The 121,896-nt window shown below is 41.9% G+C and overlaps 1 protein-coding gene and 1 pseudogene across 1 annotated transcript; one reads left to right on the top strand and one right to left on the bottom strand.

The window, feature by feature from the left end:
• Positions 1–1,701: 1,701 nt before the first annotated feature.
• VSNL1 (visinin like 1) lies at positions 1,702–110,425 on the bottom strand. Its single transcript, XM_012438855.3, has 4 exons — positions 110,116–110,425; positions 64,586–64,752; positions 8,804–9,019; positions 1,702–2,949 (listed from the first exon to the last, which is right to left on the bottom strand). Exons 2-4 carry the CDS (start codon positions 64,745–64,747, stop codon positions 2,752–2,754), a joined length of 576 nt encoding a protein of 191 aa, XP_012294278.1. The 5' UTR covers positions 64,748–64,752; positions 110,116–110,425; the 3' UTR covers positions 1,702–2,751.
• On the top strand, positions 94,227–94,315 carry LOC135269862 (U2 spliceosomal RNA; annotated as a pseudogene).
• Positions 110,426–121,896: the final 11,471 nt, after the last annotated feature.

The following is a 121,896-nucleotide window of genomic DNA, read 5'->3' as shown; positions in this document are numbered from 1 at the left end:
TTCTCATTTTAAGGCTCTAGGTTTGGGGGTCAAGCTGTTATGGAGCAATAGTAACTGAACCCACTCCCAACACCACCCAAACCCATAGAAACCATTATAATGTGGTATTTCCTTTAATTTTATGTGAGTTATTTTGTGAAGATGTGTCTTTCATTTATATATGAATATAATACTAGGCAATATATTTTGATCTTTTCCTTCCACTCAGCATTTTTTAAATGTCCATGTCGCTGTGTCCATCACTCTGTTGTTTCCAGCTGCTGTGTAGCGTGCCATAGGGTGCATCACCGTATTTTCCTCACCTGTTTCTCTAGTGACGAACCACTACATTGCCTCCAATACCCACCCCACAACCATCCTGGGACATGTCCCCTTATAGCCCTCAGTGGGAGTTTCTTGGGACAATACACCTGGAGTGGGAATGCTGGGACAGAGGGAATGGTATACTTCTAGGTACACGCTGCTGGACATTCTCTCCAGGATCACTGCACCACTCCACACTCTCACAGCAGCAGAGACTTAAGTAACAAGATGCTTGCTTGCTGGCCCAGCTTCTACATTTTATTTATAAAAAGAACTAGTGAGTCTGCTGGAGGGTTTGTTTTTCCTAAGTGCCCCAGATACAGTTCACTTCCTTTCATGAAGGTCTTACTTCAGATGTCACCTCACCACCTTATTGCAAAAGGCCACCAAAGTATCCCATCACTCCCCTTCCTGTTTCCTTGCCCTGCTCTTCTTCATTGGTATTATATTTGGCATTTGTGTGTGTATGTATTTAGTGTGTCTCCCTCACCACACAAGAATGATGTTAGGTGCACAGTAGGTGATCAACGAAGATTTGTTATGAATGAATTGCTCAGAGCCTGGCTTAACAGGTGCCATTCTGAAGAACTCCCCAACTCCTCAACTACCTACCCGTCCTCACTTAGTTGGGAAGGGGTCTTGAGACGTACTGAGCCTCCCTGATCTCTCCCTGCCTACACTTTGGGCTCACCATGAGCAAGGGTGAAGGGTATTAGGACATTCCATTCACATATAGTACTGTCTTCTCAGGGCAGAATATTGGTTCTATCAGTGTTTCAGGTACCGCTGGTGTCCTAAGTGTTTGTAATGGGGTCACCACTTCTTGTTAAATGGATGAATAAAATCATTAGGCCCTGGTTTAGTGTCACTTAATGATCCTAAGACAAATAAAGAATGGTTAAAAAAAAAAGGAATTAAATAAAAAATACTTGAATAAATAATATAGCACTACACTGTCTGTTACTAAAGCCACTAGCTATATGTGGCAAATCACGTTTAATTACAGAAGAAGATTCAGTTCCTCAGTCACGCTAGCCAGACTTGAAGTGCTCAATTGTCATGTGGGCAGTTATAGCTAGTGTGCAGTGCAGACCTTCCAATCATCTGAGAAAGTACTACTGGGCAGTGCTGTGTAAAAAACTCAACTCCTTAGCAGGGCATGTTCTGAAAACGCAAACCTGCTTTTAGAGGTTTTGATGGAATCTCTTCTGCCTTCTTCAAGACCAAAAAAGTCAGAGTTCTGTTCTATTGTTAAAAGTATTGTTATTTTTTGTATACTTTAGATTTGGGAAGACAGACGTCTTCTTTCCTACTGGCTTACGCTGGAGGACACCCGCAGCCTACTGTGTGTGCACAGCTCTACGTAGTTGCACTGAACATACATTGTTAGCACCAAAGTCACACTGAGATAAAATTTATTGTCACAGATGAACATCTTTTTTCGAAATGAACAAATCTGTTTTACTCTTCACACGCCATGTTCACTGTCCTTCTTTTGGGAGCCTGGATGAAAAGTTGGAAAGTTGCTTTTTTTCCTTTTGTTGTCATTCATTCTTCAGATTCCAAAGTTGTATATTTAACAGTAGATTTAGTACATTGTTGCTAGCTGACCATGCTTATTATAAGCATCTGCTGCAATTTTAAAATTATAAAATAAGAATTAGGGGGAAAATCAATTGTTATAAATTTATTTGGGATATTTATTGCCACCACATTGGAAGCCTTTGAAAATTCAAACAGAAACCAATACACTTCCATCTTTTTTTTACTTTCGATAAATAATATCTTTGTGTATATGTATATATAGATAGATATACTTAATCAATAAATCATTTAGCAGGGTTTTTACATTTTATACTGCATTCATCCAAAACAGCTCTTTCCAGATTGGTAGGATGCAAATGAGGTAAGAATTAAGGCAAACCCAAAAGGCATGCAAATGTAGTACATTTATATTCACTGATAATACAAGCTCTTGTGGTGTGTGGACAAGACACAGGAGCCAAGGGTCCCTCCGTGTCTGTCCAATACTATTTTACAGGAGGGTGGTGACATAGCTTATAATTAAGTTACATTACCGTGGGGGTCTCAGTGCTACTAACGTTATGTAATCAAGGAGATACGAGCATTAGCAAAACATGAACAAGAAATCATATAACTCTTTGCAGCACATTTCTGCCCAGGCTTTGGAGGAAGAGGGTTTTTATGAAATGATATTACACATATCGCACTGTGGCAGGTTTTGTTTTATATATGCTTTTAAAATTCATTAGCAAATGACATTCTCATGCACACAAGTGTTTCAAACACAAGAAGCAAGTCCATTTATAGGTAGTCCAAGCAATATTTGTGTGTGTGTGTGTGTGTGTATGTGTGTGTGTATGTGTGAATAGCTGCAGACTGAATGGAACATTGAGACTTTGTGCAGTCCATAGCAGTGACATCAGCTCATTTCTGGATGTCGCACTGCAGAAGTAATACAATGGAAGGGTCGCTCTTTGCAGCTTCTTTGAATTCATCCAGTGTAATCTGGTCGTCTTTGTTCTTATCCATCTTGCTGAAAATCTTGTCTACTCGCTGCTCAGGCGTCAGGCCATCTTCATTCATTTTCATCATGATCACAGTGCCCACCATTTTGTAGATAGCCTTGGGGAAAAGAGCATTGTAGGTGGTATTACCAGAAACCCAGGAGGACAGAGAGCTCTTCTTGCCTCCCCTTCACCTGACTGGATCCCACCCATCCTCCAAGCCTCAGCAGCCCTTTTCCCATAGGAGTTTCACTTCTTGTGCTGCAAGTTTCTGTGACAACCCATACCATCACCCCCATCGGAATACATCTCATCTTTATTAAAATAACTGCTTTGTCTTCACCACCAAAGAGTACGTTCTGTGGAGCTAGGGATCATCGCTTTGCTTACTCCTGTAAGTCCAGGGCTTGGTACAATGCCTAGCACATCGTAGGTCTTCAATAAATACTGATCAAATGAAAAAGCTTTAGCTTGCTGGAGCATGGGCTGTGGGGCAAGCGACAGTAGGAGGGAGGGCCAGGTGAAGTGTTGAAAGATGAAGCTGAAGAGAGAGAAATGAGAAGCAGATCACAGTTTTCCTAGGCTAGGATAAAGAATTTAACTTTACTTCAAGTAACTCCTTAAATGCTATTGAATAAGAGAGTGACATAATCAAATATGGGTGAGTCTGGTGACCAGTTGGATATAGAAGAATTTGGGGTGGCTCCCAGGTTTCCGGCTAGAGGAAGTGGTTAGAAATGGTGGCTCAATGGTGAGATTAGAAATAATGGTTTAGGACTAGGTTCCTGGGTTCCACTTTAAACGTTCTGCATTTAGATGCAGAAAACAGTCAAAACGCACTAGCCTTGGAGATTTAGGAAAAGATGAAATGTGGGGCCAAGTGATAAGAAACTTACAATATAATAAGACAACCAAGCCAGGTGTACCATTAAAATTAAACTCTGCAAGAATTTGATTCAGAGAGAGTTGTGGAGAAGGGACTCTGTGTATAAGTTAAAGAATAGAGTGAGAAGATTCCAATTATCTAGGCCAACTAATTGTATACAATTAATTCTTGATATGGATTTTCCAAAGTATAAAAAATTTTCTTTCTTAGAAAATTCCCTTAAAAAATAAATGCCCATCTATACAAAGTCTTGCATGAGAACATTCATAGCAGTATCATTAATAGCCAAAATGTGGAAATGAAACAACTGCTCATCAATTGTAAACAAATAGGATAAAGATATACAGTTAAAAAAATACTATTTTAGCAACAAAAGAGAGTGGATATGCTACAACATGGATAAATCTCAAAAATATAAAGAAGCCAGACACAGATGTAATTCCATTTGTGTGAAATGGCCAGAAAGGCAGCCAAATCCACGGAGACACAGTGGTATGCTGGTTGCCTGAGCCTGGGGTGGGAGTGGGCCTTTGGGCATGATGGTTCTAATTGGGGGAATAAAAATGTTTTAAATTTAGATTATGGTGATGGTTGCATATCTCTGTACATTTACTAAAAATCTAAGTTGTACACTTGACATGGGTGAATTTATGTTCTGTAAATTATAACTCATAAAGTTGGGTTTAGAAATGCCAATCAGAGCAAACCACTAACTAGAAAGTGCTTTATTTAACAAGCTATAATGTCCACTGAGATGAAATATTTTGTGTGTATTCACTTTTATAGCTAGATTGTACTGATGTATCATGGAACACTTTAAGAAATTTGTCCTTAAAAGAGGCAGACCTTCTGAAATTTCAATTTGTGGATAATTGGTAGACACGGTTCTGATTAGTCTAATGGCCAGAGTGGTGCGCAAGGAAAAAGCAGAGAATGTGTACTGTCTCTGGAATTTAAAAAGAGAGAAATGGCCTGTCCATATGTAAGCTGCCACTCTCACCCTGACCTTTAAAAGGTGAAAGCAAAAGCCCTTACATGAGGCAATGGATATGAATGAAGACAGCAAGACAAGTGCACTATTAATAAAGTCACGGTATGAAGAAATGTAAACACAAGAGGTCCACCTGGACCTCAGATGGCAACTCTGAAAATGGCAGGGTCTCATTAATCACAGCCATGATGCAGCCCTGCAATTGGGACTGTGCAAACAACACCAAGAAGGGCCGTTTCCGATGCAGACTCTTACAGGTAATAATATCTCAAAGGCCGAGGGCACGCCAGACCCAGAGCTCAGTGTGAACATGCCCCGGTGGTCCCCAGCCATCATGGGCCTGTACTGACTTGCCTTTCTGTATAAACTAGAAAACTGGACAAAAATCAAAGAAATGGCTCTTTTCAGACTTTACAAATGACAGTGCGAGACTGCAATTGCTAAGAGGTGAGAAGCAAAGTAGACGAACCATACGATCAGGCCGGAGGCCTTCCGGAACCACGGCACAGCGGGGAGGGTCCCAAGCGGGGCTGTCTCACGAACTGGAAGAGACAACAGTTGGAGGGGGAAGGTGAAGATAGCCAGAAATTTCGGGGCAGAGGACCAGAGAGGGAGCTAGGAGAGAGAAAGCCTCAGAAATCTGCCTAGGAGGTCTCCTCAGTGTTCGTCTGGAAACTAGGCTGCACACAGAGGATAAAAGTCCACAAGGAAGTTTCTGAACAATAAGCTGAACCACGCTTGGTGCTCACACAGGCTTGCAGAGCATTCTAGTTCTTAATGCAAAGAGCTTGCTAAACACCTGGTCATTCTGGAGGGCCACTGTCCATTCTTCTTTTTAAAGCAAGGCTTCTGGCAGACTTTTCTATGCTCACTGTCTGCTTCTGCCACTCTCATTCTCTTGGGCTGCTCCAATTGGGATGTGGCCCCGACTCCTCTGAAACTATTCTCAGCTAGTTCACCTGTGGTCTCCAAGTTTCCAAATCCAATTGTCAAGTTTTACTTTTCTCCTTTTACTTGTCCTATCCATAGCATTTGACAGGACTGCCCGTTCCATTCCTTCCCTGTGAAACGGTCTGTTTCCCTTCTCCGACTTCTCACTCTTCCTTTTTGACTTTGACCTTGTTGACTATTCTTTCTCCTTCTCCTTTACTGATAGCGCCTCATGTTCCTCACCTCTAAACATCAGGTTGCCCCAGGGCCTCAGGCCTTTGGAAACCTCTTTTCTATTTATATTCTCTGTCTAGTTATACTCTGATATGTCTTCTTTCACTTAAATACCTGAATAAGTATCACCACACATGGGGCTGGTTCCTACCAGTCAGAATAGAGAAACCTCACTAAATATATGAGAAAATCATTAAGAACCCCGGAATGGGCCGGGCGCGGTGGTTCATGCTTGTTATCCCAGCACTTTGGGAGGCCAAGGTGGGTGGATCACAAGGTCAGGAGTTTGAGAACAGCTTGGCCAACACAGTGAAACCTCATCTCTACTAAAAATACAAAAAGTAGCTGGGCATGGTGGCAGGTGCCTGTAATCCCAGCTACTTGGGAGGCTGAGGCAGGAGAATCGCTTGAACCTAGAGGCACAGGTTACGGTGAGCCGAGATCGTGTCACTGCACTGCAGTCTGGGCAACAGAGCGAGACACTGTCTCAAAAAAAAAAAAAAAGAACCCCAAAATGGTCACAAGTTGGTCACTGGGCTAACTCACTACAGAAGAGCTACTCTCCATCTGCTCTAAAAGCTTAAAATTATAAAACTGCCTCGGAAAGATCACACTAATTTACATATCACTTACCTGCCTGTCAAAACTAATCTCAGCACTCTTCAAATGAAGACAACAAAATACAGACACTATAATGTAACATTCTTAATGACCAGGAACCAATAAAAATTATTACACATGTCATGATGCAGTAAAATGTGACCCATGACCAGGTGAGAAATCAATCCACAGAAGCTCCGCATGAGAACGCTACGCTGGATAGAAGAAAGGAAGAGCTAGCAGTGATGGGGCGAAACGCGGAAGAACGAAGAGAAAGAAAAGCAGCCGCCAACAGCCAGGAGCTGGCCTGGCCTGTCTGCCGGCCTTGGTGCGGCCGGGAGCTGGCCCAGCCCTCACAGTCAGGTCTCACACCAAATACAGTCAATGTCACAAAATGCCTGTGACCATGATGGAACAAGACAAAAACAAAACCACTCTGTCATGAAGTCTGAACAGACACAAAACACCACACATCCCTACTCCTGGCTGTGATGCGTGAGCATCACCCGTTAGAGCATTGCGTCCGTCTGTGTCCCCTCCTCCTAGGTGAGACTATTGAGATACCCAATCATAGAAGTGTCCCCACTCCCTGACAGTAGCCAATCCACGGTGAACCCCTGCTTCCCCGAACCCTCCCCAAATCACCCTCCCAAAGCCCAGATCCTGTAAGTCCTTTCTAATACCCTTCTGCTGAATTGCCCCAAGATTCCCTCACTGCAAGCAGTAATAAACTCAACTGTGTAAGTGTGGATGTGTCCTTGGGGGCTCTGGCTGAAGGGCACTGACAAGGATTAGAGAGAAAAATTTTGGAGAGAAAGGGATTTGGTGACCAATGGGGGAAATGACAAGAAGTCAAAGAGAGAATAAACTTGGAAAAATCTACTCTGTATAGAGAGACCTTGGAGAGAGCCAAGTTAAGTGTGGAAGATGAACAAAAGATTAAAGAGAGAAAGTTGAGAAAATCAAGCCACATGTTTAGAATTATTGTGCCGTATCTTTTCTGATGACCTGTTTGAAAAAATATTTACATTTAATTGAATGAAGGGAATACACCTAAAGAAATAAGATGTGAGTTTGCTGGGTATGATTGAAAGGGAGTGGGTATTGAGGGGGAGAAGCCAAGAGAGAAGAGACTGGAGATGTGGAAAGAGAGGGTGTGCCAGTGAACGAGGCCAGCTCCCAGGCAGCGGGTCGACGGGTGACTTCTCCCTGCGGCTGGGAGGAGAGTGAGAGTCCTGTGGGGTCCTTGGGGCTTTGGCTTCCATTTCTTGCAATCATCCCATTTTCTTCTGGGGACCCACCCCTGCCTGATCTCAGCCCTTGGTGTCTGGATGAGGCATCCCCCAGCTTCAGGATGGAGCACCCGGCTCTACCTTCGGCAAGTGGTACTTTTCTCTCCTTGGTCAGAGTGGCTGGTGCAGGGGTGGGCACCCATGCTAAGACAGGCAGTTAAAGGAAAGCTACTGAACCATGCACCCGCTCTTGCATGCCTGCCAGGCTCCAGGCTGGGTCTGGGTTCTGGGCGTGCCACCGTGAGGGGAGAGCCTCCTCACAGAGCTTGTATTCTGTCACATATTCTACTCAACAAGGCAATCTGGGGCAGGTACAGATGTTGGGACAAAACCCCTCTTGGTAAGGGTTAGATTGCTTTGGTGTGGGGGTGGGGTGGGCATATTTGGGAAAGGATGCGGGAAGGAAGGCCTCTCTGGGAGGTGGGATAGGATCAGAGATGGGAGTAAGGGAGGAGCCCCAGGAGGCCAGGGGAGGGCATGCTGGGCAGAGAGTGAGGAAGTGGAAGACCCCGAAGTGGGACCGGGCATTAGAGGAAAACCAAGAAGAGCTTCACATTGGGAGCACAGAATACAGGGGGTGGTGTGGCAGAGGAATCTTGGGATACTCGCAAACACACGGGCAAAGCCTGCTTGCTGTGGAATGATCAGAAGTGGGAGGGATACCAGCAGGAGCTCCTGGCAGCCTCGGATGCCCGGTAGACACAGCGGGAGTGAGGCAGAGCAGAGATAAACTAAGTGCCAGAGAAACTGAGCCCATGACATTCTTTGTGCCCAGTAAGGCAAGTTCATGGGAGATCCAGTGATGAGTGAATGGCTGACGACGATGCCACTGTAATGACAGTACTGGCCCCTGGGCTTGGTTCCAGGATGTCTCCCACACTGTGCTGCAGCGGGGACAGAAGCAGGAGAAGTCCAGGTATGCTGTACAGCCAGCAGGGCTGGAGCAGGGAGAGAAGGAGCCAGCAAGGCCTGCACCCAGGAGGCTGCCATGGGGTCTCCTTCTGTGCCCACCCCCCGCCAACCACGCCCCGGGCCTCACCTCGATGATCTCCAGCATCTCCACTCGGGTGATCTTGCCATCACCATCCAGGTCATACATATTGAAGGCCCAGTTCAGCTTCTGCTCAAAGCTGCCCCTGGAGGTGATGGACAGGGCGCAGATGAACTCTCGGAAGTCGATGGTGCCGTCCCCATTCTTGTCGAAGGTTCGGAAGGCATGCTGGGCAAACTTGGAGGCGTCTCCATAGGGGAAGAACTGCAAAGGAGAACACACGCAGTCAGGTGTCAGGAGGGGACGGAACTGCGGTGATGAGGTAGGTTCCTAATGACAGCACCACAGGAACTCCTGGACGCTGCTGGGGCCTCACCCTTTGGAGAGAGGTTTGGCCTGACTACAGGGGCAAGGGCAGGCCTCAGGGGAGGCTTTCCCACGGCATGTGCTCACGTACAGGCATCTCATTGTTTCCTGGGGGTGAGGCTGGTGACATGTGGCTTTTGGTTGATGGGGCTTGGAGTCAGTCAACAAACACCAACGGATGCTAGTGTGGCAGCATCTCTGCTCACTCCCCCAAGGACCAGGACCGAGGCAGGTGGCAGCTTCTCTCCCCACACAGGGCTACTACACGAACATCCACGTTCCTCTAGATATGAGAATCTGGTTTCATCGCTGCTCAACAGGGCCAGAGGGAGGGTGCCCAGACCTGATTTCTCCTGCCACCAGCCCTCGTCCTGGGCCCACACTTATCCTCTCCCTGGGTGAGTTTCCAGTTTCCAACTTCTTTTTGCAGGGACTTTTCTTTTGCAGAACAGACATTTAAAACCCATTAAAAATAGAACATGACTGGGCTTATTTTTGAGAGACATAAAGAGGTTTCTCCACAGAGCCAACTGTCACCAGGGTTGTGTGGGAGGCAGAGAATGGACACAAGGAGGAAAAGGAAGCAGAGACCACAAGGAGGGAAGACCAAGGGGAATCGGTAGGCGGTGGCCTCAGTCCCCTTGGACACAGGCCTAGGCCAGTCACAAACAGCAGGTAGTTCTGATAATTAACGGGGAAGAACTGCAAAGCCCCAAATAAAACCAGAAACAAACCGTGTGCTATTTTAGAGCAGAGAAGTTATGTCTGTGTTTCTGGATGAATAAATCTGGGTTCTGGGTTCTACAGACAAGCACTACAAGGTCTGCAGAAGGTTACTGAGGATGCTCATTGAGATTCCTATTCTTTCGTAAGTTTTGCCTTGCTACGTGGACCCGGCGAGCAGCCTTCACACAGGTGGCCTCTATGCCCACTCTGGGCTATCTGCCTCGAGGCCCTCGGTCCATCTTTCTCACTGTGCATCCTGCCCTGGGTCCTGCAGAGCCCTGCTTCCCACTCCTCCTGCACCTAGAAGTACATTGGAAGGTAGAAAATTTCTCTCCAGACATAAGAGATGCTTTAACACAGAAGGATTTGATACATGGGGCCCAGGGAACAGCCAAGTATTCCAGGAGGAGGAAAGTTCCCGTTACTTATATTTCACTAGAACCCGTTACTAGACACAACGGTCTGTTCAAAAGACTATTACTATATAACTAATCACCCCAAAAGTTAGTGACCTAAAATGACACAATCATTTTATTATCTCACAAAATAAACATTTGAGACCCATTTCTGTTTTCATCAAACATATCTTTCCCTGGCTACAAAGGACAATGTTCTCTTATGTTCCCTCATTCCCTAAACACATCTTTCATTTCTGCTATCCTTCATTTTTCATTATTCATCAAAATTCACTGAGTTCTTTTTCAGGTCAGGCATCGTCTTGGGTGCTGTGGATTCAGAGGGTAATACCTCCAGGTCTCTGTGTTCTGAGTCTGCACAGCTAACGGGAGGACTTTACTCAAAATGGACATTGGTCATGTTCCTTGATAAGAACTAGAATAGAAGGCAAAGTATTCCTAAAGATCAGAAAATGAGCCGCTGGTTTCAATGAGGGAAGCTGTGGAGGGAAGAGGTTTCCTTCTCCTCTGACCAACTCAGCATGATCCCGGCTCCTCACCCGCAATGCTACTTAGGTGCTTGGTACCCGAGGACAGGGTGCCAGGTACTGAATTTTGGACTAAGCAATGTTGAACCTGAAAACTTCTACATAGGCAAGTTTACAACTCCTGTGCCTTATGCATGAGTGGTCCTGGTCCCTTTCTAGGGGGTGCTGTTTGCTGATGTGCTCATCTGCTTCATGATTAGGGGCCTGGGTGCAGCTGGCACCTGTGAACCTGACTCGGAGTGGAGCAGGGCAAGCCCCTGGGCAGGTGCCCAAGTCCCCAGAGTGCTGTTGACCAGCCGGCGTTTCCGTATGCAGTTGGCGTGAGACCAGTGGCCACAAAACCTTCATTCATGTAGGTTTCTGGGAGTGTAATGCTTTAACTGTCTTAATTCTCACAGCCTACTTTTAGGTTAAGGGATATTTCACAGTTTTATCTAAAAATAGCTGGGCACCTTAGGTCAGTATATTAAAAATTAACTTAGGTCTAAAAAACTTTGGGAGAAAAATCAACTGTAAATTTTGAGCTATAAAAATTACATGTGCCTTGCAGAAGGTCTATATACTGACTTTTATCGCCAACATATTTACTTTAGAACTGAGTGTGTGCTCACGTGCTCTGAAATGTCTGGAGGGATTGTTTCCTTTAGAAAATGTATCCTATCATGTTCTGAGTGCTTCGAGTTTTTCTAATTAGGGAAATGCTCCTTATTTTGACAAAATAATTCAACTCTAGATGGATCGTCACAGAAAAATGAAGCCACATTTCCTTCAGTCTCTAGGAAGAAGTCAGGGTCTGGAACACGGCTTTATTTCTCTCGGAGGACAATAGGGCCTGAAACGCACAGTGATTGATTTTTTTGTTTTTTGTTTTTGCATACTCTTTCTCAATTTTTTAACTCAGTGTATTTTGCTTCAACTCTTGTGTTAAATTTTGACATGGAAGTAATTTTTGATGGCAGTAATAACCTATAAATATTCTAATATAAAGAACTTTGAGGTTGAAAAATTATAAACATATATACACACACACTCATATGTATATGTATATATATGTGTGTGTGTGTATTAGTGTTCTCTCACTTAATTTTCATAATAAAATCTGACATTGTACGTTCCATTTTGTAGATGAGGAAGTAGAAGGCTTGAAAGTTCAATGGCATTTGCCTAAGATTCCTGGCTGTCTGCAGCAGAGGCTGGATTTGAATGCAAATCTGTCTGACCATTTCTGCCACACCTTGATATTTGTGTTAATCGAGGGTTAGCCGAAGAAATAAACTTAATTCTACATTTGATGAAGCAACCAAATTTGTTGCATTATGTAATTTTTAGCATCCATTGCCTCTGAAGCTCGAAATTCTCGACTCTGAGTATTATTGCCACCTTCTGGCCAAACATATGTACTGTATGAAAATTACTAAGATGCTACTGAGTTATTTTCTCATTCTTTAACTCAACATTTATTGAGCAGCTGTTATGTGTCAAGGACAGTGTTAGGTGCTGGCAATAAAAGAAAGACGTAGAGCACTAAGGACAGTGGGGGAAAGTAGGCATTAACAAACCCACCATATAAAGAAGTATACAATTATACTGTGATAAATTACAAGTGTATGGAGCTGCGAACAACAGTAATGAAGATGATATTGTCAGTTTGAAACTTTAAAATATTAGTGTGCAGTCCTTTCCCCCCACCCTAATATGCAGGCTGCTGACAATTCATTGTTCTTCATCATAGCCTAGAGTTTCAGAGTCTGAGACTTCCTGGGATTACACAGACCTTGACTGCTCCCGGGTGTACTCTACACCCTGGCCCTGACCAGACCAACCTGCAGAAGAAAACCCCAGGAAACACCTGAGGTCTTTTCTCTCCCCAGGCAGACAGCAGGAGTCTTTGCATGGGTCAACCAGCTTCCTACTGGCCAGGGCAGGAGCTTTTCCTACAGATAATGGGCCCGAGTCTGCATTTCTTTCTTTTCAGTAATCTATCTAGTTGTGAATATCAAAAGGTTTGTTTCCTCTAAGAGGTGGTGCATGAGAACCAGACAACATTGTCTCTGTGCCTCCAGGGCCCTACCCAGCGTGGGCACAGAAAGGCTTGGGGTGATCTACAAACACTGTGCCTCTGTCCCATGACACAACGTTTCCTCTGCAACCCCATCCCAGCCCTCCCCAGCACCATTGCTGCCTGGATAGCTCATCCTTCCAGAGAATATATTGCAACATTTGCCACGAGTCTCTCCCCTCCAAAGATCCCTGGTGCACTGCCTCAATGCGATGGAGGCGGCAGCTCCCCAAGAAGTCCTCAGCCCAACCCTTGGGTGAGGGTCGGGTGGGCACAAGCAAGGCCTTAGCCAGGACTCGCCTCCCCTCCCCCACTCAATAGCTGATGTGCTGTGTCAGGAGGGGTGGCAGCAATGCCACTTCGGAGGATGCCTCTCTCCAGGGCTCTGCCCAAGGCCCAGCTCCTGGCTAACGCTGGGCAGCCCTCAGACCTCAGAATAGATTTCTGCTCATTAGTTTGCTGGAACTAGAGCTCATGATAGGAATTAGGCCTTCAGAAAACCAGAAGAGTATTCTTGGACTGCTCGCTGCTCTTGGAGGGGTCTGCCATCCAATCCCTCCTAAGACATAGTTGCTTTTAAAACACCCTCACTTGGGTCAATTGTGTTCCTTTCGTTCTCAAATTTCAAAGGCCTATTTTGCCTGGCCTATGAACACACAAATACCATCACCCTGAAATACAGTTGCTCCACCTCCAAGGTCATCTCCCCTGACCCTGCCGGAATGAACCAGTAGCTTCTAGCCTGTTCTGGATGACCTGGTCTTGTACCCACCTCTTCAGGCCCTGCTACTGAGACAGTGGTTATTGTTTCATGAGTGTCTCACGTGGAACAAGGCCCTAAGCAGGTCCTTGTCACAGGCCACCCTAGCTGATTCTTTCAGTAAGTGTAGGACTTGGAGGAGGGTCATTATTCTGGGGTAAGTAACTGGTGTTACTTACTGAGGTCACACCGCTAAAGGGTGCCAGGGGATCAAACTCAGTGCCATCTGAGTCAAAGTCCTGGCTCTTCCCGGCACCAACTGCGGTCTCCTTTTCCTCCCACACCCACCCTGCAGACAGACCCTCGGCCTCTCTGTTCTGGGGTCCTGACCTCCCTTGGCTATGCTGCACCTCAGAGGCTAAGGGGCCCCTCATGGACTGTCAGGCTTCTCTTTGCTTTAGGTCTGTTTACCTCCCGTGGGAGCCACCAAAGGCAGGAGCTGTTCAGATGACCTCACCCTGGCTCCTTGCACTGGGTGCTCAGGCTCTCACGTGGGATGGTCAGGCCTCTCCAGCAGACTTCCTGCCGATGGGGTCTCAGTGCATGTGTCCTGAGATGCTGGCCATATGCCTTTGAGAGGTCACTTGATACTCGGTTTTGGCTTTCAGCTCTTCACATCTGTGAGGCCTCTCCCAGGAATAGGACCCCATTGTCATGGAACATTCATTGCTTCCTAACTTCCCCTACATTCCCTCAGGCCCGTCCATCGTCACCGCAGCTCCAGGGGAAACCTCGCACACCCGTGTTTGGTCAAGTCGCCTTTCCACACCCACCAATAGCATCTAATTGTTCTCAGAAGAAGGAAGGACAGTTTCCAAGCCTCAGACACCTTTCTGGGTCAGGTGCCTGCCTCTGTGTCCAGCCTCTGGTTCCCCGGCTCCCTTGTCTGGGCGTTTTTCACTCCCTGGGGCCCCGCTGGACCTCGCTCTCCTGCCACAGTCATGGACCTTTGCTGTGCTGCTGCCGTCTGAACGTTTTTCTGCCCTTGGCCCAGGGAACCCCTGTTCATTCTTTAGACCTTGATTTGGTCTTAGTCAGACCCCTATTACACACATGCGTGTCACTGCGTCCGCTCCTAGGGAACATTTGTTACAATCGTGAAGAAATGTTCACAGGATTGCAGATTTGTGCCCTTTTTCCCTAGTAGACTGTAAGTTAAATGGAGGCCAGAAATGACCTGGTTTTGCCATCACTGTAATCTCCGCTGCATGGTATACAGGGCCAGGCACACAGTAGGGGCTCAGTAAGCGTCTAGCAAATGAACAAATGACTCAGCAAGCAGATCGTTCTGAGACCTTGAGAGACAGCGGCAAATCTACCCACTGGCCAGTAGAAAGGTTGAAATGTGCTCTGACAGCTGCCTGAAGTCGGCTGCGCTGCAGAAGGCTCACCACGTGGCCTGCAAACCTGTTCGCATTACTACTTAAGCAGATGACTCATGAGGGATGAATCAGCCCAGAGCAGCACTTGTACTCGATCACGTGGATGGGAAGAGGAGAGACATTTTCCCTTAATTAGAAATGGTGAGTCCAAAAACTGTTTCCTGCCAAAGCGTTCATTCAACAGATACTCACAGAAGCCCAATTGGTGCTGGGCTCCATGCTGAGCTCTGTGCCGGCAGGAAGGACAACGAGGAGAGGCAACCACGAAGAAGTAGAAGGCCTGGTCCCTGCCCTCAAGCGGATGTGACAAGCCACATGTAGACGCAGCCCGACACATGAGCTACCAACACATGCAGGCTCCCCAGAAGGAGGTTGAGGACACCCTCACCCTCCCCCACCCCCACCCCAAAGGGGTCACACAGATCCTAAGGTTGCTTCTCAGAGCTGCCCCATCCCTTGCCCTCTGGGTAACAACTTCCATTTTCAATCGTCACTGCCTCTTCAACGTTACAGTCTTTATTACAAGGCAGCCATTATTAGTTTGTGATTCTTGCACAATTACATTGATTTGAGAATAAAATTAGTCTTGAACTAAATTTCTAGAGACAGGGCTTTTGCCTCCTGGGGCTAGATAGGCAATTTTCACTTATGTCCTAGACTGCTTCTCTCTGTTTGCACAGACTGCCCCAGAAAGGTCATGAACTCCCAGAGAAGTCCTTTTGCTTTTTTATAAAAAATAAGAATCAGGCAATAGAAATCCAAGCTCCTTACCTTCTAGATCTCCTTCACTTTAGAATGCTCACCGTGGGAAGAGCCAGAATCATCTCTGTGTTAAGGATGGGGTTATATTTTGTTCTTCATTGTATCTTTACTGTTCTCAGATTAGATTCTGGTATACTGTAGGTGCTTTGTAAATGCTATTGCATTGGGATGGGTAAAGGAAGCAATTTATTACAGAGGAAAATATGCTGGTTGAGTGACAGAGTGTCCGGGTGTGACTAAGGTCAATTCATCTTGTGTCTTGGGACTTTCATTTCCCTGGATATAAAATGAGGGATAAATCAGATAAGCTTCAACATTTCATTTAACTATAATGTTTCATGTAGTTTTTCTGATTCTGGAAGTAAAATTTTTTAAAAAGAAGGGATGTTACTTTCATGATTTTGGATTTGTCATTGATCAAAGCGCCTACCACTCCCTTTGTCACTAATGCCGTCATTATAGGATCAAACTTTGAAGGGTGAATCTCTCTCTTCTCTCTCTTTCTCATATTTCTGTCTCTATCCCTATGTGTACGTCTATATAACTACGTCTATATCATATCTCTTTCTCTATTTCCATCTCTATGTTTATAAGTAAGTCTAAGTCTCTCTCTCTCTCTCTCTCTCTCTCTCTCTCTCTCTATCCCTATTTCTCTCTTTATCTTCATTGGAAATGTCACAGACCCTGAGGGGTATTTACTGATCACTCAGATTTTAAAATCAAATGAACTGTCTTTTTATTTCTGTCCAATACGCCATTTGCACTACAAATCGGGTCAATGTCCTTTTGATTTTGGTCAGGGGGCTATTCTAGTACTTCTCTTCCTGATCAGTATGGAGCCACCAACCTGTTACTCTTTGTCATCAAACTGGGAGGTCATTAACAAATTACACCTTGGAAGTTGTGGTGAGTTTCCACTCAAAGCCAGTCTGCTAGATTAGAAAGATTGTTTTTACTAATTTTAAAAGGCAGTGATTTTTGAAACTAGGCAAGTGGTGAGGATCTCTGAAGGTGCTTGGTGGCAGCTTGGTTGCTGTGGGGAAAGCTAGAATGACACCACTCACCTCGTATGGTCTTCACTTGCTTCACTGAAGTGGGCAGAACAGCAGATTTCACAACTGGTTCTAACACTTGTTTTATCTCCCTGCCTCCTCCAGAATAAAGTGGTCTATCCAAGATGGATTATCATTTCACCCTGCACCTAATTCATTTCACAGTGTCATGGTGACAATGGTGGGAACACCGAGCCTGGCTGCATCTCAGTTAGAACCCTACTGGAATGCCATCGGCCACCAGGTCTGGAATCGCGGGGAGAGAAGTATTATAGCACAGCTGGTAACAGCAACGGCAGCCAGAGCCAGGCCTGCTCTATCTGCAGAAGTTGAACACATTTGACACAAAATTACATCTAGGTAGGAGGAAAAAGTTCTAGTGTTCTATAGCACTGGAGGGTGACTATGGTTAACAAGAATTTATTGTATATTTCAAATAGCTAAAAGAGAGGATTTTGAATGTTCCCAACACAAGGATAAATGTTTGAGGTAGTGAATATGCTAATTACCTGATTTGATCATTACACATTATTTACAGGTATCAAAATATCCATATCCCACAAATACGTACAATTATTATGTATCAATAAAAAAATAAAAACAAAGAAACAGAACACATTCGTCAGAAATGAACATGTTCGGGGCATTCCTAGAAGGTGTGGCTTCTGTTTTCTGGAGGAGAGGACGCTTCCCACCAACTCTGACGTGTTCTCCCAAATGTATTCCTGTCCTGCATTACTGCAATATCCTTAACTTCTCCCCAATTATATAAGCCCCACATGGTCCCATCTCTGCCACCAGAGGAATAGGATAAGATCTGGTTGCAGACGGAAATACACACGTAGAGAAGTAAGGGTGCTATGCTGTGGTGGAGAGTGTAAGCTTTGGGGTTGGATGGGTCTGAGATTGAATATCAGTTTTGCGGTTCACTACCATGTGGGACCTGGTCTTGGGCAAAGGGTTTTCAATCTTTTCAAAGCCTTAGTTTCTTTTTTTTTCTTTTCTTCTTTTGAGACAGAGTCTCACTCTGTTGCCCAGGCTGGAGTGCAAGGACATGATCTTGGCTCACTGCAACCTGTTCCACCTCCCAGGTTCAAGTGGTTTTCCTGCCTCCGCTTCCCAAGTAGCTGGCATTACAGGTGTGAGCCACCACGCTCAACTAATTTTTGTATTTTTAGTAGAGACAGAGTTTCACCATGTTGGCCAGGCTGGTATCGAACTCCTGACCTCAAGTGATCCTCCTGCCTTGGCCTCCCAAAGTGCTGGGATTACAGGTGTGAGTCACCACACCCAGCCTTAGTTTCTTCACATAAAAAAATGGGATGTGGTAGAGGAGAACTGGCTGTTGGGTTGAGCCCTTTGGGATTTAATGGGGAGGACACTGGAATAGAGTTACAATGCCTAGGGTTGGGTTCCAGTTCTTCCACTATTGAAGACTAGGGTACCTAGAGGCACTGGGCTTTCCTTCTGTGGATGGCCCTGGTAGTGATGCTGTGAGGATTAGGAGGATGTGTGCAAGGACTCCCAAACAGTGCTGGGCTCATAATAGGTACTAAGCCAATGAAAGATGCTATTATTATTGTTATTATTATTTTAGTTTCGGCAAGGCTGTGTTCCGTGTATGTGCCAATAATACGAAAACTAGCAAACATTTAAAGAGTACATAGAGTCTTCAGAAGAGGAAATGATCTTCTTTCATCATTTTATAGAAAACAGTCTATCGAGTGATCAGTCAATCATCATCCACTATATGCACCGTATGTTGCAGATACTGGGCAGGGTTCTCAGAGAGATGCAGAAAGGCAGAAACTGAGGCCAAGATCTGCATGTGGTTAGGGAGGCAGACAGAGGCACACCCCAAGTTAATGAGCAGCGCAAGCCCAGCCAAGGCTGCAACCAGTGAGAGGAAGGTGGGTTTCACCTTGCAGGATGTGTGGGATATATCCAGGTATACCTGTATCTTCCTTTTATTACCTTCAAGCCCAAACAGAACCTTGGTCATCCGGAGTCCAAATTTGCTCAAAACCAGTGTTTCCATCGAGGCAACGCATTTTGCAACATGAGACATAAATTAGGAGGAGTTAAAGGCCTCCCTCTCCCCTGCAGGGCAGCTGGGGCAATAGATCCCTTCACCCCTACCAGCCCCTTAGCAAAACAATAGAAAGACCAGATCACTGCGGGAAACCCCCAGCTCTCTATTTCAAATCTTTCAAGGATCCAGAGGCCTGATTCCAGGAGGAAGTCTTGTTCATCGCAACTTAGAATCTAGGGCCTGCCAAGGAAAGATGAGGACTTATTTGGGAGTTGCCACAAGATGCAACAAGAGTCAGAACTCATGGGCACAAAGAGCAGGAACACAAAACCCACACAAAAGGGCGGCCGTGCCAGGGCATCCGAGACCTCACACTTCCACATCCTCACTGCAGAGCATTCAAGGGAGAGCTGAGGGAGTCGGCAAAATACTTCCCTGGGAAGGGGCCCTCATAGGCTGCTCTCTCCTCCTAAACCCCAGATCCTTGATTCTTCCTTTCCCTAAGGAGTAACTGCAGCAAATGTGATCTGATTCTTGCCTCAGTGGTCAAGAAGGACCGACTTAGAGACTAGATCTCAGGGCAGAGGGGCAATCTCTGGAGAGTTTGCCAGTAGGGCCCATAGCTAGGTTCCTCGCATCCTACTGAGGATAAAGGGCAGGCACTCACACCTGGGTGGGCAGCTTGGACTCCAGTGCCAGGTCTGCAGCTCGCTCTACTTTCTAATCGTGTACTGTAGGGCGTGGGAAGAAGGAGGAGGCTGAGTGTGCGTGAGTCCAGGTTCCGACCGTACCACTTACTGGCTGTGAGATTCTGAGAGAGGGATTCAACCATCTGGGCTTGTTTCTTCTTGTGTGCAATGAGGGAGTTGGCTCCCTCTGAGCCTAGGAGTTCTACCAGCTCCTGTGGTTCTAAGTCTGCAAAGTCTTCAACATTACACTTGAAAAAAGACACTGGTTTAATTAAACTTTGTAACACTTACTATGTGTCAGGCACTATGTAAGCACATTACCCATATTGAATCGTGAAATTCACCAACAATCTTATGAGGCAGGTCCCACTGATGTCCCTATTATGTGGATAAGTACACAGAGGCATAGGGATGTTATGTAACCTGCCCAAGGTCACATACCTAGTTAGTGGCAGAATTTGAACTCAGGCCTTTTTGACTTGGGGCTATATAGATTCTACATACTTCTCATCTACCTAATATAGGAACACAGACCCCCAATAGGGCAACATCTCAATTCTACTGCTCGTGCCACATCTGCATGCATTCTAGTGACAGAGGCAGCAAAGAAACTGAGCACGTGGTGTCAGCAGCTTTTCCAAAACTCCCAGAGGCCAAGTCGCTTAGAGTCTTGACTTAACCACTCAGCCTTATCCAGGACAGTGGGGGAGTTACGTGAGACCACGTCTGGGAAAGCACTGCTGTGTCAACCTCAAGGACTCAACAAAGGTCGTTCTGTCTATGGTTGGAGTATTTACCGGGAGCCCAGTGCTGTGCAAGGCACTGCAGAGGGCACAGTATAAACCAGACACCGTGCCCTGCTCTCACTGGTGTGGGCCGGAGCAGATCTCCTCGGGATCTCATGAAAATGCAAATTCTACTTCTCCAGGTTTGGGATGAGTCTGGGGTCTGCATATCTCACAGAAGCTGCTGATGGGTCCTCAGAAAGCAAGAGTGTAGCCTCCAGGCACTTGGGATTTGGAGGAGGAAGCCCAGGCAGGTTGGAGAAGTCAGGGGAGGCATCCTGGGGTGGGGTCGGGGGCTGGATGGTAGCTGGAGATGAGCCAGCACCTGTGTAGTTTTGGGGTGTCAGGGGGCAGCATACAGGAGGTGCTGTGGGAAACAGAAATAAATCCCAGCCTGGGCAGATACCCAGGGGTCCGCCGAGCCTGCCTAAAGGGGAGCAAGGGCCTGGCTGGTGCTGAGAAGACTCAGCAGGCGGCAGCCCTGGAGCTCCTCCTCACCCCCCCTGGTTTATGCATTCAATGTTGCGGCAGCCCTGACTCCGCTGAGGAAGCTCTTCTCGCACATTTCCATATTTATCTCTCTGATTCTGCAGGGAAAGCAGAGAGCGGTCTTCACACAGGCTCCCTGGGCTCCCCTGGGCCAGGTTCATGAATAAAGATGCCTCCCCCAGGAAAGTTCTCCCAGCCTTCCCTGAGGGAAGGGGAGGGGAAGGGGAAGAGCTGGACAAGAGAGACTGAGAGGAACAGACCAGGCAGCTCTAGGGTGTGGAGGCAGCAAGGACCAGATCGTGATGGGGGCGGCCTACGGATGGCACCTGGAGTACTGGAATCATTTCTCCTCTCAATGCCTCAGTTTCTCTGCCTGTAAATCAGGAGATTGAACAAAACAGCTTAAACGTACTCATTCCAGGTCTGGCTTTCTGTGATTCTGCCATCAAGAGAGGCCAGTGTTTTATGACCGCAAAAGCACTCTCTAAACACAAATCCTACTGTGAATTTACAGTAGGCTTACCTTTGAGAGCAGCCCTGTCCAATAAAAAGATATTGTGAGCCACAAATGCTAGCCACATAAGGAATCTGAAATTTTCTAATAGCCATATTACAAAGGTAAAACAATAAATTTTAATAATAGATTCTGTTCGACCCATTATATTCAAAACACATCAAATTTACATCATTTCAACATGTAATCACTAGCTGTCAGTGAGATATTTGACTTTTTGGACTAAGTCTTTGAAGCAGGTGCATGTGTCATTACTCACAGCACATCTCAATTCCTTCTAGCCACATTCTAAGTGCTCAAAAGCCACATCCAGCCCGCGGCTACCACACCGAACCCTGCAGCTCTCAGCAGTGCAGACAGTGCAAAAGGGTCTGCACCGGCTGTTACCTAAAAGATCTTCGGGAATACGTGCACGTCATAGAGTGAGCATCCACTGGTCAGAGAAGCAGGGGCTTGTGTGTTAACCTGGGAAACCGTGAGCCTCTGAGCACAGGCTGCAGTCCCTTCCTGCCCTTGGACTCCCCAGTCTTCTAGGCCAGTGAATGTGGCCAGACAGGTGGGGCCTTCTGCTTGCACGGCGCTTGGTGGAATCCATGTTTTCACTCCAAATCTAGCTATCTATTGCCTTTGTACCTTGATGGCATCTTTCATTTTCCCAAGACCCTGGCTTACTATTTCCCCATCTCAGGTACCATATGCCAGGGAGTGCTATGGTAACTACACTGGCTTCATATCATAATTCTAAAATGTTTACTCTGGGGAGGAGCTCTTCCATCAAATCCTGACACCTGTCCCCAACCCCATGCCAGAGAAATTAGTATTTTTCTCCCTTTCAAAGGCAATAGGGGAGGCAGTTTCGCTTGAGGAATGAGTGAGGGCTATAAGCCACAGTGACCAAATCAAACTCTGGCCCCATTTCTGAAGCCTGGCCTTGAGAAGGGCACCTTGTTTCTAAGCCTCAGTTTCTATGGGTGGGAAAAGATCAATCTCATGGGTAGCTGGCACTTTGTACAGTGCCCGGCACACAGAAGACACTTTTAAAAAGTAGCTTACTTTGCTTCCTTCTGTCCTCAGCATTGTGGATGTCTGTTTTGGAGTTGACATTACAAAAAGTCCTTTTAGTTGTTTAACCTAATTCTCACAACATTTCTATGAGGTGGGGCTCACAGATGAGAAAACTGTGGCACAGAATGGTGAAGTAACTTGTTCAGGGTCACAAAGTAAACGGCAGAGCTAAAGTGTGAACCTAGAAAATCCAACTGCAGAATCCTGGTGCTAACGTTTTCTGCCTCGATGCTACACGAGAGGCAGAACTCCTAAGACAGGGGGCTCTGAGTTTAAACTCCAAAAGCAAGAACCAAAAGCCAGGGTGGAAGATTTTAGGGTGGCCACGATGACGACCTGAACCCAGATCTTGCTGAGGCAAATCCCATCAGCAGAGATTTAGTAATTCTTACATTTTGCCTTCCACCCATCATCAGCTATCCCTGCAGCTTCCCCACTGCCCACGGCTTGCTGTCAGGATTCTATTTTCTGGAGCACCGTTCCCAGCAGGCCTCTGAGATTCCTGGCACAGGACCAGAGCCCTGACTGCTCCATCTCTGAGTGTTCTTCTAGGAGCCACACCCCAAGCCCTCTGGTGGACCCTTCCCCTCCTGTGGCATCTGAGGTGCAGCAGCCAGGGAGCTATTTAATTCCCAGTTCGGCCCAACAGCTTGTTGCTAAGCAGCTGGTGCACGCTGAGATGTGTGGAAGGAAAACCTCATGGCGACAAAAACAAACCCTGATGTGCCCTGAGCCAAGTGTGTATGGATGCATGTGTACATGTACGTGTGTGTACATGTGTGTATGTGTGTTCAAAGGAGCTGGGGGTCAAGATGCCAGTCAGAGCCTGACCATGAGTCAGAACCAAGCAGGAGAAGTGACTCCCTGCAGCGGGACCCGTGGAGTGGGGAGGCTCCGCTGAGGTTTGAGGGGTTCCAGGAGGATGTGGAAGCAGCACCGAGCACGAAGCGGGTGGGATGGAGCTAGCTGTGTGACTGTGGAAATGAGCTAACCATTTTCTCTTCTTTGGCAGTTGTGGTCTCAGCAAAACAAAAACAAATACACAGAAACACCTGTTTTCCTCCTCACCCTACTACTACCTGAGAGGCTCATTCTGACTCTGCTGATCTCGGAGGAGAGATGAGGGTGTCAGGGGAGGGGAAGGGCCAGAGCTAAGCTTTGCCTCAGCCTCATTTGTACAATTAACACATCACAGGGCATCGCCTGCACCTTGGGAAATGTCACACATTGCCTTTTTATTTATTGCTTCTTCCCTGGACACATGTTGAGAAGACCCCTAAGTACAAAGGCTGCGGTGGGGAGAAACAGAAGTTCCTACTGACTTCTTTCCTGGTCAACTGCAAAACAAACTTTGCCTCAAGTCTTGCCAGGACCTCTTACCTAATTTACAGGGCTCAGTGCAAAAGGAAAATGTGAGGCCTCCTGTTCAAAATTTATTAAGAATCAAGATGACAGCAGGAGAGCAGTAAGCAAAGTGTGGGGTCCTTCTGAGCACAGGGCCCTGGGCACCTGCCAGCCCCGAGTCTCGCCGGCACACATGCTATTAGAACAAGCGAGCACGTCTGCCAACCTCTCTACTCCTTAACCTCTCTACTGTACCTTCTTTGATGCCCTCCCATGCCTTCTCCCCAACACACTAGGATGAAAGCTACTCTGCTTAGTCCAGTCCCACAAGGCCCTTCTGGACTACGGTCCTGCAAACCTTTCCAGCTTTGTATCTCCACCACTCTCCCCTCCTCAGACACTCCAAGCTGGTGCTGATCCAAAGGAAATCATTCCAGAGTGCTGATCCATGCTTTGCCCACACTTTTCTCTTGTCCCCTCACTCCTTGCTAGTTCCTATTAGTCCTTTATCACTCAGCTCAAGGGGCACTTCCCTGAGCTGTCTTCTCAGCCTGCTCTTTCCTTTCCACCCCATACTCCATCTCTCTCCTGCCTAAGCTGAGTTAAGAGCTTCCCCTCTGAGCAATGACAACACTCTGTATTGATGCACAGGGTCACTTGCTTCACGTCTTGTCAAGAGCTGTTTTATGCCTGCTCCCAACTCTGCTCTGACGTCCTCCAGGGAAGGGTCACGCCTGACTCATGTCTGTATTCTTAGTGCCTGGAACGCAGCGGATATTCAATAAGTGTTTCCTGACTAATGCAATAGGTGAAGGTGGCCTCAGCTAGATCCATCACATTCAGTTCTTACTTTTTAATTTTTTTCTCTTTTGGAGACAGAGTCTTGCTCTGTCACCCAGACTGGAGTCCAGTGGTGCAATCTTGGCTTGCTACAACCTCTGCCTTCCAGGTTCAAGCAATCCTTGTGCCTCAGCCCCCAGAGTAGCTGGGATTACAGCTGCACACCACCACACCTGGCTAATTTTTTGTATTTTTAGTAGAGATGGGGTGATATGGTTTCTCTGTGTCTCCACTCAGATCTCATCTTGAATTGCAGCTCCCATAATTCTCACATGTCATAGGAGGGACCTAGTGGGAGGATATTTCCCATGCTGTTCTCGTGATAGTGAATAAGTCTCATGAGATCTGATGGTTTTATAAAGGGGAGTTCCCCTGCACGAGCTCTCTTGCCTGCTGCCATGTAAGACGTGACTTGACTCCTCATTTGCCTTTAGCCACGATTGTGAGACCTCCTTAGCCATGTGGAACTGTGAGTCAATTAAACCTCTTTCCTTTACAAACTGCCCAGCATCAGGTATGTCTTTATTAGCAGCATGAGAACAGACAAAGAAACAGGGTTTCACCATGTTGGTCAGACTGGTCTCAAACTCCTGGCCTCAAGTGATCTGCTTGCCTTGGCTTCCCCTAGTGTTGGAATTATATGCATGAGTCACTGCACCCAACACTTTTTTTACTTTTAATACCAAATCATCCAAGAAATATTTTTAAAGCTGATTTTTGCATTTCATAATTCTTCTCCAAAGGGTGATTTATTAAGTGTATAACTGAAGGAGATTTGCTGTGTCTATTTTTTAAGCCACTTTAATGAAAATAGCAATTCTTTTTTCTTACTCTTGAGATAATACACATTTCCGAAGAAAAATTTAAAACATAAATTAGGGAATAATTAGCCAAAAACCTACCACTTAGAATTATTACTAAGAGTGGCCATTGTTCTAGGAGTTCATTCATTGATTCAATGTGTATTTCTTGAACACTGACAAGTTTCCTGCATTGGGGATACAGCAGTGAATCATACAAAAAAAACCTTACCTGGCCAGGCGTGGTGGCTCATGCCTGTAATCCCGGCACTTTGGAAGGCTGAGGCAGCAGATCAGTTGAGGTCAGGAGTTCGAGACCAGCCTGGCCAACATGGTGAAAACCTGTCTCTACTAAAAATATAAAAATTAGCCAGGGTTGGTGTTATGTGCCTGTAGTCTCAGCTACTCAGGAGGCTGAGGAAGGAGAATCACTTGGACCCAGGAGGCGGAGGCTGTAGTAAGCTGAGATCATGCCACTGCACTCCAGCCTGGTATCATTTTGAAATTCCATCCCCACACTGAGATTCAGAATATTTCCCTATGTTTTCTTATAAAATTTTTCTCTCTCTCTCTCTCATTTACCTTTGAATATTCACATTTAATTTGTAAATATAATGGCAAGACAACTGTTATAAAATTTAATGAAAAGTGTATTTTTTGCTTTCTGATTTAAAATGCCATTTAGCCTCATATATGCATATGTTTTATATGTTTGAACTAGTTATTCTCTTTCTTTGGTTGTCAATTTGTTCCTCTATTAATGGCATAGTCTCTTAATTATTGCAAGCTTATAAAATATTTTAATATGTGGAAGTTATCATTTTTTCTCTTCTTTTGATTATTATTGAAAATATATTCTTCCAGAGGAAGTTTAAAATAATTAGATCAAGTGGCAAAGCAATGAAACAAAGCAAACTGCAATGAGATTGTGATTGAGATGGCTTTGAGCTGCAACATTCATTAGGGAGAGCTGGCATCTTTGCAGCACTGAGTCTTCCTATCCAAAAACAAGGAACATCTATTTGCTTTTTTATATCTCCCAACTGATGGGGCTTCTGCAGTATGAACTACCACCTCCCTTTCTCATAGAGCTGCAAGCCCTGCAGCTTCGGAGTAAGGGCATTGAGACTGAGGAAATGAAACGAGGGCACTCTCGGCTAAAATCTCAGTGATAGTGGCAGGAGGCAGCCAAATGCCTAGGCAGATGGGGCGGGCCCCTGGTGAAACCTCACCTCCAAGCCAAAGACAGTTGAAAGCCTGAAAGCCAAGCTGCAAGTCAAAAACACAGACCAGATTGAGAAGCTGTTTTCTCTGTTTGGCTTGCTTTCCTCAGATTGAGCCCCACCCTTCAGCTATTTTATGTTTGCCTATCCTTTCCTAATTGGTTTTCTACACTACCGTGCCCACCTTTGAGTGCTGTCTTCACTTTAACCTTTTTTGCATACTCACAAACCAATCAGCACACACTCCCCATTCTGAGTTCATAAATAGCCCTGGAACTGGTCACCGAGAGAGAAACCACCTGACTGTGGGGGCGCCCCACAGTGCCTTCTCTTGGCTGAGCGCTGTTTCATTGCTCAATAAAATTCTTCTCTGCCTATCCTTACCCTTCTGATTGTTAATGTAACCTTATTCTTCTTGGATAGGGACAAGCGCTCAGGATTGCCAAACACAGGTACAATCTATAACACATGCAGGCTGAGTGGATGGGGCACCTCAGCAGGCCTGGGGCCAAGCGAGGCCAGGGCATGGCAGGGGGTGTCACTGGCCATGGAGGTCCCTGGTTGACAAAGTGGCTGAGAAAAATCATGCATCACCAGTGGCAGTTGGAAACCATTGCCAAGTAAGTCAAGTCCACTGGACTCAGAAAGGGCTTACACAGAGAGGGGATTTAGAACAATCCTGCCCCAGGAACAAATCTATCTTTCTCTGGAGAAATTGCTATAGCTTAGATATCAATAGGGGTGGCAGGAAAGACCTTTCAATTAGTAAAATGAAGGACTGCTGATATGGGGGTACCTCTGAGGGTAGTTGCTTTATAGAAGCTTCTCATTGCATTTTCTTACCAACCTGCAAGGTGACTACTGTTGTCCTACGGAACACAGAAGGGGCATATGGTTTGGTGACCTGCTCAAGGTCTTGGAGCTAATGCTCTGGGATTGGATCTTAGATGTGTCTGCCTTTGAGCCCTTCAACTACACAACCCTGAGCATTAAAGGACCTCATAAAAGCCCTGAAAACTCTGTCTGGGCATGGAAGGAGACAGCTCCAGAGCTCCAGACTGTGTGCCCAGAAGGACAGACACCCAAGGAAGATGCAGAGACAGGTGATTTAGCTGTCACTGTGCTTCTGAAGCTTTGCCTGGCTCTGAGCCTTGTGTGGAAGGCAGGCATTCTCTTTGTCCCACTAGAGTGAAGAATTTTGAAGCACAGAGAGACCTAAGGCTCCGTAACTATGTGGGAGGAAGGAATCAAAGCAGGTGGGGCAGAGGAGAGGATGAGATCACCCAGAGAAAAGCTGTGCTCTTACAGCACCTGAATGCAGAGAACAGAGCTTCTTTGGAGCCCTGGCTCCCTAAAGATCCCAGCAGGGGCTGCAGACCAGGCAGGTGGCAGAGCTCAAGCCAGGACCCAGCCTCCCAGTGTCTTCTGGGCTGACCCTTTTAAACTCAAAGACTTAGATGTACAGAGTAAGACCTCCCTTATACCTCAGATGTGGGCAGCCTGCCTAAAGTGCTGTGGGACTTTGAATTTCTCTAGCACCATTTAGAGGAAGGTATTCTAACAACTTGGAAACCACATCTGAACGCTTGGATTATGGCAGTCCTCACAAATCTTTCTTCCTGGATCAAAATAACTCACCCACAACTCTGGACCTAAACCACAATCCAGTGCCCTAACAAGGCTTTAAAAAAAAAATCACAGTGTCACTCTTCTCTGTTTCCTGCCCCTCTGTACCTAATGGAAACAGTGTAGACTGTTTTGCTGGGCGTTCAAGGACCTTCAAAATGAGGTCTTAAGCTTTTATCATGCACTCCTTCCTCCCTACACTATATATCAGACAGACAAAATTATTTGTTTTCATTCAGATTCTTCACACTCCCATGCCTCCAATGCTAGGTCAATTTAACAACTGTTAGATATCCAATATGTGCCAGACCCAGGTGAATCCAGAAAGAGCCAAGATGGACTGCTGTCCTCAATAACTCACACTCTATTATGCCTTTGCTCCTTTGGGCTACAATCTCCAGCCTGGATTTGAGCTTCTTAACCTTTTATTTATACTTCTGTTAAGAGACTTACACTACTGTGTCATTTTTTCTGGCCATGTGTCTGTGTCTACCTTGCTAGATTTGAAACGGCCTTTGCAAAAATCATAACTGAGAAAATTATAGCAGCGAAAGATATGAGACCTAACCGACCCCATCTTGCTTCTAACCTCTAAACTGTCCTTGTTCATTTCTAGGCATAGGCCGAACTAATTTTGGGAAGGAATTTAGTGAATAGTTTATATAATAGCCCCTCCCAAAAGGCTAAACTATTCTTGTAAAATAAATGACAGGCCACCGGCCACCAAGTCAAGATGAGAGGGGCTGGAATTCGAAATATTACCAGCCGTTATTTTGGAGGTTATAAATTTGCAACTTCCTCAATCACTCTTGAAGGTAACATCACTATTGTGAACCTAAGCTTGACCTTCTGAGATGTCTTTACAGGTTTTTGCATTTCTAACAACTGGATGGCCCCACCTGGACCTGCCAACCAGTTCTGTGGCTCCCAATCCAGGAACAGACTCAGCAGAAGAAAACTGCTTCAAATCCCTACGAATTCATCCCTGAGCTAATCAATCAGCACTCCCAATTCACCAGCCCCCTACCCACCAAACTATCCTTAAACACTCTGATGCCTGAGTTTTCAGGGAGACTAATTTGAGTAATAATAAAACTCCAGTCTCCTGAACAGCTGCCTCTGTGTGTATTACTCTTTCACTATTGCAATTCCCCTGTCTTGATAAATTGGCTCTGTCTAGGCAGTGGGCAAGGTGAACTCCTTGGGCAGTTACAGATTGGGCAAACTACCAAGGGGAAAAAGATCTCTTTTATCTATCTTTGTGTCCCTGAAACACAGGGAGGGCACGAGATAGGTGCTTCACTGAAAGAATGAATAAATGAATACGTCCTAGAAGCAATGACAGATTGTTACGCATGGAAATGGGCTAGGAGTGTTTGAGGCGTGCTTGTTTTATCTCCTCCAGGGCCCTGAAGCAGCCATGTGCTGTAATGTGGTGGGAAGCGGGTATGTGTTCTCTCCTGGACCTGGATTTACATTTAGGCCCTAAAACTGTTTGGATGTGGTGTTGAAATGAGGGTGAAGCTGCTGGTATAGTCCAGGAACAGTAGATTTTAGACAAAGTAGTCATTCCTTGCTTTGATTACTGCCAAAAACCCTTCTTGGGCCAACCCCACCCAGAGTCTATGCATCAGACACTGCACCCAGCAGGCCATGGCCATGGTCAGGCCAAGCTGGAGTGAGGCTGGCATCTGAGAGCCACAGTTCATCACTGAATACTCCCAGTGCCTCTTCTGAGTATCCTAGTGAGGTTTCTGCCCAGTGACAGATTTTTCCTTTGTCCTACAATTGTGGACAATGCTCCAAACTGAAAATAAAAGGCAGTGAGCGCTTCATTCTAACTTCAGAGAACTGCTGGCAGTTGGGGTCAGCCATATGCTGATAGGGTCTATTGAAGGTGTGCATTTAAGAATCAATCCTGCATCCAACCACCGTCTCCAAGGCCAGCTTAGAGACAATGTTCTCTTTGCTCCTCTGCAGACACAGGGGCAGGGTGGGTTGGAAGGGTTGGGGAGTTCTTCCCCCGGTGGTTCCAAACGAGTTAATCTATGAGAATGGCAGGAAATGGGCATTTTGCGCCCTGATTGGCTGTTGTTTAGGACTTCGCTCAGTGCCCCTGGGCACCGAGGCCAGATGCTCTCTATTCCTGTCACCCTTCCCCACATGTGCTCAGTGGCCTGTGAGTTGGCTCAGACCCCACAGGGGAGAGTACATGAGTCCTCACGGGAATGTGGCCTGTGATGCACTAGCTAAGGCCAGAATTCCCAAGTCTGCCGACGCTTAGGGGCGCTGCAGAGACATAGAAGCACGGCAAGGGCACACACTCTTGCAGGTGGAGCATATTGGAGTCACGGCCAGCCTCAAAGAGCCCAGAGATAGTGAGGAGATTAGAAGATCATCCAAGGGGCTGGGCACGGTGGTTTATGCCTGTAATCCCAGCACTTCGTGAAGCTGAGGCGGGCGGATCACTTGAGATCAGGAGTTTGAGACCAGCCTGGCCAACATGGCAAAACCCCATTTCTACTAAAAATACAAAAAAATTAGCCAGGCATGGTGGTACATGCCTGTAATCTCAGCTATTGCTCAGGAGGCTGAGGCAGGAGAATCACTTGAACCTGGGAGGCAGAGGTTGCAGTGAACTGAAATCGCTCACTGCAACCTTCACCTTTGACCTGAGCAACAGAGACTCCATCTCAAAAAACAAAACAAAAAAAATCAGCCAAGGAGATACCGTAACCTGAACTAGTTCCGTAAGGAACTTGCTGAAATTCTGTTTTCTCTATTTCTTCCCTGATCCAATATATGAAGGAATTGGAGAGCAGGTTAGTAGTAGAGGAAGGGGTGGGTGCCAAGAGCTGATCCTTGACACATCGTCCCGCCCCCAGCCCTGCCTCCTAACTGCAGCCACAGACAAGGCAGCCTATGCCGGGGAGAGAAGGAGAGCACTGAACTCAGCTGGAGGTGGAATTTTTTTAAATGAGTAAGACTGTCTTAAATACCTGAAATGAGTCTGTTCTGATAACCAATAACAGAGTGACGCTAGTTTAGGGAATCTTGCCAAGATGCTGTCAAAGCAACTATTACAAAGGAGATAATAGTTCATCACAGCACACTTGCTATACAGAATTATGAGGAAAAAATAATTTTACATTTATATGTTGAGGAGTACAGACTTCAGGAAACCTGGTTTCCAATATCAAGCCCACTCCAGCTGCTACTGGCATGGTAACCAGGGTACTTTTAATTGAGCCCTGTATTAGTCTGTTTTCACTCTGCTGATAAAGACATACCCAAGACTGGGCAATTTCCAAAGAAAGAGGTTTAACTGGAGTTCCACGTGGCTGGGGAAGCCTCAGTCATGACAGAAGGCGAGGAGGAGAGAGTCCGTTTTCTGTGGATGGCAGCCGGCAAAGAGAGAATGAGGAAGACGGAAAAGTGGAAACCCCTGATAAAACCATCAGATCTCGTGAGACTTACTTACTACCACGAGAACAGTATGGGGGAGACTGCTCCCATGATTCAATTATCTCCCACCGGGTTCCCCACAACACGTGGGAATTGTGGGTGTACGATTCAAGATGATATTTGGTTGGGGACACAGAGCTGAACCGTATCGAGCCCCTAGTAGACATTTCACACAGGTGTTCTCATTTAATTAGCTTAATTATACGTTTGAGTATTACCTGTTGCTGCTGTAACACATTATCTTAACCATTTTGGTTTAAAGCAATACATTTATTATCTTCTAGTTCTGGGAGGTGGAAGTCTGATGTGGGCCTCTCCCGGTTACCATCAAGGTGGTGGCAGAGCTACGTTCCCTCTGGCGGCTCTAGGGGAGTGGATTCCACTCCCTGTCCTTCTCTAGCTCCCAGAGGCTGCCTGCATTCCTTCACTTGTGGCCCCTTCCTCCTTCTTCAAAGGCAGTGGTGGCAGATGGAATCCTCACATGGAGTCACTCCAATCTTCTCTTCTGCCGCCCTCTTCCTCTTTAAGAACCCTTGTGATTACACTGAGCCCATCTGGATAATACAGAATGCTCTCCCTATATTCAGGTCAGCTGATTAGTAACCTTAGTTCTATCTACTTCTGTAAATGACCTTTGCCATGTAATGTAACATATTCACAAATTCTAGGGGCTAGGACATGTATACCTTGGGGTGAAGGGGGACACGTTATTCTGCCTATCACATTTGTTACTTTTCACATTTTATGCATGAGATAAAAGGCGCAGAGAGATGAGGTGATGAATCTACAGTTACCCAGCGAGTGAGCTGCAGACCTGGAGATAATCACACACTGGCCCCAGCTGTCCACACAGGCATTGTTCCCTAGAAGCACTGGGTCTGACATTGATCAGCCAAAATCAACCCTGGTTTTTAACACAGAAACAAGTGTAGGAGACTGTGCTCTGTGCCTTCCTTGAAGTTTTCTCGCAGAAACTAGTGTCCTTGATCTGCTCCTTTAGTCCTTGTGATAATTCACCACAATGTGTTTCTTTCTTTCTTTTTTTTTTTTTTTTTTTGAGACAGAGTCTTGCTCTGTTGCCCAGGCTGGAGTGCAGTGGCATGATCTCAGCTCACTGCAACCTCCACCTCCCGGGTTCAAGCAATTCTCCTGCCTCAGCCTCCCAAGTAGCTGGGACTACAGGTGCATGCCACCGTGACCGGCTATTTTTTTGTGTGTTTTTAGTAGAGATGGGGTTTCACCGTGTTAGCCAGGATGGCCTTGATCTCCTGACCTTGTGATTCACCCGCCTCAGCCTCCCAGAGTGTTGGGATTACAGGCATGAGTCACCATACTCAGCCACCACAACATGTTTCTATCACAGAATTCCAGTAGGTCCTTGGTCTTGAATTTGGTCTGTGGCACGTTTGGACCTACGCTACCTTAGGTTGTAGCTAGTTACACTATGGATCTAACAGATATTTCCCATCTTGATTACTCATGGAAGCCATCTGCACTAGGGAATCAATTACAGTCACTTCTGTTTCCTTATTATTTAATTTAAGCTGTCAATTCTTAAATTTATCTGGAATTTATTTATTTGGTGTCTGGTGGAAGAAGAGGATCTGAGGATCTGAATTTATTTTCCACTCTCTCTTCCCAAAAATTTCAACCAGATATCCCAGCAGTCTTTAGTCTATGATAGCATTTGACCATATCTTCCTTTTTTCAGACAGAGTCTCGCCCTGTCACCCAGGCTGGAGTGCAGTGGCATGATCTCGGCTCACTGCAACCTCCACCTCCCGGATTCAAGTGATTGTCCTGCCTCAGCCACCGATTAGCTGCGACTACAGGCGCATGCCACCACATCCGGCTAATTTTTTGTATTTTTAGTAGAGATGGGGTTTCACCGTGTTAGCCAGCATGGTTTCGATCTCCTGACCTCGTGATTCGCTGCCTTGGCCTCCCAAAGTGCTGGGATTACAGGTGTGAGTCACCGCACTCAGCCATATCTTCCATTTTTATATATGCTAGGTGTTGCTCTAATCTAACACTTCTTGCCATGTTTCTATTGTGGCATCCATATCGTACTGTTTTAATCACAAATTGTAAAGCATGTTTTCATTTATGACAGAACAAGTATCCCACCTAGTTACAAGTCAGCTGGTCTCTCTCAGGTATTTATTCTTCCAAGTGGACTTAAGAATAATTTTAAATTCATATTTAATTACATCTAAAATCTATTTAGTTACATCTATTCAAATGGGTTTTTTTAAATAAATTGATATAATTATGAAGTATTTATAGCATTTCTAATGTTAAACTATCCCTAAGCTCCTGGCCAAAACACAAGCTTACCTGATCGTGGTGGATGACTGCTTTAATATGCACCAGATATGCACTAGGATTACTGAGACAGCCAAATGACTAGGCAGATAAAAAAGATCCCCGGAGAATCTCTAACCCGCCCACAAGTGTTTATACCAGATGCTTTTGTGTGAGGGAACCTGCCCAGGGCTGGTCTGGACACGCCCACAGCGGATTGGAGCCCACCTGTGCACTGGGAGGACCGGCTGGAAGTTCGTGCCGTTTGCGGCAAGGAGGAGCCTGGCCTCTCCTGTTCCTGTGTGGGGACCTGAGATTCAATCTGTGAGGCAGGAAGTTGTTGGCAAGGCCCCCTCTCACTTTGCTGAGAGTTTTTGTTTTTCTTTTTCGCCCAGTGAATTTCGTTTTCCACATACTTCTATGTGTCCACTAGCCTAATCTTTCCTGGTCATATGACAAGAGCCTGGTTTTAGCTGAACTAAGGAGAATGTTCTGCAACATTACTAGGATTCATTAAAGACTTTTTCTTTCTTTCTTTCTTTTTTTGAGATGGAGTCTCACTCTGTTGTCAGGCTGGAGTGCAATGGCGCAATCTCCGCTCACTGCAACCTCTACCTCCCGGGTTCAAGTGATTCTCCTGATTCAGCCTCCCAAGTAGTTGGGATTACAGGTGCCTGCCACGATGTCCGGCTAATCTTTGTACTTTTAGTAGAGATGGAGTTTCACCATGTTGGCCAGGCTGGTCCCAAGCTCCTGACCTCAAGTGATCTGCCCGCCTTGGCCTCCCAAAGTGCTGAGATTACAGGCCTGAGCCACCATGTCCGGCCTGATTTTTTTTTTTTTTTCTGAGATGGAGTCTGAAGATTTTTGTTCATGTTCAGAGGTAAAATTGGTAGCATGAGCTGGTAGAAGCCTGCCTGTTTTGGAATACCTCTGGATTTGGTGTCTGTGACAGATGGGGGGAAAAGGAAGGCAAGGAGAGGGGCCCAGAAAAATTGAGGAGAGTGAGGACATGAGGCAAACTTCACTATTACCCCAGCCTCTCTCCTTATGACTCACAGGACCTTCCCAGCAGCCCAGAAGAATCCATTTTAAAAATCAGTAGCCTCCCCTGGAACTGTTAGTTTTGACTGGGTGTGGTGGCTCATTCCTATAATCTCAGTGCTTTGGGAGGCTGAGGCTGGAGGATCGGAGTTCCATACCAGCTTGGTCAACATAGCAAGACTCTGTCTCTACAAATATTTAAAACAACAACAAAAAATTAGCCAGGTGTGGGGGCATGTGCCTATAATCCCAACTACCTGGAAGGCAGAGGTGAGAGGGTTGCTTGAGCCTGGGAGTTCGAGGCTGTAATGATTGTGCCATTGCATTCCAGCCTTGATGACAGAATGACATCTCATCTCTATTAAAACATAAAATAAAAACCAGCTGTGGTTGCTCACGCCTGTAATCCCAGCACTTTAGGAGAGTGAGGCGGGTAGATAACTTGAGGTCAGGAGTTCGAGACCAGCCTGGCCAACATGGTGAAACCCTGTTTCTACCAAAAAATACAAAAATTATCTGGGTGTGGTGTTGTGCACCCGTAGACCCAGCTACCTGGGAAGCTGAGGTGGGAGAATTGCTTGAACCCCGGAAGTGTAGGTTGCAATGAGCTGAGATTGTGTCATTGCACTCCAGCCTAGGTGACAGAGTGAGATCCTGTCTCAAAAATAAATAAATAATGAAAGAAAGAAGCTGCTGATTTTTATAGGGCTGCCTGGCAACTGAGATTCCCTGTTAAGTGATATGCTAGATATTGTTTTTAAGGTAGCTTTCCTTCATCAAGTTCATTCTTGTATATAAAAACGACAATACTGCTCATGATTCATCGTTATGTAACCTTAAGTCTATTATAGTTTTCCCATTAATGCTTTATTCTACTCATCAGCCTTTGATTACACACATATTCTTAAAATTTTATTATGCTTGAATGTGAGAGGACTAAGTTGCGTTCCTCAGAAATAATGTAAAATTCAAATTAGCCTTCCCCAGTGAGTTTAAATGGAGAGGTTTCATTCTACTTTATTTCTGAATTTATCAGGGGTTACTCTCTGTACTTTTTTACACTAGCAAATGAAGGTTGTATGATCTTTGCAATTTTTTTTTTTACTATATACCCTCTGATTTCTGAGGCTTAGAATCAAGTTGTAGTGTCACTTGATAAAACACAATAGTGGGTGTGGAATTCTTTTTCTCAAAAGATGATATCATGAATAGCATATTGCTCACCTACCCACCCACTTTCTCAGGGGAAGAGAGATGACTGCATTCTTCTGTGGCCCCTTGGTTTTAATTAGAGGCTTCATCTGTGGGTGAGGAATCCTAGGCTGGAGGCAGCCTGAGTCTCCCATCCAGAAGCCTTCCACGTGGGAGGTGTGCTGAAAGCACAGCAGATCTTCCCTGAGGATGAGAAGGCGGGGCCCCTCCACCTCCCATCTGGATCCCCCCGCAAGGTTCATGCTGGTGGTTCTGCCTCTAGCCTGCCCCTCTCACTTTGCTAATCCCTTGTCCAGACTGCTTCCAGAATGAACCACTTAGAAAATTCTGTGAAGCCATCCTAGCCATGCTAATGAAAACCTTTCACTGTTTTTTGTTTTTGTTTTTGTTTTTTTAATCGCTTTCTGGAGTCAGATCACCAGGAGAGGGGTCTGGCTCATGTCTCTGGGATTTTGCCTGTTCATATAGCGGTACCCTCACTGCCTGATGGACACGTTAGGCATGAGCAGAAAGAACGTCTGTGTTTCCCAATATGCCTTCCAGTATACGACCTGTAATTCCTTACCTCCATGCTTTCCCCATTGCATGGAAGGCCTCCTTCTCAAACGCTTCTATCCCCTGGTATTTTCTTACAGATGATGTAGCACTCAGCTCATATAGAAAGCTTGGGCTCCAAGCTAGGGCAAGTGCCCTTCCCCTATGCCTTCTCAAGACCCTGAGTGTGACCCCCACCACACACCATTGTAATCACTTAGAATGGCCCTGTAACATCCCTGGGGGCCTTTAGAGTGGGGATTGCATCTATCTTTTTTTTTTTTAAAGACTGAAACAAACAAATTCTTTGAATCCCTGGTGTCTAGTACCTGATGATAGTACATGCCCAGTAAATCTTTATTCAATGAATGAATGTGTTTCCCTCGTTCCTCAGGTGAGGAAATGCATGAGGGAGGCAATTTATGGGGCATAAGGAAGGAGCCCTGGATGGGGAATTAGGACCGTGAGTTCTAATATTGTTTGAGACCTGGGTTCTCTGCTTTCTGTCCTAGAAGCTGCCTTTTCTAAAAAGGCAAATATGGGAAAATTGAACAAGTTGAGGTCCAGTGCCCAAACTTTCCCACCAAAGTACCCTTAAGAGTAGAAAATACCTGGCGCCTCAGCAGGCTCAGGGGCTGCCGAGTCTGGAACTTCACATTTGAGTTAACAGTTATGTGAAATTTGTGTTACATACCCTAAAATGTCTCCTTTAAAAAATTGAAATGTGTTTGCAAAACCCATCAGTTACTTAACTTAAAAAACCACCCCTCAATCTCCAAGAAAAATTAGCATGCTGAGAAGATGGACCAAGATTGCCCGCTCCTTACCTATGCCCGGGCCTCTAACATGTGCGTAACTTACTTAGAGACAGATAAAAGAAGGATTCACAGAAGACTAGATCCAATTCCAGTTGTGTTACTTACTAGCTGTATGACTTCAAGCAAGTTGCATAACCTCTTCGGTCACTGATGGTATCCTCTGTAAAACTGGGGAGATGGCAGCCCCTTGGGCCTTGTCAGGAGCCTATGACGCATCCTGGGAGAGCCCCTGCCATGAGGCACACAGTGGTTATTCAATATTGGTTCTTTTCCTTCACCCCTGACTGTGAGATTCTCTTTGCAAGCTTCTCTTCCCACCCCTCACCCCACCAGCAATTCACTAGATCATGAGAGAATGATTAAAGTGCTGGGAGAATTTTCCAGTGACATATGGAAAAAACATATGCCTGGAGCCATTCCCTCCTCTGACTTCCTTACCTAAGCCCACTGGCCCAATTAACTTAACTCCTCATGTCTAATTTCTTCATGTGTAAATGTGGATAATTAAGGCATCCTTGTAGAGCTTTAGTGAGGATTAGATCAGCTAATATGTGTAAAAATCTAGCGGAGTGCTTGTCACATATTACGTGCTTGGTCTGTGGGAAATATTATTACTCTTACAATAATGGTTATCGAGGACCTGCATTCACAGAACCTGGGCAGAGGTGGCAGAATGGTGCTTTCCCCTCAAAGATGTCTACATTTGAATCCCTGAAGTCTGTGAATATGTTACTTTACATGGCAAAAGGGACTTTGTAGATGTGATTAAGCTAATGACCTGCAAATGTGGAAATTATTTCTGGATTATCCAGTTGAACCCAATGTAATCACAGGGTCCTTAAAAGAGTCAGAGAAGGGGACGTGACAGTGTAAGCAAAGTAGGCAGCGATTTGAAGATGCTACGCAGTGGGATTTGAAGATGGAGGAGAGGCCTCCAGCCTTGGAATGAGAACAGCCTCTAGGAGGTGAAAAAGGTCAGGGAATGGATTCTCTCCTAGAACCCCCAAAAGGAACCCAATCCTGCTTTTAGCCTAATGAAATCCATTTCAGACTTCTGGCCTCCAAAACTGTAAGAGGATATGTTTGCATGGTTTTAAGCCATCAGTTTGTAGTAAGTTGTTACAGCAGCAGTAGGAAACTGATACACCAGGTGACTACATCCTTGAGCACAGACAGCAACAGTGACCATCAGAGTCCTCTTCTGCTTACCAGGTATCAGGACAAGAGCTGGTCCTCTCACACTTCCCTTATCCCCCTCCCCATATTCTTTCCCCAGGTACTGCTGCTTTCTGGGGCAGGGAAGGTGCTGCCACACTTGAAATGTGCCACTGGGAACCACACCTATTCTTCCCTGGAGAAAGACAGAGGAAAAGGTGTGAGATGGGGGTTGTGTGTGTGTGTGTGTGTGTGTGTGCAGGTGAAGGCATCTCAAAATTGCAAAAGTACCACATGATGGGGGCAACAATTCAGCCCTGTTTAACTCCAGCATGCCCAGCCTGGCAAACTGAGGATGAACAGCAGTTGCCATGGAGACAGAATCCTTTGGTTCCACTTCTGCCTCCTTAGTGTTGCTCTTCACTGTGTGATGTGGTCACCACTCAGCCCTCAGCAGCATCACACCCTGACAGGGCCCCACATACCATGAGGCTGGGGCCCTTCTGCTGTTTCACTTCTTTCTAATTTAACTGCATGAACTCTAGAAGCCAGGAAATAGGTTTGGGAACAAGGATGAGAGGCCTCAAGGTACAATGGACAGAGTACTGGTCTGAAGACCTCTTTTTTTTATTTTTGAGACAGAGTCTTGCTCTGTGGCCCAGGCTGGAATGCAGAGGCATGATCTTGGCTCACTGCAACCTCTGCTTTCTAGGTTCAAGGGATTCACCTGCCTCGACCTCCCAAGTAGCTGGGACTATAGGCACATGCCACCACACCTGGCTAATTTTTGTATTTTTTAGTAGAAACAGAAAATTTAGAAAAGTTTTCCAAGTTGACCAGGCTGGTCTCGAACTCCTGACCTCAGATGATCTGCCTACTTGGCCTCCCAAAGTGCTGGGATTACAGGTGTGAGCCAGCTCGTCCAGGACCTCTCAAGACCTCCTGTTGAAGGTCTTTCCCTCCCCTGAGCCCCAGGTTCCCTTTCTGTCTGACAGATAGAAAGCTGGCCGGAATGACGCCTGAGAGCCCCTCCCACAGCTGTGAGATTAAGTTCATGAGGAGATCATAAACTTAGACTAAGGAACAGGTGACAGCTCAAAAATGGTCAGGTTTATGGCCGTTTCTCAGTGACAACCAGCTTTCTGACTGTTGGGTCAACCCCCACCAAGGGACAACTGGGTGTCAAAGTAGGCCATTCTCTGTGTTACAGTCCCCATTTTTCTCAGAAAAGTGTACGTTCTTAAATGAGAAAAGGGAGAATGGACGACCAGCTCACCCTCTGAGGCCTGTCCATCAGGACTCACTGCTGTTGAGCTGTGAGGGCCCCTCTTCCTTAACCGTTCCTTGGGGGCTGTATAGCTCTGAAGCTTTGCCACTGGGCAGGATGGACTCCGGGGTCCAGATGGCATAAAGCTGAAGGAAATCCTCAAACCAACCTTACTCACCAGTTAACTTTTCAAGAATACTCAGCTAGCCCCCGACCTCCAGGAAGTTGAGACATACACACAAGTAACTGCAATCCAGGGTGACACTGAGCTCACCGTGGCCAAGCTTGGCTGTTTAGGAAGCAGATTTATTTCCCTCCATCATCTCACATTGCCTACCGCTGTGCCGCCCATCAGTGTTTGGAGAAGTACACTCTATTCTTTCCCTTCTTTGTAAGACTCGGCACAGTGCTGCAGAGAAGTGTCGCTGGATCAAGGCTACACTATGCCATTTGATAACACTTCATGTTAAAGAAAGTCACCGATTGGAGCTCATCAATTAGACATGAGAGCCCAACAGGGGCCACAGAGCTGGCTGTGGGGCCACCCAGAGTCAAGAAGCCACAGGGAGCCTGCTGGGCTTCACTCTTGTGATGATGTTCACAGTAAGTGAGTGCCTTGTTCCTGCCACCACAGCCTCCCAAGGGAGAATGTCACAGGCCCAGGGAACAGCTTGAGTACAGGGCTGGAGGTGCAATGTTGCAGAATGTGTGGGGACCGTGAGCCACCCATGTGAGCTAGTGCACAGACTACAGCAGTGAGGAAGGGAAGTTACTGGGCCCTTTGGCAGACAGTCCAAGTTACCTTTCTACTCCACCTTCCCAGTTTATACTTTGTATAATAACTGTGCTTTTGTTCAAGTCTCAAGCCCTGCAGGGGAGAATCCATTCCCTGGCCTTTTCCAGGAAAGAGATGATAATCGGACTAAAATGAATCATCATGATCTTGTTCCTTGCTTTTCATTATTATTTCTTGTCCAAATGGTATAGTTTAGGCCAAAGAGACAGATGAGTCAGTCTTCTGCAGGTGGGTGGGTAGAAGGCACTTTTTGGAAATCTTTTGATTTCCTTATTAAAAAGGACTGTTGCAGCTGGAACCTTTTCCCTATCTCTGGCAGACTTGAATGGTAATGTGATGCCTGGAACTGCAGCAATCATCTTGTATTCATGAGGGAGAGACCAAGAGAATCGCAGAGATGTTCAGAAGTCATGATCCAATGTTAAACAAATGTCCAACTTCAAACTTCTTCGTATGTGACAAAAATAAACTCCTGTCTGTTTAAACTGCTGTTTGTTGGATTCAGTTAATCGTAGGCAAGTATCTGAGACAGGCCCAGTGCAAGAAAATGGAATTTTTACCTTTCCAGAGGCAAAGGGAGTCAAAGGAGTGTTTTTTTGTTATTGTTTAGAATTAGTTTTACATGAACAGTGCTGGGAGTTGCCCTGATTTGATCACTCTACAACATACACATATATAGCTCAAAACATCAAACTATACCTCATGCATACAATTACCATGTGTCAGCAAAAAAACTTTCATAAAGAAAAGTGATACTCCATGCATTGTTGTGAAAACTTCAAGTGATAAAAAAGTAAATAAAATAAGACAAAAGGGGCCCCCTCACTCTCGCCAATCCCACTTCCTGAAAGTAAATTCTATGAAGAGAGAGGGGGCAGGGAACCACGTATGTATATTTTACAACAATCAGATTAGTCTGTACATCTTTCTATTAATATATAGTGCTTTACAACTGGCTTTTCTTGTTTAAGGACATGTCATGGATACAGGAGGTTTTTGAGGAAATGCAGGATATCATGGGAGCTGTAGTTAAGGAAGATGAAGACATTTATTTAGTAGTCTAGAAACTGGCCCAAAACTACATTAGATAAAACTTCCACTCTCTCTGGAAAAAAAAATGGCGGGGGAAACAGAAGCATTGGTAACTTCCTAAGTGCAGGCACTAGGCTAGGCATTTTCATTTAATTCCAACTCCTCTGTGAGATTATTCTCATCTTACAAATGAGGAAACAGAGGCTCTCTGAAAACTGGAACCCAGCTCTCTCTGACCCAAAGCTTCTGGTCTCTCTAATTCACCAACGAGTGGCTTTGCATTTTTCCACTGTGTGGCCATTGTAACTGCCCACATTTTCCTACTGCTAAATGCAAATATTTGAATTCCCTTAGGAAAGGCATAATGCAAAGTGATTGCTCAGAGAGTCTCTTCCTGGTGGGCCCTACTAAGAAGAGTAGATGCCCTGGATCTGACCCTGAGGGGATAAATGCCCTCCTTGAGGCTGGCCAAAGCACAGTGAGTGAGGCAGGGACAAACTGGCACGGGTTTGGAGGAAAAGGGGGACAGGACAAGATAGCCAACAGAAGTGCCATGTGGAGCCCAACGGGCTGGCTTCCCTGTGACTGCTGAGCAAAGGCAGAGGCGGCTCCAAAGTGCTTGGGAAAATGACAACTGGCAAACCTCATACTGAGGGGTAATGACGCTGTCAGAGGCACTCCCTGGTGCTAAGGGCTTGGAAGTTCTGCCAACAGGATTCATTGTGAATGTGTAATTTGCTGAACACTGTTAAGCCACTGTTTCCCCCAACTGGGGACAATGGCAGGCAAGTGCCTTCAGTGCCCCCTCCTAAGAGCTGCCAGGTCTACGTTGCCACACAAGCAACAGTGGTGAGAGAGGCCCCCAAGTCTTATGGCGCCCTCAGCTATGCCTCAGAGGGCCTTGCCCACACACTGAACGACCTCCTGGTGTAATGCCCTCCCAACCAGGGCCCTCCTCCTGGAATTTTATCCTAGTTCAGAGCCCAGTTCAAATCCAACCTTGTCCAGGAAGCCTTTTCTGACTGGCCACTTCCCCATGCGTGTTTCCAGTCCTCAGCTCACTTCCCCAACCTTCCTGGACTTCCCTTTCAAAGGGAGCTGAGCACGATTTGCCTAAGACAGTGAACTGTCTATCTCTCTTCCCTTGATTTGGGGGCTCTTTTGGAGCAAGATCTGTCTGATTGCTTTCTAATTCTTGACCTCCCTACACATAGCCATTTAAATGACAGAAGCTATTTATGTTTCTATTGGATGAATAAATGAACAACTGTGTCATTGCTTATGGACAACAGGATGAAAAGGGAAAAGATGGGTGAATGAGGTCTGGACCAGTGGGTCTGTGCAGCTCAGGGAACAGCTGGGCACTCCCCTGCATCTGGCCCCACCTCTTGCTCCAGGAAGAAATCCGGCATAACGATGAGTGAAGAGTGCTCAGCACAAAGAAAACATTGAACTGACTGTCCCAAAAAGAGTTCTTAGAGATTATTTAGCTCTGACATCTTTTGTGATGAGTAAACAGGCCCAGAGAAGAGAAATATCTGTTATGAGGATGCATTGCAGGGCCAGTGGTGGGGCTGGAACTGAGGTCCAGCCCAGAGCTCACTTCTGTTTGCTGTCCTGTGGCCATAATTTGAATTTGGCCACAATGGTCTCAGGGCTGTAGATACATGTATAATTCATCAGATGTTTTCCAGGAATTTCACTGTACTTTTTCCAAGTAACTTAAAACATTGTTTTCTACAATTCCTGTTTCCTACCTCAATTAGTATTTTCCATGCACTTGCTGACTAATTCCCTGTTGAAGATTTGAAAAAATCACTCCTGCTGCTGATAGCTTCACACAGTCATATCCTCTCTTGTTCCGTGAAATTGGCCTTCCTGACTATTGGTGGATAGTGATGAATTGTGGGGGAAGATGCCGCAGTATGAAGTCTGAGCTCCAAAAAGAGAGAGAGGAGCGGGAGGATGGGAACAGTGAGGGGCTGGGTTTGGGAGTGATGGCAAAGAAGGATGGGGATGGCCTAGGGAGTTAAAGGGATGAAGAGATGAGGTGAGGAGGAGCTGAGGAGAAGAAAGTTGCCTCACTGCACTGGAAGTGCCTTGACCCAAGGTTGGGTATCTTATTCATCTCTGTGTCCCTAGAACTGGGGGCTGAGCTCTGGGGCTGACTTAGAGAAGGGCTTAGGGAACTGTTCCGTGAGTGAATGAATGCACTGTAGAATGGGCACAACCACTCTCTGGGAAATGAAGGAACTGCTGTCACCCAGAGCTGCTTGTCTCCTTCTAACAGCATATTAAAGCCCACTGGCAACTTGGGATGCATTTCAGAGTCACCTTGGAGCTTTTTCAAAGTATAGATGTTTGTCTCACCTCCTTTATACTGAATCAGAAGAGGGAGGGATGGGCCCCATCAGGTGAATCAAAAATGCATACTCCTGTGGTTAGGGACTACTCTTTCATATTCTTCGTCCTTCCCTGGCCTCTTCTGGAGATGACCTTGCATTGACTGCAGGTTCATCTCTTTGTCATACCTGGGTTCATCCATTTAGTAAGGATTGATAGGACCGAATGTCTACCTGGATTTCCCCAACCATAAGAACCATTACGCAGCATCCCGCAATCAGCCCCAACCTCAGCGTCTGATGGAGAACTGATGGATGTGCATGGAGGCAGAAGGGGCCTTTACACTGTGGAGCACTTTGGGAGGGGGACTCCCTGCTCAGCAGCTTTGCTGGTCAATTCCCGGGACAAGCCACAGAAGTCACATGGCTGTCAGGCAGCCTCTGGGGTCACCTCTGCTTCCCTTCTCAGGGTTGAGAGGCTTCAGCCTCCAAAAAGGACCACGTTGCAAAGCATCTTTTCCTGAAGGGGGTCAAAATCAAGGAAAGCCAGAATTTTAAAACACACCTGTCCCTCTCCTCATTCCCACAGTATGCACAGGCACATGCGTGTGCACGCATACACACACCACACACGAGTGCATGAAGAACATGGTTTGTCACAGTCCTATCCCTGATGAATGACAAAGTCTTGCCTTGCATTGCCAACCTGTGTGTGTATCATATATTCTGATATGAATTTGAGAATATAAAGAAAGTCCCCCCAACAGCCCCTAAAACCTCACCACTATTACTTTGGTTTTCCTGATAAATGATAAATCCCTTAGCAGGATGTACACATTAAATAGAATGAGTCACTGATATGTTCATATGAATAAATTGATGAGAGACATTTGTGGGGGCAGATGTGGGTGAAGGCAGGAGAAGAGTATGGCTGTGGTCCATGGGGTGGGGATTGCAGAGCAGACAGCAAGGCACGGAGCAGTGGAAGCTGGGGTGCTGGAGACTCAGCTGGCTCCTGTTGTACCTTGAGCCACCATGGTTCTCTTCACAGAGTTCTGGATTTGCCCCAGTCCAGGCGGGTTTGGGGAGATCCTCCAAACCTCCTCTTAGTCTGGAAGAAGTCTACCAAGTTCAAGGCCCCCTTCCTGGACGGAGCCTATCCCCACAGTAGTCATACGTGAGTGCACTACCCCACATGTAGTGATGTGGCATGAATGTCCTTCTGACCTCTATCCAAGCTTTGTCTTTCAGCATAGTCGTTGAAATCCTCACCACAGAGCTGGGTATAAGGCATTGCTATCTCCATCATTCAGATGAAGTAACTGAGGCTCAAAGAGTTTATGTCATTTGTCTAAGGTCACACAGTAAGAATCAGAGCTGGGAAATCTGAAGTTAGAATCTAGGCACAGCTTAGCCATTCACCAGTTGTGTGACTTTAGGCATGTTACTTTCTCTCCTTGTGCCTCAACCGCCTCATTTGTAAAATGGGGATAATAATGGCATCTAGTGCAGAAGGCTGTTGTATGAATTAAATAGTTAACATAGAGAACATGCATAGCCTAGTGCCCAGGTCTGCAGTGAATGCTACATAAGCATTTGCTGTAATTACTGTTCTTGTTCAATACTGTTTCCAAGGGATCCCATCTCCTTCTCTGTTTCTCTCATAGCACCTATTTGACACATAGTAGGGTCTCAATAAATATTAGCTCTCTTCTTTCCCTTTCCTTTATTTCTCAGAGAACTACAACTGGGATCAGAAAAATATCACAACTGCTTGGTCTATCAAGCAAAGATTTTTGTCTTCCTTGGGAAAAAGGAGCCAACCCTGGCACTACTGGATCAAAGCAAGCAGAGTTCAGGGCCTTGAACTGTGGCCCTTGCCTGGCTAGAGTTCAGAGGAAGGTTCCTTGGAGATGGATAGCCAAGCGCCTGTCATCTGGATGCTTCCAGTCCCATGTCACTGACACATTGCAATGCGCATCATGTTCTCTGTCCTCAACAGGGCCGTTCTGATAAAAGGCTGACTAATGGGCAGGAAGGGGAATGTCTTGCCAATGTGCTTGTTTCCATTAGATTATGGATGTATTTTTAGAGTGGCTGGGAAATATCTAGGATCTTGCTTTGCAAGATGATTTTGCGGACTAAGAGTGGGAAGAAATAAATCTTAGCAAGAAAAAAAAAGATTGCGAATGCTTCCTGCTGCTGGGAGTTCCTTCTTTTCATCACCACCTGGTTCACTATGTTCAGATATAGCTTGAGTGTTATTTCTTCCGAGAGGCCTTCCTGGAGTCTCTTCCAGCACCACCCATTTTTCACAGCCTCTTGGGCCACATTTGTCTCACTGTATTATTATTGCCGGTCCACTTGACGGACTGACTCCCTCACTGACTGATCTCTTTGAGAGCAGAAGCCATGACTGTCGGTTCATTCCAGAATCTTCATCTGAGGCTCTTGTAGAGTAGATGCTCAATAATGTTCAACAAATACATGGATAGATGAAGTATAAAGACCAAACAGTCATTCTGTATCAGTAAATCAGACTATGAGTGTGATTGCTGGCCCAAGCCCATGTCTCAGTATCTCTCACACCAGGTGTTTGTCCCTTACTCCATATGGCACTGCCTGATGCCACTGCTGCCCTGCTCATTACCCGATACTCAAGTCATGCAATTAAATAAAGACCTCTGTTGCCAGACTGACACACAGAGAGAAACAAAAGCACTAGTTACTAGTTCCGGTCAACGAGTCAAGTGGCACAGCCTGTGGGGCTCCACGTGGGGATAAAGGCTGGGGAGTGGGTGCAGAAAAAGGATAGAGATGATAGCAGTGGGGTTGGATAAGCGATCAAGTTATGAATAATAGTTTCTCTTGCTTTTAAAATGAATCCCCTCAGCTATAGCATATGAAGTGATCAATTGGTGGGACCTTTATGGTCACAGTATAATTCTCTCTATTTGGACTGAGTTCTCTCAGTCCTCAGTGCCTCAGACAGAGCAAGCAGAGCAAAACCCTGGGGAGGCTATCAGGTACAGTCCAGGCAGCAGAACGGGGTATTTTAGCACCAACCACTCTTGATAAAGCAGAAGCATACGGAGTGAGTCTGTTTCTGCTTGTCAGGGCCTCAAATCCCAGCTGCAGGGAAGGAAGCTCACACAGCTGCACATTTTGCACTTGACCTTCAGAAGAGAGGCTGACAAGAAGAAGCCCTCCAAACATGTACCCACTGGGCAGACACTGCTGGCTATCCCCATTATCCAGTCTTCTGCTCTTCCATAGTAGCTGACTTTTAACTGAACATGTGGCCACCCAAAATGAAAGCTACTTTCCAGTGTCCTCTGCAGCTAGCTGTTGCCATGAGATCAAGTCTTGGATATAGGCTGAAATGATGTACGTTATTTCTGGGTTTCGACCATAAAGGGAAGGGCATTCCCCGCTACTCCTCTGTCTTCCCCTTCCCACCAGATTATGTGATACTGTGGTGAGCCAGGTGGGGTCATGAATCAGCAACATCCTAGGAAGGGGCATGAAAAGAGAAAGAGACTGAGGCCTCGAGGACTCACAGAGCACAGCTACCAAACCGGCTTGGACTTTCCCCATGAGAAAAATAATCTTCAGTTGTATTGACACCTTGTGTGTCTCTGTCACACTCAGTTGAACTTTGATCCTAACTAAGGCACTCACATAAATGAACTGAATATACAAATATATATGCATGTGTGTATGTATGTATAAAATCACACACACATGCACACACACAGTCAGCTGGTTCTTCATATCTCCTCCATTGGAAGTTATGAATTCAATAGAATTTAGTCCTTCAAGGGAGTCATTCATTCCTTTGAATGATAAACACATATTAACATACATCCCTAACACAAAATAATGGGAAATCTATGACATCTTTGACATTGCAAAACTAAATGGTGAGATTGATTATTGGGAAAATGGTCATTCTTGCCTGATAAGTATTATTATAATTTTCTATCAGCCAGAATCTTCATTTGCCCAGAGCTTATGTCATCATTCTGGCCACTAAGATTTTGTATCGACATAGGTGCTCCAGGTGTCTAATGCTACCTACTTCCAAATGTCACCACCATTCCCTTATCCTGAAAGCCAAAGAGACAACAGCCACAACTCTGATCACCCCCAGGATATACCTTGACTCTCCCCAGTTGGTCTGGTCTTATGTAATCTTTCCCAAAGCCAGCTAGAGCCGCATCCAGCAGGTTACCCTGGCAACCCAGCTGTGTCATCTTGAAAGATGTCTCCGGGCACCAGCTTTGGAGCCTGCAAGAGATTTGACTGGGGCTGAGCCGTGAAGCCATGACATATTAGCTTTAACACGATGTCATCATTTATCGTGCTCCTGGTAGATATGTCATATTTTTTAAAAGAACATGGATAAAAATAAGTACTACCTTGACTATGCAGTGAGATTTACTTAGAAAGCAGACACAGCTATCTATTTTCAGAGACCAGCTTTGTCTTTTATGGTCTCCCTTGCATTTCTTCTAAAAGAAAATCTTCAGTGTTCACATTTTTCTCTGAATATCTCGTTACAAACTCGAACATAAGCAGCCTAATCTCAAGTCATCAGATAGCCTTTTCACACTGGGCATATCAGGTTTTACGGTTTATCTTTTCATTTCCTCTTTGGGAAAATGGTATTTAAGGAAGCTCATTGACGACCCTCTTTTGCTGGTAAGTACCTCCCGCATTCATAAGAAAATTAGCTAGCTACTTGACTCTGAGAATGGGGGATGTTATGTTATTTGGTTATGTGATGTTGCATATTACTTATTTAAACATTCTGTATTGAAAAGGTTCACTGAGAATCTCTGTAGCTCATTATTCTTGATAACACACTTTAAATGTTTAATTTCTTTCACTCATTCTTTCAATTGAGTTTCAGTTACGCTTTGAAACAGTCCTTTACTCATTTGTTAATTTAGAATATCGTCCAACTAATTTTTGTTATTGAGTGCTGGGGACACAGAGATAACTAAGACACAGTCCCTGACCTTATGGGTAGCTGGACAAAAGGCCACAATGTCAAGGGACTTGTGCTATAGGGACAGGCATGTCTAGCAGAGATTGAGTGACAGCTGCATGTGATTTCTAGAATCTTGCTGTTGGAAGGGAACTTAAGAGGTCACATGGTTCAACTCCCTCTCTTTACAAAGGAAGACGTTGAGGTCATGCCTGCCTCTCCTACTCACCGACCACTCTTCTCAGTCATATTGAACTTCATTCTGTTCCTTGAACAGGGTGTTCACTCCCATCTCTGCCTTGGTACCACATTTTATTCATTTTTGTATCTCCAGATCAAAGTAGGAGGTAGAGACAAAAAAATGTTTCATGTCGTCTCACAAATGCTCTTTGAAGGTGGTAGAGCAGGGATTACTAACTCTCTTTAATAAACTGAGACTTTATAACCCAGACAGATTTGGAACTGGCCCACATCAACTTGCTAGCAGCAGTCCAGGATACTCAGGGTATCCTGGCTCAGCCCCATTCTCCTTGGTCTTAAATGGGATGCTTTCTCTTGCAAGGAACACAAGACCCCAAGAAGAGGGGCCGCAACACAAAGGTTTATTATTCCACACAGCATGTGGCCCAGGTCCTGTTTCAGGACTAATTCTGCAGCTCAGGAATGTTTTCAGTCCCTTTCTACTCTGCCACATTCAGCTTGGAAGCCGAATCTCCCCTGACTATCGAAAGTTAGCTGTGGCAGCTCCAGGCATTACACAGACACCACAAAATCCAGCATGCTTGTCTGGATGAAAGAAAAACATTTTCCAGAATCCTTCCCACCCCCAGCAGACCTTTTCTCAGATCCCTCTTGGCCATGATTGGGTAACTTACACCTGTCTTTCATGCAAGGTAGACCAGGAAAGCATGTAACTGGATTTTTAGCCTCTATTTTGAGAGGTTGGCCACTGCTAGAAGGGAAGGGATAGTAGCCATCTGGTAGGTAACCAGCAGTGTCTGGTGTCTCATTTCATCAAGTCCTCTCTCTTTGGCTCCTCAGTGTCAGGCATGAGGACGTAGGATCCCATAGTTTGTGGTCATGAAGTCTGCTTGAGAGGGAAGCTGTAATTCCTCATGGTGGGCTTCTCCAACCTCACAGACATAGCCCACCCTGGCTTGCTTCTGACCCAACTTCAGCGCTGTCAACAAGGAGCCTAAGCTAGAAGTAAAGGCACTGACAGACCCTCAGCCTCACTGGCCCTCACCAATGCTCTGGGAAGCAGGTGAAATAGGTCATCCCATTTGTCTGATGAGAAAACTCTGACTTGAAGAGTGAAGGACTCACCTACAGCCAAACAGCTGGACAGTGCAGAGCCAGGACTTGGACTCAGTTCTGACTCTAGCCCCCAACTCTTCACTTCTCTGCACTTCATCCTAGAAGCCACTTTGAACCACATCAGATGTTTATGTATTGACATTTTAAATCTGAAGACTATGGGAAAGGAAAGCACACAAACCACTCTTATTAGTGAGGATGAGGATCACCTGAGATTCCCATCAAGGCTCTCTCTACCAGGTAAAGAGCATTGGCCATGAAGTCCAAGTGCTGGGTTTGAATGCTGTGTGACCGGGAGAGAGTTACTTAACTACTTTGTGCCTTAGTTTCCTCATTTGTAAAATGGGGCAAATAATAAATAGCATCAACCTCAAATACCCTTATGAGGATGAAATTAGTTAATATATGCAGAGTGCTTGGAGCGATGCCTGACGCACACTAAGCATTCAATGAATGTTGGCTAGTATGGTCTATCCATTATTCATCTACGCATCTAGTCATCCTTTGATTTATTTTAGAAAGGACCTAAAGTATCTGCTTTTCTTTTCTTCCTTTTTTTCTTCTTTTTAGGAAAATTGGTATTATTTTAATTATTTTTATGGACAGAAAACTCAACATTTAACCCAGTTTAGTGGCAAGTTCTTAAGCCTTTGCCTTTTCGAGCTTGGCCACAGACTTGGGACCCAGAACATTGCCTCCCCAGTGACAGTGGATCTCATCATATCTGTCATTGTAATTGGTCCTGTTAGCTTCCACCAGCTTAGCCAAAGTGCCTTTGTCTTCCGAATTAACCTGTAGGAAGGCGACAGTGGTGCAGGTCTTCCTGTCCCAGTCCTGCCTTCCCCTTGATAATGCAGTAAGGGACTCCCATTTTATGACAAAAGACAACCAGCTCGATGGGATCCACATCGTGTGCAGTCACCACCAGCTGAGCTTTCTTGTTCTCCACCAAGGTGGTGATGGTGTTAACTCCTGCTCGAAGGACAGGTAGTCTCTTAGTGGGGACGTCCCCTTTGCCAGCAGCTTTCTTTTCAGCCCGGGCCAACAGCCTCTGCTTCTTCTCTTGCTTTGTCTCTGGTCTGTACTTGTGAGCCAGCTTAAGCAGTTGAGTAGCTGTTTGGCAGTCCAGGGCCTGGGTGAACTGGTTAATTGCAGGAGGCACTTAGAGCCGCTTATAGAGGATTGCTCTATGCCGCTGCAACCTGATAGAGCGGGGCCATTTCACAAAGCAGGCGAGGTCTCTTTTGAGCTGGATGTCCCATCCAATGCCAAAATTCTTAGGCCTTTTCTCAAACAGGGGATTCATCAGTTTCTTGGCCTCCTGCTTCTTCACGACAGCAGGGGCCGGAGCCACCTTCTTCCCCTCGGCCTTCTTTCCTTTCCACATCTTGGGCGGTGGGAGGAGAGCGGTATCTGGTTTTCTATGGTGTTTTATGTGGTAAAGCCAACCAGCCTCTCCCCCTTCATTCCCAGGGAGTGATAGCCTGCCTGGAGCCAACAGGAATTTGATGGCTGCGAAGGGATAACAGGCATCTTTCCTGCCACCTCCACTCCAATATCTCCAAGTGTCAGGATGCCTGGCGTCAAATGTGGTCCTGTCCCTCTGGGTCAGCCCTCAGAGGGGGCTCTGCACATGCCCCCAACACTCCGCATGCATGTTTTGTTGAGGGAAAATTGTATTCTCCCAGAGCCTTTCTCTTGCATCAGTGTAACACCTTCAAGGCTGTTACCAGCTGCTGTGGAGGGGCTCAAGGAGCAGGAGCTTTCCTTCTCTGCTGGCTTACCCCTGCCCCCAGTCGCTGGGAAGATTTCCTGGCGCCTGCACTAGGGGCAGACTTTTCTCTTCCTCCTTAACCTCTTTTCACACAGAAGCAGTGGTGACTGGGTCAGCCTGGTAGGGGTTCTGGGGAAGGCTGGGAAGGCTGATTCACATGGATTGGAAGCCAAGACAGTTTCCCTACCACCAAGGGGGGTAGTCCCCTGCAGCAGATTCTACCTTGAGGTTGTGCACAGAAGGATCTTTGCTGCACAATCAGACAGCAGTGCCAGCTTCCTCATCCCCATGCTCTGTCCCCAGTCTCTGTGGCCCCAGTTATAGTGAGAGAGACCTTTACCATGTATTGAGCAGTTGAATGGCAGACACTCGTAAGGTAGATATGAAGAGCCATTGGGCAGCTGCAGAATCGAAAATGAGGGAAGTTAGGGCCACTGCTCTAAAACTCACAGCTCCCAAGGGGCAGGACCTGGATTCAAACTCACTCCTGTGTATCTCACTCCAGGGCTGCTCTCTCCACAGAGCAGCTGCATTTTCAGCTATTACTTAACATGCATTCTAAGCTGCTGTCTGTGCCTCAGATAGAAAGAACCAAGCCCTAAACAATAATGTATCACCACACACTTTGGTGCCACTTAGTAATAAAAAATATACACAGGAAAAAAACCCACCCAAATGAACAAAACGTAGGACAACATCCATCTCGCACTGGTCCCTAAAATCACCGTGAGCCATGCTGATGATACAACCCATTTGTCTTTGCTTTCAGACCGAAATGTTTTGAGTATGCTTCTTTATTTCAGATTGAAGGTACTCCACCTACAATACTGGGGATCTGACCATGAGGAGCATCTATAGCAGCCAGGCCCAGCTGGTCTTCACGGGAACACCGTGTTGCTGTTTTTACCTGGAAAGTTGGTCAATCACATCTTTCTCAGAAAGTCATCACCAGCTTCTCTCTGCGGAAAGTGGCAGAAACAAAGGCCCAGGAGGGGCCTGCTCCCTAAGCAAGTGGAGGGTTCAGGGCAGGCAGTTCTGGCTGGGAACTGTAACAGGATGACACCACAAGACTAGGCTTGTGGGCTGGGGTTAGCCTCTGCCCATAGGGGCTGGCTAAGCAGACTGACCACATGAGGGGAGATTCCAACATGCGCCTGAGCAGGGAGGGGCCTGGCATTCCAAGATCAAGGCCCTGACCACCGCCTGCTCCCCAGCTCATCACCTGCTCTGTGCAAGGAGTGTTTTTACCCTCCCTGTCCGTCTAAGTCCTTTCTGGACATCAGTCTCAGCCTCTGCACCACACCCTCTGCCTTGCTGAACCCCTGCCCCGCTGACCAACCTGCTCTCTCCCTCCCTGTTCTTTCAGTTCCCAAGGCCCCAGCTCACCTACACCCACCCACACTTAGCTCTTGGGCTGTTGCTGCACTTGTCAGTTCTGAAGGCTTTATCTTCCCAGATGGCCTGGAACGTCCATGGATGTCCTACCTGCTGACCCCCCGGTGTTGAGGCTAGTGCTGTACACACAAGGTACCGACAATAAATTCTTCATGAGTAACGTGAGTCATCTTGAGCTCTAAGTCATTCTCCGGAAGGCACAAGGCAAGCTCCTGCATCTTCATCCCTTGAGTCACTGGGACATTTATGAGGAAAAATGAAAATTCACTTTTCCTTCTTGGTACTGTCCATCATGTTGTTTAAGAATACAGCCTCAGGCCACCAGAGTTTCTATGGTCCTCTAACACATTTGGCAAGGTTTGTGCATTAGCTAACTAAGCAGAAAACCATCTGATCACCTTGTATACCTCATTCAGGACTTTAGGACTTCTCTGGCATTCGATGCCCTCTGGCATGGGCTCTACCCATATCTTCATCTCACTTTACCCCGACACTTCTTTGGTTACCTGACATTTCAGTCAACAGAACTCCTTGCTATTCCTCACATCATCCCCCATCTTCCTGCCTGCTATAGTCTGAAGGTTTGCGTCCCCTGCAACATTCAGATGTTGAAAACCTAATCACCTAAGTGATGTTCTTAGGGTGTAGGGTCTTGGGAGGGGATTAGGTGCAACCCTCATTAATGGGATTAGTGCCCTTATAAAAGAGGCCTCGGGCAGCTCACTGCCCTCTTCCACCACGTGAGGACACAGCAAGAGTCATTTGTGAACTAGAGAGGGGGCCCTAAGCAGACACAGAATCTGCCCTGGTCTTGGACTTGCCAGCATCAAGAACTGTGAGAAGTATATTTCTGTTGTTTATCACTACCTGGTTTGTGGTGTTTTGTTATAGCGGCTCAAATGAACTGAGACACTGCCCTTGTGCCCTGTCTTAGGTTGTCTCTCCTGTTAGGAATGTCATACTTACAGCTACAAATCTACCTAAATTTCAGGATGTCTTAAAATCTTCAGTGAAGTGATTTATACAGAAATTTCTTAGGCTAGAAAATCTGCACCTATGTTGGGGAAAACGTTACTTTGTATCTCTTCCAGCTATTTACACAGATTGCTACAGTTTCTCCTAGGCTGTGAGGTCCTTAGAGGCCTGTAAGAGTCTGACTCAAATTCCTCACACTCCATGGCTCTTGGCTACAGACTTGTTTTAGACACCATTCTATAGTTGTTTGTTGAAGGGGGACAACTGATAGCTTCTCTGTATTACTACAAAGGGATTCCTCCCTTTGACATTTTATTTTATTTATTTATTTATTTGAGACTGAGTCTCACATTTATTTATTTTTATCTGATACAGAGTCTCGCTCTGTTGTCCAGGCTGGAGTACAATGGCGTGATCTTGGCTCACTGCAATAGCGGCCTCCCAGGTTCAAGCAATTCTCGTGTCTCAGCCTCCCCAGTAGCTGGGATTACAGGCATGCGCTACCATACCTAGCTAACTTTTGTATTTTTAGTAGAGACAGTTTCATCATGCTGGCCAGGCTGGTCTCAAACTCCTGTGATCCACCTGCCTTGGCCTCCCAAAGTGCTGGGATTACAGATGTGAGCCACCACACCTGGCTGCTTTGACCTTTTAGACAAGGAAGTTGGTTGTAAAGTAGGCCTAAATCTGTCTATCACTCCCCCAGTTATAATAGGACTGAATTTCACCTGTGAGGGGAGAAGCTGACCTGGAGTTCAGGGCAGGGTTAATGTCTCAGCAATATCAGACCAGTCATGAGGATGGAGGCACAAGCTTCATAACAACCCTCAGAGAGAAACAGTCAATGGCCCAGGAATCCTTCCAAGTGGACACAAAAGAAGGAAGTATCAGTAAGACAGAGCTTTCTTCCAGCAGTTGCTCTGTGGGCCACTGGAGGTCAGGGCTAATGGATTCCAACCTAGGTGAGCTGGTCATTCACACACCCCAGGTGGGTCAGTGATAGCCAGATCCAAATCCAGATCACCATTTCAAAAGGTAAGAAAAGTCCAGTAATGTAAAACAGCTTTTCACTGAGAAATACAGACATGATTTTGCATGTTCAAGTCTAATTCTATAATATAAATAGGCTATTTCTTCCTCTTTGCTTCTATTTGCAATTTGAATCGGGTGTCCTTGAACAATCTGCTGCAGAGAATAACTAATGGGACAGCAGGTCCTTCTAGCTTTAAACCCCCATTCAAGGGCTTCAGTGTCCTTATTTGTAAAATGGGGGAGGGAGTGTACTGAGAGACTTCTAAAGGGCTCTTTCCAACCTTATCCTGAGGGCAGAGAGGTTGAGGTATCATCTAAGAGCATTCCTTCAGGATGCCATAGTCACAATAACCACTGGTATCTCTCTAAATGACACCTGCCATGCCATGGGAAAGCAAAATCCCAAGGTGTGGAAGCCATCCAAAATAATTTCACACCCTTGGGGACAGGGGAAGGTTATCATTTCAACCCCTGTGGGGTAACTGCTGTCTCTAATGCTGGTAGCTAGCTATGACTGAGACAGTATCACCATAATAAAATGCCATTGGAGCCTCACATGGGACCTTGTTTTCCCAGAACTCTAGATGACTATTGTCTTTTTCTTGAGATTTCAGACCCCAGCTCTTGTTTTCCACATTAATTCAAGTCGAATGCAGCCTTAATCATATTGACAAACATTCCAAGTGGAAATAAATGCCTAGGTGCTCACTAAAAAGCGCAACATCCTCACCAGCCCAGCCTGGATGACATGATGTATTTCATGTAATGTCTATTCCTTAAGGAATTAAAGCCCTTCTATATATAGCTCTGCCCAACAAATTTTTAATAAAGTCTTCTCCTGACTACATCTTAGTAACAAACAGAATTAGAATCCCTAAAAACTGGTCATCCCCAGATCTTTTTTGAAATGTTTCATTGTCAAAGTTATTTGAATCAGATGTTGAGAAGAGACAATATCCATCTCTGTCACATTTTCTTTTGATAAAATAACTGATGAGAGAGAAAATTCTTGATGCCACAGCCCAATAAACTGGTCTATTTGGCATCTGGAGGTCCTCCCATGCCCAGGTACCTAACACCAAGTCGCTGATAAGCCTCACCTGTGCAAGATGATTGATTCACTGCTTACGAAGAACTTTTGTTCTCACCACCCTCCTATCTCAACAAGAGCCCATGAAATAAGCAAAGCCCAGAGTGTTCTTCTCATTTGACAGGTGAGAAAACTGAGGGGCAGAGTAGTCTGTGGATTTATTTAACAAACCTTAAGCATAAAGGACTTGCTCAAATTCACACGGCTAGTGTACGGCAGAACCAGGGGCACACTGAGCCTTCTAATTAAAATCATACTGCATTTACCTGTATTCGGGTTGCAAAACAGAATATCCTTGCTAAAAGTTGGGACACATGCAGACCAAAGTCTTAGGAACACAGGGCCAGAAGATACTTTTCTGGCTTTGGGAATCGGGGAGATCAAGAAATAATTTCCCAGGGAGAAGCTTTTAAACTGGTCCTGGAAAGGCAGCTAGAATGGAGCAACACGATGTGCATTCTGCTCCACAACAAGGTAAACTGGAGCACCTCCCAGATGCCTGCTCTTGAATGAAAACCAGAGTACACAGGAAGCATGAAAAGGTGGTGAGAAGGCTGGGCTGAGTGGTCCAGGTGTTTGTCGCCACTCACCACTCTGTGACCTCAGCCAAGTCTCCTGACCTCCCAACCTCTATGGGTTAAAGTGAGGGAAATGCTATCTCTAAGGTCGATTTCATAGACCACGGTGAAATCAAGTGAGCCACTGGTCAGATGGAGAGGGGTTAGAATTATCAGAAAGGAAGGGAATAAAGAAGACAAGGGAGAGAGAAGAAGAGAGGAAAGGAGGGAGTGAGAAACAAGGGAGAGGTCTATGGCAGAAGCCCCAGAATGTGCAAGCGTTTTCTTCCACAGATTGTTTTCAGGTTGTTGATCTCAGCAAGGCTACCGAGAGTGTTTAGGTTCTTTGTTTTGACTTTTGTATTTTTGTTTCAACCGAACATACTCGATTCAGTGGGCCTCCTGCCAACACAATGGGCCCGGGGGCTCTAAAACACAATAGTCATTTTTAAATTCAAACTTAGTTCCGGACAGACTGAGGGGTCCTCATGGCCAAATTTATCGTCTTTTGTGGATCAGCTTGAATGCCACCTTCCTAACCAGCCCTCTCTGACCCTCCAGGCCCTTCCTTGTTTTTCCTGGTCCTGATCACAATGAACCCAGCATAGTAGCTATTCGTATGGGTATTTTTTACCCCATGTTGACTATAGGTTTCTGGATGGCACCAGACTGTCCCCTAGGCAGGGATTTGTGGTGTTTACCACTGCAGACCCAGAGCCTACACATCCCCTGGCACATAGGAGTGCTCAGGAAGAGTGGAAAGCAGGGGCTTCATTTTATCCCAAAGGAGACTCCCTCTTTGCATTAGCATGGAGCTCTGGACAAAATAAAGCTTGATTGGTAGGCCCTAAATGAATCAGACAAACACCATCTACATACTAAAAACCAGTTTAACAAAACATAGCCTGGAAGCTATTATTTGTATTCTTATGCCAGTGAAGTTTGTTTGAAAGAATAACTTAGAAGGGGATTTTTCTCCGTTTGTCTTCGTGCCAATTAAGACTCAATAACTGCTATTATGGAACCTAGAATGTTAGGTCTGCCAATGGTTAGAAACACTTTCAGTGACTCTTATCTATTTTTGGGACTACAGAACCTTCAATGAATCTGACTAAAGCTACCCCAAGAGAGTTTATATATAAAACTTTACATGCAGCTTCAGTGTGGGTGGAACTCCTGAAGCCTATTCAAACATACTTTCAGGTTAAGACCTAGATTAGTGTTTTTCAAAATGTCACTCATAGATTTTGTCCTTTAGAACCATTTGGAAGGTCTTACTAAGAATCCAGATATTGGGTGTCTAGGGTCAGTGAACTAGCAACCCTGAGGAGTCAGCCTAGCAATCTGCCTATTCAGCAGTCAACCCAAGTGATTCTGAGATGCATTAAAGTTTGAAAGCCACCTACATAGACCAATGTTTTCATTTGCACAGATGTTGAACTTAGAATCAGAAAAACAAAGGCACTTATTCAAATCCTGCAGCAAACAGTGCAGACCTTGATTACATACTTTATTTCATACTCTGTGAGACAGAAGTTATGTACCTAAAATCCTATGTTTAGTTATTATATGTTTGTGTACAACTTTCAGGAATAATGCCTTTTATTCCATATAGTAGGTTTTAAAGCATAAGGACACAATTTAAAAGAATTCTAAGACTATACAGAGAATTACAGAATATTTTTATAATATCTTATTAACTAGAAAAATATTTCTTATTCTATTAAAAGATTTTTACCATCAAATATTTAGGTGCTGATCCCGTAACAGCATTTATTCTTATTTTGTTTTAAGACATGCTCCTGGGTAGTTGTGTCAACAGAATTTTGGTGAGTAAACTTGTATTTTCAATGCCTTAGGCCTAGAAAATTTCTCATTGAAGGGAATTCCACCAGTATATTTTGTTGTAAAAACAAAGGTGGCTTTGTGAAGTGAAAAGTGTTACTCAAAAATAAGATGATACACCAATTCCTCTAGGCTCTGAGCTTGCTCAGAGTAATCGAGGGCAATGCCCAATGAAGTGTCTGTCCCACAGAAAGCACAGAGAAAATTGGTCTCCAGTGAATGAACGAATAGATGGATGAGATTGCTCTTAGCTAGAAGAGCTAGAAATGTGTTTTCTAACCACCAAATTACAGAAGCTCCCCAGGAAATGACCACCTGGAGGGACAGGGAATAACTTGGTAGGAACTCTTTTGTTATATGCAAATATATTTTATTAAAATTCAAACTGTTAAATCAATTATGATCAAATTGGACTCTAGGACTCTCTCACCCGTCTCAGGTGCACCTGTCAGTGGCCTAAGGCTTTTTGAAGAAGAAAACTTGGAGCAATGACACAAGCTGGTCCTCAGGAGAGTTGGGCCAGAGCTCGGTAGAACAACCCTTGGCTACTCAGTGGCCTCTGAGGACCAGATGAAGGGAGGCCCTTCATCTGCAAAATAATAAGCAGTAGAACTGAGGAAGGAAGTCTCCTTTTGGGAGAAGGGGCATGAGGGTCAGGACACCAAGAGACTGGTAGGGAATAGATAAAAGCCTTAAGTGCTGTCTTCATCCTATCTGGCAGCAGGGAGCTGGGGAAGGGTTTGTGCTTAGGGGTCAGAGTTCAGTGCCTAAGAATCCATGATGGAAATGGGGATGGCACTGCCTCATGGTGTGTCCTGCCATGACCACTGCCCTCAAACCCACCAGAATACATGGTAGGCATCACTATTTGACTAGGGCACACTTTCCTATTGAAATTTCATAGAGCCTCTCACCCTCCTCTGTGCACCATTTGGTGCTGCCATCAGACGTGGCCTGTGAACTGAAACCTATTTTCATCCTGGCTCTCTAAGTGTAAATGAGTGGATTGTCAATCAGGATAGCAAACACAACTTTTGATAGGTTGTAAATTGTTTTCATTTCCCTCTTTCCTTTGGGACTCTGCTGTGCGAGGTGATAAAACAGGCCTTATTGTTTCCACCTGATAGACAAAGAAACAAATTCAGACCAGCAGAAATTTGGTAAATGGAACACAGCTTGGAATAACTCACATCTGTCAGATTCCAAATCTCATGTTTTTTTTTTAAATAACTCTGTGACTGCCTTTTCAACTGAACCTAAACAACCCAAATGTTTCCTGATGAAAATAATCTTGAAAATCAAACTCCAAACATAAATTAAAATCCACTTAGGGCTCTTTGCAGGATTCCTCTAGGTTTGTTTCTTGATTTCTTTGGCTTTGATGTCATGGTGGCTATGCAAAATAGCAATGGCACCAGCTCTCCAAGGAAGAGGACCCTGGGATGGACACTTCTTCCCTACACACTTACTTGCTCTTTCCCTGGGTTGATTTTCTCAAAAAACGGTGGCCAATTCTGCGAAAATACAGCTAAAATTGCAAACGTCTCATCTTAATTTGTGATGGATTGGCAATCAAAATGATTGTTGAAAATAGGAAATTCCTAAGAGGGGGTGATCAGGTACTTGTCTCTTGGTGACAAAATGCAACAGCTTTCTTCCCAACCTATCAGCAGCAATGCTGTGGTGGGGATAATGAAACATCTGCTATGACTTCTGTGGCCAGAGACACAGAAATCCCTATATGTGCAGGGAGTTTCAGACATCCAGGACAGAAGGCATCTTTCTATCAGATGCAGAGGGCGCTGAGAATGCATGTGACAACAGAGAATAAATAGGAATTATATTCATTTGCTCAGGCTGCCATAACATAGCACCAGAGACTGGGGGGCTTAAACCAAGAACTTTATTTTCTAACAGTTCTGGAGGCTGGAAATTCAAGAGAAGGTATTGACAGCATTGGTTTCTTTTGAAGCCTCTCTCCCTGGCTGGTAGGTGATGGCCATCTTCTCCCTGTGTCTTCCCGTGGCCTTCCCTGTGTATGTCCCTGTGTCCAAATTTCCTCTTGTAAGGATACATCACACTGGATTAGGGCCCACTCTCATGACCTCATTTTAACTTTATTACCTCTATAAAGGCTCTGTCTGCAAATACAGTTCCATTCTGAGGTACTGGGGTTAAGACTTGAACATATGAATTTGGGGGAATATAATTCAGCTGGTAACAGGCAGCAAGCTTGAAAAAGGGAAGAGCCACCTGCTGTTTTCTAAAAGGCTAATAGAAAAGTCTTCCTTTCATCATTGCATTAATTAACTTCTTGTTTCAATATGCCATTTTGAAATCAGTCTCTCTGCTTTCTACTCTTGCCTCACCACCAAACATTTCTGTCATTTTGCCTTGCATTGTGGTAAATCGCATCTTCCCAACTTGCCTGTGAAATGCCGGAGGGCAGGCAGGACGGTCCCGTAGTCACCTTTATATGCCTCCATCACAAGGCTGCCTGAGAAGCAGATGCACAGCCAGCACTTATTACATTCAGGCAAGAAATGCTTACCCACACTTGCTCTGTGGCAGGCCCTGTGCTAGCCTCTGGATTTTACATTGATTGAAATGAGGTGACTGTGCCTGCATGAATAAAGAATGAAGCCTGCATCTAACTGGGAGGGAATATGTTCAGATCTGTGTTTTACAGATCTCACTCTGGCAGCTGTATGGTGGATGGGGGCTGGAGGGGGTTAATGAGGAGCTGCCCTGGGAGTCTGGCTGAGAGGCAGAGCTGTGCGCTGCAGTGGGAGTCAGCATTCCTGTCTTTGAAGTCTGTTCCACATTCAGTTTGTGATGTTGGGCAAATTGCCTCATTTTTCAAAACTTCGGTTTTAAATGCTTTTAAACATGTATCTACTGAAGGAGTTCCTTCACATTTGGGATACAAAGGTTTCTAAAGTTGGAAGACTGTGGCCCCTGGCCTTGCAGAGGAGCCACTCCTGTTGGCCTGCTTCTCCTTAAACACTCAACAGAACTTATTCTTTAGCAGCCGAGGTGACTCCCCCCTGGAAAGGGAAATGGGTCAGGTAGCAAGAGGGGATGTGCCAGGCTGACTGCACACAGAGGAGGGCAGAGGCTGCAGTCAGCTTTGCTCCCTCAGTTGCATCCCAGGATGTCTCAAAATCTGCACCGAAGATAGAAGGAATCACTGAATGTGCCCATTCACCAGGATAATGACTGTGTCTTGCTGAATATTTGCATTTTTTCCAGAAGCACTGAAAGAAGCTTTTTCTCATCAGCCCATCTTCTGGGCCTATTACATAATCCACATCTTTTTCCATGCTTCTCCCTTCTAGCTTGTCACATCTGCCTTTCTTTTTTCTGTGTACGTGGCATATTTCTGCTGTGGTTTTCTCTTGATTTCTGTCCTTGGACTCTAGAAGGAGAAAAAGACTGCCTGCTTTCTATTTGATGTAAGAGCACAGGCTGAGTTGGAATAAGAGGTTGCCAAAAATATAGACTAAGTTCAGAAAGTCATATATTCCCCTCCTGGAATAAAAAACCCAACCTAAGAGTGAGATGAGGAGGTGGGAGATGACTTTGGTACATATACCTCAGTTGTACCATAAAACGCCAAAGCACGCTTAATGTTTACACGACCCCTCATCTTGAGGCTGGTGCTTTTTCAGGGCTACATACTTGCAGTGTGTAAATAAAATAACTCATTTCCTTCATTTCAACTATTTCTTCAAAGGCAATACGTCTCTCATCTTAAACAAATAGGAACGTGGCACACAGAGCTCTCTTAATCATAGGGTGACAGCTTGCAGGGCCTTTGACAAACCTTACTTGTCTGTACTTTCCTTGGGGTTGAGGATAGAGGTAGTTCTGAGGCATGGGTTACCCCTAGGTGATAAAATAGAAGATGTGACATTGAAAACTAGGGAGAGCGGACATCAATTGAGTAATAGATGCACTTTCTTGGCACTTCTGTAGAAAAGATCTTGGCGTGCTAATAATTGATGACTCAGATCTTCTTAGAAATGTCACAGTGATCGTATAACATGCACACTATTTATTCTGTTGATTAGTGAGTTTTTAATGATACAATAAGCACTTGAAACCCCGCCCCACCCAAAACAACAGCTATGACTTTGAACACAATATATATTTAACCACAGGGCCATACCCCTATCCTATCCATTGGTCTTCCCCACTTGAAGTAACTATTCATTTGAACCTGTGTTCATCACTTCACTGCTTTCCTTTTTATATGATTTTATTGCATTTATACACTTTAATCCTATAAAGTGTATTTTTAAAAATTTGTGAGACTTGCTTTTTTAATGTCTAGTGTTGATACAGTTCAACTATTTTTACTGTTGTATGATATTATATTGTTCAAATAGACCACTGTTTATTTTCCACTTTCCCTTTGATGGGCACTTGGGTTGTTTCCCAGTTTTGTCACTGTGAATAGTGCAGCTATGAGCATTCTTACACATGCCCCTTCTTGTACAGTACAAGAATGGAATTGCTGGATCGTAGGCTATGGAAAATGTTCAGCTTCAGAAAATAATGATAATGATTAATATTTTAAACAATCATTTCACATACACATATATACATCTGGGTGATTTAATATTGCTCAAATCACATCTGCTAATTCAACGATATAAAAGCAACATTTTTCTGTTTGGTGTTTTAATCAGAAAAAGTTTTAAAAATGTATTTCTTTCACTTGTATAACATTACATAAGTATACATGAAATGGAATGTCTTAGATCAGCCCAATCTAGAACGACTACAACTTGTAGACTCAGGCAAATGGAAACTACTGCAGCAGAAATTGTACCTTTTATGGGACTGTTCTGTGTAATGTTCAGGGAAAGGTTAGCTTACGAACAGTGTACAGTGTTGAGTTATGAGTCCACGTTTGTAGACATTGCTGTCCAGATGTACACTATATCCCCCACCTGCTTTCTAACTGTGCTGTTGTGGGAATCTGGGTTCTTATCTGGGTAGACAAGGCTCTTTTTTGGTTAAAAAAGAAACAAAAAAGCCCTCTTGTGTTCTTTTTCTTTAACTGAGAGAAGTACACATACCTTTAACAAGCCAAACAATGCTGTAATTAACAAACCGTCAATAACTGTCAGCAAACACTCTTATCTGAGTTTTTATGGTTCTTTCACTGGATGCTGTCACTCCTTGAGCTCTATTCAGTGTTTTGATTTAACAATTACTCTTTTTGTTCAGAAATTGCTTATTTTGGGAACAACATACATACATTTGCATTTTTAAATGTTATTTTTTCTTTCTGGATGGAAAACTGCCAGAGTTGAAACAAACTGGCCACTTAAAGTTATGATTTCATGTGAGGGTACATTTCATGAAGGCCATAGTTTCTGGTCTAAGGAATAAAAACAAGTTTGAAAACAACTTACCTTCACATAGAGCTGCTGAAATTCCTCGAGATTCAGCCTCCCGCTTGGACAGTCCTTGAGAAATCCTTTGTACCACTGCTTGAGTTCATGCTCATTAAACTCTGTGCTCTTCACCAGGTCCTCCATAACTTCGGGGGCCAGTTTGCTATTCTGCTTCCCCATCTTTCCTGAAGAAAAGTGAATTAATTCAATTAGTTGCCGTGGCTGTGATCATTTCAAACTAGAGTTCTGAGCAGTCCGTTGTTGGAACTCCCTCCAGGGTGGTTGATCCTTATCTCCCCAAGTCTGCCTTCTTCTACTTGGTATTCTAGAAAATATATGAGTGAAATAGACTCTTCTGATAGTTTCAAGGGCTGTAGGGTGCACTCTTCACCTCATCGTGTCATTTTTCATACTGTGTTGACTCCCTAATGGAAGGCAACCATCTCTTTTTATGCTATTCATATAAAGAGATGGAAGCATATGGAAGTTGTTTCTCTTTTCCTTCTACAAATGACACTTTATTGACACTTCTTTCCCAGGTGTTTAATTCTACATTTAGTTTAACGGGATACTTGGTGGGATTACTGACAAGAACAATGAGAAGACTTTATAACTAAATGATCAATAAGTGGCTTGGAACATCTGATCAGCAATATTAAGGAGTCTCAGTTGGTCTAGTTCAAGTTGGAGCTTTTCCCCCCAGTAAAAACAGCTCATTTCTATTAGTCACATTAATTCTCTATTTCTCCTCTCATAATCAGATACTTCCTACAACACTGTCTTCAGAGTTGACAAAATCTTGATGATTTTTTTCCAGGGATTGGTTGAGGAGTTTTTGTTGATATTATTCCAGACTGCTATTATTTCTGATTTTGAGTTAAAATAATAGTGCATAAGATAATGTTACCTATATCCATTAAGCCCAGGTTGTGTGGCCAACATCACAGCAGGGAGTAGGGAGACAGAGCAGGTTTGAGATAATTCCTGATTTTTCTTCCTGATTTGGCCACTTACTATTTGTGTTACTTAAGGCAACATTAACTGCATTATCTTCAATTTATTCATTAATAAAGCAGACATAATAATAAAACTCCTTCATATTTATTGTGATGGCTACTTAAGAAATAAGTAGGTAAACCAAGGCCACAAAGAATATTCCAAAATTAAAATAACTGTGCAGGAAAATTAAAGATAATTTTTAAATTTTCCTTTAATTTTAAAATTTTCCCTTTAATGTTGCTTTATAATAAATAATACAACTATTGCTTATTACAATAATAAAAGAATTAAAACATAAATTAACTCCAGGTTGATTTAAAAAGTCGAGTTAAACTTGAAAATCTCAACGTTTCCAGAATCAGGAACATGCCAGAAGATCTTTCAAATCCAGTTAGAAGAGACTGAGTTAGGGTTGAAGATTCACTTGAAGATTACCCGAGTGAACCCAGTCCTTCACTGGGTTTGAGACAAACTCTCTTTCAGGCTGCAGGCGTGTTGACACTTGCAATAGCCTGGAAGGGGTAATATTTCTCATCACGTACTTCATTGTTTTACTTTTTAACTTCTCCTAAAACAGATTCCACACCCATTGTCAGTAACCTGCCCCAACATTAAACAATTCTTTCACTGTAATGAAACCAAACCACTCTTGCTATTTCCAGGGAAATTTCCACTCAGCACGATCTCAGCAGCACGCAATGCAGTCAGATGATACCATTAAGATGGCCATTTACCCTCCAAGCTCTTCAGTGTAAAAAAGGGCCCGGTATCAGCAACTCTGCCCTTTGCCATGGGGTTTCTCTACTTACTTTTGCTCTGAATTTCAAGTTCCAAGTCTCTTATTAGCAACTGTTTCTTAATTATATGTTACTGTGGAATTCCACAGCTGGATGTGGAAATCAAGTGGGTACTCAGGTGTCAGGTTTAATTAATGTGGGTAAGAAAACTCTAATTCATGGTTATCCTGAAAATCAAAAGATGTATTGCGAAAACTTTCAGTACTTCAGTACTTTTTAATAGAGAATTACAAATTTTCATTCTTAAACTAGAATCTCACCTAAAAATAATAGCTATTTTGAGTACTGGCCATGGGGAAGGCACTTAATGGAACATCTCACAAACTTCATCTCCTACTATGCAACCACTGAGCAATCAGGATTAGGGCAGCTCCCTGAGGTTCAGAATGCTTTGGTAACTTGTGTAAGAGCATACAATTAATGCATGGTAGAGCTAGAATTTGAACCTGGATCTATAAGACTCCAGTGGACAATCATAGACAGGCTGGTGGATGAAAGGTGTTTCAGGAGAAGAAATAGGAAGAGCAAAGGCAGGAAGGCTTCAGAGAACTGAATCAGTGCTTAGAAGGGACAAAAGAGGATCACTTTGCCAGCCTGGCTGCCTTGTTTGGAAAAGACTTACATTTACCAAAGTCACTCAGAAGTAACTTTTTATTAAAAATCACCTCCCCCAAGTCCCTTTAGAAATTCAACTACTTATCAGCTTCTCTGTTAGGCAAGGAAGATTGGCTTCTCCATGAATCACTTGTGATGTCTTAAGCCATTCCAGCTGACTTGGGAGACGGTGGTCTCTTACACACACAGGAAATATTGTCAGGACCATGAATCACAGTTTGGAGACTCAAGTGCATAGCTTCACGCTTCTTGGTTATGGGTCTGCACCATCACTCAGGTGTGTCTGGCAGTGGTTGAATCATACAGAAAGTCAGGTTCTGGCCTGGCTCAGAATGACATTGCCGCTGCCCTCATCAGGCCTCATCAGGTCTTGCCTGGATTAAAGATTGGCCTCCCCACTGGGCTACCTGACTCCAACCACCCTCCCACTACACAGCTGCCTGAGTAAATCTCTAGAATACAAACCTCATTGATCTACTCTCTAAAACTCTCTATACTTCTTCTTAGTTTCCAGGATACAGCTTTATCTCCTTAGCGTGGATCAGGTCCTGCCTATTCATATCGTCATTTTCTGCCAATATGTCTTTGCTCATGTGCCAGTGATTATGAACTATTATAGGTTCCAGGATTGCATGCTTCCACACTTCCATGGCTCTGCATATGCTGTTCTCTTCTCCTAGAATGACTTCCCCCCATTTTTGCTTAGCAGACTTCTTTCCCTTCTTTAACTAGGCATAATTCACACACCACCTCCTCCTGAAAGCTTCATGGCAAACTTAAGCACCCATTCTCTTAGGTATCTCTCTTTTCTTCTAAAAGCTTCCATGATCATTATGTATTTCTCTACTGGATTGTTATTATAGTTTCTTGAGAGAGAGGACTGCCATTTATTTATTTTTGCCTCTTGGTAACTCCTATTAGGTACTCAACTAATAATTTTTGAGGACATGAATAAATGAGGGTCTGAGATATTTGGTATTTTTTTTCTGAGAAAATGTCTCACAATCTATATATGAGGAGAGTCAATGCATTCACAAGTATAAATATAAAATGCAGTTGGCAGATGGGAGAAATATTTCATTTAACTGCACGGAAAATATTCAGCCCTCCTGGAGACTGTCTTCATCATTAAATTATGAATACCTTGCAGGTGAGACCCATGACTTTTATCTCAGTATCTTCAGTAATTGACATAAAGGTGGTGTTTAGTAATGTGTGATAAATGAATGAAAGCATGGTTGACGAAACACTCTCCACCTGTAGTCTTTTTGCTCTGGGCTGCAGTGATATAGGCCAAGTAGTATCTTGCATTATGGGACCAGCATAACAAAAAGAGTACAAACAGTAAATTTTATCACATTCCCAATATGGAGATTCCCCTACACCATGTGAGGGGGACGCAGGCTGGCTCTGTCTCTAACTTACTCTGTGATCTCGGCCAAGATCCTTTCCTTCCCAGTTACTCCATTTCCCCATTTAAAAAAATGAGGAGTTGGACCAGATGATCTTTAAGGCCTTTCCAACTCTGCCATTCACTGATTTGCCACAGAAGTTTTGTAAATACGAAAATATGAGTCAGACTTCCAATTTGCTTGTCTCAACACATGCGGGTTCTGTGGATTCTTGGCCTGAGAACCCATCAGCATTTAAGCATTTGTTACCCAAGAAGGGAGGGGACAGAAACCAGAGTGTATTACTTTTAAGCTGGGGTTTCAAGCTATAATATTAAAGCCAGCCCATCCCCAAACCAAAAGAATTTCTCACTGTTTGTGTTGTCATAGAGAGAAATTCAGTGCTAGGCACAAAACAGGGCTAGTGGAAGGGCTTTGATGGACAAGAGAACTTCAAATGATACAGCCCTGTGGAGGAAAGCCCAGCTTCACTTAATAGCAAATGATGCCCAGAGAAGATGGCACTTTTGTACACTAATTTACAAAAAGCTTTTGTGCAACAACATTGACCCATATAAACCATTGACCATTTTTATAGCATTTAAAACAACATTTTTTATAAACTCTGTAAAAAAGGGATTGTGATTGTTTGCTTTTTACTGATGAAAACTTTGACGGTCAGAGAGATTAAGTAATTTACCCCAGCTAGACCAGCTGGTAAAGGCTTAGTAAAGAATGCATGCAGTTCTCTCGCACTCCACTGCTTTCCTAATAGAGGCCATCATCTTCTCTCACCTGCAGGATCATCTCAAGGATGCTGCAACTACCTCCCAACTGGTCTTCCTGTCTTGAGTTTTGCTCGTGTCTCATCCATTTCCTATTCTGTCTTAATAGCAGGTTCCAGAGCAGAATAGACAGAGGATTTAAACAGCTCTTAGAAGAGGAGCAGGAGAACTTCGGGGATGAGGAAAGGGCCTAGGAGGGAGTCAAGAAGCACCCATGGGCATCTTTTATCCATAAGCCCTTTGGGTATTAAAGAGGATTTAAACTATATATGTGTGTGTGTGTGTGTGTTTGTGTGTGTGTGTGTGTGTGTGTGTGTGTTTTGCCCCCAGCTTGTCTCTTACCCACTCAATCTAAATCCAGTCTTCCAGGACATACCAGGGCCTGTTGAGTATGACAGAAATGCATGCCCAACTCCTCCCAGGTAGTGTAGCAATCAGCCTGGCTGAATCTTAGCGAGATTCATTTAAATAAAGACCGAGTGGCTTAAATGGAGCAGTATCACCACATGTGCAAATATATAATGGGATAAGCACAGCAATGGGAAAACAATCTTGAAAATAGGGCTCAGAGCAAAGGAAGAAAGGGCTTTAGGGGCTCAGGTTGGAGACCTAGGAAATGCATGTAATGCAAGTATGGAAAGAGTCTGCAATGGGCTGGTCGTAGTATAGGTTACTTGGGTCAGTCTTGAATAAATCGAGTCTTTTCTTTGAGCCCTAGGCTCTTCACCCATTTCTTGAAACAACTGCCTTTGTAGAGACTGGCCTTCTCATGCTTAGACTCCTGCCTGGAATGCCCCGTGTGCTTTTTTTCCCCCATGTGTCTAAACCTTACTCCTGCTGCAAGGCTCCATTCCAATCCTGTCTTCTCCATGAAACTTCTCTGCCAACTCTTATACTACTCCCGTCATCTCCTTGTATTTGATATTGTGGTTTGGAGTCATTAATGACCCATGGCATAATTAACTTGATGGAATCAGGCAGAAAACTCTCTGGACAGCTAAGTTTGGCAGTCGTTTGTAAGAATCTTCTAGGGGAAAAGCCCTGTGCTAGGCAAGGTGGGATATAAAGAGAAGACGTAGTAACAATCTTAAAGGGCTCAGACCTGGGGGCAGGAGACATGTACAAGACTTGGAATATGAAGCATGATGAAATAAATACTCATAGCAGAGAGCTACAGCGCACAGAGGATAGACAGACAAATCCTGACCTGATCAGTCACCTTTAACCTGTCACTGGTCCCCACGTGAAAACTCTTAAGCAGTCTTTCCTAAACTTGTCTGAATACAAGATTCACCCTTGGTTCTTTCTTAAAAATACAGCTTAGTGGGTTGATCCCTTGGAGGGAAATCTGTACATTTAATAAGGAACTCAAGGGAATATGAGTCAATTTGGGAAATGCTGCTGGAAAACATGAATAAAAATTGAAGTACATGGTCTAAGGAGCATACCCTAAACCAGCACAGACATAACCCAAGGTCTCCCTGATTCCTCACTCTCCCCATCTGGCATTCCTGATGTGGTTTCAAGATCCTTGTACTTGGTACTAGCATTAAGAATTCCAAAATTGGCCAGGTGTGGTGGCTCACACCTGTAATCCCAGCACTTTTGGAGGCTGAGGCAGGCAGATCACCTGAGGTCAGGAGTTTGAGACCAGGCTGGGCAACATGGTGAAACCCTGTCTCTACTGAAAATATAGAAATTAGTGAGGCATGTTGGTGGGCGCCTGTAATCCCAGCTACTCGGGAGGCTGAGACAGGAGAATCACTTGAACCAGGGAGGTGGAGGAGGTTGCAGTGAACCGAGATTGCACCATTGCACTCCAGCCTGAGTGACAAGACTGAAACTCCGTCTCAAAAAAAAAAAAAAAAAAAAAAAGAATTCCCAAATCACACAACATGGGAAAACCAAAGCTTGAAAAGATTTGCCTGTGGGCTCCTCTGTTTTAAGCCCATTGGTTTTAGGCTGGAGAGTTTGAGGCTCAGGAAGGTGATGAATTTTCCCAGATCCCATGGGCAGCTGATGGCAGAGCTGGGATGAGAAGTCCATCCCCCCACCTGGCTGAGTATTCCCCACTCCCCAGCCCCCCACAGCATGCTGTCCCTGTGCCTAACACTCAAAGCCTGTAAGCCACTACCCATGTTTATCTCTGTGCAAGGATGTTGAAACAACCCCCAGCACCACCCCCTCGGATCCTGTAAACAACTGACACTGGATTGCTGGTTTCCAGAGATGGTTAAAAACAGCCCTGAAAATCATGCCTCAAAATTGCCCAATGTATTGTATGGGGTTTTTCTTTCCTAATAAAGGCAAATATCTGACATGATGGGCTTTTTCTGTTCCCCTCTTCTTCATCCTCTGGAAGCCAAGTACTCACAAGCCCCCAGAAGCATTTCCCAGGGGCCAGGGAGGGTGTGGACCACAAGCTGGCATTTCATGCTGTATCTAGGGACCAGAGCAGCTTCTGGAAAGAAGAGAAATCCTTTCTTACAGCATCCTCTGATGATGTTACTTCAAAACCTGAATCTCATGGAACACAGCTGAGGTTCCAGCCCATAAGCATGAAACAGAAGGGGGCCACAGACTACATTCCTGGGGACTCAAGATAAAGCAAAAGTCTTTTTTTGATCTATAGTAAGTGGGGGAAAATAGTTTGACAGCAGCGGCAGTGGCAATGTTAGGGCTAGTAGCAAGAGTTCTGTTTGGCAAAGTATAATAAACACCTGAAGGTAAAAACCTGAAGGTGGGCCCCAGGGATCAGTCATCTGATCCAACTCCTTTGTTTTCTAGAGGAGGCCCAAAGAGGCTAGGGGACTTAGGCCAGGGAACATAGCAAGTAGTAACAGAGACTAGAAGTGCCCTGGCTGCCAAGTCTCAGCAATAAGACATGCCTGCTGCAGTGCCCAGGCCTCTCTGATCCTTGGGTACTGAGACAGGCTGAAGGTTCTAGACCCTGCAGAATCATGTCTTCTCATGTGAGTAGGGTGTGATGAGTGGCTCCCTCCTTAGGTCTGCCCAAGCTGCTCCCAGTGAAGTTCTCACCTGGGCTGTCTTTCTACAGGGCAGGGGCTGAGAGCCTAAAGTGGCTCTGGAGCCTTGGGCAATTGGTATATCCCTAACTCTAGGCTGGGTGCTACCAGCTGTCATTGGTCATTGGCTCTCACTAGGTGGTCCCAAACTAAAACCCATCTGGAAACTTGGGAGCCAGGTGTCCAAGGGCTCTGATCTACAAAGGGTCAAAATGGCATGATCAACCATCAGGGGTCAGATGCAACTGCCACCTTATTCCTTCTTTCCAAGGCACAAAGAACATTTCCTGAATGGCTGGGAAGTATGACTTAGACCCAAATCACACTGACACCCAGGTGTTACTCTATTACTTTGGAAAAGATTCTACTCAGACTCAGTTTCCCCTGTATCCCATTTCATGGATTTCATTCTTTTTGTCAGGTTCCAATGTCTCTTTTATTTTTAACTGGACTTAGTAGGGAAAAAAGAGTGTGCTGGAGTCAGACCTAGGGTCAAATGATGCTCCTGCTTAATACAAGTTGCATGAATTTTGATAAGTTACTTAGCCCACTGGAACTTCAATCTCATTTTTCAAATAGAAATAATGTTATTTGCTCAAAGGGTTGTTGTGAGGATAAATGAAATACTGCTAATTTTTTTTCCAACAGTGCCTTTCATGAGCAGATGTCCAACAAACAGTAACTATTATTATCCTCATCACGGGACCCATACAAATGGGCTGCTCCAGAAGATGGAGAGGGGGACAGGTCAAGATTCAGGCCTAGACAGCAGGAGTCATCCTAACTTCAATACGTGGTACCAAGCCTGGCACATGTAAACAGAAGTACACAAATTGTGAAACATGGGACATTTTACTGTGGACTTGTTGACTCTCCTTCCTTTACATAAAAATGCATCATATCTGACCTGACTGAGGAAAGTCATCTGAGGACCTCACAGCCCCAACTAAGTCAGCATCAACCACTGAGTGAAGTTTCCAACCAATGTTTTGCTCACCCACTGAACAGAAGTGTGAGCTGTTTAATAGCTGGTAACCTTTCATCTGGGAGTGTTTCAAGCAGCCACCCACTTTTCTGCATCTTATTTTTATTTCCCTATGTGTCCTGTCTCTGACCATTCTATGTATTTCTGAGAATTGGTTTCTATGAAAGAAAATGGGCCACCTTTGGCAGTGTTAGTCTGTGAGGTAACAGAGGAAATGCTTTCATTAATAATCACAGCCTTCTGTCCAACAGATTGTGTTCTAGGTTGTGCTGCCAAGTCCCAGTGGGGAGGGACTGTGGCCCTTATCTGAGAACAGCAGGGAGCTGCCGAGAGAGAAGAGCAGACCTGGAGTGTCCCGCTTCACCTGCACATTCCCCGTCACAGGGTTAGGCCTTGATCATCAGGGATGTAACCCGTCTTTGCATTCAGAGAAATTGAATATTTGGGGGAGGGGGTGAGTGGCATGTACCAGTGCCCACCAATAGTAGCCAATCCCACCTCACTCATCTTCTGACTCTTAGACTGATGCTCTTTCCTCTCCGAGAGCCATTTGCACTCACAATGTTCCTAAATTGTTCTCTCTTCAGTAATTCTAAAAAGATACTTTAATTCATGTGGGTTAGTCTTAAAAACAGATAACTGAAATTCTTGTACGAAGGTGGCTTTATAGACATAAAATGTTCTAGTTGAAGGAAACATGATGCTGAAAATGAGTCAATTCATTCATTTATTCAGAAAACTTTTACTTAGTATCATCATATGATTCCCAAATTTTTCTTTAGGGCAGATCTTTCCAGGTTTTTAGGCAGGTCCTAAAGAAAAATTTGGAAATAATAGATGATGTATTCATCTGCCTGCTAGACATATCCACCACTGTATTCTGCAACCACATTAAACTCAACGTATTATGCAAACATGAATTGGTCCTCCTTTTCCCCCTAAAATATACCTTTACTCTTTGTTCCTCTCTGAGTAAGTAGCCCCACCATCTTCCCAAGGTTCCGTGCAGTCTGGGCATCATTCTGAACTTCGCTATTTTGTGTTTCCATTTGTAACCAGTCATCAAGTTAAGAAGTTGGTAGATTCTACTTTCTAACTCTTGATTTCATCTACTTTTCTCTGTTGCCACTACTTTGGTTAAGGCCATTATCCTATCACGTTGATTAGCACAATAGCTTCCTCACTTGTTTCCCCATCCCTATAGTCTTGCCTCCCTGAATTCCATCTTCCATACTATCATAGCTGAAATGATCTCTCTAAAACACAAAACCCAATCATGTCACTGCCCTGCTTAAACCCTTCAGTGGTCTCTCATTATCCTCACTCTGAATTCCAACTGTCCACATGGCTCCCCAGACCTGCTCACCTGGGCCTATCCTTTTCCTCCAGCTTCCCACCTTCCTCCCTCCCCTGTCCCCTCCTGGCACCTCTTTAGTCTCCTCTCTCCCCATGTTCTCACCTATGTTCCAACTTCTTAATATCATGCAAAACCTCTCTGTGTTTTCTTTTGCTCTTCCTTTTGCTCTGAGGGCAGTTCTCATTAGCTACACATTGGTTCTCTAGTGAACGCCCACTCATATTTCAAGATGTAGAGGAGGCACCTCATTTTCAGAGGCTTCACTGTCTAGCTACTTCTTTTGCACTTTGCACAACTGCTGTCACTGCATCACGTGCCACAGTAGTATCTGTGTAATCCATGTCTTCCATCTCACAGATGGGGATTCCTCAAGGCCGGGTGATTGTCTGGTTCATCTCAGCACTAGTTCAGAGCCCACTGCTGAACAGATACCCAGGAAATGTTGTTGAATTAATTAATTACTATGTAATCCCTCCCATCGACAGCTAGAGCTTATCAGTTGAGTGATAAGAGAGAACCTATGAAATGAAGCTCAAAGATGACTGCACTAAGTGCCATTAGGGAGAGACAAGCAGTGTCATGACAGAGAGAGAGATAGAGATAGAGAGAGAGAGAGAGAATGAGAACACACTTCTTGCTGGGGAACCAGCAACATAGCTTCTTTAGAGAGACTGGGTAAAGAATATTTTATAAAGTGGTCCCTCTAAATGATCTCAAGGATATAATGACACAAGCCTGCTGAGACATATATACAAAGGATATTTGCCCCAGCATTGCTTAAAACCATTTTTAAAAACTACTTTTAACAACTACCTAAAACTCTATCATAGGAAACTGGGTAAATAAATTTTTTTAGAGCTATGAATGGAAATTATGAAGCCATCAAAAGTGATAATGCATATCTGCATTGATTGATATGGGTGAGTATTGACTCAATGTCATTTAAGAGAAAGCACATAAATATACAAATAAACTGTAGTTTTTCAAGGATAAACCTTTACCTGAGGACATATATTAAATACAATATAATGGAGGAGGGGGATGGAAGTGAGTATAGCAAATAAAGGGTAAATTAAAACTATATGAGAAAATACAAGAAGTGCTTTATATAAACAACATTGATATTGAGCCATGATCTGGGGAATACGATTAACATTCGGGGCACTTTAGGAATAAAAACGAAAGAAAGAAGGAGAGATGATATTGCAATAAATTGTTAAGTGAAAAAAGCAGGTCACAAAACAGTATGTGTAGCACCACTTGCTTTTGCTTTATACACACACTTGCTTGAGCTTGTGTGCACAGGAAGTTTGGTCAGTTCATAACATATATCAAAATCTTAACAGTGGTTACAACTGCTGGTGGCATAATGGTGGTATTTTACTCTCTCCTTAACATCTTTCTAAACTCTTTATAATGAGCATACAACATTATAAGCAGAAAAATGTGCAAATGTTTTAATTTCAGCAAACAAATACATGCACAAAATGTCATTCATTCACCAAACCAATAAATCCTAACAAAACCCGCTTCTTTGTATATAGCCTGGGTTTTGTTTTCTTTCCTGACATGCCCTGTAAAATGCACTAGATTAAGAGTGAGAAACACTTTTACAATTTGTAAACTGCCTCCAGGGTTTGTTCTTACAATGACCTGGTGAATTAGGTGAGGCAGAAACTTTCATAGAACTTGTAGAGATAAGAAAACTGAAGTTCAAAGAGGACACAGACTTTTGCAAAAGTCACACGGGAAAACACTGGCAGAGCAGCTGGGACTGAAACCTAGCTCTGGTGCTTTAGGGAAAGGTGTGGTCCCATTAACCTGTCAGAGCACAGAAAACTCACACAGGCCTTTGGGAGGCCTGGAAAACTTCCTGAGGATCTTAGCTGGTTTTGTGGTCAACAGTTTCAGGTTGAGGTCCCAGAATGATGTGCTTTACCTTCAGAGAAATCATCATTTCCTTATTTCCTGGAAAGGCAGCAGATCAGGTTGACCAGAGATGTTAATGTTCCCAATGGCTTCTTGGATCTTTACTTTGTCTTCTGGGTAGATTCCTTTCTGGACTTCACTGGACAACCGTAGACCCAACCATAGGCACCCAGAAGTGGTGATCTACGGAATTCTGAATTTTCTATGTTTTGAATTTGAATATAAGTCATTGTAATTAACAGTGGGTAGTGCTTTAGCATCTACAAAGCTCTTTCCTCTCTCACATCTTATGTAAACCTTGGCCTTGCTGGCATCAATCTTACAGAAGACAAAACTGAGTCTCAGAGAGGTTTGCTGACATATTAGATCCTGACGGTCAGGGACTTTGACTCCTAGCACTGTGTCTCCCAATCACAACTTCTCCAAGGTCCTGTGATGTCAGCTCAGGATTCTCCTGAGCTTCTCTTCCACATTCATGACTTCACCCAGAGCTAAACAGAATGAGCCTCAGGACTAAAGGTTTTTGACCTACATGTGAATCCTGAAATACTACTGTTAATTCATTGTTTGTAAAGGGAGTGACTCTAACTGAAAGTACAAGGAACAAGAGCTCCCTTTCCAGGATTCTCTCATCCCAGGGCCCTAAGGCCTGTGTGGGTTTTCAGTGCTTTAATAGGTTCATGGGACCACACCTTTCCTAAAGCACCAGAGTTAGGTTTCAGTCTCAGCTTTGCCAGTGTTTTCTCCTGTGACCTTTGCAAAAGTTTGTGTCCTCTTTGAACTTCAGTTTTCTCATCCATACAAGTTTTGTGAAAGTTTCTGCCTCACTGAATTTGCCAGGTCATTGTAAGAAAAAACCCTAGAGGCAGTTTGCAAATTGCAAAATTGTTTCTCGCTCTTTTTTTTTTTTTTATTTTTATTTTTATTTTTATTTTTTTATTGCATTTTAGGTTTTGGGGTACATGTGAAAAACATGCAAGGTTGTTGCTTAGGTGCATACGTGGCAGTGTGATTTGCTGCCTTCCTCCCCTTCACCCATATCTGGCATTTCTCCCCATGCTATCCCTCCCCAATTCCCCACCCCCCCCGCTGTCCCCCCCACTCCCCCACAACAGATCCCCGCTCTTAATCTAGTGCACTTTCCAGGCCATGTCAGAAAAGAAAACAAGACCCAGACTATATAGAAAGAAGTGGGCTTTGTTAGGCAAGGACAACAAGAGGGAGTAGATTTTCAAATCCCTGGCATGAAGGAGAAAACACACTTGTTGATGAGCAGCCAGTAGAAGATTCACAAAAAAGAAGCTGGAGGAAGAGGAGTTGCATAGAAGGAGGAGCACAACCAAGTGTCCCTTCTTAGGGTTTTGGGAGCTGGATGGAAAGAATATATTTACCAAAGGTTGTGAGAGGAATGCTGACCCTTTCCTATGAGGTCCCTGTCTTTGATGTGTTTCCAGCTCTGATTTAGGCTTACCCTGTCCTTGCTGGGCCTTTGTGAAGTATCCAGGAAGGCTGGAACAAAGCACTTTATTGTGGTGCATGAAAAATATCTTCGCTGAACGGCACAATGCCAAGGCTGGGAGGACTAAAATTAGACCTTCCGGTGTGTTTGACTTGGCAGTTGTGTGGCCTCCTCCACCTGCCTCCCTCCCAGCCGTGGGCCTTCCGAGAGCACAGGTAACATGTGCTGAAGGAGAGGAAGTGTTGCTTCCTCTGGCATCCTGTGGGGATGACAAATGCTTCTGGGCCTGTGTCAGTGTCATTTTGAGTAGTTATGTGAAGTGATACTTAGTTTGAAGGGATATGTTTCCATATCAGCTAATTTGCAAATAAGGATGAAACCATACTGTATCTTCCCATTAACCTATGCCCCTCCATGTTGAAATCAAAAGAAAACCTCAAAACAATCCTATGTTTGAACCTTACATTTACCTTTGTCTAAGAATTTACGGCTTCACATAGTAACCATGGCAGAATCCAAAGAGCCAGTTATCAGTGCCTTCTGTCATACAGTGGAGTTGAGTTGTCTACAGCAAATACCCAGGCCTTCTCATCAAACAGACAAGGTGAGATACTTGCTGGAGCACGTTTACTAGCTGGGGAGGGAAAGTTACTGAGCTTTTCTTATCCTGTTCATTCAGCATTAAATTGTATATATTATGACTACCTCAAAATATTAAATAAAATAATAAATCTATATGACCGATAGCAGTAATAACAACAGTTTCTATGATCAAGTACTCACTATGTGTTCATAGATTTCCTCACTTCTTCTTTATAACAGTTTTATGAAGCAGATACCATTATACAGTCATATTACAGTTGAAGTGAATGAGGCTTACAGAATTTAAGAAATTTTCTCAAGGTCTCAAGGTCACACAGCAAGAAAATAGTGGAGTTGGGATTTGAACTCTGACAGGTCCTTAGCCATTGTAAACTATTCTGTCAGATTAAAGATGAGAAACAAGAAAGCACTTTTCTGGGACAAACCCTGTTATTTCCACATAAGAGCTCAATAGTCTCCCTTTTTGCCTGGGTGCTGCCTTTCTGTAGCATTTTTTTCCCGAGACAGGGAAGTTTGAGGTTCCCTGAGGTCCCAACTAACTTGGTCAGTTATCTCACAATTGCTTGCCTCTGGTCCCCAGGGGGATGGGAAAGGACTTGGATGCTAAATACAAGGGTAACCATTGAAAGAACAGGGAATGTTTAGCCTGGAGAAGCAAAGATTCAGGAGAGGATATTTGAGGTCTCCTCAAATATATGCAGAATTTTCAGGCACAAAAATAGACTTATAGATCAGCATAACAGAATGGAGAGTCTAGAAATAGATCCAGCTATATAGACTCACTTAATATATGATCAAAGAAGCTTTTCAGAACAAGGGGGGAAAATAGGAAATATAATTTTGTAAGTGACATAATCACCTCTTGATAGTAATTTGATGAAAAAAGTAAGAACCACACCATACGCTATCTTTTAAAAAGTCACTAACATTTGGAATCAAAAGTTCAACATAAAAAATATCAAAGAAAGCTATCAGAAACTGAGAATATGGACAAAAAGTTAACAGGTATGTGTGTATATATAATGTCACATGCCTCAGAGTGACGGTTGTCAATAATAGAGTATATACATGACGGTGGTCCCATAAGAGCATAATGATGTATTTTTACTGTACATGTTCTATGTTTAGATATATTTAAATATACAAATACTATTGTGTTACAATTACCTACTGTACTCAGTACAGTGACCTAACTTTACAGGCTTGTAGCCTACAGGCAGGTATATAATAGGCTACGCCATCTAGGTATGTGTAAGGACACTCAATGATATTTACATAACGACACATTTCTGAGAACATTTTTCTGTCATTAACTGATGTGTGACTGTATTTATATGTAAAGCAAACATCAATTATTAAGGAAACCATCCGAGACAGAAGACAGAAATGATCAGAGTGTGAATAAATAATTCATACCAGAGAAAACACAAATAGTAAACTGAGAAAAGTATGTTTAACCTGATTATTAAGGTCAAGATGGACTCTCTAAATAAAAGCAAAGGCAGAAACTATAAAAGACAAGACTGATAGATATAATTACACAAAGATTCAAAATTTAGAGAATCTTAAAAAAAAAATAGAAAAAGTAAATATAACAACATGGGACTATATATTCAACACAAGTGTCTTTTAAGTATTAAGGTTGCTTTAAAATAAATGGGAAGAGGATTATGCTAGCAGGCTAAGCAATGAACAGCAATAGAATATGAACAAAAGATTAAATATCAATGGTCAAGTTTACACCTACAAATAACCAAATACAGTAAAATTGTATGCTAATATAACCCACTAGAAAACACTAGAAATAATTAAGCATAAACTTTTGATTCCAGGGGAAGGTATCTTAAAGAAATAACCCAAGAGGAAAAAGTTACATACAGACACATGTTTATTGCATTTTCATTTAATAATAGTAGAAACTCTAGGCATAGTAAATTATGACACATTAACTCAATGGAACATAAAATTGTGAATGCAATGTTGAAACATGGCAAATTATGATATGGTAAGTAGAGAAAGCAGAGATACAAAACTAAACACACTCTATAATTACAACTATTTACTGCAAAAAATGAAGACTATTGTTTTCCTCTCTTGCTCCTTACAAATGAATAAAAAGTGCGGACTATACGCAGAAACCATGTTATGTATCAGGATATGGAGATGAAAAAGAAGCTGCTTATTTCCTGTACAAACCAATGTCCCAATGAGAGGGAGAAATAATATGCAAAACATCTTGTTTATAAGTTATAATATGGAATAAGCATAGTCCTATAACGTACAAGTTTCTATGGTAACAAATGAACATTAAATAGAGATCTCTTACAGGTTATCATATTAACTTACATATTAACATGTGAGAACTTGTAAAAATATTTGTGAAATCTACTTAATTTTCCTTATATAAAGTTGAGAAGGTTGAGGTCCAAAGAGAGTAAATAGTCTAGAGTCAGAAAGATAGAACTATACTCAGAAAAAGAACCAGGTTTCCTAACTCCCACTATTGTGTTATTTCAATTATTTTCTGGACTGTCTTCAATAATTTAACCTTCAAATTATCCAGAAGTGAGTAGTCCCTTGTATTTTAAGCTAATGATGGATGCCCTTTTACTCTTACTTTCTCCTGACTTTCGGACTCTGAATTCCTCCTCTGCTTCCCTCTCAGGTTGGGAGGTGACCAGCAGCCAGCCTGCATTTCTACCTTCCCAGTACCTGCACTCCAGAAGGAAGAGGTTCAGCTATTGCCCATCTCCTTCAAAAAGTTTAATAGGCTGGGCATGGTGGCCCATGCCTGTAATTCCAGCACTTTGGGAGGCAGGGAAGGTGGATTGCTTTAGCCCAGAAGCTTGAGACCAGCCTGAGTGACATGGTGAAACCCTGTCTCTGCAAAAAATACAAAGAAAAGAAAAGAAAGAGGAAGGAAGGAAGGAAGGAAGGAAGGAAGGAAGGAAGGAAGGAAGGGAAGGAGGGGAAGGAGGGAGGGAGGGAAGGAAGTAGGTGTAAGGACAAACTTTGAAATTTGAAGTCAATGGAAACTACCAGATGCATGAGAAATATAAAGAAAATGTTAAGTTCAAGGAAGGAGGAAAGAAGGAAGGAAGGAAGGAAGGAAGGGAGGGAAGGAAGGAGGGAGGGAGAGAAAATAAAGACAAAAAAGAAAGCGAAAGAAGAAGAAAGGAAGGAAGGAAGAAAGGAAGGAAGGGAGGGAGGGAGGGAAAGAAAGGAAAGACAAAAAAGAAAGAGAAAGAAGAAAGGAAGGAAGGAAGGAGGTAAAAAAGAAAGAAAGAAAGAAAGAAGGAAAGAAAGAAAGAGAGAAAGAAAGAAAGAAAGAGAGAAAGAAAGAAAGAAAGATTATTGTGGTGTGGTGGTGTGTGCCTGTAGTTCCAGCTACTTGAGAGGCTGAGGCAGGAGGATCGCTTGAGCCCAGGAGGTGGAGGCTGCAGTGAGCTGTAATCACACCACAGAGTGAGACTCTATCTCAAAACACAAGGTTTGCTAGCTTAGTTTTCGTGAAATAGTGAAGTCTTCCATAAGTGGCAAGGCTCTTTTCCACAAACAACCCAAAGATTACAGCATGGAAAATGAATGGGCAGAAGAGAAACAAACAAAGGAAAATGCCTAGGTATTCCGCTGGGGCCAGTGACTGGCAAGGATCCCAGGAAGTATGGACACCTTTATTAAACTACTTGTAAAACTCTATGGACTGTATTTGATTGTTTTTTTGAAAAGACTAACTTGATTGTGCCCAAAGAATTTGCAGCTGAAATATTAGCAAAAATCTGAGAAAGTCCAGTTTAAAATGTCAGGGGCAGACACTTCTGAAACCACAGTGCAGAAAAGAGCTTAGCTTTTGTAAAACAACACAGTGGGTCAGGAAGGAGTGTTTCACATGAGATGATATGGCTAAAAGTGTTGTATTTTGGCCCATATATAATCCTTTTCGGGGTAGAGAAAAAGTTCTCTGTTAACTGAACTCTGCTGACTTTTTGATAGAAATATAAAGATCATTGTGGGGAGTCAAAGAAAGACATAGGATAGGGTTTACCAAGAAACTATGGGTCAGTTTATGACTTGCAGAAGAATAGAATGGGTGTCAGGACAAACTTTGAAACTTGAAGTCAATGGAAATTATCGGATGCATGAGAAATATAAAGAAATGGCTTCCTTGCTGCCAAAGTAAGGTTGCTTGTAGAAAACTCACATTTGGCTTTGAGAACTGCATTCGACCACTAAGCAAGTGCTGCCAAGCAGAATCCTAGAATCACTGAACTGAGAGGGAACCAAAAGATCTTAGTTTAGATAAACTCTTTCCTTTTCCAGATGAGAAACAGGTCTAGGGAAGACACAAGCTTTTTCTAAGTGTGTAGTAAACATCTGTGGCAGATCTCATTCCAGAGCCTCATCTCCTGATTCCAAATCCAATATTCTCTTCAGTTGCAGCTTTTACTCAGAGTCAATCAACAAAAACACCAAATAGGTGTCAGAAGAAATGGGCTTATTCATCTTGCAGAGAAGCATAAGGCAATAGAAGATACAGGACCTCGTCTCTGTCTAGTAATTCAGCAAAAGCTCATGAGTGTGCAATCCCAAGTCTGAAATTTATGAGTCAGCCTATGCTGCTCCATTCCGTCCCCTAGTTCTAATTAATCAGAAATTCTGTCATTTCTAACCATGAATTCCTCTTCTGCTCTCCATTTCATTGCCTCCATCTCACTTCAGACACTATTTTTTTTCAAAAACTATCTAATTAGTCTTCCTGTCTGTAGCCTGTACTCTTCAAATTTAGTCTTGATATTGTCTCCATAGTAATTTTACTAGAATAAATATCTGACCATTTCAGACATTCAACGCCTTACTGTTGCCTGAAGAGAAAGTCCCAGTTCTTTTGTAAGACCCATAGGGGTCACCGTGATCTTGTCTATATCTTTCCCTTCAGTTTCATCTCTTACTTATCCTACTTCATGCTCCCGGACTTATAACCCCACTAAATTTGCATTTTCCAAAATATATCGATGGCTTATTAGGCCTCTGTCAGTATAGTACATACTTGTTGAACGGCCATATGAATGAATAAATGAGTCAAAAGGATGGTCTCGAACTTCAAACCTCATGATCCACCCACCTCAGCCTCCCAAAGTGCTGAGACTACAAGCGTGAGCCACCGTGCCTGGCCTAGTCTTGCCATTTTTGACAATTATCCTTTCTAAGGCTCAGTTTCCTCATCTATAAAATTATGATAGTATCACCTGACTCAAAGGGCATTTGAAAAATTAGAAATAATGTAAGTAATAAACCCAACACAGTGGGTGATACAGGAGATGCTTAATAGTATCTACTTTTATGGTTTATTTTATCAGATTGTATTGACCTGTGTATTGCATTTGCATTTGGAAATAAGTTTTAAAATAATACCAATCCATAGATATTTATACTCAGTAAGAAAAATCCTGATGCCAAATACTATAAACCTTTGGTGTTAATAGATTTAATATTTAAATTTTTAGATATTTTTAATGGTCCTGAATAGCTCATTAAGTGAAGTGGTTTATAAGTTTCTCGGAGCACACATTCAAAACATGATTGGTTTAGAGCTGGTGTGTAGCCCTAATAAGTGATTTTCCCAAGCATCTGCATCTAAGTACAGTTTTGTTAATCTTTATTCTACCCTATGCATGTAGGGTCTCTCATAAACTATTTAAAAACACAGCAAAAACTAAAAAGCTTTGTTTATTTTGTGAACAATGTCCCCCTTAAAAAACACATCTCCTCCTGCTGGTAACGGAAGTGAAAAGAGAAGAGGCCAATCTCTTCACTGTATTTCATGAAGAAAATTACCTGTCAGACACTCAATTTAGAGATTTTCCAGGATTTCAGAATGTCTCCTTTACATTGTTCCAGGTATATGAGACTGAGCAGAAAAGATCACTCATCAAATATTACAAAATAAAAAGTTTAAAACAAGAAATTGGAATCCCAAATTGGAATGCTTACCTAATTATGGTCTGAGTTTGTATTAGTTCTTCAAAGTAAGAATCCTAAGCCGAGAAATATCACTAAACTATTATTGAGCTCTGGCAATTACAAACGGTCTTAAAGGGATGTTTTCATTACCTGCTCTCTTGTTAAAGGATTAAAAATAGAGACTTGAAGATTAGAATGACTAATTATGAGGGACAATGGACTAGAAATTCTAAAAATATAAAGATAATACATTTTTAAATAGAGAGATTTTAAATAATAGTTGAGACAGAGCTGAAGGGAAAGAGTAAATTGGAAGTTAGTTCTAATGAAATTATCTGGAATGGAGCACAGGGAGATAAGGGATGAAAAATATGGAGGAGACATTAAGAGATAATGAGCCTAGAATGAGAAGCTCCAATATAGAGCTATTAATAGCTCCAAAAAGAGAGGAAAGAGAAAGAGACTCAGAGAGAAATTAAACCATAGAGTTTTTCAGATTTGAAAAATTCAGAATAAAAAATTTTACACATTTCAGAGTAGGAGAAATATAACAAGTCCACATGTGGGCACATGACAGTAAATTTTTTTTTTTTTGAGACAAAGTGTCACTCTATTGCTCAGGCTGGAGTGCAGTGGTATGATCTCCATTCACTGCCACCTCCACCTCCTGGGTTCAAGCAATTCTCTGGTCTCAGCCTCCCAAGTAGGTGGGATTACAGGTGCCCACCACCATGCCCAGCTAATTTTTGTATTTTTAGTAGAGACGGTGTTTCACCATGTTGTCCAGGCTGGTCTTGAACTCCTGACCTCAGGTGATCTGCCCCAAAGTGCTGGGAATATAGGCATGAGTCACCGCTCCTGGTGACAATAAAATTTAAGAACATAAAAGTTGAAGAAAATTATCTTAAAATCCACCAGAAAGGAAATTTTGGTTAACTTAAAGAAAGAGCCATTAGTCTAAAGTCATCCTTCTCATCAGCCATGATTGATGCTGGAAATCAATAGAATAGTTTCAAAATGCTAAAGGAAAAGAAAAATCAACTAATAATTATATGCCCAGTTAAAGTTTATTTAAAATGAGTGAGTTAAAAACATTTTCAACTGCATATAAATTAGAGAAAATATTAATTATGGACCCTATCTGAATGAAATATTAAAGGATGTACTTCAGGAGGAAGGACAGTGAAACCAGAATGAAGAAATAGTTGTAAGAAGCAATGGGGGGCAAGGAAATAGATGAAAAAAGTTGGTAAACAACAACAAGGGATGTTTTGGGATTAAAAACTGTGGTGCAACAAACATACTAAGAAGCAATGACATGGATGATGGGGGTGGTGCTTTGGAGTTAAAACATGCAAGGTCCTTCATTTGTTTACAAGACAACTAAAGATACTGACTGACTGACCTTAAAATTTGTTAAGTAGCCTAGGCAACATAGCAAAACCCCATCTCTGCTATAAAAAAAAGAAACTATAAAAAAAATTGCCTGGTATGGTGGCATGTACCTAAAGTTCTAGCTACTAGAGAGGCTGAGGTGGGAAAATTACTGGAGGCTGGAAGGTTGAGGTTGCAGTGAGCCAAGATTGCACCACTCTACTCCAGCCTGGGCAACAAAGTGAGACCTTGTCTCAAAAAAACAATTTTGTGAAATGTATATAATATATTAAACAGGTAACGGAACAACTGCTAGAACAGTGGTAATTATAACTTTCAGGTAAATAGAGGAAAGGAAGGAAAATAAATAAACCTTAATTCAATAGAAAACAGCGAAGGAGGGAGAGGTCAAAATATAACCCTAGCATATATTAAAAATATAATATAAGAAGATAGATAGAATTGTAAATATATTGATCATCTCAATAAAATTCAGCTATATGCCATTTATAAGGAACCATCTAAAAAAAGAATAGACTAATTTAACTTTTGAAAAGAGAGGTAAAATACCTACAAATTATCAAATAGAATCCAGCAATGTATTTAGAGGTTCTAAAATAAAAAAAATCAATAAAGTTGGAAGGGGAGTAACACTTTGAGTCATCTGGTTTTCTGACATTGTACTAAGCACACACAATGAGTATATAATGATTTGTAGTTGCTACCGCTGTTGTTTTTACAGAATCCTAAGCATAAGTATTGGAATAATTTCTTAAAAACCATTCTGAACAGCCTAATGAGATGGCGTAATAAAGATTCATTTAATGATAAGTGTGTATTTCATTGCCAAAATGAAACACAATCTTTGGTCATCTATCCAGACATAGTTCCTTTCAGCTTATAGGCTCTGAAAATGCATTTTAGATTAGAAAGACTCAAGGAAGGCACAAAGGGGTTGCCAGACCACATAGAAAATCTTAATGATCAGAAGTGTGGGCCAATCAACACCTGTGAAAAATGAGGGGGAAAGAAAGAAATCTCGCCAGAACAAATCAGAAGAATGCTATTGTTTTCCTTTTTGAAACCTCTCTTTTTAATTTATTTTTTCTGTTTATTTTATTTTACGATGCTTGACACATTTTCTCAACCTAATTGAAATCTTTTCCGAAACGAGACGAAGGGTGTGACTCTGAAAAAACCTTGATGTAATTAAAGGAATCGGTTTATAAGAAGATAGTTTAGAAGTAAGAAGGTAAATTTTATCTGTCACCACTATGTAAAAAACAAGAAAAAGCAAAAAAATAAAAATAAAAATTAGAAACCAGAAAGAAAAACACCAAAAAAATCACAATACCTATCTTTGAATATTAGGATGATAATTTTTATTTTTCTACTTCAATTTTTTTTTCTAAATTCATTATCATTGTCAAATATTAACTTTACAATGAAACTGTATTTTGTGTGTGTGTGTGTGTGATGTAGTCTCGCTCTGTCACCAGGCTGGAGTGCAGTAGTGCAATCTTGGCTCACTGCAACCTCCACCTCCCGGGTTCAAGCGATTCTCCTGCCTCAGCTTCCCAAGTAGCTGGGACTACAGGTGCGGGTCACCACACCCAGCTAAAATTGTATCTTTTTTTAAATAACTTACACATTCAGATAATCGACAGGCAATTCTCAAATATTTAGCAATTACCTATTTACTTAATATCTGAAGAACTGCCTTGACTGACCTAAACTTAACAAGTGACTTACCAATATTCTCCATTCCCACTAGTAAGCATACAGTACTGACTGATGTTGTGCATGGCTAAACACCCCCAGCTACAATGAATTTGCAAACAAGCCATGCTGTGGAGTCCAACAGGCCTGAATCTGCTGGATAATGAAGCACATTAGTGAGCTTTCAAAGCCTCATTCTCCTCTTCTGTTAAATGGAGATACTTTAATAACTCTGCTGGGTTTTGCTCTGAGGATAATGTATTATGTAATATATGTAAGTGGTGCTTGAATTATTTTGGGGATGAACTAAGTCCCTTCTCCCTTTATCTCACCTTTCTGGTTGTTCCTTGTCAAATATATTGACCACATCGGTTATTAATATGTCCCATCCCCCCTTTTTTAATAGCAGAAATGGTTCTATTCATACTTCAAGTTCAAGGAGGTAGTATTAAGCTGTTTTTAGGCAGATGTGGCAATCAAGGTTGTCCAACTGATAAGACTAGCAGGGTTGGATAGTTGGAAGAACTCTGCAAATAGAGGTAAAAATAATCAGACTTGCCCCTTCACGGATTTGGAATGAAAGACAGATGATACCAGATCATTCATCAATAGTGAATGCAAAGCTAAACTGTGGACAGAAAAGCTGAAATGCTATGTATAGTTAGAGGAACATCTTGACTCTCACAAGACAATAAATCCCGAGTTCTGCTGGTTCCTGATGGCTCTGGAGGTCTAGTTCTGATACCTGTCCTTAAAGTAACTCCTCCTTTAATCACAATGTTTAGAGGCAGGTAAATATGCCTTAGTACAATGTATGCTCTCATTAGGGTTAGACTTTAGTTTTTAAACCTAAGGCCAAACTTACAGGGGAACAGAAAGAATACTTGCTTATATAATATAATCTCATTGTCCTGTCTAAATGCCATCATTAGGGAGCAAACACTTTTTGCATTGATTTCTAAAGAATGTGAAATTCCTAAAGAGATCATGTTAACATTATCTTTGTTTCTTATTTAAACAAAATGATCATCTTGAAAAATAAAATTTGGTCTGTGGATTGCTGGGGTAAAGCCTGAAGCTGGGGGAATCTAACAAATTATTGCCAAGAGTCATAAGGTTTCTTTCACATATTGCATTATTTTTCAAATTCATGTCAATTCTATCATTATTAATAAAATATGAATTAATTTTAACATTGCTAAATTTATAGTGCTATTTGTCATTGTGTATTCTTTCGATCAACTACTAACCTTGGGAGTTTGAAAAAGTTGTTGGCATTACAAAGTCTTAGAAGTACAAAGCAGTGCCGCTGAAAAAGATTGGGAACCATTTGACACAAACTGTAGCCCTGAGAAAACCTCAGTGAAATGGAATGGAATGGCAATTCAGTAGTTTCAGAGCATTGCAGACCCTGCTGGCTGGTGAGAGTTTGGTGTGAGTCACATTTTTATTCTGTAAGTACCTATTTAGAACAATATAAAGGGAGTGTCATTTTTTTGGATTAACTTCTTGGCTGTATTGTTTGTTAAGAGTCACAAAAAAAGAATAGATACTTGGTGTGGATTCTCTGTCTGAAGAATTGTACCACCATTTACCCAGTCATTCATAAACAGTCTCTCCTTTTTCTCTCCTCACAAACACAGCCATGATCCCCTATGATCTACCTCCTAAATCCTCTCATACTTATACAAGTCTCTAAATTTGTGCTATATCAAAAGCAACATCACCTGTCACCTGGACAACTGCAATAGCCTCCAAACTGGTCTGTTTCCATCTAGCATCTTTCTAATCCATTCTCCAGAATTATCTTTTGAAAATGCAAGTCTGATCAAATCACTTCCTTTACAAAGCTTCCAATAGATTCTTACTGCTCTTAGATGCAGTAAAATTGTTTAATACTGCTTAGAAGATTCATCACAATCTAGAACCTGGCAGCTTGCTACCTAACTCTTCAGCTTCATCCTAGTATCTAGTGCCATTCATCCAAGTCCCTTTTTAAGAAGCTCCAGTTTTTCAACAGCCCTTGTACATGCTGGACTTCTGTGGCTCTCTTCACCTGGCTGACTCCTACTCCTACTTAGGATGTCAGCATAAATGCCATTTTGTCTCTGTCCTAGATTCCACAGGCTGTTATTCTCTTTGTTATACATGCCCACAGGAGCATATTCTTCACCCCATTTTTCAGACTGATCTATTTTTAATAATCTGTTTATTGTGCCTTCCCTACCATAAGCTCTATCAAAAAGTCATATATATATTTTTTTGCTTCTATCTTTCTTCCAGTAGAGGGATGGACACATAATAGGCACTCAATTAATGTCTGAATTACTGAGTTGGATTAACTATCATACTCTTACTGAAAAAAGTTTTGAGGCCCAAAGAGGCAATTTAAGAAATCTATTGAAAACAGATCTGCTCTCTCATATCTAAACTTTCTTAGTACATAGTCTATCCTGTTTGTAGTAGTTCTTAGCCTCTTCTACCTCATATGGTGTAATCTGTATCTCAATTATGAACCAGGCATTATAGTACAGAGGATACAGAAATCTCTCTTCTAAAGCATACTAAAATGTATTGCAAATTTCTATATTAATGACATCTTTTGACATAATGGAAGTTTACAATTCTATGGAATCAAATATCCCTATTATTTTATAGTTTCTTGATTGCTTATTTCCCACTATGTCTAGGTTATACAAATGTCTCTTGGATTTTCTTCTGAGGCTTTAAAAAATTGAAGTCTTTAATATGCCTGCAATTCATTTTATGTAGTGTGAGATAGGGGTTCAAATTTGCTTATTTCCAAATGGTTAATCAGTTGTGAGAGTAATACCATCTATTAAATAAGCTACATTCTTCCCACTGAATTGAAATGCCACCTTTGTTGATAATTCATAAAATCTTATAAAAATTAGATACCATTGTGAACACTCTATTTCTTTCCATTGGTCTATTTGTCTATTGGTATGCCTATTTCATATTATTTGATTATAATGTTTTTGTGTTCTGGCATCTGGTAATGCAAGCCTATCTTCACTCTTTTTTAAAATACCTCTAATCTTGAGAATGCAGTCTTCCAGACAAACTTGAAGACCATGTAAAACAACTTTAAAAAAATACATAAAATAAAAATCCTTGTGGCACTATAATTGCTGTATATATGATGTTTTCCTAATATCTTTTAATTTTTTAATTATATTTTCTGTTCTTCAATAAGATGTATAGTTATACATATAGGCAATTTGTCTTTTCTCTATTTTTTAATCCTAAATATTTTATTATCTAGGTTGCTACTGTACATAGAACTTTTTTCTAATTTTCATTCTGAATATTTTTTGATAAGCTAAAAGAAAAGGCTATTTTTGCAATTTATCTTATATTTCATCTTCTTATCCAGGTTTTATTAATTTTTGTTTTTCCTTTAATCTTTGGGTTTTCAATATCAAGATGTTAGTTTAATCTCTTTTCTGATGTTTACTCTGCTTATTTCATTTATTTATTATATAGCTTTTGCACAGATGAATAGAAGTCTTTTTCTTTTCTGTGACGAGGAAGGATATAAATATACAGAGATAAATCTGTATCTGCTCCTGAGAAAACTGGTTCATTGCTAGATTTTTGCCCTATACCATTTAAATTACTTTAAAATTCTTATAAGTAAATGAATGTGATTTACCTGTGTCGTTCAGTATTAATTGGTAGAACTGGAAGGATATTAGAGAAATTCTAGTTTACTCCTACTCATTTTACATATGATGAAACTAAGGCCCAACAAAAGAAAGTGATTTGAATAAGATGAAAAGCTAGAAGCAAAGCTCAGGCAAGAATACCAGGGTTGTATGACCTCTTTGACAATGTTTTTTTGTAAACGACATAGTTGATGAGAACCTTAGACATGAATTTAAAAACCCATTGTTTTTTGTGCTGCTTTTTAAATGTCACATTTTAAAAAACAAATTGAACATCTGAATTAAATATTTATAGTATCTTTAAAATTTATTACTACTATGGCAGAAGCTTCTAGTTTTCTCCATTTTCTTCTATTTTCCTCTTCCTCTTTAGTAATAAAACCCCTAATTTTTAGCAAGGGTAACATTAAATGTGACTAAATTCTGGCCAATGGCATGTATGCCAATTTTCCGGTGTGACTTAGGGAAGTGTCCTTAACAGGGAGGGGTATGTATGACCTTCATCTTCCTTTTCTCCTTCCTACTGGTTAGAAAGCAGATATGTGGCTGCAGCCACACTAGATCATGAGGTACAAGCCATCAGCTAAGGACGGCTAGCCAGGCAAAAGGGCTGAAGGAGTCTAGGTCCCTGAGAAGTCTAGGTTCTGGAACCCTGAAGCCACCCTGGCAGGGATTGCCTACCTCTGAGTTTCTTAATATGAATGAGAAATAAACTTCTCTCTTATTTAAGCCATCGTTATCTGAGATTATCTATTATTTTAAGCTGAATTTAACTCTGATTTGCCAAGTAAATTATGAGGTGTATAATCTGCAAACTCTTGCTCCAGAAAAAAAAGTGCATCATAGATGTTTGATATCAGAATTCGAGTTATGACCGTAAGATCTTTGAATTTTAAATAATAATCATAATCGTGATAATGATAACAATAATAATAGCTGCATATTGACTATACCGGGAGACTGTACAGAACAGTTAATAAATGGGGCTTAAGTCAGTTAAGTCAGTCTACCTGGTGTGACACTTTTTGGCTATGTGACTGTGGGCATGTCACTTACTGTTTCTAAGTCTCTATTATCTTTATAATGGGAATAATGAAAATTCTTAGCATGAAGTTGTAATCATCAGATAAACGCATGTAATGAAATCAGTAAAAATTAGCCCCATGCAATAGTATTGATCTTATCATTAGAACCCACCATTCCAGCTGGCCGTGGTGGCTCACACCTATAATCCCAGCACTTTGAGAGGCTGAGGAAACCCCATCTCTACTAAAAATAAAAAAATTAGCTGGGTGTGGTGGCATGCACCTGTAATCCCAGCTACTCGAGGTGGAAGCAGGAAAATCACTTGAACCCATGAGGCAGAGGTTGCAGTGAGCTGAGATCGTGCCACTGCACTCCATCCTGGGTGACAGAGCAAGAGTCAAAAAAAGAAAAAAAAAACTTACTATTTCTACCACGTTTAAAGACCATGCATCAGGCCGGGCGCGGTGGCTCAAGCCTGTAATCCCAGCACTTTGGGAGGCCGAGGCGGGTGGATCACGAGGTCAAGAGATCGAGACCATCCTGGTCAACATGGTGAAACCCCGTCTCTACTAATACAAAAAATTAGCTGGGCACGGTGGCGCGTGCCTGTAATCCCAGCTACTCAGGAGGCTGAGGCAGGAGAATTGCCTGAACCCAGGAGGCGGAGATTGCGGTGAGCCGAGATCGCGCCATTGCGCTCCAGCCTGGGTATCAAGAGCGAAACTCCGTCTCAAAAAAAAAAAAAAAAAAAAAAAAAAAAAAAAAAAAAAAAAAAAGACCATGCATCAAATGACACCAATGTGGCAATATTTATAATTTAATTACCACAATAATACTGTCACATAGGTATCATTATTCACATTACACAGATAAAGTGATTTATAGAACTCAAAATATTTTGTGACTGAGCTGGAATGGAACCTAGGAGGCTTGATTATATAATCCATATTTCTTTTCATGATACCATGCTTATTTGATTAATCTTTTAAAACATTATGTCGGGACATATGCATATGAAAGTATTCTCCTACCATCATTGTATACTTTGGTTCCTGCTTCCTGTTAATAATCGCATTCCTACTCCCTTTGCCCTTTGCCCTTTGTCTAGCTAATTCCTAGTCTTCACATCTCCAAAAATCATCTCACCTCCGGTCCTTACCCTAGGAATGTTTGGTTTTGTGTGCCCCCAAAATGCTCCTGCAGCACTTTCTACTTCTTTCATTGACTTGTAGAAGCACAAGGAGTTGTAGAAGCACTTGGGCATATCTAATGACCTACACATCTACACCAAATGAAAGCAACCAAGGGTTTGGAAAGAGCTCCTAACACACAGTTGCTTGTATATTTCTTTATCTGGAAACTGACTCAGGTAATTCTGCATCAGAGGGTGAGCTTCCCTTGGAGACTGACCAACATCAAAAGCTGTATTGTCCTCCATTACTGGAGGCTTGTGAGTGATAAAATAAAATGGGAGATGCTAAATCCTAGGGGGAAGACCCATAATCCTCTTTTCAAAGAGAAATACAATAATAATCCTCCTTTGTCAGGCCCAGCAATGGTATACAAGTGTTAGTAGCAATCTCAGGAGGCAAAACTGGAAATCCAGACCTCAGTGGATTTTCCTGGAGTCTATTATTTCAAACAGCCCCAAATAGGTCTCCCTGTTACAGTTTCTTACAGCATTACTATTTTCTTCCATAGCACTTGATCTTAATTGTAAGTGATGCCATTTTGTGATTATTTGTTTAATATTCATTCCTCCAACTAGACTTTAATCTCTATGAAGGTAAGGATTATGGCTTTTTTAGTTCACTTAGTGCTAGGCAAATGATGTTCAATAAATATTTGTTGAAAGAATGAATGAACTGGTGAAAGAGTACCTCATACAAAAGCTACATAGTGAATACAAAAACAAGGTGAAGTGAGTAAAAAGAGCACCAATCAATCGCTTCTCGGCCTTTTGGCTAAGATCAAGTGTAGTATCTGTTCTTATCAATTTTTAAAATTAAAAAAAAAAAAAAAGAGCACCAATCCACTTCAGATTTTAGAGACAAAAAACCCTGATTTTAGACAACTTGCTCCATTTCTGTATCAATTTCTTCATGTAAAGTAGGGATATGATCTATTTCATTGGATTGTTGTGAAAATGAGTGAGGTAGTATGCATGTAAAGCACTTGGCAGAGTCCTTGGCAAAGAGATGAAATGTGCTAATGATTGTTTACAAACCTGACATTCTTAAAATGAAAAAGCCTCCTCTTTCTCCTTTGCTGGATTAACTGAGGGAACTTTTGGAACACCTGAATGTTCTAAAGTATAATCATCTGTGAAAAGTGGAAAGACCTTGAATGACTAAACTCAGGCAGATGTAAGCTCCTTTTGCCCCTGAAATATCTTTCTCCTGTGGCCAGAAATTCTCACCTTCCTATTCCCTTTCTTAGAGATCATTTGGTGTCCTTTGATTCATGCAATGCATATGTATTGAGCATCTATAGAATGTTAAGCACTGAACTGGGCTCTGAAAATAATACACTGGTGAACTAGACAAGAAATGTTCAGCCTCAGAGCTTTATTTAAATGTGAATAAGTCCTGGAAAGAACTATGGGACTTAGTTATACACATACCACGGTAAACAATGATAACTATCTGGTTTTGCACATCTACCCTATCCCCAGCTCTATCACTATGTTACATGCACAATCCCATCTAATCTTTACAAGGACTGTGTGAAATAGACTTAACAGTTTCTGCTTTGCAGGCAAGAAATCAGAAGCCATGCAGCTTCTGATGTAGGGGTTTGAATTAAGGTCTATGTGATACTACAGCCACAATTTTCCTTCTAACATGATGTCTGCCTACCAATGACTTTTAATGGTCTAATTGATTTAAGAAGTTATGAACCAGCATATTTAATAATTTACTTTCTTCTATTAGATTCTACCCATATATGGCTGTTCAACTGAATACACATAGTTCTTATAATAATTGATGTAAAAGCAGGGGTTCATTAATGTTAGATTTTCACTGGTATATGGACACTGCCTGCATTTGTTACAAAGATCTTTTAAAAACTACACTTAAAATGGAAGTAAAAGTCGGAGTCCACGAGTTCTTTTAGACCTGGGGTGTTAAACTCATGGATCCTGAACCACATAAAACCATGGATGTGTTTGTATTGGTCATTTTGTTTAACACCATGTTTTCAAAAACAAAGAAACTAGTCAGGTATTCTGCTTGGTCAAAATACCATCATTTAAACACTCATGTAATACCTAGCCCATTTCATTTAGCTCCTGCTTTAGACCATGAGGTTCTTGAAAAAAGATATTTGTCTTAAGGATCTTTGTGTCTCTGGGGCTAAATTCAATTTCTGGCATAGAGCAGAAGCAAAAGAGATGGTTGCTATATGGGTGAGAAGAAATCCTATGGGTTAAGAGCTTCCTGGGAGTATCACAGTAGGGTTGGGGCTGGGAAGAGACAGGACAAACTGAACAAATGAAATTTGTCATTCACTACCTCCTGGGAACCCAAAAGCCTTCTGTTTATTTTAACAAAACTCTCTTTCAAGAAAAAATGATCAGAAATGTATTTTTGCTAAAACATAAATGAGTGAATTCTGTTTTAAAGCACCTAAGGATGTTCCCTCAGGACTCTTTAGGTATACAGAATTCTGAGAAATTCAAAGATTAATAAGGCCCTGAGTCTACTTTCTAGGAATTCACAGACTGTTTAGAAAAACTACTACTGGATATGATGAAGAAGATAAAGATAAAGATAATAATGATGATGGTGATAGCAGTAGTAGCAATGATCATGTAGGTAAAACATGGCATAAAAACTGTATAAATCAGTGCTCCAGGATCTCAGCCTAGATTTGGCTCTCTTTTCTGTTTTCTGCTCCAAAACAAAGTGGCAGAAATAATGGACTTTTGGGAAATTGCAGGTAGGTTTTGATTAGGAGAGGCTTTTCAGAGTTTCTGAAAAGAATGCAGCCATCTGTTCATAAAGCTGGCCCTGAGAATTACTAACTAATTTAGATGAATTTTCCTCAATGTTCTAAGTGTTATGACCCCTCAGGCCTACTACTCTCTAGGGCCCAAGCCTCTGCCAGCTGTACAGCAAACCTATATTCAAATTTCTCGCTCTGCTAGAGATGGGCAGAAATCTATGCTGATGATACTATACAGCCTGTAGTCAGAGTTATGTGAACAAAGATGTTCTTTTAAGTGGTATTTTAAAAGTTAAAATGTAATAAGAGAACAGTGAGCTAAATCTTGTTCATATATACGATAGAGTGTAATCCAAATATTTAAAAAACACATTTGCAAAGAATTTCAATTGAAAAGATCATGTTTCTGCTATAATGTTAAGGAAAATGTAGAATATAAATTTTAAAGTAATGAGCAGTCTCAATTGGAAAACAATATTGAAAATGGAGGAAAATATAACTTAGTAATAGATTACAAGTGATTTTTAGTTTTTCTGTTTTGTTTGTTTTCCAAATTTTCACAGTGAGTGAATATTATTCTTTTTACTTAAAAGAGGCAAATTCCCAACCCTCACTGAGGTACACTTAAGAGCTGTTATATAGAATAGCCACTTGAAGGACCAAGTATCTGATTAATGAATTACCTGGAATGCCAATAGCAGCCCTCTTTAGTTCTAGTTCTTAGAGTTTTGTTAAATGAGTTCATAAAACTGAAAAAAGTCTTCTAAAAGAAAAAGTAATGTCTTCTTTATTTAATTATAAAAAAAATTATGCAGTCTACCTAATCCTAGACAACCACAACATGAATATCCTCACTGGTACAATGAGGTGATCTCAATCACCATGATAACAATCACTGGTATCTAAGCTAGATACGAATTCAAAGAAATGACTTTATTCCTAGTTATCTATCATGGGAAGCAATAATCACAATCCAGAGAAGACAGCTGGAATATTCTGTGGATTTTTAGCCTTCCCTCTATTATGTCATCTCTCAGTGAATTTCCATTCACAGATGTATAACCTTATAGATCTATCACAAAGATTTGGGTACTCCTTACCAGCAACCTCCAGTTGGCATTTGAGGAGGTGATTCTCAGATAACGTAGAAGCTGCTCGCTTCACTTTCTTCTAAATAAGTAGTCATAAGCAGTATACTGTCATTGTGCTATGAGCCCTTATAAATACAGTGTGTTGAATTCATCTACCCATTGTTCTACAGAAAGTATCCATTAAGTTCATACATGGTTTTAGATCTACCCAGTGCAAAAGATGGCCTGTTGGTTATGCTCAGTTCCCTACTCTTCATTACGAATTTATTTAACTTCTCAATTTAAATTAAGAGCTATTGAATTGAGGACACCAAATACTACCACTTCTTTATTAAAAACAAACAAATAATAACCACCAATGAGTGTCAAATAAAAGAAAGGGTTCTGCTAAGCATTTAATGGACATTATTTCTAGTCCTCACAACAATTTTGTGGGATAGGTTATAATTTGCATTTAACAAATAAGACTGGGGCTCAGAGAGATTAAATTATTTGGCTAAGGCCATGAAGATGTTAAGTAGTGGGATTAGAATTCAGATTTGATTCTGACATATAGTCCAGTATTTTTCTATTTTCCCATGTTGCTGATATCTGATCTTTAAATTTTATTTTAAAACTTTCATTTTACACCCTAAGAACCAGACTTTGAGGAATGAAGTAACTTGCCCAAGTTCATATGAAAACAAAGCAAATTCAAATCTGAATCAGATTAATTGTTCTTATTTGTTTTTTAAAATTATCTCTGCAACATAACAGCAAACACCGCTAACACAATGTTTGGCATATTTTAATTGGCATGAAGTTAAAGATATTTTATAATATTGTAATTTTTCTGAACTTGAGATATTTTGAAGTCACAGATTTTCTTTCCTTTTCCAATGGGAAACTCTGCAAAACTATAAACATGTCAGTGGGGAAGATTCAGAGCCATTAGTCATTAGCCACTTTGGCACAACTGTGGTCAAATTTCCATCCAGGAACAAAATGGGAATGCTCTCAAAGGATCAGTTGCCAAAGCACTTCAAGAAGTTTCCTCTTAATAAGAAGGTCAAGCTTCTTGGCCTACTATTCCATTTTTCCTTTTTCTTTCCTCCCTCCCTCTCTCTCTATTTCTCTTTTTCCCCCTCCCCCTCTTATTACAGGAAACTAACATTCACTGAAGATCTTGTATATGCCCGAGACTGTTCTAAGCACTTTCAAAGACATTATGTTTATCCTTACAATTAATCTCAGGGCTACAATTTTCATTGTCCAAAATTTAGACAACTTGTTCAGAGTGATAAGGCCTAACTTTAAAGCCACATCTCTTTAAGCCACGATATACTTCTAGTGAGATGCAGTCTTGTCTCCTACAAACAGGCTGCAATCTTTTCAGCAACTGAGAAGTACAGACTTAATTGACACCCTGATTATATTCAAATAAACTATAAAAATACAAGATTTGAACACAAGATTTGAAAACTTATAAGATTTGAACAAAAAATATTACAAGAGGATATTAAGTAATTTTTTTTTGCTGTGTTAATAGTATTGTTGATATATGTAAATTATTATACATAAAATGATTATGTCTTAATTCATTCAAATTAACCCATTAGAGAGAGGGAGGATGGGGACAGAAGTGAAATAAAGTGGCCTTATTACTGGTTAACATTGGGTGATGGGTACATGGGGTTTATTGTATTATTCTCTCCACATATGTATGCTTTCCCTAATAAAAAAAATTAAAAAATAATAAGATGTTTGTAGATTGGTTGTAGTTTGGTAGAACTTCTGGGTTTAAACAACACATTTATTACTTAATATCTATGTGACCTCGGGCAAATTACTTTCATCTCAGAGACACAATTTCTTAGTCATATAAGGAAGCTTACCTTGCAGACACTTACCTTGCAAAGCTGTAAGTAATGTAACGTGTGTAAGTATCCAACACGGTACACTGTATATGCTGTTTTGTTTTTTATTTTTTTTTTTTACAAAATTGCTAGCTATTATTATTATAAGGTATAAATGATCTCTGCTTTCATTTACTTGCTCTTGAGACCTAGCCTAGAGATAACTTCCAATATTTAGATTAATTCCACTTTGGCTAACAGCCAAAGATGAATGATATAGGTAAGCCCTCTATGTATATGGTCTTCTATGAGCACCTCTCTGGATGAATGTCAGCTTTCCCAGTTTCTCCTAAGCCATTGGTGACTTGGATCTAGATTACTTTCCTCTGCCCTCTTCCAGTTCACGTGGATTTCTTCTTTCTAATACCCATACCAGCAATTCTGGCCAAGGCCTCTTGTTTTAAGAATGAATCACGTGTTATTTTATATTATTCCTTGTATAGCCAGTTTATCAAATGTATTGGCTATATTATTCTCTCATCACTGCCACAGATATGCTCTAGCATGCCTCCCTTCCCCATCCCAAGATGATATCTTGGGTTGACTTATATTTTTTCAGTCACTTTTAGGTATCAGAAAAGTGGTTGTTTCTAGATATTAAAAAGTTTAGTCTAATTAAAATATACATTTCCTCTATACTAGTTCAGTCTTTCCTGTTTTTTTCAGCACAATTTTGAACTAGGATTTCAATCTAGCAGTGGGGAGAGGGGGTAATCTGTTCTTTTGTTCTGCTTGCTTCCCTCTTCTATTATTTGCTCTGCTGCTTCTAGGGAGGGGACCGAGAAGGGGATTATACAGGAAATGGACAAGGTCTTGGCTGGTGCCTGTGTAACCTGGCACTCTGTGAGTTGGATGCCCAAATGCTTTGTCATTATCCTGGGGTGTCTGAGGACTCTTTAACAACTCCTGACTGGGAAGAAGTTCCATACTCCACAATTTATTGATGGGGCAATGCACAGTTGACTTACTGCTCCACCTATTCTGCTGGCCTCAGGGATACAGCTCTCTAAAAGGGACTTAGACATGTATCGGACATGATTTCTTCCCTCAAGAAATTTCCAGTTTTATGTGAGAGCTGGCATGTATACAGTGATTATAAGTTCAGCTGTGCTAAGAGGACTGAGAAGTAACTTTTGTTTAGGATGACTGGGTTAGGATATCTACAGAAGGTTCAGATTTTCATAATCAGAACAGCTCCTGCAAAGTGATTTCCATAGTCTTTGAAGAGAACTCATGTCTGTTCATGAGTTCAAGAGCTTATCTAAGATACAGTACCTGTGTTTGCATGCATTTGTGGGTCTCTTTAGTGTCTCCTGTTGGTCTTACTGTCCTTACATTGTTTGGATCTGTATATGCATATTAATTCCTGGAAGGAAAGTCCCAGTTACTCTCATAGGCTTCTCTTAACCCCAGTAGGATGAAAATCTTATTTCTAAAGCTTCCCTGCTAGAACAAGGCACATGAGCTTGACTGTGGTTGCTTTTGTTTCCACAGGGTCGCTTCAGAAGCCAAGACATGCTCACACCACTGAGAAATGATTGTGGGTTCAAGTTCTACAACCACAGCATGAGAAATCCAGAGGAAAATTTAAATGATATAGATGTGTCTCAAGCCTTCCATAATTTAGGCTTTTCCTTCCAGATTATTTTACTTTAAAATAATTTTTTTAATTTAACTGTGAAGATCTAGTTATCATAGATCTTTCATTCTATCCCAGGACCTAGAGTAGGTTATCTTCCCTATATGTGGGAAGAAGAGGACTTATTTTAGCAGCTATAACCATAATATAATAATTTGCAGAAGATCAACAATTTGATTCTTAGATTACCTTTTTTAAAACTAAAATTCTAAAGTTGAATGATAAGAACAATAAATTCTTTACTGTCACATGCTATTATGCAATCTGCAGAGTATGTTCACAATAACTCCTAACCAGAAGGGGTAAGTAATATACTTATTCTCACTTGAGGAAACTAAAACTCAGAGAAGTTAAAAGTCTTCCAGGCTACACACTATGAGGCCTAAAGTACAGGTGTGATGCCTGAAACACACACCTAATGACTCTTAAGTTTGTGTACTTTTCATTACATAGTTCAGCTTTTGTCTTTCTAAAGCAGTTTTTCTAACTAGGTTCTTCAGAACTGCAATGAAATGTTGATAAGTATATTTTCACATGTTTCCTTTGCAAATAGGTTTGGAAATATAAAGTTAATCAAAGCTAAACAAATACAATGGTCTTTATCACAGGACCACTCAGACTTATTATTAACATGAAAATGAGCACTGGTAATATCAAAGAGTGGGATATAGTAAGCATTTCCCTCAAAAGAAGTATTTCTAAGAAAAAATCTGTTTCTTTAAAGACATATTTCCAAAACCCTGAAAATTTTCAAAGCTTAACATATTCTTACCACCAAATTTAAACCATCCTCCCTTTCAATTATGCACTTGATCTAGAATGAGAAATTTTCAATAGGCCTTCCTTTTTAATGCTGTCTTATAAGTAATGATTTGTTATAAAGCTATTACTCTTAAATATTTTACTTAAAACTATACAAAACAATCTGTTACAGTACATTGAACATATTGTGTATATATCATGTACGTGTGTGTGTATCTATCTATCTGGATGTATGTGCATCTCTACCTCACCCCTACTTTGAGTACCATTCTCTGCACTTGGCCAGTCTGCTTTAGTGCACACTTCTACAAACACTCAGCAAATGAAGGTTCTGATAGGCTAAACCTGATCTGAACATGTTCCGCAACATGTGTTGTGTGTATGGCCTCCCTTTTCTGCCATTTACTTGGTGTTGAGAAGCATTTATTTGATAAACAAAAGATAAGCAAGTGCTATCGCCAGATCCTGCACAAGAGTTGAGGTATAGGCGTCTCCTGGAGTGTTTTATAGGTGCTCAGGGCACCTTGGGGGAAAAGGTAAAGGAAAAGAGAGGATAAGAAGCAGAAGATAATTAAGGGTTGTAAGATGTCCTCTGACATTATTTATGAAGAGCACCACAGAATTATTGGAGTAGGGGAGGGTTGTTCATTCACCACGCTACCTGGGATATGTGTATATTGCCTATTATTTAACTATCAGCCAATTAGGACAAATATTGCAAAAAAATGGAAAAAAATGCAGCAGGACACCTAGAACACTAGCTCAGGAGAAATGGTGAAATGCAGACTGAAAGGGTGGTCAGAAAAGAGAAGAGGTGGGCAGGAGAGAAGATTGGGGTGTGCAGGGGGAGAAGGAATTATTTATGTTCCAAGCTCAGGTGCTATATATACATTACTATATTAAGTCTTCAATATTCATTTAAGATAACTATATTTCCCTATTTTTACAAGTGAGAAAATAAACTCAAAAGATTAATTAGAACCAAAATCCCTACTCAATTCTACGAATCATCCAGGAGTTGTCCTATTATACAAAGGGAACTCAGAATTTAGGTGCAAGTTTTATAGACTTCAAAGAGAGAAAATGATGCAATTTTTTAATCTACAGATTAGCAATATACCTGAAATTTCCTAGTAAATTGGGCCGGAAATAGAGGAAGAAGTGGGGAAAACCTGAAGAAATTGAAAAGGCTCTTTGAAGAGTTAAAAAGAGTAAGACCATTTTGGATTTGATGTGTGGGGGTGGGGGTGGGGGAAATGTGGAGAGGGGCTAGAAACATTTTTTTGGTTCAGTAGGAAAGAACAGTTGAAAGGCATCTTTTCATTATCATAAAAGCCTGGGAAAAAAGAATGAAAGAGTAGCTCATAGAAGACTTCCCACAGACACACATTGAAAGATTAGTCATGAAATGGGTTGGAAAAACAGAGGAGGTGTGAGGAGAGTATCAGATAGAAATCCTGTTTTTGTAAAGTATTAAAAGATAGAAGTATCGCAGTATAATATTTAACCAAAAAGGCAGGGCTCCTGAAATGGTTTCATTGAAGTTCAGTGATCAACTGTAGGTGCAGGTTGGGGGAGAAGGGAGATAAGGGACATGTTATTTAGCTACACTGAACAGTAATTCTTAGATAACCTTAAAATATATCCAATAAGGAAATAAACTTAAAAATTTCCTTTCAGTTCCATATTCTGATCTCAATTATATGCTGGCATTATATGGTAGGGTGATGATGATAAAGTAAAGGCATAACGGAAAGGGGATGCATTTAAAGAAGGAGTAAGAGACAGAAAATTTGAAGTCTTAGTGCAGCAATTTTTAGTGAAATAATCCTGTGCATCCATACCACCTTTTCATTTCACTTGACTTAAAATTGCATTTATGTGTCTTCCTCATTAGTCATAAATTCTTGAAGGTGGGGACTGTATCTTACTTAATTTTGTTCTACGGTGCCTACACAGTTCTTGGCACATTTACTTAATAAATCTAAGTTTTATAACATAGGGTAAGCGCTGTAAACTGTTCACTATTTGATTCCTTATTTAGAAGTTCTGCAAAGAATGGAGATTGCTTCAACTCTGACCAAAGTGGCTAATGAGGAATTGATTTCTGATGAAAGTGATGCTAATGATAAGGATAACTTATTTATTGTACATTTTCAATAATAAGCCATTATATTTTTTTACATATATAATCTTCTATTTTCTGTTCAAGAATCCTGTGAATTACTATTAGAAACTGAGGCTGAGATTTTAAACAACTTATTCAAGGTCACAGAAGTAATAAACTATGGACCTGGGAATTTTTTGTCTAAGTATTAATATATCTAGCTTAAAAACTATTGTTTAATCTTCCTCTCATAATTTTCTCTGAGCCAAATGAAATCACAGAAGTTTTCCCATTCACAAACTAAAAATGAGGAAAGAATAATAGTTTAATGGTTTTCATCTCATTCTGAAGAATAAATACCCTTATAATCATTTAAAAGAATAACAATCTTGAACATATGATTTAGGTTTACTTCACAATTTCATTTTTCATAAAATTTTTCATGAATAAGAAAGCAAACATCAAGCACTTCATATAAAGTTACAGAAACTCTTGAACTTCTGGAATTAACAAAATTGATAGTCTTCCATTAACTCATAACATCAAGTGCCAAATTTTCAGCAAACAGAACTTGCTAATTGAAAGTGAGCCTTGTGCAGCACTACTTGATACATTAAAAGCAAAATATTATATTAATACGCATTTCAGCTTTTAATAATGCTTAATGGGTCTCCAATGGGACATTTTACTCAAAATTTAAAATTGGACTTCAAGAAATCAGAAATAAACACACTAATCACAAATTACTAAAACCAATGCAAAATATAAAATACTAGACCCCTGTAGCACCAGGGTTTACTATTTCAAGAAATCTTAAATTGCAAAAGGATTCTAAAATATAAGATAACAGAAATAGTAGGATCTGTTGATTTACATTGAAAAAAAGTCACCCAGCGTTCAAAGTACATTTAACATGTTAATGATTTGCCAAGAAAACCCAAAAACTGTTTACATACAGCTCCTCAAAAGTTCACAGTCTTTCAGAGCCTAAGAAGTAATAAACAAGATCCAAAAAAAGGAGAAAAAATATACTTGAAAAGTGAGAGATTTCTATATTTAGAAAAGTACTACATAAGCAACAATGAATAAGATTCATTCTATGGATCGATAATAATTGCAAATAAATTTAACTGATTTGTTAGCACTTTGCCTTTTATGAGCAATGCCTCATAAAAATAAAATCTTTTTTAAGTAAAAGAGATCTACTTTCTATAAAAAGTTCAGCAATTACTGTATTAGATGCATTGAGCTTGAAGGCCACTTGGTGAATGAGAGTACTCCAAGTCTTAATTGTAATTTAGAACAAAAGGAAATAGAACGCTCACCTGGAAATAATCCAACAACTCCTTGGAATTACCATGCATTTAAAAAAAGAATAAACAGTTGATGGTTACACAGCAGGTCGTCTGTGTTAGGACTGCAGTAAATAAAGTAAAGCAGTGGAGAAATCCAGAGAGAGTTTAAGAATTGTGAAAATTACCAGACCTGCATGCTTTAAGTTAGCTGATAGGGGTATAGAACAGCTCTTTAATGTATTCACAGGCACCTTATTATTAAAGTGTCAAACCTCTTTGAAGATTCTTCTGTAATTTGCTATTCCATTTCTGTTTCATTCATTAAATAGTTTCTAAAGCATCCCCAAGACCCTTCCATTAGTAAAAGTTCTCAATGAACTAAGCTGGGAGAACGCAAACTATTTTGATTCACTTAAGAGAGCCTAAGTTATCATTAGAAACAAACCGTAAATGAGAAATGCAATGCTGTGGTCCCCTCACAGTGTGAACATGTTAAAATAATTCCATAGCTCAAGAGAGCATGATCTAAATAAGTGGAGCATATAGCTACCATAGAGGGATTTATATTCCCTCTTTGACTTATCAATATTCTTATTCTTGTAAATAGGTAAAAATATTTTATCTTTTTACTTATTAAGAGACAAAAAGGAGGATACACATGTAAGTAGATTTAAAAGCACTCTTAGCGGTATTAATATAATGCTTTAATATCTTTACAAAAAATAAATCATAAAATTTTTTTTGAGATAGGGTCTCGCTCTGTCACTCAGGTATAAGATAATTTTTAATCTAGTTTTTTTGTTACTAACAAAGATATTTAAAGAAATGTTAATTGTGCAGATGGTTTGAGTAGAAATTTAATTTCTTGATATAATTAACAAGGTACATGCAATTGATTCTTATTAGAACAAATGCTTAATTGACAAATACTGAGTTTCTACTATAAAAGACATACAGATATTGTGGAAATATGTTAAAAAGTTATTAAAATCATTGCTTTTTCAGACAGTGAATTCATATTGTAGGGATGTCTTTAAGACAAAAAATTTCCTTAAGATACTATTTTTAAAAATACATTGAAGGGATGGATTAGGTGTTTTATATGGACCCTGTCCAGCTCATATATTCTATTAATCATATGAATTAACCATGGGGATAGTAAAAATATCAATCATTCTTTGATATAGCTGTGTACCATTTGGTACTTTAGGAAAATTAATATGTTTATATTCACTATACATAATGGAGATGGACATTGTCAATTTCAACCTCAGATTAATTAAATGTGATCATTTCCGTGGAGAGAGCCTTCCTATTTTCCTAAATAATCACTAATTTTAGTAGCATGGAAATCACTCAATACAAAGAAAAAGACCTTAAGAACAGTGAAAATACATTGCTGTTATCAGTTAGGAAACCACGTTTGATACTGATGCTGAACTGTTACTCCGTGAAACTCCCTAGGGAGATTCTCCACAATGTTTGGAATTCATAACTACATGCAACCCAAATGGAAAATCTGTAGCTTGCCCAGGACAATATTCCTGATAATGTTATTCTACCACATGCGACTCACATGTAATTGGGAGGTGATTCTCAGAGTAGTAAATGAAAGCAGAGCCCTTAGCAACTACAAATGCCCACACCTCTGCAAAGGCTATCTGGTGTTCAGAATAGCCTGGAATGGCATATCAAGATCAGGTAACATCTAACTAACTCGAGCATTTGTTAGATACAGACTCTATTCAAGACAGAGCTCAACCCAATTTAGTAAAGATTTACCAGCAGAGGAGGGGTTAAATTAATTGTTAATTAGTAAAGGTGTTGAGAAACCACCACCTTGCTTCTTAAAATCGTTAACGACTTCCAAGACTAGTTACCTAATCTTTGAAATGAGAAAGAGACTCTAACTGGGGCCTTGCCTCCCAATTATCAAGCACCTCCTTTCCTAATGCCTCAGCTTTTTTCAGGTAAGAATCCTTAGCATTTCCCCAAAGGGGACATTTGTGGTAGTTGTATCTTTCTGAGTGCCTGGAAGATTACATTTTTTTTGGAGAAGAAACAGGAAGGCGCAGATTATTTTTAGGAGGCGTGGAATGTTATTGTATAGACACTCAGGAAATTTTTATAGAAGAAAGGGAGAAAACGAGGAAGAAATAAAGAAAGCGAAAGAAAAAAAAGGAGAAAAAAAAAACAGGCGAAAGGTGGGAAGGCTAGTTAGGCAGGTCATCTTCTGGTTTGCAGTCCTCATCCAGCAAGATGAGAGCAGAAACTGCGCAAGAATAAAACAAAAGATCTGCCTGAGAAAATGCTATGCAAATGCTTTAAAAGCTTTAAAGGGTGAAAAAGCTGCACTACTCTCTTTTATAGCACCACTTCAGGTTAACCCAGTCAAGCCTTCTTCCCTCTGTCAGTCCCTTTCCTTTCCGTTCTCTGCAGGTGGCTTTATATGGAAGATTTCCAGGAAGGCTGGAGACAGGCATCTCTGATTTGGGTTCCGCCTCCTCAGAGCCAGAGGAGAGCTGGCAAAGTCCACTTTGGGTTTACCCTGCAGCTTCATCACTCCACGAAGTCCTATTCTCAGCAGCTGCAGCGGTTTTGGAGGAGGATAGATGGGGAGAAAAGTGGGACTGCAACTGCAGTGTCTTTGAAGTCTGGATTCCCTGAAGGATTTCGGGGAATAAAGCAGGGAAAGGATGGAAATGGGCCCTGGGCAGTTCTCAAACAGGAACTGCAGCTTCTGATATGCTAGTGCTCCCCCGAAACTCCAAGGATTCCAGAGAAATTGACTGAGACACATTAGGAGGCCAGAAAAGCCAGACTAAGCATCCAATGAGGTGGGTATATTAGAGCTGAGGGGCAATAAAAGAGAGAAAGAGACCTTACAAGACAAAGAGAGGCAAGGAAGAGAAATGAGATGGTATAAAAACGGACTCCTAGAAACAATCTCAAAAGATGTGGTGGAGAGCAGACATTTATTTGAAGTCTGCAGCAATGTCACTGAGGATTCTGAAAATCAAAGAAAGAAGGAAACATTTCCACTCAACATTACTTTTTAATTGTTTATTCCATAGACTAGAAGTTAATTTACTTTTCTCTGGACCCATGGTTCTGGGCTTCAGTTTCCTCATCTATAAAGCAAGGGGTTTGGACTAGATACCTTACAGGGTCTCTGCCTAATTTGATCCTCTCAGTCAACCTATGAGCCAGGTACTCCAAGACTAAGCATTTATCAGTTTTGATACCCAATTCTTTCCTTTTTCCTCTACCACCCCTCTTCATCAATGCAGTGCCAACACCTGCACCATTCATCGAACTGATGCCAACTCTCAATGATGACAGGAAGCATGCCTCAATTGTGACAAATGATTAGTCCTTCTGCCCTGGAGTAAGGAAAGAAGGAATAGACAAGGCAGTATGATTTATTCTTTGAATTTCCAATGAGAGGTTCTTCTCAAATTTTCAGTTATAAATTTCACCCATTTAAATAAATTATAAATTCCTCTGAGGGGTTCCAAATGGTTGGACTGATCAAAGGGCCAAAGAGCCCTATTTGATGGACCCCCCCCCAATTTGAGGGAAAATTTATTTCATTTCATCCCCAAAATTGGATCTGCTTATTTAGTGGAAATCCAGCAAGCACTAGCCATGCTTTTTTCTCATCTGTCTGCCTCATGCCCATTCTGCCAACCTGCTTCAGTGCAGCATTTTCTGGGGTTATTAAACACCCAAGGCTTAATGAGAGTGCATTCATGAGTAAGTTGTTCAATGATGCAGGATCACCCCCTACTCCACACACACACACAGACACGCACTCACACGTAGGCAGTTTAAATGATAGTGGGGTGTTAAAATGTGTTTTCACAAGAGTTTCATTTAAATGTCTCAACTTGAAATTCCTTTAGAAATTAAAATAAATATTAATATGTAGAAATAAAACCCCCCAGCTTCTCTTGCCTTCAAGTGGAAAGTGACACACAAATAGTATATACTTAGTGTTTTCTACACCCACCAGCATTTCTATTTTATTTTAGTTTCCAAAATACGAACAGGAGAGCAACTCTAGAAAAATGGATTCCCACTCTGGCATCTCACAGGGCACTGATCATGCAGTGCTGAGCACTCACCATTTCCTCCACACAGAGAGCATCAGCATCTCCTCGCCCCCTCCCCATACACATTCTCGCACCCCTGAGGGTATTCAGCAATCTTATTTCCACCCGAGGTTTGACCTTGCAAAGACCCTTCTTCCAGTTTCTGGGCAAGGAACAACCCATTTTAAATCAAAACACAAAACGACCTTTTATCCTTTAAAGAAATACTACCAAATGTAACACACCTGGATTTACATTTTCCAACCCTACATTCCGGATGGAGAACACGGAATGCAAAGGCAGGCAACTAGTTTGGTTCTGACAGTCCGCATTCAGCGACCGAGTCTGTGACTCTGTTTAAAATCGACAGTGCGGTAGAGCATCCTTCCCTTTTTTGCCCATTCACCATAGTGACGAAAAATCAAAAAACGAAAAAATTATCTACTCATTTCTGAAAACTGAGAGAAATGTGCTCATTTTGCGCCTGCCTCCGTGGATCTTAAACACTAACATCCCGCTCAGAGATCAACCATGATTTCCATCTCCTCCACTCAGTTTTTGCTTAGCAAACACCTTTGCTGCCCTTCCACTGTGAGAAAAATGGTGCACCAATCCCACGGATGACAGGTTGCTACTCGACTGCACCCGCTCAATAGTTTTATCAGTAACCGGAAAACTTCACAATCGGTCAATTAGCTACTTAAATCTGTCTAAGACAAACTAAGAAAGCCATCTCAGTTTCACCTGTCTTAAATCTAGTCTAAGACAATCCCCCAAACACGCCGCATATAAACACTCCCCCTTCCCCCATCCCCAATATTCCAAAAGATCACCCATGGACTAACAGCACATTCAGATAAGCCAGCATTAAGCAAGGCAATTGTCACCATGCATTTAGACATCTATGCAAAGCGAAGTATGTGACAATAGCCAAAGCATCTTCCTGACAATTGGTTGCACTACACATGCATAAATGCAATGAAGATTGTATTTTCCACTTACAGTTATAGCGCTGCGCACGGTCACTTAACGAAAATGATAAAACTCAACAGTTCTTTTTAAATATATATATATATATATATTTAATTCAGGTAAACGCTTAAGCCGTCTCTGTGTGTGGTTCTCTTTTGCTCTCTTTTTCTCTGGAGCTCGGGGCTGCTTAAATCCCTCTTGGATCGCGCCTTGCAAGCCCAGCCGCTGCCGCAACACGCTCGGGTAAATCTTTGCTGCAGATTGGGAATCCCATAGAAAACCTAGGGTCCCTGGAACTGGATGCGCAGGCGCGCGAGCCTCCGCCTCTCCAGGCACCCCCTCCCCTTTCCTCCCTTCCCTCCTCCCCCAGCTCCGCAGCCCCAGCTAGGAGAACTCTGGAGCCTGAGACCAAAAGCCGCCTGGCGATGGCGCATGCTCAGTCGGAGGGGCTCGGAGTTTCCGCTGGTGAATTCCAGGTCTCCAGATTTTAGTAGAAACTCAAAAGGAAAGTAGCTAGGAAAAGGGAGTCCGGCTACCGGAGCAACCCATACCTGGACGAGCGCAAGGGAGGACGGGTTGGGCTCGCCACGCCCCGCGGTTACCGAGCCTGGTGGCTGAAGTACGAGGTAGAGATGGAACAAGTGGAGCCGCTTTTCGTACCTCTCTCTGTCCTAGCCGACCCCCGGCCCACCCTTTGTCAGGCTGTAAGGTAAAGAAAAAAACTGCAGAAATCCCCGAGAGAAGACTTCCCAGCAAGCTGTGAGCACGTCTAGCCGGCTTACTGAAGGAACGGTTATGGTGGTGATTTTGTCATGGGCCATTTCATCCTTGGGTCTTCTGCTAAGCGTACTGGGAGCCGGGTCCTCCAGCACCCAGTGTCCCGGACAGTCTCAGTCCAGAACGGCGTTGGAAAAATGTATGTTGATGGAAGCTGGATCCGAGGTTTCTTGCCCTTTGTACCCTAAGCCAAGCGCCTTCTGTGTGCACTTAAGTGTTTTTAACAGATGCTTTGCGTCTGGCGGGGAGGCGGCGTTTAAAGGGCGGGAATAAACCATTTTGCGAATCCACGGTTAAGGTCTCTGGTTAGGCCATCTTATAAAGCCCCCTTTGTGTCCTTGAATAGCTAAAAGGTTTGCCAGCCCTCCCAGGCTCCCCACTGGCCTGCCAAAGCCTAGAAGCCTTGGCAAGGTGTAGTGCCCAATAAATGTTTGGTCGGTCGCTTCCCTACCAGGAAAACAAGGAGAATTCCCATACGTCCCCAACCAGATCACTTTCCTCAAGTGTGTATGTTGTACATACACTCATTCAACAATTATTCACTGAAGCATTTACAAAAGCTATCAGACACTCTTTTATGCTTTGGGAATAAGTACGGTTAACAAAACCCCCTCCTGGGCTTTACATTCAGGTGGGAGTTTTATTTTCAAGGAAGGGAAGTTCTGGAGGCGCGATGAAGATCGAGCTCTGTACAATTTGCACAGCGTCTTCACACACCTTATCACGTTCAGGAAAACTTCAGAGTTGACCCACTGTTCAGTGCTGGGGACACCAAGAGCCTCTCCCGTGGCAAATGAGCTCTAAATTGAAAAATCTCCAGCTGCTCCTGGTTCCAAGACGAGGAGTCCAGCTTTGAACAAACTTGGGACTACTAAAGTGGGCAGCAGGAGAAACTCCGCCAGACAAGTCTGTGGCAATTGAAGGTTTATGCTAAGTGAGGGACTCAGGCGGTGACGCCTAAGTCTCATTCACTGCCAACCTGGCCAGCCCAGAGCCCAGGAACGGGCTTCCCGGGCAGGACGCCTCGCGAAGGTTGCGCAGAGGGGGAGCGCGCTCTTGGGACTCTCGGGACTCCCGGGACACCCGGGACACCGCCCACGGTTGTCCCCTCCCGCAGGGCTCTTCCGCCGGTGCTGGTGACCGCGGAAACCCGGAGCGCGGAGTTATGCGGACCAGGGCGCGCAGCCGCGGCGCCCTGCGGCAGCCAAGCACGTTTAGAGTCTGGCGGGCGCCTGCCTCCCGCTCTGGAGCCGCAGTGCGCACTGCGCTTCGGGGCTCCCGGGCGGACCGGGCTGCTCCTGTTTCCTGGGACGCAGGGGTGGGGGAAGTCAGTTCTGAATAAGTCGCTTTTTCTTTTTGTCTAAAAAAAGACCTCCAAAGCTTTCAAAATCTCGTCTTTGCTCGATTTCCCCTACTAAAGCATTTTACGCTTGGCTCTCTGGTTTCTCTCTCCAGAACAGCCTCTGCACTGCAATCTGCATCTACCCAAAGGGTCGTGATGCCGTTTCTCCGCTTCAGTGAGATGTACCTATTTATTGCACCCTGGAGGTCTCTTTCGTGGCCGTGTTCGATTTTACATAACTTACTTTCAACTTGTGTTTAGGAAAAAATGTACCAGACTGATACTTTAAATCATGCTCTGTTGTAGGATAGGATTGATTTCGATGCGTGCGCTTTTGTAAAACAGCTTGTCTAAGTGGGCGGGCAGATTTTTTAAAGTTCCATTTGCACTGCAACGCTGTTTGTGTCCTCAATGTGATATTTTAATTTCTAATCTCCAGCTATTATGTAGTTTTATCTTTTTCAGCTTCTAATATTTTGTTGTTGTTTAATCTTTTTGGTATGCCTTCTAGTCGAGTAGTACACACGAAGTCACAGTAACAAAGCCAATTCTAAGACTTCAAAGGAATGTTATCCTTTGAATTACAGAAGGCAAATCCCCTCTTTAGGATGGGAAAATGTACTTGAAGGGAGGAATGTGGCAGGGACCCTAAGAAGTGAAGGAGCCTGCTGTTTCCTCTTTCAGGCATGTGTGATACCACTGGTGATTACAGAAGAGTGGAGATTGCGCTGCCGGGCCCTTCTGTGGTAGAGGGACTGGAACGCCGCCCCATGTTGAGTGAAGAATGTCATCAGCTTTACCACTTGTCCTGTTACCTAAAGCCACATCCCCAACACTACAACTTTCACACCCTGGAATTTTTTTTTTTTTTTTTGGAGGGATGAGGGTCGGAATAGAGGAGGAGGAGGAAGGTGCTGTAGGTAGGAGTTTGTTTCTTCCTGTGTATCTGGTAGAATCCTCAATCAGAAAGAGCCATTTTTCTTCCTTCAGTTGCACGTTATGTTCTTTTTAGAAATTTCCAGCCTTACTTCCACCTTATTCATTCTCAGATTCAAACAAATACACAAACAAAATATAACCAACAATAACTTTTCAGGTGTACAATACTGCATATAATATTCCCATTTGCTTTAATTGTGACGTGGGCAAATTGAAAATGGAAAATGATAGTAAAAGTGTGAAATGCCAATAGTATAGCAAGTCTAAGCTTGTAGTCCTGGGAACTCATAGTAATATTATTTACTAGAAATATTTGTGTGTCAAATATATGAGCCAAGAAGGGTGGAACTTAAGACATGGGGATATTTAAAAAATTGGAAGAAAAATTGAAAATCATTATTAGAAAATGAAAAGAAACAGGAATTAAAGAACGGATTTATATTCATTTATTCATAAAGAACAATAATAGTAACTTACTTCTATGGATAGCATACCTTTATTCCAAAAGCTAAGGTTATTAATCATTACAGAAAAGATGTTACATAAGATAATTATGATTATGTTGATTTTTTTTTTTGAGAGGTAGGTGTCTTGCTCTGTTGCCCAGGCTGGAGTGCAGTGGCAGGATCATAGCTCACTGCAGCCTCAAACTCCTGGGCTCAAGTTATCCTCCTGCCTCAGCTTCCCAAGTAGCTGGTACTACAGGCAAACACCACCGCACTTGGCTAATTTTATTTTATTTTTGTAGAGACGGGGGTCTTGCTATGTTGCCCAGGCTGATCTCACTGGTGTTAAGCAATCCCCCTGCTTTGGCCTCCCAAAGTGCTGAGATTATAGGCATGAGCCATCTTTTCCAGTCCTATTCTGATTTTTAAAATCATATTTTTAAAAGATATGGATAGACCAACAAAATAAAATAACTTCTCTAAAGTCAAATAGGAAGTATCTCTTAGAATAAAGCCCTATAATGGGTTTTCTGATACATAGAATGTTTCATTGTATATGTCCATGACCCTTCTATGTGTTTTTTAAAAATACAAAAAAAATGCAAGACCATGAAGCAGTGATTCCCATGCAATTAATGGGTGAGTTCTAGGCCTCCTTCTACAGAGAAGGGATTAGAAATTCTAATTTAAATGAACTTGATTGATCATTGTCTCCAAGTCCTCCTCTGATTTCACTCTGTAATCCATGACTGGATCTAAATTCAGTCTGAAAGACCACTCTGTATCTGTAGACACTAATTTCCTTAAAATTTGAACAAATCCACAATAGAAGTTTCATAAGACCCTGCCAGATGAATCACCGTCAAGGATTTGAGTTTCCTGGAAGTCTCTTGGGGCCTCAGAAATAGTCATAGCAAATACAGGTGGGGTGCAGCCTCAAGAATGAAAAAGACTTTATTCCATTCCATTTTCTCTTCCACCAGTTGACCTGACCTATAGATTCATAGCAGTGCTCTGAAGCTGGAAATTGTTACTATTATTGTTAGTGACAACACTCCATAAATGATGATAACAGAATTACACTGTGCATGAACCATATTTCTTTTCATTAATGACTTTTTAGGTGTCTTTATTGCTAGGCTATATTCTTTTTCAGTTGTGTGAATAGCCATTGCAGATAATATGGATCCATTTTTGGGGACCTCTGTACTTGGTGGAAACCATTGGGTCCAGAAGGATCTTCAAAAACCCTTCTTGCCTAAAGCAGATCTTACTGACTTGTTTCTCCATTTAATCTGTTTTCTTTAATCTAGAGTTTTAAATTAAACTCTCAATCTCAACAGAGATCCTTAGCATAAAATTTAAGAGAAAATAAAAATAGTGATTTCTGCACCCCTTCACAGACAACCAACTAAAACAAAACCTACATTTTTTTTTTTTTAAATCAAATAGTTTAAAATTTTATCTACCGCCTAGGAAATAGTGAGCTCCCTCATTGTGTGTGTGTGAGTGTGTGTGTGTTCTTACCAAATACATCCTTTAGAGTTCATTTTATCATTCCTGTGGAGGTGTTCAAGAAGAGAAAGAAGGACCACTGGTGTTCTTAAATCCAGATATTTGCCTTATTCTCTACTTTCTCCTTTACAACTACCTATAGAACATCTTCATGTGAATTTGTTACAGATGCTTTAAACGCAACATCTCCAAATGATTTTCACCCCTGCCCCTCTGCCTCCTTGGATCTGTTCCTCCCCTGTGCTGCCTAGCCCTTTGACGGTGCCTACTATCAACCCAGTCCTCTAAATTAGAACCTTGGATGTTACCTTTGGCTTCTCCATTTCTCTAATTCCCCAGCACATAATTAGCTGAATCTTGTGAATTCCATTTTCTGAATGTCTTGCAAATCCGTTCCTAACTGCCACTATATTAGTTCAGGCTCTCATCATCTCACTCTTGGAACACGTGGTTCTTTCTCCTTCTAAATGTTGCAGAAACTCAAATAAAATTGTGTCACTTCCTTGAATAAAATCATTAACTGGTTTCTCACTTTAAACAATAAAAATTAAAATTCCTTGGCACAGCATACAAGACCATTTTCTGGCTCTTGCAGACCCTTCCAGCCCCATCTCTTGCCGTGTCTTTTTAGTGCTCTATGCTCCACCATACTGTGTTACCTGCAGTTTACCAAATAGGTAATAATGTTTCACTTCTCTGTACTTATCCATATACTCTTTCCCTTTTCCTGGGAACTCATCCTTCCCTTGTCTTGCCTTTAAGAGTCTTATTAATCCTTCAAGTTCAGCTGAAAATTTATTTCCCAGCAGAAGAATCTTTTCCTAGCACATAGCAGACATTTTACAGAATTGTTGTGAAGAGTAACTGAGATAGTATATATGAAAATACTTAACTAGGAAGCTCTATTTAAACATAGGATACTATATATTGACAATACAAATATTAATTATTAAGTAAAAGCTAATGTCTGCTTTTCATTTCAAAAGGCAAAGTGATTATGTTATATTGGTATGAGAAAAAAAACCTCTCAAATCACTTTGATTCAATTGAAAGTTCTTAACTTTGATATGAAGAACTTTATAACTTTTAAGCATGAGTGTCTTCCACCTTGATTAAATTACCATCATGCCAAGAATCCACAAAGCATTTAAAAGCATTTATTAACTGATTTTCAATGACTTTTATTGTTATTCTTGCTTTATTATTAAATTATTATTATTTTATACTAAATTACAATTTTATTCAATTATTCTTGTTTTTCACTAAATTATAAGTGTAGAACTCTAATAAAACATCTTGTATTTTATAGCTTTTAAATGATTTACTATTCTTTTGTTATTTGATTCACAAAGAGATAGCATTGCCTTCATTTCATAGGTGAGATAAACTCCCTAGAAAGGCCATATTACTGAACATCATGAACCTGATTTTTAAAAAAAAGAAGAAGAAAAAAAAGAGAAAGACCATACTGCAATGCTTTCTAAAAGTTAAGCAGTATAATGTGATGAAGCTAGATAGTGGCGACCCAGAAATGTAACACTAGTTTTTCGGTAACTACTACTCTCCGATGCTGAAAAAAATGCGTTACTAGTTTCCATCTTTCCCAGTTTCAGGTTCTTGCTTGGGATGACAAGAACATGCAGTAATAAATTGTAATTTAGGAAGAAGATAAATTAATTACTTATAATACTAGAGGAGAAAACCAAAAATATTTGGTTCACTTTGTTGTTCTTGATTGGGAAATCAGAGTATATAAAAACAAAAAGTTAAAGAGTGTTGGGTATTCCACTAATAGTTTATAATCTAAAATACCATAGAAATTTTTGCACTAAAATTAAAAATTATATACTTACTAAAGCATTTTTAAAATTTATAGATTTTGTCTCAAAACTCAGAGGCATCAAGGAATTCATTTTTATTTAAGTTGCTTGAGATATAACAAAGAAGGAAGAAATTTTATTGTAAAATCCTATGGAGTAATATTTCTGAGCCTATCTACTGATATTTGGTGATAGAAATGTAGTTTACTGTGTAATTTCAGACTGGTTTGTCATATTTTGGATTTTAATGAAAACATTAAAATAAAATCAGTAAAACATTATTTATAATTAGAGCATCTTCAGTTTTCTACATTGTACATAAATAGAATTTCCATGTTTTTTTTCCTTGTTGTTGTTGAGACAGGTTGTCACTTTGTTGCCCAGGTGGTTGGAGTCTGGTGGTACAATCATAGCTCACTGCAGCCTCTCCTGGCCTCACGTGATCCTCCTGCTTCAGCCTCTCAAGTAGTTAGAACTACAGGCATGCACCCCTGTGCCTGACTAATTTTTTAAATTTTTTGTAGAGATGGAATCTCTACAAAAATAATAACCTGGTTGACTAGGCTATTCTTGAACTCCTGGCCTCAAGCAATCCTCCTGTCTTCACCTCCCAATGTGCTGGGATTACACATATATGATTTTATTTGAGGACAAAATTTCACTGCTCATTTTTAATGTTTAAATAACTGGGGGACTAGAAGAGTTATAACTAGAGGTAAAGAGAATTGGAAGAAAAGTTTTTGCAATCACATTAGAAGAAATGAACACTTGAACCAGAAAAGTAGCAGTGGAAATGGAAAGTGTATGGATTTGATATTGTTAGAGTAGAATCAACAAAATTTGATACTTGATTATGTATATCGGAGAAGGTAAAGTTAAATGCAATCATAAGAGTTGGAACTGGATCATTGGGACAATGGCATTGGTTTTAGTAAAAACAGAAGTGCAAGTTTGGAGAAGAGGAGAGCAAGAGGATTGGCTTAACTGCTGGACATGTTTCTTGCATTTGAAAGGCTTTTGACACATATAGTTGGAGAAGTCCAGCAGACATCAAGAAATTGCAGATATGGAACTTGGGTGGGAAGTCTGCACTAGAAATATAGAGTTGGTGGTTATTCACATACAAGTAACGGCTGCGGCCAGAGAATAGATTTGATTGTCAAAGGAGGAGTATAGAGTGAAGAGACAAGAAGAGTAAAACTTAAAGAACCACTGAAGTTTAGAAAAAAAGGAATTTGGAAGAGTTAATTGTGCACTTGTTATTCTCCCTACATACTTGTTTGCAAATTCCTAGAAAGTAGTAACAGTTTTACTCATTTTAGTATTGTCAAGCGGCACTTAGAAAACTGTCTGTAAGGAAGTATTTGCAGGATTAAAATGATGATGGGTATTTAACCCAGCTAAAGTGGAACATGGTCTGTTAATAACAAAAATAGTAATTTGTTTTGAATATATGCATATTGGTTAAATTGTATATTTAATTAAATTGATGATTAATAACTTTTTCATATGCACACACATGCCTGTGTGTGTGCATATATGTGTATATGTATTTATTATCTAATTTTTTGTTTTCATATTTGGAGTCTGTAATAGATACTTTTGGAGAAGTATGCCTAGCCCACAAATCAACAGTTCCCTTGTCTCCAAAAGGGTCTAAATAAACAGGTTCCTGACTGCTGTTTGTTCTGGACACTAGAATCTAGCTAGATCAATTGGATTTTCTCTTACGGAATTTTTTTTTTTTTTCTTTTTTGAGGTGGGGATCTCGTTATGTTGCCCAGGTTAGCCTCAAACTCCTACAAAATGACTGATATCCTTATAGGAGAAAAAACACAGAGAGACATAGACAGGGAGAATGCTGGAGGACTACAGGGACAGAGATTGGAATTAGGCGCAAACCAGAGGACACCAGACATTTCCAGCAAAAACCAGAAGGTAGAAGAGAGGCATGGAACAGATTCTTTTTCAGAACCCCCAAAAGAAATCAATCCTGGTGTTACTTTGATTTTAGGCTTCTCCCTTCAGAACTGTGGGAGAATATATTTTTGTTGTTTTAAGCTTCCAAGACTGTGGTATTTGTTGCAGCAGCCCTAGGAAGGACAATTGCATTTAAATACAGCACGTGGGTGTTAGGTTTACAATGAAGAATATTCTGGCAGTGTGATAATAGAAAGATAGAGTTTTCTTTTCTACAAATACACATCCCCCCACCTTTTTTACTGTGAAAATTGCTGAAGTTTGAATTAAGAGATGTGGATTCAAAAACTAACTCTGCTACTTATTAGATGTGGTCTTGGGCAAATTACTTAAGTTCCCTTCATGCCTTGATTTCCTTATTTATAAATTGAGAAAGATTAAATAGTAGAGCTCTATGGTTGACAAATTCAAGATATTGGGCATTTAAAAAATTCTGGATAATAAGTTAATAGTGCTAATTTGCACCTAAGATGATATTGAGCCAGTTCTTCCAATTCAAAACTAAATTAAATTCATGGTTTTAGCTTTGAGTTCATTTAAAATAATTTCCTTAGAGACCTTTCATTATTGTTGCTCATGGAAATCAGATTAGGTATACTGATCACAGTGCCAGTGCTAGAAGTAATTCAAATTCTGCTTAAGATTTCCTAGGCTAGTTTATGGATGTTTGAATAAAATTCAGTATTAATAGCACTGTAATGTTAAATGATATTTTGAAATTAGACTTACATAACACTTTGCCAGTGATCCATATAATGTCATTTTTAATAGACCTTTTTTTTTTTTTTTGAGACAGAGTCTCACTTTGTCACCCAGGCTAGAGTGTAGTGGCACGATCTCGGCTCACTGCAACCTCCGCCTCCAGGTTCAAGCAATTCTTCTGCCTTAGCCTCCCAAGTAGCTGGGACTACAGGCATGCGCCACCACACCTGGCTAATTTTTGTATTTTTAGTAGTCATGGGATTTCACCATATTGGCCAGGCTGGTCTTGAACTCCTAATCTTGTGATCTGCCCTCCTTGGCCTCCCAAAGTGCTAGGATTACAGGCTGAGCCACCGTGCTCGGCCTTAATAGACTATTTTTTAGAGTAGGTTTAGGTTCACAGCACATATAATGTTTTTAGAAACATTCATTGTCTGAATTCTAGTTGTGTAGATTGTAGTACAGTATTAGAAGTTCAAACATGTTGATTGTAGATTGGTTAAAAGATAAGACTAAATAACATTATTTAATATATTATAGATCTTAATATTCATAAGGGACATGTCCTAAGGCTTTTCTGATTCCCCAGTATGTGAATATTACTCTAGGACAAAATTGCTTTGTTGGTAAATGGCCATATTATTGCCTATGAGTATAAAATGAGATGATAAATAACAGCAAAGCTACATTCAGCTGCAGATGCTGCATGATCAGCTGACTAGACTTATTAATTTAGTTAACCGTAAGCAACAGCTTTATAGTTCCATAAAATTCACATTTATGCTTTAGCAAAATGACATATTACTACCTGTCATGATAAACTCCAGGGTCAGATACAAATAGATACAGCCCAAAGACTGGATCTCTAATGGTCACATTCTGTGAAAATCCTGCTACCTGAAAACTTTATGAAAATTTTCATACATCATTATACAACTTGAAAAAGAAATAGTTGAAACCTGAGAGCATGACCATTTTGAAAGCAATTTGAATCTGATGGATTAAGGCTTGTTTTAAAAGAACTAAAATTTACTCTTTGGTTTTTATGGATTAAACATGCACTTTTAAAGACAGGCCTTTATTAAAACTTCTAAATAGATTGAAGCTCTTTCTCCCACTATTGAAGATAACAAATCTATCAATCTAAGAGAATGGACCATTAATATTATTATTATTTATGCTTGTACTCTTTGTATCCTAAAAGCTATGTAGATAATTTCCTACTTTGGTCTAGAGGAAAGGAAAGAATACAGTAACTCAATTTATGTTTTTTTTGTTTTTTTGTTTTTTTTTTGAGACAGGGTTTCACTGTCTTAATAGCTGGATATAGTGCAGTGGCTCAATCTCGGCTCAAAGCAGCCTCCACCTCCTGGGCTCAAGTGATCCTCCCACCTCAAACTCCCGAATAGGCATGCACCTCCACACCTGGTTAATCTGTTTATGTCTTTAGGAACAACAGCATTCATCTGAGGAGTCAGTGTCTCTTAGAAAGTTGCTAAAATAACTTGAAAGGTCACTTAAAAACTAATTAAAGAAAGCTTTATCCAGGAACATTAAGGGAGCTAAGATAAACTGTTTCTAATGCTGTCAGGTGAGTATGCTTTTTATTTCCTCTTCTGAATATTTCTTTTTAGTCTCTGCTATAGCAAGGCTTATGCTGTTACTTGGTGGCACATTTTATTCAAATAGTATAAATGAGTGGAAAGGTGACAAAGGTGAATCTCCTGAGACTTATGATAAAATCTTCTCCTGCAAGAAGAGAATTGTACTCTTTGGTAGTTATGGGTGACACTCTTCTTCTATGAGGCAAACTGGGAATGGGGCAAGAAACAGACTGTGAACAGACTGTGTCAGGGCAAGATCCTCTCAAAGATCTGACTCACTAAGAGCATGTCCAGACAAAAGTGATCCCCCAACCTGTAGTTTATTGTATTCCTAGAGCTCCACTCAAATTTGTACCCCCAAATGAAGAATTGTACAATGGAATTCCACAGGAAGATTTAGGTTACAATGCACTGCTTAATATGTACAACTGTGAATTTTCTTCTTATTCTTTAAGGTCTCGTTTAAATCCCATGAATACTTCCCTGCTTATCTAACCCAAGGTGATATTTTCTTCTTTTCAGTTTCTAGTAGTCTTAAGATGAATGGAATATTCAATGAAATATCACCAGGACACATAGTTATTCTTTCAGATTTTAGTATCCAAAATATTGTAAAATTACTTATTGCAGAAGCTGTGTCTTATATATTTACTTTGTATCATTCAAAATGCTAAGTTCCTGATTCA

Source organism: Aotus nancymaae, unplaced genomic scaffold (assembly GCF_030222135.1).
Source record: "Aotus nancymaae isolate 86718 unplaced genomic scaffold, 86718_ANA_hifiasm-v0.15.2.pri h1tg000057l, whole genome shotgun sequence".
NCBI classification, from domain to species: Eukaryota; Metazoa; Chordata; class Mammalia; order Primates; family Aotidae; genus Aotus; species Aotus nancymaae.
Note: the sequence above shows the minus strand (reverse complement) of the source record. Positions and strands in the feature narration are given on the sequence as shown.

What these genes read in the sequence shown, in the direction of transcription:
- VSNL1 (XM_012438855.3), bottom strand. Translation starts at nt 64,747, where the DNA reads ATGGGGAAGCAGAATAGCAAACTGGCCCCCGAAGTTATGGAGGACCTG. An exon ending in TTCAGCAGCTCTATGTGAAG is followed by an intron (nt 9,020 to 64,585) that starts GTAAGTTGTTTT and finishes TCTCCTTTGCAG; the next exon opens with TTCTTCCCCTATGGAGACGC. An exon ending in AGATGCTGGAGATCATCGAG is followed by an intron (nt 2,950 to 8,803) that starts GTGAGGCCCGGG and finishes CTTTTCCCCAAG; the next exon opens with GCTATCTACAAAATGGTGGG.